Here is a 144,179-nt window from a genome sequence, read left to right on the forward strand (position 1 = left end):
GGCATTTGCTACAGCAGCTGCCATCCCAATGTTGTATGGCCCTTTTTGCAATCAGCAAATGCCTCCTGCCTGCAGCCTGCCTGGCAGGCAGCCGCTACCTGGCAGGTCCCCCCGCCTGCAGCCCTGGGCAGCAGCACCGGCCCCGGCTCTGGCAGCTGCCTGGTGCCATCTCGTGGTTAAATAACTTCTCCAGAGCAACCCTATTTCTGTCCTGCCACTGCTCTTCCACCAGAAATGAAAGAAAACCTCCAGTATTAACTTGTAGCAAGATATTTCTGCATGTCCCTGCACAGGCAGATGCCTGCAGCGTTGGATAAAAGCGCCGGTCGGTGCTGCCTGTTCAGAAGGGGCCGAGCAATGTCTGTCTTACCTGCCCCTCCCCGCGCCCCCCCCCCCCCCCCCCCCCATGTGAGGATGTTGTTTTTACAACCTCATAATCTCTTATTTATGCAGGAGAACAGCTCGCTGTGTTTCGCACCCAGAATGGCCAAGCCTACGTGGTTGACGCTTACTGCCCTCACCTCGGGGCTAACCTCGCTGCCGGCAGGCGCGTCGTGGGCAATTGCATCAAATGCCTGTTTCATGGCTGGCAGTTTCAAGAAGATGGGAAATGCACCCGCATCCCATATGCTGAAAAAGATGAACATCCCCCAAATCTGCAGAAAGCATCCGCAGAAAGCATCCACAGAAATGGTAGTGCCCTGAGTGTCCTTATTAAAAGCTACTTCATTAAGGAAAAGGGGTCTTTATAATAACTCACCCTCCATATTGCTCCCCTATTTCATGCAGCACCCTAATTTTCCTCCTGGGGTGTCCATGTTGGGGCATAATGTTCCAGTGCCCTTTCCTATGTTAGATGATAACTGAGACTTTAGTCTAATTAAATAACCACCCTTCTTGATTTTGATAGTCCTACAACTCCTGCATTCAGCAAGCAAGGTATAAAAGAAGATTTTTAACTCTGAATCATCCATTGCACCAGCAGGGATGGATGCTGTGGAGCTATGGGGTTTCAGGAATGATTCTGTACTCTACAGTGACAGCTTATACCACATCAGTGCTTAAATATGTCACATTAGCATGACAGAATAATGTCTCAGTGGCATTTTTTTCTCCTTTTAAGGCTTGAAGGGAACTTTTGGTTAGAATCCAAGAAAGCTCTTTGCATACACCTACCATTTAGTTACGGCTTGCATTGACTGCGTAGGAAGAATATCTTACTTAAAGTTCACATGTAACAATTACTTGATCTGGCTGCACTAATTTGTTTAAATCACCAATTCTAAATGTGGCTGAAACCAGCAAACAGACTTACCTTGAGCTTTGCTTTGGCTTGTGCTGCTTAGTTATTTTCCCTGAGTTCAACTTTCTCTGGCTAGGATTGATTGGGATAGCAATGAAAACATCGATTAGCAGCAAAACCCAGTCTCTGTACTAAACAGACTATTTTTCCTGAAGTAGAAGAAACATTCCATCCATATGTATTAAGATAAACAATTTATAGATCTCACTAAACAGCAATTCCTTTTTTTTTTTTTGTGTTGGTATTTTTCAGAAAAAAGATTAATACTGTATTTTTTTTCCCCATACATACTCACTCAGGAGGTGCATTCAAATGAAAATCTGGTTCCAAGTAATGGGCAAAGATGTGTTTCATCACAAAATGAGAATGAATACTCTGGGTATACACAAACGCTTGCCAAGATGCATTGTTTCATCTGAAATGGCTGTATTCAGGGTCACTGTTATCTGTAGTTATTACAAGAACAAAAGTGCAGACAGCTGCCCGGCTCCCATACAGCCCAAATGGGTCAGGCTGATTTAAACAGATTTAAAAGCCATCTGTCCTCATGCAGGTCACTTTGACAGACAGGCATTCTGGAGAGCTCGGATGGGCAGCTCCTCCAGCACTGGGCTTGCAGGGGACCGACAGCCGGGCAGGAGAGCCACAGAGCCCAGCCTGGTGCTAGATGAACCTCGGTGAAGGGTCTAGAGCATAAGTCTTATGAGGAGCGGCTGAGGGAAATGGGGTTATTTAGCCTGGAGAAAAGGAGGCTCAGAGGAGACCTTATCACTCTTTACAACTACCTGAAAGGAGATTGTAGCGAGGTGGGCTTCGGTTTCTTCTCCCAAGTAACAAGTGATAGGGCAAGAGGAAAAGTCCTCAAGTTGCACCAGGGGAGGTTTAGCTTGGATACTAGGAAAAATTTCTTTGTGGAAAGGGTTGTCAAGCATTGGAACAGGCTGCCCAGGGAAGTAATTGAGTCCCCATCCCTGGAGGTATTTAAAAGATGTGTAGATGTGGCACTTAGGGACATGGTTTAGTGGTGGACTTGGCAGTGCTAGGTTAACAGTTGGACCCGATGATCTTAAAGGTCTTTTCCAACCTAAACGATTCTAGGATTCTATGTCTGCGTGGGGGCAGATCAAGCCCTCTTTAAATTTTAACAAGATGCATCCCACCCAAAGCACTGGATTATTTCAATCAGAAATCACAGTGATGGTCTCCTCCTGCCCCCTCTGATATTCACTGACTGAAACAGAAACATAATTTCTCCTATTATTTCACCTCCCACATGATGGTGCAAGGCTGAATAATAAGGAAGCGCTATCCTCTGTGCTTGTTTGCAATTTAGAAAAAAAAGTAATAAAGGCAAAAGACTTCCAATCCAGCAGAAGCTACCTTTTCTGACAATTGGGTAAACATAAATGCCAAAATTCATTTCACTGGAAAGAGTGCAGATATATTCCTAATGCAACACATGATACTGCAGTATTGTAACAGAGAATGACTTGATTTCAAGAGGTAGAGATGACTTTTACTCTCTGCACATCTATAAGTAAAAGCATCTCCTTTTATCTCATTGAAACTTGAGGAGGGTCCATTGATGCAGCAGACATTTACTTATTTGTACAGCTTTAAGACTGGTGAAAGAAGACTGCAGAGCAGCCAGCCATGCTTCTTCCCTAAAAGACTTATGCAAAACACCCAACTGAAATAAAACTGATTTAAGCAAACTCTCTTCTGTGAACTTCAGAAGCTGTTGTCCTTCAGCAGCCTGAAAGCTGGCAAGTGCCACCAGAGAGCCTGTGCCACATGGATATTGCCTGTAAAGACAATCTCTGAGCTGTAGTTAGGATGAGGTGACCCTTAGTGCCAGCATCAGCCTTGGAGATGCTGCTTTTAACTGATTCCTTTCTGTCCTCTGCAGTGCCAGATTTTGCAAGGGTCTGGACCTGGCCATCCTACAAGATGAATGGGATGCTGCTGGTCTGGTACCACTGCAAAGGGGTTGGTCTGACCTGGGCAGTGCCCGAGCAGCGAGAGATCACCACCAAAGAGTGGGTGTTCCGTGGGCAGACAGAGCATTTGGTTGACACACACATCCAGGTAGGGAACCCAGTCCCTCCATGGGGCATGTCCATGCCTGCCTCTCCTATAGTCCAGTTCAGGGACATCTCCTCCCAGTTAACCAGGCCCTGCCTGTGCCCAGTGTCATTGCTGCTGCTGGCAGAGCTCAGACCTAGAAATACATCCCTGTGCCATATACTGAGAGTACGGCATATGTTCCCCAAACATGGGAATTAGAGAGCAGATGTTCTGGGTACTTAAAAGGAATCTGTTCATTTGCTTTGACTTATAACTGATGTAATTTAAAAAAAGATTCTCTAAGAATTGCGGCACTTAGTGTCAAAAGTCTTTTCAACTCATCAATCACCAAAATGGAAACGCGTGGTTATTTTGCTGTTAATCTTCATAATCACCATCACACGCTGACAAATGTGCCACGGAGAACAAAATGGCTGTTGCCTCCATTGCCTCTCAGGGGAAATGAGGCTGGAAAAGGGGAACCGTTCTGTGGCACTAAACAGAAGGGACTGCAGCAGTGGTGGAGGGAGCTTAAAATTAACTCAATTTTCTGAGCTTCATGTTTAAATTATTTCTGTACACTAGTTAAGATCTAGTCCCAGGTAAGTCTGTGCTGAGGCCCCTTCCTCCGCTCGCTCAGTTGCCTCTTGCTACGTCATGTACCTGCGAGCATCTCTGCTATGCTTGGAGCGACGTGCTGGGGTGTACTGCAGTCATGCTGGTGCTATTGCAATACTGCTATTAAGTATAGGCAGCTCACACCCAAGTCACCTCTTGCTAATGGCAGATTGTTCCACAATGGCAGGAAATCCCTGAGAATGCAGCCGACATAGCTCACCTGGCTTTTCTCCATGGACCAGCTATTCTGGGAGGATCTGATCTGAGATACACAAGGTCCAAGCTGTGGGATTTTATGAAGCATGTCTGGAAGGTAAGACCCTAGGTCCCCTCTTAGCCATGAGGAGGTCATCAAACCAGGTCCCCGTTCTGCCTCAAAGCATCAGTCCCACCTCATCCCCTCTGCTGCATCCCCCCATCTTCAAGTCCAGTCTTTTCTGTGTCTCTGAGGGTTTTAGCTGCACATCTGTGTTCATCTCTAGATGGTCTTCACCATCTTGCTGCTACCTCCCCTCAGTCTGTAGTCTCCATCTCTTGGACTGAGCTGATCTTTCTCCACCCCTCCAGGCTGAGTGGCAGCCGGAGCCGGAGCCCAACAAGCATTGCTCCCGGCTGCAGGTTCAACACACTGCAACCATCTTTGGGAAGCACGTCTCCTTGATGGATTTGACAGTTTCAGCCAGGCAGGTATGTCCCACGCTGGTGGCGACCAGCACCCAGAGCTGAAGGGCTTTGTCACCCGAAAGCCTAAGTGAGTTCTTGCCCATCCTGCCCAGTGTAGCCTTTCCTACCAAGTGCATCAGACACACAGGCCAAAACTACACACTGGCATTGGGGTTGCTCCACAGCTGGGCACCATGGAGAAAAGCGAGGGTTTGTAAGGACTGCTGTGCCCACAAAACAACTTAAAAAAAAAAAAAATAGCTAGCACCTGAGTGAACACTGGTGACAATCCCAATGGACACCACGTTGTCACAGCTTCAATACAGAAGTGTGGACCTTTTCAGTCCATGGCAAATGCACCTGAGAGAGTGTAGAGAGCACTCAATATACAGTAAGAAACATTTTGAGGATGTTGATCTGTGTGATCCAAAAAACTCAGAGTTTTTCAGACAACTTTCTGAAAAGCACAAAGATTTGTCAGTTTACAAACATTTACGCTAAAGAAATAAATTCATACTAATGTCAAGACCTCCTTCTGCAATTAAAAGTTCACTCATTTTCTTATTTTCTTCCTTTCTTGTGTTTTTGGTTTTTGTTTTGGGAACATGTTTATTAACCACACTTCTCTTTCCCCTCTCCACTTCCAAAAAATCAGAAAGAGCATGCTTGTAGTTCACAATCAGCCCTGCATGAGATAATAAAATAGTTGACACAAATTGATAAAGAATTAAAGACAAACAGAAATAATGCCACTAAACATGAATCAATGGTAACTAGATGTTCTCGCTTTCATTTTTGGTTGTGGGGTTTTTTTTTTTTGAAGAAATGCGAAGCTTGCCTGATAAAACTAGTAACTTTGTTCTAGTACATTTTTGAAGGCATTTGACCTATTCCCATATTACAACTTCAGAACAATAGCAAAACAAGTCATGACACAAAACTTTGATGAAGGATAGGTCTCTGTGTAATTAGGGAATTATCACAGAGTGGATGGTGATTGTATCTCTGTTCAGTTCTTAGATCTGTGCTACTTAGCACTGATATCAATGAACAGGAGAAAAAAGACATTAAAGTAACCTTACAAAGAGTTTGTACCCAACCAAACATTAAAGAGGTAGTAAATAAAGTAGCCAAAGAAACCAGCAATATCTGCACTGCTTCAAAGAACCAAGTGTATGACCATGCATCGGTGTGTCTGGATGTATGTCAAAGAGCAGAGAACAACTACTTCATGTCATGCAGGATAAAAGGCTGCACCTGATTTCAGATAAAGCCTAATGGACTGTTGTAGTTGCAAAGGACAAAGCCAGAGCAGGAGTAGGGATGTTGTATTAACTCCATATTTTATTGCATTTGCTGCTGCTGAGATTGGAGCCCAGGACTAGTGTCAACAATCCAATAAGACTGTTGATGACCTAAAGGTAATTCAGTGATGAACAACAATTTGGAAGCATTTCCTAGATTAGATTTTAAACTTTTTGGGACTAGTACAGCACTGCAAACACTCATGAATTCCCACGGGCCCACAGCAAAGCCATCCAGCCCTGACACATCTGTGAATGTCCCAGGCTGATAACAGGCTGCATGGCTCTGCTGGATTTCCCTTAGCCTGGGGAGCATTAACAGTTGGCAGTCTGTGACTGATGGCCCTGAGGCATAGCTTGACTTTGTGCCTATTATCTGATGAAAGAGAGAGTAAAAGGGAACTTGAGCACAGTCTAGGAGACATCTGTCACGAATGCAGGTCTGTGAATCCTGCTGATTATGTCGATTCACTATGAATGAGTGACTTTACACAGTTTGATTTAGTAAAAGTTAGAATTTACTTGTAGCGAATTGCAGAATTTGATTATAGTATTTTTAATAGCACTCAATCATCAATGATTAATAAAGTGATTAGACAAAATTGATCAAAACAGTGACTTAGTTACAGATTCGAAGATGGCAAGGTTCACTCTATTACTACATAGAAGCACATAAAAGAGAATTAAATCACAAGTTAAAATGATTCATAAAAGCATTGCATATATATGGAATAAAAGCGGGGGGGGGGCCCTCCCGTTGAGTCATGAGGTTTAGACTAGGCCCCCTTGCTTTCTAAACTCCTTCTCAGAGAGGAGCGTAGGTGCGGCTAGGTCTAGTCCTAGTCTCAGACTTGGTCAACGTTTTAGGAGAGTAATGCTATAAGAATAGTACAGCAATATAAACCTCCTTTTAAAATTAAATCATACATATATAAAACTACTTAAATGGATTCATGCATGCACACTTACAACTATAAATGCATATATGAAAATAGTATACCTGTTAAAAATTCCCCTCGAGCTTAGTGAAATACGTCTAATGCCTTGGCATTTCTCAACAGGTGGGAGTAGAGTTTTGAGGAGTGAAGAATATCAGCAGCCCAGGCTCCGTTGTCGATCTCTGGCAATGGAGTTCTGGTAGCAGCAGACTTTCAGAATCTGCTAAGTTTCGCTGACTCTGAGAGACATTTCGATCAGAGGGAGATGCTGGCGCAGCCTGCACCGCTCCGGGAGAGCTCAAAGGGCCTCACTTAGGACTGCCGTTTATAGGATTGTGAGATGATTTCCATCCGAGCCACAATTCGGGTCAGCTTGTTGCTGGAATTCCAACAGAGTGATGATACCACTCTGTTTCAAGGCTGTCTGGGGTAGCTGTTTGTTCTCGTTCCCCTCGTTAGCCATAATATGAATCTTGATAAGAACAGAGCCGCTCTCTGCTCCAGCCATGTAGGAGTTTCTGGTACAATTAAGGGGTGCTTAACTGACCAACTCGCTACACAAAAGCTGCAGCCTGGAATTCCTGAGATTGTAAAGCAGCCAAAATAAAGGGGAAAAACAGAACAGAAAAACGGGGCGGGGGGGAGGGGGGGGGGGCAGAGAGATGTACCACCACAACATCTCAAGGAGTTCTCAAGCTGTGGGAATTGCTGCACCAGAGGGCTGGACTACTGGGGACTGTTCCCTGAGGGTGCGCTGTTGCTCTGCAGGTGGGTCCAGGGCTGGTTTTCCTGATCTTTGAACACGGTTTCCTGGGCCATGGGATCATCCTGCAGACGGTGACTCCCCTGGAGCCTCTCCTGCAGAATGTTGTCCACAAAATCTACTACCAGAAGAACATGCCAGCCATAATCCCCAAGTTCATCCTGAGGGCAGAGTGCATACAGGTAAGGCCTCTGAAAAAGAGCAGCCAAAGGTGGTCCCCTGGAGCTTTGTGGCTAAGAGGTGTGAGAAGGAAGAGCAATTGCCCATGTGGGCTCAGATATATGTGGGAATAAAGCACTCGTGGGCAAGATCCTTCCAGTGCTTGGGATGATCTTCAGTTTTAGTAGCCTGAAGAGCTAAACTGGAGGTTTAGTAAAGAGGGTACCTGCAGCAGCTCATCTGTTGAGGATGGCCGAAAGGTGCTATCACTCTCCTGTGCATGGGGAGCTGAGGCACAAAGATTAGGCAACCTCTCCCAAACTGCAGGAAGTCTTTGAGAGAACTAATAACCGCATCTGGATTTCCAGCATCCCAGGTCAGTGATTTAAGATCATCCCATCTCCTTCAGTGAGCATTGAGCCAAGAAATCCTCCTGCTGTTAAATTCTCATGAGATTGGGCAACTCCTGACAGAGGTTTTCCAGGTCCTTACCACCATGGAAGTGGTGAAAGGTCCCTCTGGAGGTCTCCAGTCCAATATCCCAGCTGGGGCAAGACTATTGCCAAGTTCAGGTCAGGCATGGGCTTGAAGGCCTCCTCCTTTGGAGGAACACCCCGCCTCTCTCCAGCTCCCTGAGTGTCCCATTCCATTATCACTCTACTCACATTGTTAATTTTTATTTTTAATGTCCATTTTGAACTTCTCAACCTACAATCTGTAGCTGTTACGCCTTGTTGCACCAGCTGGCACTACCAAGAAAAATCTGACTTCATCATCCCTGTAATTCCATTCAAGCAGTCAGAAGAGTTCATGTCATTCCCTTCTGTGAGGAGTTAAAGCTAGGAAACTGTTTGGTCCGACCAGAGAGAGTTTCACTGGCATTGCAGTAAAAATTGCTAGATTTTCAGATGCCAAAAACCTACCCCAAATCAAACTTGGCTGTGCTAACTCATATTGTATAAATGCTGGCTTAATATTTTGCATTCTTACTAATGGGAATGAGCAGCACTCATTTCTGCAGAGACCTCTTCACAGAGGAAAACTCCATAAATCTTCCTGCACGTATGTCTGAGCAGAGTTTAAGATGCAGATGCTTAATTTATAAAGCCCTGGTTGGCTGGAGCTACCCAATGACTCAAATATCTCAGGTGGAGCAGCTCCTACCTGCACAACATGCATTTCTTTCTCAGTATCTTGTATGAAAAAGGCAGTCTAAGATGAAAGTGGCTTCTTGTTGGGGAGCATGGTGGGCTAAACACCTGCTAACTGGAGACAGAGCTGTAGCATTACAAGTTACAAATAGCATGAGCAGTCCTACACTGGTCATTTGGGAGAAATGCTAAAAAATAAACTTAGTGTCAGGTAGTACGCACAAAACTGCGGGTTCAGCTTCCGTATGTGAGTGAGACCCTCCTTCTCCCCCCCAGTTTGAGCGTGATATAACCATCTGGAATAACAAACAATATTTGCCCAAGCCACTGCTGGTCCAAGAGGACTCCAGCATCCAGAAGCACTGTTGCTGGTATGCCCAGTTCTACAGTGGGAAGAGCACAAGGTTCCCAGTGCAGAAGGAAGGCCTGGGCTGGTGAGGACTTTGCTGCCCACTGCAGAAAGTGGCCAGAGGCTCTCAGGTGACCCGTGCCCACCCTGGCTGGTGGGCAGCAACGCTGGGCAGGCATGATCATATATATGCCAATATAACAAATATTGGCACTGGCACAGGGAACAGAGCTTGATCCTCTCTTACCTTCCATGTTCAGGGCATCAAAGCTCAAAGGGTGTAACATGCTTGCACTTGTACCTCTGCTGCAACATACAAGCTGAGCATGAACTTAAGATTGCCAGAACTCCCTTTAAAGTGCCCTTGTTTCTCACTGCTGCTATCATTTTGAGTAATTATATGAAAAGCTTTTCGTGTGGCCTTTTATTGCCTGAAGTGTCCTTTCCCAGCCAGGTCTGCTGTTGCTTCTGCTGGCTGGGGCAAGCTTCAGCTCTCCAGGGGAGCCTTGGCTGATGTCCGCATGGTGTCAGAGGTGTGATTGCAAAGCCCACAGACGTATGCTGTCTTCCTTCTCTCTGGCAGCAGGCAGGGCAGCATGGGGTTTAGCTGCCCTTACCATCCCTGTGGGCTTCCTTGAGCCTACTGAGCTCTTGCATGAGTCAATTCCTCATGGAGCATCTAGTTAGGAAGCAGAGGGACTTTCCTGGTGATCAAATCAGGATAGTCCTGATTGACTGACAACAACTCTGCAGGTCAAGGATGTGAATAAGATCCTGCTTTGGTAGCCTCTGGATTCCAGCAATACCTTGGGTACATGGTTGGCTGTAAAAATCTGTGCCTCATGGCAAGACCACAGGTATCACTTACTGTCACTGTGATCAGAAATGAAGCTAACACATTGAGACTAGGCTGCAAATCTGACAAAAAAAAACCGGTCTAGGTTCTCCTGTGCTTTGTGCCTACATGCTCTATATTAAAGGCCTAAATTCTGCCTTCCTGCATACCCTGGAGAAACCTGTAATCTCCATAGGCAGGGCCTGCCTTGTATAGTTTGCAGGACTCTGGCAGTTACTCTATGCCAAGAGCCAGCAAGAGCAAATGCTCAAATCCAGGAGCTTTCCAAGGCTGGTGGCTGCTGCTCTCACAGCCTGTGTGCTTGCCTGTGCCTTGTGAATTCTGCACTTTGCTGAGGCTTCTGGTTCCTCATTCACTGTTAACCCAGAACAGGACCGGGAGCAGGAACATGCAGTCGCAGCCCTCTGCCAGTGCAGAGTCCATTGCCCACCCTGACAGCATCCCAGATAATGGTGTGCAGCGGTGCCTTTGCCATTCACATCTGGCTATTGCACTGTCAATATCTCACTATTAAATTTTTTTAAAAACTGATCTCGTGTTCATGGTTTGTTGTTCTTCACTGTTTTGTGGCACACATCCTTGCATGGGAGAAGCAATTTTGCAGCTGGTCCATGCTGTCCTGTTTCAGGAGCCACAAGGAATCTCCAGCAAGGAATGTTAAGAAGATAGCAAGGAGCTTGGACAAGGAGCATTGCCCAGCCCAAAAGCCTGAGCCTCTCGGGGACCTGAGAGCACTAATATGTCTTACCGGCCCTGACCAGCCTCACCTGGGGTCATCCACTCCCTGCCCATAGGCCAGGAGCCCCATTTCAGCTTGGCTCTGGACCTTCACTCCCTGACCCTGGAGGCCTCCAGCTTAGCCACAGACATGCCCTTGCTTGGCTGATCTGAACTCTGACCACAGACTGACTTCCCAGCTTGACCTCCACCCTGTCCCATCACCATGGACCTGCCCAGCGATTGCTGGGCTGTGTCTGACCCTGGCTACCCTCACCAGATCCCAACTCTGAGCTGCAGATTGACTTCCCAACTTGACCTCACACCTGCCTCATCACTATGAGCTTGCCTGATGATCTGGACTCTTGGTTGAGCCTGGCCATGACCTCTGGGCCTGCCTTGTCTGTCCCACTCAGGGGTGCTGGGACCCCCCTTGGCTCCCAGCACCCCATTCCTTACGAAGCAGCTGCCCTCACAGTGACAGGTGATGGAGAAGCGGCAAGAGGCAGGAACTACCAGGGCACAGATGTTGTATTACATGGCATGGGTCAAGATGTACTGTTCACCCACACGTCAAAGGGGGCACACAGCTACCCCACACACCCGTACACATACACACGTGTACATGCATACACACGTGTGCATGCACGCACAAGTACAGAGGCTTTACCTGCACAGCATCCATCTAGGTCTGTTGTGCAACGTGCTTGGGCTGTTGCTCCTCACTGTGTTCCCACATACAGGATCTCAAGATGAACAGAACTCCAAGTCAGGCAAATTGTTGAAGATCAGATTAGAGATGGTGAGTTGTATTAGCTTTGCTAGATTCATCAGTCCTTCTGAAATTAAAGGAAACTATGGGATACCTCCAGCAGAGCCTGAATTCTGAGCTACCATTTCCTTTATTACCAAGGCTAAAGTAGTTGTGTCCCATTAAGGCAGGAATTAGAGAATTGGGAAATAACCAGGATTAGCTTAAGCCTTGTATGTTTCCATTTGCAATCTTATCCTTTTAAATGGGTCTAGCAAAAGGGACAGTTTAGTGCCAGGAGACACTAGCATGCCAAGGAGCGCTGTACTCCAGTCTTCTATGCCTTTTGGCCATACATAATCCCCTTTACATTTTCACATTTTCAAACAAATCCTCACTCCTATCTGGTTAGGATGTGAGGGCATCTAATCTTACTGTTTACTGAAATCACTTTTACATCAAATCTACTGCAAAGCTACAGCCATTCTATTATATTCTGATAGTTGTTTTTATTATTATGGCTTATCTTTACACATGACTACTAGCCAAGAGTTTATCCAATTGCCAGACATATGGTCATTCTATGTCTTTGGGTCTTGTTTTTTCCCAACTAAGAAATTCACTACAAATTTCCTAATTCTCAAGCAGAGTTATTTTTTTCTTTTTTTTTTTTCTTTTTTGAGGGGGGTGAGAGGCAAGGTTAGAGAACCCCAGAGGGTATCAAAACAGGTCAAAGAAAAGGATACATGAAGGGTGATGGACAATGTACCTTGGATTTTCCAGTGGTAGGCTTGGGGTCCTTCTCCTTTGAATCCTGGTCCATGTACTTGCTCCACCTGGGACAATTCCCCAGTTGTTTCTGGTTCGTTTGGAGGTGGGTCTTATAGCTCCAAACAGCATCAGCAAGGCTGCATTCCTGCATGCAAAACTGCCAGCAAAGACTTTTGTGCCCTTTTGTATTTTGGCTATCATTATAAATAGCTGTCAAGGGCCTTGTCTTCTGGAAAGGGGTGAGCCTGCTCAGTGCCTGCTCAATGCCTGAATGTTTCTTTTGTCCTGGGGGTGAAAGCAGGTTCGCAGGTCTATCTGCTGATACAAGTGAAAATCTCTGACCACGTTGGGCAGAAACATGGTATGTGTGAATTTTAAGACTATCTTGCCTAGCATCAACTTGCACTGCTTTAGCAGCATAAAAGCCAGTTGATCTGAATCTGTCCTGGTGGTGTGAATACAAATACTGCATTACAACACACCAAACAACCCCTCCAGTTGGCCAAGCAGTCTTGGTTCACTTTCTGCTACATATAAATGTCTCACTGGTGAGAGATGAGCAGGTTCACAGCACTGGCAACCAAGCGTGAGACAGAAGATGCTCTGGAAAATGCTTTAGGGAGTTCTGGATGCACAAGGGGTGCAAGGAGAAGCCGACTGTAGAGTTTTACGCCTCATGAGGTCCATCAAAGAGACCACTGCTGAGATTTAGGTCACTTTAATGGATGTTTTCCCTCTTCACAAGAAGATGCTTGGCACTGGGTGATGTCCCATTCATGTGCTTGAAAAATAGAAAACGCCAGACACTTTTTTTTTTCCTAAAGGTTGTTTTATTGTAAAACCATAAATACAACACTGACATGAAAATCCTCAAGCAACGGATGCTTTCTTACAGTTACAGTTTGTCTTCTGCCTTGGCATCAACTCTGAAAAGAATGTTGCAGAAACATGTCTCTAAGATATCTCCAAATAACCGAGCTGGAGCGCTCAGCTCGTTTGGAAGCTAAGTGGAACTATCCCTCCTCTCTTGTGGAATATTTCCATTCAGACAGCAACAGACTTGTAAAAACAGCAACATTTAAACACCTTGATTTTTTTTCTTTAATAATCCTTTTAATTTGACGTCAGTCTAAGTTTCAAACAGCACTGAATTTATTTAGCTGTAAAAAAAACCAAACCAAAACAAAACAAAATCCTAAAAAGAAAAAATCAGAACTTGAGTTGGCCTCAAGCGTTCATATATCACAATGAAAATCAGCAACTCAACCCCGTGCAATATTGCTCTCTATTGAGTCATTCGATCCACACCAACAATACATGAGACTTCAAACAGGTTTTGTTTTGTTTATTAACACAGCAAGTGTGACATTAGATAACCTTTTAAATACAGTACATGGTACAGTGCAGGGCCAGCTGCCCGCACATTTCCCCGTTATGAAGACAAAGCCAGCGGTGGCGGTTTATAAAAATATTGTGTTGCTACAAAAGTATAAATTAATGCTACCGGTATTAAGAAATATTAAACACATAAAACTTATAAGGATTAAGAAAAATATTCATTAATACCTGTAGAAAACTCTGGCCTAAAAAAGATATTTTTTGTATATTTTTGTATATTTTTTTGTATTTTTTAAGATGACATGAGATTCTTGCACTCGCAGGTAGAGACACACACAGGTGTATCTGTGGTATTGCCTAGAACATCTGCATCTACAGAAAGGAAGGAAATGCACACAAGTTACTGAGGGGAGGGAGGGTGAGGAGGGAAAGGAGAACATTAATTGTTTGCTTGATGAAACAACAAGAATTCAGCTCCCAACAGGAGGTTTTGAAAAACGAACATATGAACGAGGAACAGCTTCTCTTTTCAGACTGGCTGCAAACAAGGATTTCCTGATGGTTTGGTTTGTCAGCATGACACTTTCTAGCTACAGGGTGGACCAGAATCCTCATGGTCTGGCCGATGTGCGTTCCTCCTGTACTTACAGCCTTGGCTAGTCATCTGTCACAAATGTTTCAGTTCATCCATTATCAGTTTTCCTTTTAAATAATTAAAACAAAAAAAAAATTAAAGTCCCCGTAAGTTTAAAGGGACCGTGGAAAACAGCTCCTAAGACTGTTGCTCCTTCCAGAATACATGCCTCCTTCCTTGAGTGGAAAGGTCCTTCTCCTCCATAGATAGCAAGAAAAAAAAAAAAAACCCACCAAACAACCCCCCCCCCCCCCCCCTCCTCCCACCCCCCAGCCCACTGGAAAAAAAAAATACCATCCTATCCACACACATTGCAGAGACCGCGGCAAGAACCCCCAGAAGACTGAAAACAAGCATTCAAGGCTGATGAGGCTGGAAGTGTCTTTTTAAGGAACTTTGGTTGTAAAAAGCAAGGGTTTGACATGCCTGTACTCATCAACTCCACTGAAAAATATTCCTACTGTTAAGGCTGCACTGCTCACCTGGGTACCAAGACATGCTGACCACTGTCAGTGACGCCAGAATGATGGGAAGGAAGAAAATCCTTTCAGTCAGTGGTTGATGTTGTGCATCAATGAGCCATTTATGTGACTCAGAAGCTATTCTAAAAAGTTCAAACTCAGCTGCCTACAGATCATTAAACCCTAAAGGGTCTACTGGATACACCGTTGTCTAATGTGAGCAAAACTCTTCCATCAAGTTATAAAAAAAAGGACTCTAACAGGAGCAGTAAAAAACCCAACTAACCAGCCAAACAAAAAAAAAAAAATTAAACAGAAATTCCCCAAACATTCAATATATAAAATTAAATTTCAGGGCAATACACTCTCATTGGTTTACCATTTCTGGCCTAGCATAAGCAAAGTATCCCACAGTACTAATGAGGCATTCAACTTGGAGCTGTCCTTGGGTTTACCTCTCCGTATTTTTATTATTGTTTGTTTTGTTCAGTGACATTTCCAGAGGCCCCAGGAAGATGATAACCTGTAGCATGGGGACAAGTCCCATGCACTGTAAAAAGGGAGTTCTTATTGCTATGGGGCAACATCTTCAGAAGTATCTGACACAGGACCTTGAGTCTCAGCCAATGTTTCTCAGCATTTCCAACGGACCCCACAGATTCAAGATCATGGTGTAGCACAGAAAATGCACAGCAGAAGCAGCAAAACATTTAATACTCTCCCCCACCCTGATTCTTTCACCTTGGCAGTGTTGACAAGACATTTGCTCCTCAATTGGTGTTCTCTCCTCTGCCCCTTCTGCTGGTCAGCTACCTCCCTCCTTTATGAAACCTGGTTAAGGTATATACTGGAGTGCTGGGAAGGGTTTGGTGCCAGTGGCGAGTGGAAGGATGTGGAGGAAGATGCTCTGCGAACCCTCTTGGACCTATGGGTCAGGACTGAACTCAACATGCAGGCAATCATTTCCCACCTCTACATCCAGTCTCTTGTCTCTCGGCAAGGTCCAAAGCAGCCTTGTGCCTTACGGAGTGTGCTCCATTTAGCTGCACAGCCTTGTTTTAAATGATAGGGCTAAAAAAACATTCCCATAACAGACTCCTCCCAGATGAACGGATTTCTCCTCCCTGAAAAGGTTTCCCAGAATCTGCCTTTAGTGTCTTTTTGTTCATTTTCAACCCATTACTTCTAATTATTCCATAGGGAACAAATTGTCCCCTCCTGCGTGTGCTCCCTCTGAATGCTCACAGAAGCTCCTCTCCACCTCCTTTAGCCAGAGAGATGCAGTTAGAGATCTGAGTTTTTCCTCAGTACAAAGCAGCACTCCCAGCCCTTGAATAACTTTTTGGCCACTCTTTTACTGTCTTTTGATTTATCAGTAACTTGGTGCTGTCTAGAAATGCACACAGCATTCTCTGAGTAGCACAATGTCTCAGTCACCCTGCTCCTGTGCAACACTACGTCCTGGCTTGCCTACTGTGGGATCCAGAAGGCGGAAATGATCCCTCAGACTGGGTTAAGGCTGAGTGGACACATCCACCAATATGAACATATGTGTTCATTTCTTCTCATGCTAAACCTTCCATGTTATTGCAAGCAGTTGGAGAAAAACAAACCAACCACCCTGAGACATCTCACTGAATACTGTATTAACTCAGATACCACAATTTAGAGCTCAAGCAACTTTCAGAAGTGTTCCCCCCCTATTTTCAGTCATTCCCAAGCTTTGAGAGTATCTGCTACAACTTCAATTGCAAAATTCACGTAAGGGTCACGTCTCCCTGAGCTGCTTCTGGACGTATTCTCTGATCAGCAGGGGAGAACACCCAGCAAGCGCAGTTAAAGCAGTGCAGGTGGTTCATGTGGATGCTTAAACCAATTATCTCAAAGTTAAATTGGTTTAACCAGGAACTAACAGACAACTGAATTAGACAAAACCTGAGCCTGCAGTCGGCTTTCACAGAAAGTTTTCCAGATTGCACTAGTTCAAATACAACCAAATCAGTTTTCTTAGAACAGACATATAGTTTTGACAAAAAGAAAAGCTTACTTCCATCTGAAACTGACCCAGGCACAAGACACCAAACCCATCTTGCAAGCCAGAACACACTATTTTCTACTGCTAGAGACGTGGGGAGAAGAGACACACAGCAGGAGACAAAATCTGGGCTCCATGTTCTCTACTGACCCTCTGGCTGCCGTACTCATACAGAAACAACCTTCTGTTTTGAAGAGCTCTGTCTTTGTATCCCACTTTCTCAGTTTTCTAGTAACAAGGATGTTCAGACAGGACCAGAAGGCCCTTCATTACAGTTGATCTTCTGTTGGTGCTTTCTCCCCACCTGAAGATCATAATCCCTCCCAAAGCAAACTGTGAAGTCAGAAGTCTGCAAGGTCAGGCACAGAGTAAGCAGCAGAAACAAATGAATGCCTGGAGGACACATATATCATTTTTGTATCCCAACACATTTCTCAAGTGCGAGTAAAGGAAGCAGAAGGCAAATTCCCAACATGACCTACCAGAGGATGATCCCAATTCTGAGGACTTTTCCTCCCAGCTCAAAGGGAGCAGAATCTCATGACAGCTCTGGCCAAACTGAGAGACCCTCTCCTCTCCGGTCTCCCACCACAGGATGGGCAGTGCAAGTGCTGCTCCATACCACTGAGCCAATCCTAGTAACCTGGCAAATTAAGAGCTTCCAGAATTCAGTCCTTGGTAAAGTATCTATGCTCCCTAGAATGCAAATGCAAGTCTTGAAGAGGGAAGGAGAAACAGGAGCAAAAGCTTGGCATTTAGGGTAAATACATGTGCTCCAGATGTGCTTCTCTCCCTTTAATGAAGCCCAAGTACATCAGACAAAAGTCAGCCTGTGAGAAGACACAGCATGAAAGCTCCTCTGAGCAGAACACCCTGTAACCACATTTAAGACTCATGAAAAGCTGCAGCTTCTTCCTCTGACTTGCTGGAGAAGGGGGCTGGCCAACCAGCTCATCTTCTCACCAACTTTCCAGATTGCTCCATTTTAGGGCTTTAGGTTTTATTTTGCTTTTTCAGCTGCTAAGTTGAGTTTGTAAGTCTTTGGGAGAATCTCATCTACCAGACAACACTGTATGTCTGCTTAACACCCATCATTAGCGCAACTATAACCAAAGTTGCCTTCGAGGTGAGAGTTACTTGGACAGGGGAGAGGGACGGTCAATCCCTCTCTTTGGTTGTCACAGTAAGAAAGCTCCAGATTTGATGCCAAAACCACACTGTAAAAAGGGGAAGGGGAGATGGGCTGGGAGTTAAGGGTGGCTGTGGCCTTTCCGTCTGCATGACCTGGCTGTGTAGCCATGGTCCAGCTCACTGCTGTGCATAGCCTGGCATCAAACGGTTGCACAAATGACTGCAATTTTAACTTATTCTCAATTCCAGGGCTGTGCTAATTCTGCTTTGTCCACTTTCCCACCCTTAATGCCTTGCAGACAGACAACACAATGAGCTTGAGTTGGCAAATCCCACAGAAGTTATCAGCCTGTCCCTTAGCAAAGGAGTGTTAGGGTTTGGAGCTTTCTTTTCAAAGGAACGCAAGGGTTTTGCACATTCACCTAAGCATCGAAGAGCCTGTGAGTGGCTCTCAGGGTCTCAGGCAAACCAAGCAAAAAGGTGTAACATGCCATTAGGAGAAAGAACTACAAATCCTGTCCCCAGTTCTGCCCATCAGCTGAGCTGCATGGTACACACTCTGCAGCCTCAAAAGCTAATCTCGCTTTAGATTCATCCTCCAGCCAAGTTTTCTTGCTGCAGGATACCTTGTGCTTTTCAGTGGAAACAGCAGCACAGCACAAATGCTTTGTGATCAGCACACATCTCACTTGGGGTTTTTGTATGTAGTTTGAGACTTAGTTATCGTTTGTTACAGGTTTCTCCTGCACTGCAAGTGCAAACAGACATGCTGCCATGGGCCCAACTGGTGGCAGGGCAGGCAGGATTTGTATGGGAGAAAATAAAACCAGCAAGAAGAAAAGTTGCCCTACAACCAACACCTCCATTTGCAAAAGCCGCTGCCAGAGAAATAAGATGTCCAAGTGCCTCCGCCTTGGCAGCTCATCTTCAAGTGCTGCTACCCCTGCAGTTGTCAGTGGGGTTGCAGACTGTGTCTTTTAACATATCCACATGCAGAACTTATATTTAGGAGACTAGTTTTGCCCTGATGTCAGTAACAGTGCCAAGAGGTCATCCCAAACACTAGACTCTAGCTAATAGTAGGTCCTGTTTCCAGGCTGAAAAGGCCAAGACAGCTGGGTGCAAAGAGCTATCCTCAGTGACCTTGACCTACAGAAGGTGTCTAGCAAACAAACTGTTCCCCTGTCTGAGTCCCATGGCAGTGAAGCTGTCAGTCAGTGCCTGTCAGGTTCAAAGCATCTGCCTGAGAGACTGTTTGCCACTTCTCATGTCTTGGGACTTGCAAATTCTATCACAACCAGAGATGGGCAGGTGGGATCTTGGTTTAACATCTGTTCAACAGCAGCACTTCAAATATGCCCCCCAGTCTCACCATTGCATTGTCAGCAACCAGAAAACACCCCCGTGCTGTTGAAGGGCTTCAGCCCCCAGCCTGCCTGCTTGAAGCTGAGCGAGTCCATCCTCCCGAACCTCTGATGCTGCTCTGCTGCCACTGTGATCACAGTTCCAGAGCACACTACTGGAAGCAGGAGAGACTACTTCAAAACCAAGAATTTACTTCAATCTGCCTCTGGGATACAAGTCCCAGTGATGAAAAATAAACAGTTCGGCACCAGAAGTTGGGAATTGCCCAAAAGGCACCAAACCTGACAGCCTGCAGAGATCCCATCCAGCAGCCCATGAACTGTGCCTACGGGCACTGGACACAGCAGAGCACTGGCCTTGGTGGACAGCAGAGTGACTGAGATGTTTTTGCATTACGATGATCTCTAATTGCATTTGGGGTGAGACAGTAAGTGTGAACATTTAAGGGCCCGTGGCCTTCCTAGCCAGAATGATTCAGCAACGTAACAAGTAGTGTAATGCACTGTAGGTATTAAAAAGACATTCGTGCTACTAGAGGAAACCATTCCAAATAAAATGGGAAGATATTCTTTGCACTCAATCAGGAGCACTTACATTCAGAAGGATCTTTGAGCCCATGCACTTCTCTAAACTTCCTTCAAACCCCAGTTTGACAAAACTGATGATCTTTGTTCCCCTGAAAAATCATACACCTTGGTTTGTCCTTGGCCTTGTGAAGGTTATTTTGAGTGTGTGTACTGAGAAACTTTTTTACAAAAAGTTTAGGTACAAGGGTTCTCAATGGCAGCTGGTAGACTCTGACAAGCTTGCTGGCGGCCCACAGTCACCTGTGCTGTTACTGCTTGCTTGCTTTTCCTGATTTCTAGCTTTTCCATACAAGCAACTGCTGTGGTTCCCGTAAGGATATATTTAATCACAAATTGTAAGTCTTTGGGAGATAATCACAAATGGATACTCTAGAACAAGTTTGAGAACCCCTGATGTACAAAATTCACAGAGAAGCTAATTAACACTGGGAATTCAGAAAAGAAGTTATGCTGTAAAAAAATAAAATCCAAGAAACGTAACAATTACAGACATTTCTGCCATGAACCACTTCTCTTAGTTTTAAGTCAAACTTATAATCACTAGCTAACATGTTAAACTCAAAACTGTGAGTGGAGACAGAAGAGTAACTTTCGTTTTTTGGAAAAGGGTATATGAAAAAGATAAAATAAAATAAAAAAAACCCTTAAAGTCTCCCTTCCTGATTTCTAAAGATACTGGTGTTCAAAAACACAGCTGCCCTGATAACATGCACCGTATGTCAAGAAGGCTGCAGACAAATGCCCTCAAGGTGTACAGTTATTCAAAGGAGCAAAGTCCAGTGCAGAACTGGTCTATTCAATGTAGTCTGATTATCCATGACAAGATGGCCCAGGGGACAAGAGGAAAGGTGGGGTGGAGGAGAAACAAAAGAAACTTCAAGTCACTTTAGATCTCAGCTGCCTGAAGACTTTAGAACATCAGCCTCCCATTGGTCTGCCCACTTGAAAACATTAGAAAGTCTGTCAAGTCCACACACTATCTATGGAAAGGAGCACGTTCCTGGCAGAGGGCTGTCTCTCTCACGTGCTCAGCTTTCCTTTCAAACTTAATTTTATATATATTTATATTTTTATATATATATAAAAAAGCACTTGGTTTCCAGGGGCATTCATAATGAGGTCCACAGTGTTTAGAACTTAAAATTCTTTTTCTTTGTTTGGAACAGTGTTTTAAAGTTTTGTTTTAATTAAAAGACAGTCTTAAAGCATGTTGGACTTCAAAAACATGAGTTTGTTCATGTCTTCTGGACTGAGTAGCCGTCTCCTTTTGATTAAGAGAGCCTGCTCACACATATTTACACATTCGCTTCTGGCACCAACAGCAGGCACTGCTAAGAGCCAAAAGGCTAGCTTGGCTAGTTTTGTATGCTTTTGGGTAACACACGACCAGTACTGAAACAGGTCAGGGGTGGCCTGGAAGAGAGGTTCTTGCAAATAATCATAGACTTCATTTTTTCCGAACCAATCTTCTTCCTGAGCTGCTGTGGCTTCCCCTGCTGCCCGAGGCTTCTTGGTTGAAGGTTCAAATTCTGTTTCTTCTGCCCAGGACTCTTTCACCTCATTGATCAACTCACAGACCTTGCCAATGATCTCTTCGTGCTGGTATGGTGGGACAGGCCGCAGCTTCTGCTGAGGGTCTAAGATCATGGCTACCTTGTGTGCCGAATGAACTTTGAAGTTCTCCTTCAGCGCCTCCAAGAAGAGGTGGCAGAGTTTGCTGACTACGCCAGCATCGTTAGCTTTGGAAGTGAACAGTTTCTCCAGTTTGACGTAGGTGGGCAGTACCAGCTGCAAGGTGGGCCGGGTCTCATTGCTCAACTCAATCACCGCCTGTTTCACCGGAGCCAAAATGGCTGCCAGGTTGCTGAGAAGGTGTTTATTCAGGTTTTGGATGAGGTTCATCTTCTTGGCCCTGCTGTAGAACTCGCAGATCTGCTCATAGCGCTCATGGACGAGCAGGAGGGAGTCGGTGACCGAGTTCCAGCAGGGTGGGGGAGAGGTCTCTTCCAGGGAGCCAAAGGTCTCCTTCGAGAGGCCCGTGGATCCTGCCAGATCTTCACAGACATTCAGGAGCTCGATCACTTCGTGCATATTGCGAGCCTGTAGTGTTCGCTTGTTCAGCACACTCTGCACTACTGAGTTCAAGGCACAGGCTGAACAACGCAAGCACATGCCTGCCTTGGAGAACGCAGAGGAATTGACTTTGCAGTCTGTGACATACACCGTCCTGATCTCCGACATCACAAACTCCGAGAGCACATTCTGTACCCAGTGGTGGATAAAATCACCATTCTCTCGAATGTCTACACCCTTAATTCCCAGGACGTAACTCTTGATGTGGTTGCCTTCTACCTGATAAGCTGTCAGGATGTAGCAAGAATCAGGGCCGATGCTCTGTGAGTGGCAAGTAACACCGATGCCAAGGCATGCATTGCTGCCCAGGGCGCAGGTGACTTTCACCTTCACTTGGTTGTACATCCGAGGCAAATGCTTCAGAGCCAGTGTGTTGAAATTGCCAAGGATTTCAGTGACAGAGAAGGCACCATAGCGAGCTCCACTATCCACCAGGGTCTGTGCTAGCTTGATGAATTCCTTCCCACTCACCACACTCAGAGCCCCAAGGTCAGTGCACATCACCCTCAGGAGCCTCTCGGCAATGTTCTGCCGCTCCTTCTCTGGGATTGCGCTGTTCCCTACTGAACCGCTTGCGGATGCTGCAGTGAAATACAAGGAGGGAGAGAAAGCACCAGATGAGAATTGCTCCTCTGCAATGGGAGAGGGGAGGAAGTCACAAAACAATTCTGAGGGAGACCCAAAGAGATGGAACATGCCCCGATGATGGCAGAGACATCGCCAACCCTGGATTTCTTACCCCAAGGGTTTCTGGACAGAGGAACCTCCAGGGACAGGCCTTGCTCTTCCTTAGAGCAGCAAGGAGCTTATCTGCATCCTTTCCCTGGCATGGGGACTGAGACAGAGCACACACTATCTACTCACAATCCAGTGCCTTAACCAATGGTGTTTCTGTGGTGTTCATTGAGGAACTGCTTAGATAAGTTATAATCACGTGTGCCATTTGCTATCCATGACTATGGGCTGGTGGTCACAGCTCAGCCCAGCTGAAAAGCTGGACGCCTTTCCGTTTTTGTGACTTGAGCATTTCTTTGAGACAGTTATTTTAAGAGGAATTGCTTCCTCCACCATCTCAAACATTGCTGAAGCCCAAGTTTCCATTTCTTCCTTTGAACTCCAGCCACCCCACTTTTTGTGGCTGATTTCAGGCAATGTGAATGTCATTTTTGGCCATACCAGAACACCGAAGCACCATGTTTTTGTATCACCCTTCCCCCAGGCTGCTCAGCTCAAGTGCTTTGGAACTGATCTCCCACAGGGCTGTATCTTACCTTTTCCCATAATGAAGCACAAGCTCACAGGATGAGCTGGGGATAAAGCCAGACCTGGCTGCCTGCCAGCACAGAGAGTGACAGGTTACACCTATGTCACACCATGATGACTGGATTAATTTTTTAACCCCAGGCAGGGAAGTCTGACCTCGGATCAGAAATTAAATTTTTCCAGCAGTTCCCAAATGCATCTTCCTTACAAACCTTTCCTACTGTCTCCCCAGGCTTCCCAGTACTTTTTGCATACAAGCACTCCTGTAATGGGAATGGGTGCTCTGCTCTGCAGGATAGTACATGAATTATGGATGAAATCAAGTGCAGTTAGGCGACGACAAGGGCCTTGTGCAATGCCCATCACTGTTGCACCCTCTCTGACAGTCACTTGTTCAAAGTGGACAGGTAAGCCTGGGACAGAAGAGCAAACACTGCTACATACTATTGTTGGCGTTATTTCTTTGGAGCTGTGGTTTCCACTTTTCTTCAACAACAGCTAGAGGTGATCTGGGCTGGCTAGAGGCAATATTGTTCTCGTTGTCAGCTGTGGGACAAGAGATAGGGAGGTGTTAGAAGCACAAGATAATAATGCTTAAAGCACAAAGAAATGGAAACAGTACCCATCTGCTTAACATTTATTTATGGTTCCCTTAACTAAGGTCACAACAGTCTACTACACTCTCTGTAGCTTTTAAGCAGTTTTCAGTGAGATGGCACAGTACTGTCAGAAACCTTGAAAACCGTCTTTGGACTTGCAACCTATCGCCTCCCAAAATGTGGCTGAAATGACAATGGCTTTTTCTGTGCATCAGTGACATTGATGCCATCAGCACACCTTCAGAGATGTCTCCCAATCAACTGAAGCTGCACACCAGGAGGAACAGATGTTCCTTGTAGCCTGACTTGTGCAATTTGCTTGCTTTCAAAATGAAAGCAGATGTAACAAACATTTATCCTTCTTTTGCCTTACTGCCTCTTTCTGTGCTGCAGGTGGTTTCCCTTTTCTTTACTGTGAAGTACTTTGTTTTTCAAGCTATGCTCAACTCCCCTGTATCTAAGGATCTTATTACGATCTTCATATATGGTTTTCTCCCACTGTAGAGAGAGAGCCAATCTCCTTTTGGGCTGCTCACTGCTGCCTCAGACTGGAAACAAAAAGAAAAAAACACAAGTTTCTGGACTGTGACCAAAGACTGTTCCTCCCTATGCCTGCAAAGATACCAACTACCCTAGGGGTCTTTGTATTCATGCTCCCATTTCTGTATATGTAACTGGGCTAAACACTTTGGCTGCCAATCTGACGGGATCTTTCAAGGAAATGCAGCCAAGACCAGTAAATTCTATGTCATATTCATCTTCTTTCCTCTCCTGTGCCCCAAGAACTTCTCCCCACCCTCTTGAGGAAATTTTCTAGTTCTTAGGATGCTTCACTACGAAACTGTGCTCTGAAATTGTCTGAGAAGCAACAATAAGTGCATAATGAAGACAGGTGGAAGAGGAAGGAGAAAGATGGGGAGACTGATGACCAGGCTGAACAGAAGGATGGAATTAAAACCGAAGACGACAAAACAAGTCCTCTACTCATCACAGCGGGACTCATCTCACCTAATTTTGGACATCTCTATTAGACACGCCTCTCTTCAAAGTGGCCCCTTAGGGCTCCTTTTACACTCAGTGGTGCAAAATAGGCTGAAGAGTGTGATTCATTCACCCAGGCAGAACTAGATGCCTCTTGTAGTATAAGATCCATCATGCTCTGAACTCACCTGTAGTCAATGACTTCTCCTCCACTGATTACAAAGGGAATCCAAGTTGACCAGCTCAGGTGGCAGTATCTATAGCCTAGGCACATCAGCATGCAGTGAAATGAATCCTGCCCCAGCGTTCCAGACAGCAGAGCACGAACTAGAGGAATGTCTTATTAAGGCACACACAGGCACTTTGCTCTGCAGCCCAGGCTGATCTGGTGCTGGGCAGAGCAGTGGGCTGCCCATCAGAACAAGCAGGAGAGGGCAAAGTTCCCCTCCTTCATGTGTGGCAATGACCTGGGAGAGAAAGGAGACCAGCAAGGATCTGGAGACAAGCAATGATGTGATGAAATTCCAGTGCCCTCTTCCTTACGAGCAAGTCCTCTCAAATTTGAGCAGCTCTGCATGTGAACTGCTGGGGTATTCACAAACCTTGCTGATGAACAGCCACAGACTGCACAGTTATTATTAGGTCTGGGCACTGCACTGGCCACAGACTGGATCAATACTTAAGAGCAATCCAGGATATGACAGAACCAGGGTAGACTCTGGGAATTCCTCAAGGACTGTATGTGCCCAGGGAATTCACTGGTCGTTGTTGGTACCTGGGGAACACTACTATGCTCACGACTGCAGCCAGAGGTTGGTCTTTGCAGGTGTGGAAGAGATGTGAAGAGCAGGAGGTGCTCCAGTAGATGCCAGTGATCAGACATGACACATCACTTTTCCCCAGCATTTGCAAAGACCAATTGCTCTTGAGCTAATGTCACCACTGTCCTCAACTCCAAACATCTGTGGGTAGGCAAAGGAAAATGCTGGATGTTGCCTACTAACTTTGTTCATGGTTCAGGCCTTCCTTGTCTTGGGGGTGAGGGGGGCATGGGGAGAAACCCTCTATATTTCATCCCCCCAACTCTTTTATCTATTTCATAATAATAGGGGATTTATTATGTACAAATATCCACTGGCATTCAATATGGCATTAATGAGATTTGTGCATTTCAGCCTCATCTTCCTTATCAGGCAGTCTGTGAACTACAAAGATCATGGTTCTTTAATTTCTCTTCATGCCTCCAATCCTTTAATCCAGGTTCAGCCTAGTCGTCCTTTTGGTTTTTTAGCTCTAGATTGTAGGAAGGGCATTATATGGTAGCACTCAACCTGAACAAAGTACTCTAAAGGGAGTCAAAGCTGTATATTGTACAGTGTAATTACAGAACAAATTCCTTTGCCTGGTGTTCTGCTGTTCTATTTCTGCCTTTCAGCCTCCAATTTACATTCTAATTGCTTCGTCTCATTGTGTAGCTGCTTTAAGGAGCTATAATCTCTCCTTATTACCTTCCAGCCTCCAGGCTCAGCCCTCCAAATGACTCAAGAGCCAATATGTCCCAGCTTTTGCTCCTCGAAGCCAGCAGTATATTCCCTGTCTTCAGTCACTTGCAAGAGGGGCTCAGTGGATGCATCACATTTAGTTGGAAGACATTAGCCCTTTGCATCAGACACAATAAGCCAAACCGGACTCCTGAACACATTAACTGAAGGAGTATTTGATCCATATGGGCTTCTTGTATTTCTGCATCCTCATAATGAAACATTCCTTGAGCCAGACATATGGACTGGTATAAACAGCTACTATGCCAGTGTCCCCAGTATGTGAATTCTATGCCACCAGTTCTGCTGACTACCGCAAGGCCTCTGCACCCTTTGACTTCAGAGATGCTATGCCGATGGCGATTGTTGGATATGGAAATCCCCAAGCTCTGACAGGCTAAAAGGCAACAAACTGCGACCAGAGTAACTGCAAATCCTGTGTAATCTCCACTGTTGCTCTGCTTAAGTAGAGACACACAACCACCAAAGCTGTCTGTAGCTTTCACACCTCTTCATTTTGTTTTGCCCTCATCCCACAGTAGCAAATACCGCGCCACTCTCCCCCAGCTGTATAGATCTGGAGGAAAGGCTGCTGTTCCCTCCAGAGGAAGAGGCATGAGCACAGAACTGGCAAACACCACGCACAGAGATGCCACAGCAGGGGATGGCTGCTTTCACAAGGGGCAGCCTTGGTGATGCCAGGAGAAAGCACTTAAAGAAGACATGGACAAGCTTGCTGTCACTGTACCAGTGAGACATTTTGGGGGAAGCAGCCAAACAGAAGACAGCGACTTACAAACAGAGCAGGAAAGATGAGAAAATACAGTTTAACAGGAGTAATCCTGAGTTGAAGAGAGGGGATCACTGCTGACATTGCATGAGTCAGATCACATATACCTGCTCCCTCCAGCCCTGTTGTGTGTCCAGAGTAACCCATGTGAACAAGCCCAGAGGCTATGGGTCATTTGTAAGGAAGAGAGAAGGAAGAAGCTGCAGACAGCCCCAGCTTAAAATTTTCAACAGCTCACACCTTGCCAGTAAATTGCCATTCTCCCCTCTGACACCTTAGCCCTGGTCCCTCCTTTGCAGCTCCTCTACTCAGTGTCACCAAGAGCTGTAACTCAAAACGCTGCATTTCAGTACCAGAGACCAGAAAGGAACAGGATGGTCCGGACGCATCTTGGAGGCACGTAGAAATTGCCATTGACAAACAGCAAGAACAGACCCCAACACCATGGAGTGATGGCAGCCACTACCCTGAGTGAAGCTCCACTGCTCTTCAGTGTAACATGAAGTCCAGTTACTCCACATTAAGCAGCCTATGCTCTAACAGAAAATAACATCCACAAAACTCATACTATCTTATAACATATCACCCTAAATGACTATTCATAACATTACAAGGATGATAAATAAAGTAGCTGCAGAACACCACACAAAGCCTGCACTAAGGTCCACCAGTGAGAACTGAACTGGAACCAAGGAACCATATGGATGAAGAACTCAAGGGACATTCATTAAACTTAGCACTAAAACTAAAACACAGAACAAGGTAAGAACTTTGATTAGAATTACTGTTACAGAATGGAAAATACACTTTTCTTCAAGCCACCTGTCCTTCCATGCCACTCTACTCGGGGCTGACGTGTGTAGACCTGTGTATAAAGTGAGGGCAAAAGCAAGCACTGAACGTACATCTCAACATAGCAGCTGCCTGCCAGAGAACACAGGTCTGTCAAAGGTGAATTAACTTGTAAACCTGTGTTAATCCACTTGAATTTTCATTCAAGACGAAAAAGAAGAAAAGAATTCTGGCAATATAAAAAAAGATCCTATTTCTACATTTTTGAATATTCTGAATGCTGTCTTTGAAACAGCTTTGGCTTTGAAATTTTAAAATTGTCTCTTATGTATTGAGATAGAAAACAAAAAAGGTGGCTTAGAAACAAAGTAGTTGAACTACTCAGAATTTTCTTTTGTAGATAGCTGAGAAGCAAAAGAACAGAACTGATGAAATGGCAAATTCTTCTTCTGAGAACACATTTCAGTCCTTTGCAGAACTCCAGGAGACATAAGCACGGAAAAGGACTTGTGTAGGCAAAGGCTCTGCTGCCCTGCAAGCATTTTTGCTTTGTTTGCTTCAATGAGAACTACCCTTTTTGCAGGAGGAAGGATTTAATCTGCTGTAGGAGTGACCCATTAATGCTTACACAACGAGCATTCCCTAAATACCTTTGGATAAAGGGAACGAGTCGTTTGATGTGCTCTGTGCTAGCATGGCACATTTCCCCTCTTCCTATGGAAAGGAGTAATATTTATAATATGCCCTGAGCCTTGCATTGTTGCAGCCACTGCTATGTGCTTCAGCCTTTGAGGGTTTTTTTTTTTTTCTGCAGGTGAAATTACTGGGGCTTTGGAAACCGTGAGCACAGAAAACTCTATTGACACACAACGGGGTCAACATCAGGCATCAGCGCAGAATTTAATTCTCCGCTTTAAGCGAGTCGAAGTGCCCAGCTTACCTGCATGGGACTGCATGTGCTCCAGGAGATTGTTATAAAACTGGAACTGGATTCCACAAGCTCCACAGGTGTAAGGCTCTGTTTGGGAGAAATCAGTTCAGAAGAATTATACAGAGTATGCAGGGAAGCAGCACATGTGCATACTTCAGTTTGTACAGTAGTGGGGCAGCGCCTTAGGGCCCGGTCCTTGTCACCTCAGCCCACGTGTGCACATCACAGCAGCTCCTTAGAACTGAACCTGCAGGGCTCAGGCTGTGATTCAGGAAAGCGCTATGGCATGTCACTGCTTCCTGGGCTGGTGTCAGGCATTTATCCACATGCTTCACTTTACTGCCACAAGAAGGCCCAGGATGGCAGAGGGACAGCTCGTGCACTAAAGAGAAGCACCTGCAGTTGTGCATGTGTGTGAGCTCAGTGAATCTGCACAAAGATTTGAGAGGCTACACACTGACTGGGGTTTACTAGTTTATGCCTGCCGCAGGCTGTTTTAAGCATATCCTTGTTCTTTTTAAGCCTGAAAGCAAAGAATGGTGAATTAATCTGACATCCGGTTCTGTCAAATTCCAGTCTCTGCTGCCTTTCCTGAGTAAGACAAGGAGCCAATTGGGTTGTGAAAAATCCTGTTGCTCAGAAGTTGGGGAATGGAGAAGTGCCATGGGGGAACTCAGCTTGGGTTTTCTGTGGCTGTCAACAAGTGCAGCGAGACTGGGGAATGGTGAGTGCCACTAGGCTTGGGGGCAGCAAGTCGCCGGGGTTAAGCAGAGGTGGAGGGGAAGAAGCCCAGAAATTAGAGCTGTGCCAGAAGGCTGAGAGCAGAGCAGGAGAGCCATGTTGCCAGAGTAATATGGATGAGCTGGAGTCAGGAAAGAGCTGGGTGCAGAGCTCCCTCATGAGCTGAAAGATATGTTTAGTTCTGTTCTAAGAAGTATGTTGAAAGTGCATTTTTCCACTGAATTAACCTAATAGCAATGTTTGCAATTGCTCGTTTAAACAGTATTAGTTGAGTGCATTAGTTGACAGATGTAACATCAAACTACAGTGGCTGAAATATGTTAACATTGCAGTTTACTCCTATACCTCCAGATATGCCAGCACACTGCCACCATTTATGCTGTGGCATTTTGTTTCGTAACAGCAGAATGGACAAATGCAAGCATTTGGTATATAAACAACTTTGCATATAGATGCCTGGCACACACACAGAGCAAGGTCTATTGCTACAATATACCAGAAATCTGTACCTACGTTTGAAGGGAAAAACATATTCTGCGTCAATGAAACTTAAGAAATCTATTGCACATAAGCACCAGCATCCAGGATGGAAGAACCAAAATACAGGAAAGCACAAGTCTGACTTGGCTATAATCTGTAAGATGTCTATCTCAGGTAGCAAAACCCAGAATTCATCAGATGGCTACAGGAAGCTGCGAGGAAAAACATAAAAGAGACCATAAGCGGTTTGTATAAGCTATACTTCTATGCTGTAAGGTTAAACACCCTGCTGTGCCTTTCCCACAGAACCTACAGCCCTCTGAAAAGATGGAGCCAGGTCCACCTGGAGGAGCTGTGCTCAATGCTTTATTTAACTTACTGTATTTTCTTGTGATGCTACTCCTGTGTTTTGCTGTAGTAAGGAAGTTTGGAAATACTGTACTTAAATAACTGTGCTTGTGAAAAAAAGGGAAGACTCTGGCAGCTGAGTGGCACACTTAGGAATTTCAGGACTGGGAGAATTAACATGGATTGGCTGTTTCTGTTGAAATCATCAGTAGTGAAATAGTCAGCTGTGGTAAAATACCAAAACAGGTACAATGTAATCTAATTGTTTAGACTGTTTTGTAACTATCAGAGAGAAGACGACCCTACATGGGTGCAAACCACCCCTCTTAGATACATATTTCAATGTCAGATGACTTGTGTTACACGTGCACATATTTGCTTCTGCTGCTAATGAAGCCTAGACTGCTCAGATGGAAATGTCTCAAACTAAGTGGGTTGACTCTCCCTTCAAGTGTCAAAATTAACATTCGATTAATCTAATGAAAGAAGTCACACTTCAAAGAGCCTGCTGAATGTTGCTGACAGGTTCCTGGCAGGGTCAGAAGAGCTCCAGTGCTGCAGCCAGGGCACCTTACAAAGCTACCACTCCTGTTCTTTGCCCCATTGCTTTGGTGGAGCTCTTTCCCCAACAGAGTCGGGAGAACAGAACACGCTGCACATGTCAGGTGCATCAGAAAGTCTGAATTTAGAGATGCCACACCGCGGTTCCCTGGGACACTTTCAGGTCTCCGTGTGCCATTTAAACATAAGCAGGCACATGCATTCCCTTCTGCCACCTCTGCCTGTAGTAACCTTGGCCAGAGAAAGTGGTGGTGGAGCAATCCATCCTTCACTGCTGCAGTCCAAGGACTCTTCTCTGCTCCCAGACAAGTACACAAACTCCACGATTCCCCTAGAAGCAGGTTTCCAAGTAGCCACCAGAACAACTCTTCCACTAAGCTCAGTTACAAGGGTGCCTCACTGGGAAGCAAATCAGTCACAGACATCCAGCACTCTCCAAGCAGCACATTTATCACATTCATTTTTCTCTCCTGTTTCACTACATCCTCACATTTCCTCCTCAGCTTATTTTGCCTCACTGAGCTGCTTCACCTTCCTCCTGTTAGATTCTCAGCTATTTTATCACCATGAAGCTGTGTTGTCTTTCTTCTAGCTCTCCTTTTGCCTGACTCCCCTTCACTCCTGACCAGTCTTTTCTGGGTTCTCCTCATCTCCATCCATCATGCAGTAACCATCAAGGTCTCCACAGTTCTTCATCCCAAGCTCCTCCCTCTGCCCCTGCAACACACTGTGTACTCAGTGCACTCAGTGACTCTGAAAGGTGTCTCACTTGTGATTCTTCTCAGAAAAATCCTGTGGATTTTCATCCCATTTCCAAAAGCCTCCCCTTCTGTTCTACTACGGAAATGTCCACCTCTGGAAAAAACTCCACTACTTTCAAAAACTAATTTTGCGTTCTAAAAATGCTAACATTTTGTAAATACTTTTGAGACAAAGAGTCATAGACATCTACGGTTTGCCACAAATGAAAATAAGTTAAGTTAAAACTAGGGATAAAATTTAAATCCATCCAACAATTCAAAAGTCTTTCCCAGGAAGGAGGGGAAGGGATGCTTGGGAGGATGCGCAGAATCCCTGTGGGAATGAATGAACTTGCTTCACTTCCCAGGGCTTTCTCAATCCTCATACTTCTGAGATTTAAGCTTCTAAACACCTTATGCTCCACAGTGGAGAGAGTTAGGAACAGTCAGGCTGGCTGGAAGGAGGGTGGGATGCATCAGTGCTGGAAGAGGGAGAGGGATCTGGAAGGTGGAGAGAAGAAAGAGGCAACCTGTATCTGAAACCAGGCAAAAGCCACTGCTGGAAAAGAATTGTTCATCTGGGCTGGTATGCACAGAAGAGTAAATCTTCCACCCCACCCCCCCCCGCGCTTTGATTTCTGGTTGCAACTTAAAGGTAGAGTTAACTGAAAAAGCTGTCAAAACTGCTCTGAACAGCCCTCTGAGCCACACTTGTGTCTCTTTCTCCTTCCTGGGAGCACAGCCCCCCCCCCCACTGCAGGACCTCTGCTTTTCCTTCCCCCAGGGGGAATTTCAGTTCTCCTCTTCCTTGCTCAGACTGAGCTTTACAGCATTCAGAAGGGATCTGTTCTCCATCAGGTGGTCTGAACTCAGCAAGGGGCCGGCCCACAGGTCCTCCCATGACTGCTCCAATCAGCAAACCTCTCCTTTCCCTCTTGGCTTTGGTGGTGGTGGCACAGGGAAATCTGGGACCCATTTGTGCTGCCCACATCAACCCCCTGAGAACACCTGTGCTCTCCAACAGCCCCAATTGTTTTGGGTGGCCAAGACGACCTTATGTATAAGCAAAGCAGGAAGAGCAGCTGTGCAGTCAGCTCAGAAATGGCTCAGAGACTTCCAACCTGCAGCAGGACTGCCCACACAGCCTGCCTCATGCTGCTGGAAACCTTCTCCCTCACCTCCTCAAACCCTTCATTGCTTCTCAGGAACCAATTATTCTTGCTGCTCCACATCTGAGGGGTGGGATTCATGGCAGGAGCAACAATACCCCCTTTTGATGCGAAAAAAACAGCCATTTGCCCCACGTGCTCAGACAGGCTCCTGGCTCTCACTTGGGCCCATGGGTCTCTTAGCAATGCCAGGTGCTGTGAACTTCCTAGTTCTGTTCCCTTGGCGTGGGCTGAGGAAGAGGGTGCTCTGCTTTCTCCAAGCTTCCTCTATTTGCATTCCCCTGGGCAGATGCGAAACACATGCTGGTGCCAGCTGGTCTCTTGCTATGTACTTGGCTTGCTCAGGCTGTGGGTTGGGACTCCAGTTCACACCTGTAACCACAGTTCCCAGAGCCCTGAGCCCTCCTGGGCTGGTCCAGGATGTGGGCTACATCATCCCAAGACCACCAATTCCCAGTGGGCATGCAGGGCTGCCGCACTCACACAACCTTCCTTCACACTTGTATCTCAAGGGAGTGGAAGATAAATTCACCAGGCTGCATGAGAAGCTTTCCCTTCCTCTCCTTGTTTCCACAGCTCACTCCTAGTAACCACTGCTCAACTTAAAGCAGCTGGGTGATGGGAAGGGAGGGTGTGAAAACAGCCCAAACGGCTCACCTTACACACCTCACCTTACACAGCCACCAAAGGCGGAAGGAGACAGGCAGAACACTCAAGGCTGCATTCAGAGTACTCCCCCTTTACAGTCTGAAATCCTGATCTTTGGTTGCTCTTACTTTGTTGGCCAGGCTGTGACCTAGGCACAAGGTCCTGCAGCTTGCATGTAGCAGACTGTGGCCTCTCTACTACTGACTGCCGCTAGTGCATCCTACAAAAACTTCACATTAACAAATAAGCCATTAAAATCATGCAATGCTCAACTCTAAACCTGTAGCCCAGCATTCTCATAATTCGCTAAACACCTCAGAAGATGAAATGTCAGGATGCGATCGTTTCTCTACCCACCTCCAGAAAGCAAGCTTTTCCCATAGTCAAGACCAAACCCGTGAAGCTGGGGCAGCAGTCAGAGTATGCTGCATTTTTTGCAGGCTTTGGGATACATCTCAAGCTCTCCCATGGGTTCATATTCAGCCACAGCTACAATGCACTTTCCTGCAGTAACAGGAGAAGCTGGAAAGCCTGTGCAGCAACAGGGGAATGGCTCTGCCTTACCCCTGATAGATGCTGTTGTGCAGGGAGCCTTGCAAAGCAAGGCTCTGGGCACCTCCTATCCGCCGTGTTCTGCTACGTGGCTGAGCTGCACGCAAGAGGCTTTGTTACAGAAGGGGTGGAAAACAGGCTCTGAGTTTCCCCAAAGGGTAAGAAATCATGAATTGGACCCTCAGAGAGTTCAGGCTGCCACATTTGGGGCCAGCCTTGTTTAATATCTTTACTGATGATCTGGATGAGGGGATTGAGTGCACCCTCAGTAAGTTTGCAGATGACACCAAGCTGGGTGGGAGTGTCGATCTGCTGGAGGGTAGGATGGCCCTGAAGGATGGACCTGGACCTGGACAGGCTGGATTGATGGGCCGAGGCCAACTGTATGAGGTTTAACAAGGCCAAGTGCCGGGTCCTGCACTTGGGTCACAACAACCCCATGCAACGCTACAGGCTTGGGGAAGAGGGGCTGGAAAGCTGCCTGGCCAAAAAGGTCCTGGGGGTGTTGGTTGACAGCCAGCTGAACATGAGCCAGCAGTGTGCCCAGGTGGCCAAGAAGGCCAACAGCATCCTGGCTTGTATCAGGAATAGTGTGGCCAGCAGGAGCAGGGAGGTGGTTGTGCCCCTGTACTTGGCGCTGGTGAGGCCCCACCTGGAATACTGTGTCCAGGTTTGGGCCCCTCAATACAAGAAAGACATTGAGGTGCTGGAGCGCGTCCAGAGAAGGGCAACGAAGCTGGTGAAGGGTCTGGAGCACAGGTCTTATGAGGAGCGGCTGAGGGAACTGGGGTTGTTTAGTCTAGAGAAGAGGAGGCTGAGGGGAGACCTTATCGCTCTCTACAACTCCCTGAAAGGAGGGTGTAGTGAGGTGGGTGTTGGTCTCTTCTCCCATGTAGTTAGCGATAGGACGAGAGGAAATGGGCTTAAGCTGCGCCAGGGGAGGTTTAGGTTGGAAATTAGGAAAAATTTCTTTACGGAAAGGGTGGTCAAGCATTGGAACAGGCTGCCCAGAGGGGTGGTGGAGTCCCCATCCCTGGAAGTGTTAGAAAAATGGGTAGATGTGGCACTTCGGGACATGGTTGTCTAGGCTACCCTTGATTGGTTTAGTGTGGACTTGGTAGTGCAGGTTAATGGTTGGACTGGATGATCTTAAAGGTCTTTTCCAACCTAAACAATTCTATGATTCTATGATTAGTCCTGCTGTCTCTCTGGCTTTGTGTTGTTGCTGTACGTTCAGAAGCCTTCTGCAATCCTGTAGCCTAAATCTGGCAGCAGAAAGTCTGTGCATGAAATGGAAAATGTTGTGTGGGCCAGACCTGTTCACACAGTACCAGAGAAGGCAGGGAGAGGGTACAACATTTGCATATGACAGTCGACTGGCTGCACAGCACCTACGTTGGTCCCCCACTATCTGTCCACCCACTATCATCATCTACCTCCTCCTCCAATCCGTCTTTCCTCACTGTCTGTCCCCTTCCACTCAGAGCTCGTGGCACAGACCCAGCAGGTTCTTCTCTTGAGCCATGCTAGCTGTTGCTGTGCTACCTGCTCTGTCCCACTACCTGCTCCGTCCCACTGCCTGCCATGCAGAGGAACAGACCCCAGCGTCGGAGATGGCCATCTCTGAAACAGCAGTGCTATCCTCTCTCCACCAACTTGAGGATTGCACTGTGCTGAGCCAGGATCCTGACGCTGTATGGCTCTTCTGAGGCAAAATATTTGAAAATTTGGGAGGAGGAGGAAATCACTGAACATGTCCTCTCTGCCAGCAGAAAAGGGCTACTCTACAGCCAGCTGATCCCAGTGGAGTCTGACTCTCATTCCCAAGTTTTCCCACAATGTAGAGGGGTTGTGTAGTGAGGGCACAAACAAATCCACTGCAAGCAAGCAGTGTCGTTGGAACTTCAAACACCCATCCCAGGGCACTTCCAGCAGTCTCTTGCAAGCTCAGTCTGAAACTCAAGCAGCATCCCCAAGCAATGGCATTTTATTCTCCTATCAAGCACCAAAAAGCTTCCCCCCCAAACCAGAAGACAACATTATTCTGTGGTGCACTGGGTGTTGGCTGCTGAGCACAAAGCACTCCTTCTCCCCAAAAGCATCCTTCCCCAGAAAACCAACCTGCTTTGCGAGCCAGGTCCCTCCCCACTCTGAACACGACATACTATGACATCACCCTCATGGGTTGCCTAAGTGCTCTCTGAAAACAATTTTACAGAAACCTGAAGCACCAGCAGCTGCTGAAGCCTCTTCAGTCTCTTGAGCCACACAGAACTAACACTCACAGTTGGTTGCACAATTTAAAACATCTTTCCCCAGAGCTATTATTAGACACTTTTATTAGTGCTTTATATATACCCAGTGAACAAGGCTCCAGAGTAAGGCAGCAGGCTGTATAAGCCAAGACAGAATAAAACCAGCATTTGTCCTTAGGTTAAATAAATCACACCAATTCCCATGTTGACTCTCATTGCCACAACTAAGCCAGAGAAAATAGCAGAGCCTGATTTGAAGCCAGGAGTGAACATGAGTTGAGAGCTTTTAACAGAAAGTTTCAACAGAAAATGCCCTGAGCTGCTTGTGCTTGAGTGAAACCCAGCAGCCAGCTCAACAACTGATGGCATTGCAGGGAGCAGACCCCCAGGCAGCTCTCTCCTCAACAGCAGGACCCATATTTCAATGAAAAACAAATGCAGAAGACCTGTAAGGGAAATTTCTTGCCCAATGTTTTGCCCAATATTTCAATTGTCTTTAGCTTTAATAACAGTGTAACTGCATCTTCCCATACCTTTGACACAAACCGATGAAACAATACATTCGACTCAGCAGCAGTCTCCTAGAAGAACACCATCACACACCAAAATGAATGGAAGTTTCTTGAAAACAGGACTTCTGTCACTTCCACCCATCTCAGACAATATAAGAGGTGCTACATAAAGAGATGTTATGAAGCATGCTTTAAAAAGGGGAGTCCTGAATGCATCATGGTTGTTAAATTTGTTGGCACTAATTTGATTTCTCTTCCAATGTGAACTCTCATGTTCTGAATAAAGCTCATTTCTTTCTCAGATTTGTAAGTGGAGAAAGAACAATCGTCCTCCACCACCGTGGCCATGCTCAGGGTGCAGCACTCCGGGCTGTCTTACACTAAGAGACAGCAGTCCCAGATTATGAGGTTGGCGCAGACAGTATCACCCCTAAAATCCAGACGCAAGCCAAGCAGTAACCAAACACATTGTAAGGCAAAGGAAGAAGATCCACCTGTTGAAAGCATTAAGGACACGGGGCAGAATCTTGAACAGAGACCACCTGTGTCTGCCCATCCCAAACCTGCTCTCCTTCCCCTCCTGCTTGCTCACCACCATATCCTGGGCTCCCACTTCTCATCTGTGCTCTCAGGCCAAAGGGAATTATCTGCAAAGGTATTTAATGAACTGAGCCATGAAGACAACTTTTCCTGTGCATAAACATAATTTAAACATGGATTCATTTTCAGCCTTCAAACCTTGGTCTCTCAGAACGCATATCCCGCAAAACTTAACTTCCAGAAGGCTGTGAGTGAGTCTAAATAGTCTAGCAGCCACATACTGCACAGAAACACCCTGAAGGATTTCTGTTGCATTTAAATCTGAAACCAGAGCCACAAAAGTGAGGTATTTTGGTTTTGACACCTGGACTCATAATAAAAACCCATTTATTCATGAAAAATGCTAAGAGGGCAGGCCAGCATGGCTGCAGGGTGGAAGTCCCCACCTTTGCGCACCACAGACATCCATCACACTTACTTTGTAAAAGCGGGAAAGGATTTGAAATCAGGGGACTTGCGGTTTCTGCAAAAAAGAAAGAGATTTAAATATTGAGATTGGCAGAGACCTTGCTGCATGCTACACAGCTCTGCCTATCTGCTAACTGATCCTTATCCTTACTCCGCACTTCCAGATTTAACTGGCAGGATGGGGGTCTCCATTTACCGCAAATTATGACATGTCCAGCTGTGAATTTTCTCTCTCAAGTGTCTTGCTAAGTTTCTCATGGCTAGGAATCTGCATCTTTCCTTCCCATTTTGAAATGTCCAGAGATTTTAACATACACCTTATGCTACAGTAATGGAAACAGTCAAGTGAGGAGGGCCAGCAGAAGAAAATCTAAGGGGGCAAGAAACCCTTTACAAATGCTTTTCTTGGGGTCCCAGATGCAAATTCCCAGATTCACTGTGTGGATTCCTCAAACTGAAGCTGGGAAGGAAAACCAGGGTCTTTTAGCCTCAATGGATGGTATGTCAAAGGAGAGAGCTCCTAAGCTGTGCATGCTATGTCAGACTGAGAATACACATTTTCTGTTGAGCACACCCTGCAGATTGCCTCTCTTTAAAGGTGTGCCTGAAATGAATGGAAACCCCGGAAGCTCAACGAGCCCTTGGTCAAGCAGGGGCTGTCTGCATTCACCCCGCGGTGCACTGGAGCAGAAGCAGTGATTCTCAGCACCTCAGACCCTGTGCAGTTTCCGGCAGTTTCCTACAGTTTCCAGGTGAGGTCCTTTAGTGTCAAACCTCTGCAGAGGGTAAGAAACCATTAGTGTTAAATATTCAGTAATCAATTCAGGGCATTTACAGAATGGTCCCAGGTCCAAAGTTATGAATTGACTCATCGGTGAATGAGCCTCTCAGGGCTGACAGACTTGGACTGGTTTGCTTGGAAGGAAAACTTAACTCATTAACCGCATATGTCAAGCACAGTGAGCCTTCGTGCTAAATATTTCAACATGATGAGGACCGGAGCTGTTGAAGAGGGCTTCAGCTGCTAGGGCCAGCCAGTAAGGAATGAAGATGAAGGCATGGACAATGCTTGGCAAAGACATGAATAGACAGTGCTATGGAAAGGGTATGCATGGAAGGCACCAGCTGGATAGAGAACGCTGCCGATCGGTTAACACATTTCTATTACCCAACGTTGCACTAAGAGTGCTATTTGCAGCTGATGAGGTCTGTATCTGGAGGAAGATCTTCACTGAAACAGGTTCCATCTGCTCCTGCTGAGCAGCTGAACAGGGCAGGCTCCTCTAGGTACCATTCTTTCACTATTTGTGCTCTCTGCCTCTGCTTTGGGAAGTGTTGTACTTATTCAGTGAACACACGGATGCTCACTGGACCATCCCATGGCTTCAGGCTTTAAAGTGCTCTTTCAGCACCCTAGAGGCAAGTAAGCTTTTGAGGACCAAAACCTGACATTTTACCATCCCCTCCGAAGTCAACTTATCTGGAAGAGGCACACAGCAGTGGCACACACCGCTTAATACACCGCAATCAATTCTCAACATACTCTCTGGCTGCCTTCCAGCCAGAAGTGCTAACGTAGTCTCCTCGTTATGCTTGACTTCCTATACACATGAAAACCATTGTCAGTCTGGAACAGGAGTTCAGGCCACTTGCTAAACATTGCTACTATGATATTTTAAATGAAGAAAGACTGTCGGGATTTTTCTGGTCTCTATATTATGGGCCATTTTGTAATCCATGCACTGTAATCTCCCTGCCTCAGCACAGTCAGTTCCACTAAAGCCAACTACTCAGAGAATAGTTCACGGAAGTGTCATAGTTTGAATGATTAATGATAATTTGACTTGCTTTAGGGATTTGCTGATCTTTCACTACATAGATTATCCAGGCAAAACTGAAGGAGGAGTCGACCTTTTTCTGCCCATATACTGGTCTATCAGTGACCCAGAGTCTTTGATATGTATTGTCTCAATGTCCTTTGAGCAACTGGCAGGATTCCACCCACAGAGACTTGCTGCTGAGTGGTTATTTTAACACAGATATCTTTCTTCCTGTCTACAAGTTCCCTGTTCAACATGACAAGTCTGAAACAGCTTAAATAAATGTGGCACCAGAAACAAACAGTTCATTCCTGGAAACCTCAATTCCACACAAATGCCCAGTGGATGCAGCAAATCATATTTACGCGAGAGAGTAAAGTGACACTTTTATTAACTGAAGCCTATCCCTATGTTACTCTTCTTCTAATGGTGAGAACTGCACTCAGATGGTAATCCTTCATCTGGGCACATCATTTTTAGGCTGCTTTGAAAAATGCAGCTCTATGCATGTGTGTTGCACCTTGGTCAGCATTACTGGTGCTCTGCACAGCTTAGTTATGACAATGTGGAAGCTCACCTAATGACAACCTCCCCCCTTGCCTCATGCCTCAAACTTGGTCATTAGCAGGCTTGGACCTCCCAGCTCAATAGAAAGGCAGCAGTAACAGGCTTGTACCAACCAGAAGATGAACCACTTGTATGAGATTTGTATTTTGTGCTTCAGTCCAGCTGACATAACCTGCAAGACAGCTGGGTGTGTCTCAGGAGGCAGAGACATAGGGGGCTGGCTGCGCTAACATCAGACTGCAATCAACAATCAAGAATTATTATGCCCTAAGCATTAAAGCTGTATTCACCCACCAAAAATCCTTGCCTAAAAGCCATGTCTTCCCAGAAGAAATCCAAGCAGGTTTGGATGTGCTGTATGATCACTGGACTACAGAGAAAGAACGGAAGAGGATGTAGGGCCAACAACAGAGAAGGAAGATCCCAATGTTCTTAACACACCTAGCTGACTCCTCCCATATGTGCACCATGACCACCTGCGCTTTCAGCGCAAACCAGCTTTTTTGGACTAGCTGGCAGTTTGAGGACCTGAACATCCTCACTCTGTAGCGAGATCATCCATCCACTCAAGCCTCATGAACACACAGTAATGCTGACAACAGACTCAACATAAAGATGCAATTTGCTTCATTGCAGAAGTTTGGCAGTAGCCATTGCCAGGTGTCTTAGTCTGGCCTTCCATTCGGGTGCACTACGGGACCAGGCATTGTAAAGGCAAGCACAGGAACTGAACTGTTACTGCAACAGAAGTTACATGGGGAACTCAAGCAGACATCATGTCTGCTCCCATCACCACCAAACAAAGCTTCAGAAGAGATTTATATCACGAGTTTAACGCCGATTTGCACTCTGCCTTTTTGCTGCTTTCCATAAAACTAAAGGTTAGTTCTGCTCAGTTGCTAAGCAAGCAGACATACTACCTATTTCTGTTTAAGAGACTACCCTGTTTAACACGTGCTAAAAATACTGGTTTAATGTGGCAAGTGGTGAATGAGATGTTTCTAATTACCCTTCTGCTTGAAATAGTTCCACGCTACAACTGGATGGGAACTAGGATCCATAATATATTGTGGGATGCTGCTTATGTACATTTTCACTAGATAAATATAACTATCTTAAGTGTGTCGCATACTCAGGAAAATAAAGTGCACTACTGAAACATGTTTTGCACTTAGAACTGATTCACTGAAAAGAAATATAGCATATAAGATCAGGAAATGACAGACTGACAAGTGTAATTTTTGCAAATCCCACTACGTGCATGTTTAAAATTTGATCCTATGTCCTTTAAATTTCGAGAACTGGCACTTCTCAGTCTTTTCCAAAAATTTTTACTTCTAAATTGAAAGGAGGAAATCAACTTTTTTTTTGTCTCAGTCTCACCTCAGCTTGGCAAGAACTGACTCAAAAAAGAAGATATTTCTCTTGCCCCTCTACCCAGTCTGAAATAAACACAGCTGGCAAGAAAAGCTTCCCTGTGTAAATATGAATGAAAAAGCACTGACATTTTAAAAACTGTAAATGCTAAAATTTGTTCCACTGGAACTTATGACAGTAATAGTTACCTAATGCAGCAGATGAAATTGAGACATAGTTATACAGCTTAAATCAACCTTGAAAGTTAAAAATATTTCCCAATTCCCTACACAATTTTAAATGTTTTCTCTTTCACATTCACAACATCTAGCAAGTTTAGACATCAATATATACTGTCAATTTGAATTAGTTTTTTACTTTTGATGGCTGTATTTTAAGGTATTAAACTAAAGAATTTTTTTTTTTCCTTTTTGCTTTGTTTTTTTTTTCTTCTTAAAGTCTCACACTTTCCTTCATCCCTCTTGGCCTACAGGTGGTGTAACCACAAATTCTTCATTTTACTAAGGAGTCATCCATAGCATCCAAAACAATGAAGGCTGGATTATGCTGTAAACACTAAGTTAGAGATGTCATTGCCCCTGAGGCTTTCTGAAGTCAGACAAAAAGTGAGACAAAGGAGAGATCCAAAAGCTTCGGAATTAATACATCTGTGGTTACACACTACATCACTGCAGGGGCAACTCTACAGAGTCCCAGTCAAACACTGCTCTACGCACTCAGCTGCATGCGGTGGAAGAGGAAGGCAGCAAGTGTTCACTTTCGAACACAATACACCTATTTGCCCCTTTCTGGGGCTTTTTCCTTCCCATGCTCATGCTGATAATCACTACCTTTTGCAAGAGAGTATTTCACAAGCTGGCCTTCAAATATTTTTTGGAATTTAGTCCAGAAAAACCCTGCACATGTCAAGACTTGGCAAAATGACCACCACCAAGGAGTGTATTCTTGAAAGCAGCTTTACAGCATCTTAGATGATTAACAGCTTATGCACCACAATGAGTCAATTCTGTCTTTCGGGATCAGGTGATGTCATTGTTTTCTGGACCTTGTTTAGCTCAGCAGTGAATAATCACAAGCTTCATGAGACTTGGGACCTCTGTGTTGGCTGCCTGCACTCCAGAAGCGGCACAAGTTAGCAATCTGCACGTTTTAGCAGATACTATTTTTAAAGCACTGTGAAAGTTCCAGGTTTCATCGAAAAGCAAGTTTAAGGGGCTGTGGAGACTCTTTGCCATTAATACAAAGGACACTCTCCCAGTCATGAGGTGGACAGCAGCTAAACAGTCCTTCTCCATCCACTCTGGGGCTCCATCATGCCTTGTTGGGAAAAGGACTTCCTGCTAGTAGATGGACTTGGACACAGCCACAAAGTAGTGTTTGCCATGCAGAACAGGAACTGTTGTTGTTTTATGGGCAGTAAGATGCCAGGTTACTCAGTTAAGGATACCAGGTACCTGCATTCACTATGACAAGGATGGGGGCTGTGCAGCAGGAAGAGACATCTGAAATCTAACATTTTCCCTTCTAGTTGTCTTATTCCCATTTAGGACTCCCTACAGCATTGCATCCAGGTCTTTTTTAGGTGGCTTTAGTTGCTGACCTTCCTGCTCTGCTTGTCCTCCCACTCACTCCAGACATTAATTGGTCTATGGCACTGTAAGTCGGGATGCTGACACAGGAAAAGACCATAATCATAGAATCATAGAATGTACCCAGCTGGCCTAAAAAAATACTGCTGCTCTGTTTGATATCACTGTAACTGAGCCTGTGACACAAAACTCACATCCACAAAGAGCAAGTGGTATAGGGAATCAAGCATTTAACAAGGCCAAGCCACACAGCTCTCAGGCTGCTCAACTGGGACCTACATTTACCTCCTAAACCTGGGGACTATTCTTCACAGCAGCAGGAGTTTGGTGATAAGCAGCAGATGGGGCTGGGAAGGACGGAAACATCCATCCTTCTGTCATTCTCAACCACATTATCACCAGCTGCTCCCCTGCCTGTGTGAAATCTGCTGGCTGGAGCACAAGAGAGGACAAGCCAACAATGCCAGAATTACTCCCAACAGTTCACATCACATGTGAACACTGAGCCGCACGGAGTTTGTCCCACCTACTGAAACACAGCCATGGAAAGAAGGAAAATGGGGACGTAAGGACATGTCAGGTCCTTAAAAAGGAAGTTACTGAGAGCTCTGCTTGGACACCCAAGCACGCAGATGCTTGCAGAGCTTTCCATGGCCTGTCTAATCACCAGTTCCATTCGTAGTTTGACATGGTGATGCTCACTCAGGCTGCTATCAATGAGAACATTTAGACTGGCTCTTAAGAACAAGAAGAAATAAGAGAGAAGAAATGGCTTGGTGCAAGAGCTGGAAAAGAGCACTGAATGGAACACACAGGAAGCAGCACAAAGATGGAGTCAAGGGGGGAAAGCAGGCTGAGGAAGAAAAGAGGATACAGGATAGATAAGGGAAAGGGGAAAAGGGAAGAAGTTTATACATCCCCATGCACCAGTCTGGCTTTGAGGAGCGAGTCAGCTGCCTAATGCAGAAAAGAACTGCTTCCAACCAGACCCCAACTCCCCTCAAACCAGTCCTGAGCAGCTCAGTCAAGTTCCTCAGATTTCCTGGCTCAAACAAAAGTTTAGGTGAGCACCTTGCAACTCCCTTGCAGCCTGCCAGGCCCTAGACTAAGCCACTAAAATAAACTGACCATACACATGGTGCAGACAGAAACACTTCTTACAATGAAATAAGAGAAGCAAATCATATGAAACTCACTACTCAATTTGTAAGAATTTCTGTCTTTGTTTTGATTTTTACTGTGAGCTTTTACTCATGTGCTTTAAATGTTGCAGGTCAGACAGGAACAGATTCAGAAGGATGGGTGTGATGTGAACTGGTACAAGGAGATGGCAGGGAGAATCTGTGAGATGCATCACAGCAACAATGGGTCAGTATTTAATAGCAGGTCAGACAGAACTAAAGTCTTTGACTGTTCAATACAGCCACTCTTTTTTTGTGTGTACTTCTTGTGAGTGGTTCCTGGACCCCTCCCATGCTAGAGGTTCATTTCCCCTCCCACAGCTTTCTGGGCTTTATGGATGAAATGTCTGATATGAAGGAAGATAATTCTGTCATTCCTCTGTAGGCTATACAGGGCTTGACAGGAATAAAAAAGGAACAATCTAAGGCTGCTGCTTTCAAAGGGCCCCAGAGGAGTCAGGAACCCAAATGGTATATTGTCATTTAAAGACATGCACTTAAAGGCTTTGAAACCCTTCAGACAAACCACTCATACTACCCACAGAAGACAAGGCATGAGGAGCAGACCTGCTGAGAGGCAAGCGGCCACTTTCAGAGCAGCAAGTCAGGCCAGTAACTCTTGGCAGTCAGTGAACTACACTGTTTTGTGTCATGTCTAACAGCCTGGTTGGACTGACTGAAGACAGACTTGGCCAGCCCCTAAGGATTCCTGACTGCTGCTACCCAAGTGGAATAGGACTAAAGAGTACAAGGGCCTGAAACACAGAGACAAGCTCACCTGATGGGTTCTGCTTACACCTCTTTTCTTTAGGTTTTTCTGTCCCCGAATGAGCAGCTGTAATTGTGGTGAATGCTTGGATTAGTATAGGATTGTTCCCCAAAACATAATACACAGTATTTTAGTAACAAACAACTTTTATCCCATTCACTATCACCCACTCTGCTACTGCATGTGGGTCTTCCAACACCACTTCATTCCTTTTCAACATGGTTCCAGAAAGCCCCTTATCTGCTTAAGAGGCAGACATAAATCCCCAAAACAGATGCTATGTAACCTGCTCCAGGGAGAGATCCCTTCCCTTACCTGTCCTTTCCAGCTTGCGGCATTGCAAACACTGCATGTTTTGGTGCTCTTGCATGGGGAATGGAGGGAGGCCAGCCTCTTCTGCTGGCGTGTTATTTATCTCTGCATGAAGATGCCGAAATTACATTTCATCTGGTCTGTCTGCTATGCTCCAATTAGGGAGCATAAGAGAACGGCAATGTCCCACATGAAGGCAGGGGGACACATTGGCAGGATAAAAATCTTGTAAAGAAAATTCTATAAATGGTGTACCTAAACAAAATTATCTAGGCCAGTGGTTATGTTTAGTTACTACCACTTGGACTTAAAACTCAAAGGAAACTCCAGAAGTGGGGTAAATTTTAATTCCTTCCAGCACATGTATTCTGGTCCCACATCTACTCATCTGATATGCTGTGAACTCCATGTAGCAAACTCACAAACAGGTGGACTCCGGTTACAGTGATGTGTAAATAAACTGCCACATTTAGCATCACTGTAATATGCAAACTGCTGTTCTACTCATAGTGCTCAAACTCCTCTTGCTTGTTGGGAATGGCTTTGCTTCACAAGGACTTCACTGATGCACAGACAAAGAACGAGTACTGCTTTACCTCCATCCATATTCCCCCTTCTCTACATGTTTGCTCCCCATTGAAAAATCTGTGCTAAAGTACATGGACCTTGGGAGCAGGATCCCCACATCATCATTTTTTACAGGCTCTGGAGTGCCAGAAACCTGGGGAGGACTGAGAACAGGGCACTACTGAAGGCCAGCTGCCTGCAAGCTTAAAGAAGGTACCCCACATATATAAACAATCACTGATCACAGCTGAATCCGGCTCTGGAGAGAGACGTGGTAAGCAACAGCAGGAGGGAGTGAACACACTTACCGCTGGAGTTCTGAGAATTGCTGTTTGTTTCTTCAAAGTTGTTTTGCGCTTTGCCTTCCACTCTCCTGCTGAAAGCACTTTCTGCTGGGTGGAGAACAAAGCAGGGATGGTGACTGGTCAATAGTAGATGCAGAACCACACAGACAGGAGGCAAGACAACATGCTCCTGCACCACATAACAGTATACCCTCAATACAGCAGAAAGGTCAAATACCTCATTTTGGAGGCAAATGGGCCAGATTCATTGAAGGGGTAACAGGTATTCATTTCTTGAATGCCTTCTGGCTGAGATGGCCTGGATTGGCCCTTAGGGAGCCCATGAACACCAGTCCTGACTGAACCAGAAGGATCATGGCTTCCTCCCCTGCAAAAACCCCCCAACCCTTATCTTCCTCTTCCTTAAGACAATAAGCAGACCTTAAAGCCTCTGGCACAGGTGACCAGGCCTGCAGATTGAACTCGGGTCCTCACCACAACATGTAGAATGTCACCTACAGAAGCACTACGTCAGCTCTTCCTGTGCTTCCCAGTAATCTGCATTCCCTTCCTAAACACCCTCCCTGAAAGGTTCAAGTGCAGGACTGAAGGGTTGTCTCATAGCCTGCCCACGATGTCTGGAAAAGCTACAGTAGATCCTCTGGTCCTCTGTGCTTTCCAACAGTGAACTCACTACCCCACCCCTCCCCAAGGCCAAGCAGGCAATCCCTGCTCCTCTGCACCACTGTGCTGCCAGCCAGTGCTCTTGCCAGTTCACTTGCTTTGCACACTTCAGCAACAGCCCAGGGCAATTTCCCAGTAACTGTAATGGGAGGACTCCTCCAATGTGCAGAAGTGGTTCCTGACCCTAGCAGTAGCTGCAGTGTCCTGAAACGTCACTGTACAACACAGCTGAGGTGCCTCCCACCTTCTCAAGCTGGTGTCCCTTAGCACAAGTTCAACAGTACAAATAGTGTGAGGTCTCATCTCTCTTCAACTAGGTTTGCAATATCTGGGCAAATGTATTTACTGTAGTGACTCAAAGGATAAACTAGAAATAAATAAAATGAAAGGTGAAGTGGCCAAACTAATGTGTATGGGCTATGCTGTGTAGGCTCTTACCATACGTGGACTCATTCATGGAGTCCACTGTCACGCAATGGATTCATCTGAACATGGCTTAGCAAGGCTCTGCTGAGCTCAGCGGCATGCAAATTGTATAGGGAGGGAGTTGGGGTGAAGGAGCGTTTCATTCAGGAGTGACAGGGAATGTTGAAAATTGGTATCAGATCAGTATTTCATTACGTATTTCTGCAGACCACTGGAGTGGTCAGAGCTGCTGTCATGACTTTCACAAAGAGGCACCAGCTCCCTGCAGCCTCACAGCCTCCCTGTGCTGAAGTGTGGTTCAGACACATAGCCTTTATGTCTGATGTGGCTAGAAAAGACGCGAACTGCATGAAGCTCCCAGCCCATGAATTTTGGTCCAGCCAATCCTCAGTGGACCCTTCCAAGTCCTGAGTAGGCTTCTCAAATTCCCTATCTACTACATTCCTGACTCTTTCTAAAATGCAGAACAGGAAACCTTGGTAATTCAATCAGTTAAAACAGAATCCCATAAAACAGGGCTGAAAAGGAACTGGAGACTAGTCCATCCCCCTTGACAGATAAATAATAGGAATGAGAGGCCTTAAGTAACTAGAACACCAGGTGGCACATGGTGGGGAAAAAGACACCATGACAAAACGGATTAGGCCAAACTACCCCCCCCCAGAGACCCAGGTTCAAATCCTGGCTTATGTCACAAGTGGAAGTGAGTTGGAGGTGTCCAAAAATGTTTGGAAAAAATTTGCATGGTATTTTTGTCCTCATCCCCTATCCTCCCCCCCCCCCCCCCCCAGTGTGGCAATAAGAAAAAAATGGTTTAATGTACCTCCTTGGACTTACTGTGTCCTTCCCACACAGGAGAAGGCAGTTGACGCAAGTTTTCTCTCTCTCTCTCCCTCTCCCCCCTCATACCTGAACTTTTTGCAGGCAAAGCAAAATTACCTGTACAGAGAAAGTAAGTGCCACTCTACTAAGGGTCTGTGCGAACACTGTCAATGGAGTGGTACTCCACCATCTCTGGTATTATCCAGGCCCATGTGGAACATCTCTAACAGCAACACTTGGAAGCCATCCCTTCTGGAGACTGTCTTCCTGACAGGTGTTATGGTCAATGCATTTGTACCAGAAATTCAAGAAGCTGCTCAGATTGCCTTTGTACAAGACACTGCCTTGAAAGACACCACAGAAATGACGCCACCAGATAGACAGGGTAGGACCCTCAGACTAATACTAGTTTCTTAAAGATCAATCTACCAGGATCAAGCATCATGCAATTCATTCCTCCATACAGGAAGAGAACAGCTCAAAGTTTTTACCCAATGTACTGATATACTTCTTGATTAGAGAAGTGGCAGGGCAGGGGGAGTGCCTTTACAAAAAACATTTCCCAGTTACTGCTCAGATGAATCTGGCCTCTGACCTAGGAAGGTTCCCAGTTTTTCCACTTTTGTAAGAGACATGAAACTAAAAGAAGTTGTTTCAAGTTTAAGTAAATAATGAAAAAGGTTTCTCAGCTTTAACTCCTAATGTGGTTGAATTGGATGGACCTCAAATTAGTAATAAAATCATGTAACTGTTTAAGAGGTGCAATAACAATATGGAATCTCAGGACTCACAAGCTGTAAGAAGACTCACTGCAACATCTGGTAGTTGAGGATATGTGTGTCATTTAACAAAAAGCATCCTTGTTCAGCATCCTGTGGCCTCTCCCACCACAGCCACCTCTGCTACTCTGCATCTGTCCATGCCAGACATTTCAGGGGCATTTAAACACCAGCTGATTAACCACCCCTTATTCTATACTGAGCTGGAATAAATATCTATCAATCCCACAGATTTAAGAGACTGCTTCCCTGATGCCTGGACGTGTGAATGCTATGTCTTACATTCTATTTATTAATAGTTATTTTTCAGTGCTCTTCGCTTTCTATTTTTTTATCCTTTTTTTTTTTTAAGTTTTGATCTTGTTTGGAAGGAGGAAACAGGGACTATGGGAGGATCAACCTTAACATGAGTCTTCTAACACCTCTGTAATGGTTTTGTACCACTAATTTTGCTGCTGGAGCCCAGCTTATATCTCGGTGGTTCCTGTGAGGAGTGAAGCACTGTGAAAACACTTATAGTCCATTTCACTTCCTCAGGCACAGGTCTAGCCCTGAAAATATCACCTTGAGGGAAACAAACACTAAATGCCCAAACAAAGCTGAAAATCAAACAAAAGTCCCCACGCCTGACAAGCTACTATGCCAATCCTTGTCAGGAAGCTCTCCTCAGTTTGTGACACCAGGATTTGAAACAGGGTCTTTTGTACCTCATGCTTAAGAAAACAACTTGTCACTGGGAAGAGGTAATAAAGACCTACTGCTGATCTAAATTTTTATTTATAACGTGCCAAAGGACCTAATCCCCTCAACTGCTTCTGGGAGTAGCTTTTCTGGGACAGTCATGGATGGAGCAGACTGAGTCCAGGAAGGGTCAAAAACCAACCCAGCGCAGGATTGGACACTAAGCAGTTAAGAAAGTTGATGGTAGAAAGGCAATTGGTACCTGTGATGGCCTTGCTTCCTGGGGATCCAGAATTTGGAGCGCGGAACATCTGGGATTGGGATGCCGGTGGGACACCGGAGGGGGTGCGGTGCAGGAGGGTAGAACATCGGTTTATTGAAGCCGGTGTTTTTTTGCTGGATTGGCTCGCCTGTGTCTTCACTGCCACGAAGAGTGGAGATCGAGAGAACTCTGGATGTGAACACTCAGAACTAGTGCCTGGACAGTCAGTCAGCTCCCAGATCATGTGCCTTCTGGGAGGGTTGTTTTCTAACAGCCATGCTTATGAATCCCTTGCATGGGGACCTGCAGCAACTGTGGATCCACCGATCCCATGTAACAAATTTGTTTTCCCCACTCACCCGAGGGGACAGATTCTTGAAGCTTGTTAGTTCCCTTCCACACCTTTAACTGCCACGTGACCAACCCATTCCTCCTCCAGCAGGAATCACCCCATCCATCCAGGAGTACTATTTGATTGCCATGACCTGGCTGGGTATACCTGCATCTCTGTCCTTCATTTCCATACATGTAAGAGTCTGAGTTTTGAGAGCAGGTTTCTAATGTGATACTCAGAGCTCTGAACAGGGAGAAGTTTACATCTTTGTTACTTGAGCCTTGCATAAATCCCAGAGATCTCCAGCTACATTCCTTGTTTTGCTAACCAAATACAAAGGAACGGGGGCTGTTGGTAATGGAAGGGAATTAGGAAGCAGAGTTCTCATCCTGCAAATCAGGAAAGGCCTTTTGGCCCCCATCTCCATTCAAGTACTGGTGACATGTGGAGAACTTCTGAGTATTACTGGGATATGCTCATTGAATGTATCTACAGTTTGGTCTCTGCAATACACAGCGAAGATCACCAGGAATTTTCAATGCCAAAAGTCATATGAAAAACCTTCGGGAGGACAACCCTTTGGCTAGGCCCCATGGATTAAAAAAACAATCACAAACATGGAGAAACAACCTAACAACCCCCTTCATTCCCCAGTGGCTTTTTCCATGGAAACTTGGATACAGCTCCTGAAGCTAAGTCCCACTCCCAACCATCTGCCACAAAGAATCACTAAGAAACAAGGTTCATATAACCCACAGCCCAAGCTCACTACCAGTAATTTCTATAGTGATATTTTAGGGTGCCTAAAGTTGGGATGGACAACACTAGCACCTGTTCATCCTATATAGTATAATTCAGAAATACTTATCCACATTGAGCAGTTCTCCATCATGGACTGCCATGGCAGCACAACAGCCTGTCTCTGAAACAGGTGAGAAGAAACGTCACCCAGAGTGGGACTGGATGCTCATTTCCAAAATCTCATGAGACATTATAGACCTCGAATGTGAACTGTTCTCATCTTCCCTGTCAGCAATCAGCAGCACTGGAGAGTGAGGATGCGTACATTCAAAGCGGCTTGCAAAAAGATACTCAAAGGAACAGTTTTTTGTTTCACTTGATCTGTTACACAGATCCAAGATGACATTTCCTGTAAGTGTTAGTGTACTGCTGCAGAAGATTCTGCACTAGGTTTTCTTGTAGTTTGGGTCAAGATACTTCTCCTCTGCTTGGTCTCTGGCCAGCTGAATAGGCAAGAGGCTTGCTTTTGCTTCCTAGACTTCATTTCAATCTCCATGGATAATCCTCCTCCAATTCCTGCCAAACTGCTAGCAAAAATGTAGTCAGATATGACAATTTCCTGCTTAAGCATCGTCTAGTTTCCCACGAGGCCCATTCCCACCAATTGCTGTTTTATTCCCCTTCTATACCAAGAGAAGTAGCAGTCAGAAACAAAGAGCATCCTCTGCAGTCCAGATACTGCGGCGATCTGCGATACGAAGAAAAAAGTCTCAATGCTATGAAGACTTGCAAAATTACTTCTTTTTCCTCCCAACTTAAACAAACAGTATGTTTTTCAAATTCAGACCCCAGAGAGAAGGCTGTGCCATCTGACACTAGGCAGAGACAGAGTTTAAGCCAGCAAGACAGACAAAAGAATATTAGTTCTAGCAGTCTGGAGGATGCCAATAATTCATTGAAAAAAAGTTTTAGTTTTTGGTTCATCAGATGACGAATACCCTCTGAAGACTAAGCAACACAAGCAGAGACAATCACGTAGCTCCTCTGTTCTGCTCTTGAAAAGTCATCTTCACTGTGGAACTCGCTGCCTCAGGCTGATGAAAAGGCCAAGTTCAAGGTATTTCCAAAAATGAAAATACTGAGTTGCTGAGTGGTTACAAAAACCTCCCGCCTCAAAATCTGCAGCTAGACAGCAAGACTAGAGACAGCATTGCAGACAGACGATCCCATAACTGCTGCTAAGAAGTTTTTTAAACTTTCTTAGAAAGCATCTGAGATATGCCCAGCTGAAGCTAACATACGGGAGAAGTGAGGGCAGGAGAGCAGTAACATAGAGGGTAAGTCTCACTGAATGATCTCCCATCACTTGGTAAACTGAGTGCACTGTGCTACAGTTACAAAGAATGGCACATGGTGTGCTAAAGAATACAGATGATATAGGTGATACTTAAAAGATGGGCGACTCCACCTTGGTAGCAGGAAAAAGAACTTGTTCATTGCTGTGCTCAGTCACGATGGCTGTAGAGGAGCTCTCAGGGCAATGATGTAGCTAAAAAGACTGAGGTACTCTTTGGGTATGCAATCTTTTGGGTATGCACTTTCAAAGGGGATCAGGAAGACAATGTTAGCTCTTAGTTCCTTCACTAGACCCAGTGCTAATGCATGCCCTTCACAAAGGTGGTTAACAGACTTGAGAATATTCAGATGAGAAGGCAAGAGGATAAATAAAGGACAAGAACAGCATACCTTACAATGCAAACATCAAGTCAATCCTTTGGCTTACCTGGGAGTCACTATGAAGTGACTTGACAGCAAGCTATACAAAGGTCTAGAAAGGACAGAAATTTGGTAACTTAGTCCTCCTTCACCTAGGAGACAAAGTTATAAATAGGATCCAGTGACTGAAAGCTACAGCTGGATATTTTTAGTCTTAATTTAGTGAGGGTAATAATTCATCAAAATAATTACCTTAAGAGGTTGCTGTATTTTCTGCCACTCTTAACACCAAGATTCGATGTCTCTCTAAAGTATATACGTGAGCAATTAAATCAAGGCAATCCTATAGCATGTGTTACTCTGGTCAGTCCAGATGTCACAGTGGTCCCTCCTGGCTTTCCTGTCTTTGGTAAGACCTTCAAGCCCTGTGAGTGGCAAACTGCAGCAGCAAGTAGAAAATCTGACAGACATTTCAACATGTGTCCTCAAAAAGATACATAAATCCTCACACTACCACGATGCACCACCACAATAGAAGAGAGATCAGATTATCTCAGTAAATTCACTTTTTCCAGGTAAAAATTCTGCCTAATAATTCATGTTACACATTTTTTCAGAAAGATCTTGTCAGGATGGGTAAGGAACCATTGGGATCATTCAGATGGAATTATACTATCACCTCTGGAGAAAAAACTATCTTTAATGAATATGATGGAAGGTGATTCCTTAACAATGGCCTGAAATTCAATACACTGAACGGAAACCTCTGCTATTGGAAACAGGTCTTTCCACAGGAAAAGCCCTGTGCTCAAACCTATCAAATTCTTAATGTGCTGCTTTATATGTACAAACAAATATTGCCAGTGGAGCCTGTTGCTAAGGCACTGTGGGATCAGAGAATGGGAAAAACATCTGAACTCACAGATTTCACTCACTGAGATGGAGGAAGCAAAGACACACCATCCAACTGGAATCTGGATCGTTTTTTTCTTGGTGAGGCAGGACCTGTGTGGAAACTAGATGCGCTACCAAAAAGGATCCCTTTCCGTAAGAGAAAAAGCCATGATGGCAGCTGCCTGTAAGAAACACTGCCGTGAAGCACTTCTGATGAACAAATTTTATCCAGTGTCCTTCACGTTAAGAAAAGTAAGTGAGCAGAGAGGCTTGATGAACTTCTTTGAGCACCTCAGGTGTCAGGGTGGGTAGATCTATCTGTCCCCTACGGAGCCAAGTATGATCATGGGGCTGGCAGGGCAGGGTCTTCGACAGCTAGGGCCCATCCCACAGACCCTGAGAGAGGTGAGCAAGACAGGACTGGAGATGACAGCCAGGTTCAACCAAGAGTCCAAATCATCAGGAAGTTCATCGTGATGAGACAGGTCCGTGATCAAGCTGGAAAGTCAATCCACAGGTCAGGGGCAGGATGAGCTCTGGTGAGGATAACCAAGGCCAGACACATACCAGCGATCCTCAGGGAGGTCCAGAGTGATGAGTCAGGGTTGACGTCAAGCTGCGGAATCAGACTACGGGATGGGGTACAGACCAATGGGATCCACAGCCAGGCATGGGCATGTCTACAACTGAGCTGGAGACCAACATCCTACAGTGTGGCTGAGGGAGGGACTGATGATCCAGAGTTGAGCTGAAAAAGGGGGTTTGAATGTGGGTGGAGGCCCCACATGGGGCTGGTCAAGGCCATCAAGACCTATTAGCGCACTCAGGGCCCTGACGTCACTTTAGATTTTCATCATGCAAGCAACAGACATGGATAGTTCTCCAGATTTTAGTGCCCTCACGACGTACTTCCATGACCAGGGAGTCTGTTACCTTATCTGCAGTTACCAGAAGAGGATGCGATGAGTGCACACTCCTGAGCCTGGGCTTACCAAGCTAAAACCCACTCTCAGTGGCTTTTCTAGGCAGTCTACTTCCTAAATGCACTAGGTTTTCTCTGCACTGTAAATACATCATCTAAAAGCAATCACAATAGCCCAACCACCTGCAAATGCGGTTAAATCAGTTCCATCTTACAGAGCAGACAGAGCCTGGAGGAGGGCAGAAAGAAATCTCTGAAGCCTCCCCCTGTGCACCTACGTTCAGAGACATTTCTAAAACTGGGACAATGAATGTGCCTACAATCCACTTTTTTTGGAAGAGTGAATAGGCTGACAGAAACAGTATAAGAGTATGTATTTTAGAAGAGTAATAGCCCAGTTCCAAGCATATGAAAAAGCCCCTACCCCTCACTAACAAAATGAACTTTCAAAGGAGACATTTGGCATTAACAATTCCAGGGAACCCCACAGCAGAGCTCTTTTCCAGACAACAGGTATTCAGCAGCACTGACCAAAAATTGTCCTGCAAGGTCCTATTGACCCTGTAGGGTATGAGTCCTTGTTTTAGCCCAGTTTCAATGTTTTTTTATCCATTATCACAGAAAACCAGAAAGACAGGCTCCGGAAGGGAAGCTTGCATTCAAGCAGAGAGACCCCGAAAGTTGGATTGGTAATGCTGAAGTGTTTTCCTTACCTGCTCCCACTATGGCTATTTTTTTCAGCATCTGCCTTATAACCACAAGAACAAGGCCAGGGTAAAGACACAGTCTTAGCTTTACTTCTTCTGACTGCTAGGGCCTGAGAAAAGTCAGCTGTGCTTTTCAGAAGTCATGTGTTTACAGCTGCCTCAGGACCTTGGTTTATAGGCAGAGCAGAGTCTGAACAGTAGAAAGGTGGGAGGATATACTGGCCAGCCTGCCCTGGGAGCTAATCATGCCCTCTCCTGTATGCTCATCAGGGTTAGTGGTTTGTCACTGTAAATCATAAATCTTACTGGTCATGGGAACTAGGAGAGGAAAAAAGGTTAAAAAAAAAAAAAAAGGAAAAGAAAAGTTTATGGGGAGGGGTTAAACCTTATGAACATATTATCCTGATCTGACCTTAAGTGTCCTCACCGTTAAAGATATTTGCTGAAAGGACTGAAAACCCATCTGCATATCTCAGTGACTGCTGGTCTCATCTGCAGCAGGGGCAGCTTCTTTTGCTTTCACAAAGGTTACTGCAGAAACCATGGTGTGAGAATGGCTTCAACCCCAGCATTCAAAAGAATGCTCCTCCCCCTCCAAAACTGGCTTCTGGTAGTCGAAAAGTGGGCATCAGGACCCTGTAGCTGCACTGAGCACAGGATGAAGGGCAGTATCTGTGTGGACCATTTGCATCTGCAGTAAGACCTGCAGGGCCACTTCAGGCAAATACAATTGTGTTTTTCTTTTATGCTGGATAGCCTGGACTGGAACCAGCAGTCGCAGCCTATTACTACAGATGGTGGAGAGATATCCATAATGATAAATCCCCTTGAAATGGCAAGTACTGGGAAGGTAAGGATCTGTTCTTGCTGAGCAGAGATTCAATGCACAGTCCTTACAGCATACTGCTCCTTAGCTATCTGTACAGGGGTGGACTAGAGGCACTAAAGCCTTGGTGTCTGGGCGCTGATCTATACTAGGAGATAGATCTACTGCTGATCACCACCAACAGCTTTCCTGAGGACCTGAAAACACCTGAATTAAGAGGTGGAGTGTGGGGGTACAGGGATGTCTAGGAGTAACTGTTATGTGTGCAATCATAAGCACTGGGTTAATTCCCTTGGGCAGATGGGAGATAAGAAGACTAACTTTGTGATGATGGTGGTAGAGGTATTTTATGCCCTACACCTTCTACCATGACCTTGGTCCATCTTCATGCTCCAGAGAACCTGCATGGGGGCCACCAAGCCTTGATCCACCTTAGAAGTGATAGCCTGGTGGACTATGTTCCAAATTTATTTCTACATATGTCTAAAACCTTATTATAATAACTTACAAACCTAACTAAAGCTGAATTTGGTGAGGAAGGAGTGTGTGCTCCCCCTGCTGGCTGTGGATGAGCAGCTAAAGAAACCCACTAAGCTAATGAGCTCAGCTCATCCATCCTCATCATCAGCCAAAATGCTGGCAGCAGGACAGACGTGGGCAAGAGCAACCATGCTGGCTCACAGCATTAAAATTGCAATAAAGCACAGGGCAATGCTATGAAAGAAGCATGAAGTTCAGGTGTAAAGAACTTTTCTGCATACTTTTAAAGCATCCAAGACCAGCATGTAGCAAGAATTTCTCTCAACTGTTTTACTAAAATTTTGCACTGAATTACACTTAAATGCTCATTAAAACCTCCCCTTTGTCTGGGGAGTGCAGATCGTAGTGTCCCTCCAGAGTGCAGATCGTAGTGTCGTGTAGTATGCTGAGAACTGCCTTTTCCCGAGCTCCCTGAAATAAATATTTTATTGCCTGTGATTTAGTAGCAAGCTGCCAAGGTAATTCACATGATTTTGAAAACCAGTGTTAACTCACTGTTTGAACTAATTTCTCAGAAGCTCGTAAGACAGATGCGTGTACATTCATTTATTAATTAGGGGAGTCCAAAAATTTTGTGCATCACTTCAGTTAAACAATAAAATAGAATATCAAACCCCCAAGGAACATATGTAGAATTGCATGGACTTTGGTAAAAGTTCAGTGACATGACAGACCTAACAGCAATAGTGTCCCTCTGAGAAGATTCCAGCTCAGTTTTACAGTGCCCTGGTCAGCACATGATCTACGTCCTGCCAGCTGCAATCCCACAGGTCCAGTGAAAGGATCCACAAGAATGATACTCTCTCCTACAACCCTCATGTTTACCACCAGCCACCATAAATCACAGTCTGTAATGAAACAGATCTCCAGCAGAATACTCACTAATAGGTGCATGCAGCGCCACATGTTCTTGGTAGGGAGTGTAGTATTTGTACTGCTTGCCACAGAATTCACAGGTGTAATTGCCAGTTTCTGTGAAGATGAAACAAATACAAAGATCAGAAAGGAGTGCAGCACCCTCTCACACAATCACCAACTTCCTGACTTTTTCATAGAAACTGGCCAGGTGACTAGAGCATACTCCTCATCCACTTGGAACTTATCTGCCCTGTAATTCACACATTCTCCCCAACAAAGGAAACAGTTAAAGCCAGTGTCCAGAGTGATGGACCATGCACAAAAAGTTCAGTAGAACTGAACAAGCTACAGGAGTTTATCCCAAAATTACAGCAAGTAAGTGTGCAAAACAAAGGAGAGAATCCATTTCTAAAGTCTATATTACAGATGACACAGTTTTGTCTTCTGGTTACAGATAATCTGTGATGTGTGGACAACAACAACAGTCAAACTAGGAAACAAGTTGTCAAGTTTAAGTCTTAATTACAGAACTTTTATGCTGGAATTGTAGATTCCTCTTGTAGGAGGAGGGGCTGTTCAGCAATAACTGTGCTAATTCCTGCTTTGTGGGTACTTGAAATAATGAAGTAGTGTAATGATACACTGACACTTCCTGGTCCTGCCAGTGCTGGTAAGCACAGAACTGATAGCAAGCTGAAAGGCAAGGGAAAATGCAGGGTTGATCAATTGTTTCCAAAATGGAGAATTGAGAGAAATGCTTCGGCAAAGTCTGGTCCTCTCTTTGTTTCACTCTGATCTGTTTGATGAACACATCACAAAGGCAGTGTGAATGCAATCACCTGCCAACTCTGCCAATACACCTTAAGACCCTCTCTAATCGCTGCCAGATCGCTTTTCTCCTGAACCTTTCGTCTTCTCTTTGCAGAGCTCTTGAGCAGAAAACATCACAAAGCTGCATTTTTTAGGGACAGGGCTGCTGGTGTTTGGTATTCATTTGAACCTAAACATATCTTTCAGCACCCCTAAGGTTCCAACACCTCTGCATAACACAGTGTTTTCTGGTTTTCCTAGAGGTACTCCAGTTAACGCCAGATTTGAAACCCTTGTACTGTCTCTTTAACATTCGAAGCTGTATAATAACTCATACTTGGACCAATCTTCTGAAATGGCTCTGGCTCCTCCTCCTTCACTTCATCTGCTGCTATGACGGCCTGGTCATAGGGGTCTGCAAGAGAACAGAACCAGCAAGAGAGCTGACAACACCCTCAGGTTTTCCTTCTACAGCTGCATAGGCAGTGAATGCTCCTGCATCTGTAATGACATTTTCATCTGTAACAATATTTCGAGACAGGAATTATAAGCCAAATGACTCCTCTCTCTGACTTTTCCTCCTCCTCAGGTGCCCCAGGCAGATATTACCCCCGCCCCTTCCAGCCCAGTAACATGCCTTGTAGGTATATAATGTTTAAAAAATACAGAGAAAGACTGAACAAACACATTGCAAAGCCTGATCCATATTTTCTGATTTTCTTCCAGTGCATCTCCTATATAATGACGTTATACTGTCTCAACATGGGCACAGTAATGCAGCCTGCAAGCAAGTCAGCTAACAAATACTGACCAGTGACGTTCTACCATCTAAAAGCACAGCTAGCAACAAATCAGAACCCAACCCATTTTATAAAATAATTTAATTTATGCCTTGAACAATTCAATAAATCACCAGAGACATGAAACACCTGCTTCTTTGATTTTCAAAAGCCTGATCAATTGTATGTACAACAAAAGCCTGGTATCTGCTAGGGCTGGGCATAAACCTACTGGCTGTACACGTTGGGGGAGGGAGAGAGGATGCTCCTCTCCTGCTGCAATCAGTGACAAAACTCCCTTGACTCTTACAAGTGTAGAATCGGACCTGCTGTGCCTGAATTACTGAATGTTTGAAAAGGTTTGTGAAATAAAGCACACAAAGGATCTCAGCTTACCTGCCCGGTTTTCTGGGGCCCCTTCCACACTAAAAACTAACATAGAATAGAAGAAGGAGGGGAAGAAACAAAACAGAAATTAAATCCTCTTAAATGGCCTTGTTTTCCTCCTGTATTTCACGTACCGCTTCAGCATATTTCAGCCCCACAGAATAAACCAGGCTTTGTGTCCCAGTCCCTCCTCTTCCCAGCAGCATCCACACAGGAACTATTTGAGCATGCCCAGCCCTAATATACACAGATTCTCAAGGCCTTTGTTCTGGCACTGACACAGCCCCATGTGAAGTTCAGATGCACAGCTGCCTCACGCTTGTGTTTGCCAAGACACAACCAGCCCCCTGGAGGAACTGAGACAAACAGTGTACTTGCAAGACGCAAGTGGAAGCCGTTTCCAAAGCCATCTCGTAACCCTAGGCAGAGCTCCCTGAACCATAGCTATGAAGACGCATTTCTGACAGAAGCAGACATGTCACCTCACAGTGACTTTCAGTCCCAGTAATTTAATTTTGGCTCCCCATGGGAGGAAGTGAGCTTGCTGTGGTGCGCTGCAAGAGAACGCTGGTTGTTCTTAGAGCACATTCAGATGTCCACATGTTCCACTTAAAAACAGCAGGTTTTTTGGACACTGTGTATTGTGAAAATCCACTTGCTTTTCTGAGATAGTCCAGCCATTCAAAACTTTCTGCTTTCCAAGTGGCCTCTTTCTAAAACTCTGCAAGGGCTCCCTCCTTGGCCAAGTGAGGAGCAATACCAACAGGCTTGCAGCATATGCAGTGAGGGTTTGGACTATCTGTGGGCTCTGAGTTGAGGAGCTTGAGAAGCCCAGAAAACAAAGGACAAGCCAAAGACAGTATGTTGTTGCTTCTATTTTCCTCAATGTAGAAAAACAAAACACTGCTTCTGGAAGAGGGTGTCTGCTTCTGTCCGAGTGTCACCAGCCTAGGCCACATCTACATTCACAGAGGAAAAATTGGCCTGTAAGGTCCACTGACAACTGCATCAGTTCACTACCACAGTGATTTACAAGAACGAAACAACATTTCTCAACTCTGAAATGTGGTTTCTCACAGAGGAACATGTTGGGAACAATCCTGTGAAGTCAGAAACCAAAAGGCAACCAACTCTTGCCCAGCGCATAGCCAGACCTCACAATTTACCTTGAGGGACTCAGTTATCGCATATCCATCCTAACCATGAACCTTAATACAGACAGGAGGGCTGCAAGGACCACAAGTTCCAGCACAGGCTGTTATTTTGATGTACACAAAGAGAATCAAGCACAGCAAACTTCCTCCTGCAGTGCCTGTGGACTGTGCCTCCACTGACAAAGGCAAGCAAGCCATGCTGTGCAATGTCCTGTACATCATGGGCTGCATGGTCCTGCAGAACCACATTTTGCCTTCCCCAATGACTTCTCATTCTAGTTTGGGTGTCTGAGTGTCAAAACAGTACTCACCATCCACGGCATGCAGGTCTCTGTGCTCTTGGAAGCAGCTATAGTATTTATATTTTTTCCCACATATGTCACATGTGTACCTAAAATTGTCTGTAGGAAAAAGAAAACAGGCCACTTTAGAAACTCTGAGGTAAAAGGCAAGCACTCCAGACAACACTGCTCAGTGCATGTAATGCAGTTACATTCATCGCACATGCTCCATCAGATCTCTAAGGCACACAGACAACCACTGCTTCACAATGACCCTCACGTGCCCCATGCTATATGGCTTGGGGCTTATTCTGATTTCTTATTTCCTATTCAGGCAGCTCTGCTCTCCAGTATAGCCTCCGTAAGACCTCACAGCAATGAAGACACAGAGCAGCAGGCACTGCTGAAATCTCCTTTAGAAGTTCAGGGCTACAGTAGGCAAGTACTGGTCAGGATGGGGACAAACTGGAAGAACTAAACACAGAGTCAATGTATGAGCTGTTAGAAGTCAAAGTCTTAATATGCCAACTACAACACGGACTGGATGTGCCTACACACTCATACCATACTTGGTTCTCCCTGCTGCTGCTTACTGATTACTAACTGTATCCAAGATCCAAGGGCACATTGTAATAAACAAAACAAAAGAGAACCAACAATCCAAACACGCAGGACAGTAAGGTGCTCAATGAACAGGAGGACTGATGGAGCTTGGTTATGATTCATATATGTTTGTACCCTAAACCCCCTCCCCTCATCTCAGCAACAAAAGACCCCCTTCACCACAGCTGTGTGGGGAAGACAGACAGATGCAAAAAGCTCAAGATGCTTATGAATTCCTTTTGGTCTCACTGAGGACAATGAATGTCTTTGGCTCAGCTATCACATCAGTGTAAGAGGAAAATTTCACTTGTCAACTTGGGGGGGTTCTTCCATCTTCTGATGTCTGACATACACTTTGGGGTACAGACTGACACCCGTAAGTAGTCGCCACACTGCATCTTGCAGCATTGTACTTGTCAGCCGACCACAGTAGCCGATGAGTCACATGCTACCAGCCAATTGCAAACAAAAGTAAAACACATCAGCCTGCGTAGCCACAAAGGATCCTGAAACTAACATGGTTTACTTCACAACAGGAGCAAGCTAGGAGTGTACACATCAGCTACCGTGGCTCCACAGATGAGCTGCCATTCAGTAAGCTCCCCTGCAGTAGCTCAGTTGTTTCTATTCATGTATCCGTATGATTAGCAAAGTTAAAGCCTGTTTTTACCTCTTCCATACCATGTCCAAACACACCAGAGTATGCACATTAAGTAAGCTTTTATTTTACTTCTCAACAATTTTATTTTTAAAAGAAGTAAATGTTTTAAGCTAGCATGCATTGGTACAGTCTAATCGCTCACTTGGGATCACTACTGCAGTCCAGCAGCACATGGGGTTTCAACGCTAAATGAAGAAACACTTTCCGCCCTTTATTCTGCTTGGCAGAATGAAAGTAGAAGCTATGGTGATCTATAAGAGAAAAGTGCCAAATATAAAAGGTGTTAAACTGGGCACTGGAACTTTACTTCTGCTGCCAAAAAGTATTTGTATCTTAATCAGAGCACAGCAATGCTAAGCTAGATCTAAGGGGTTTTAAAAAGTCTAGGCTGAACAAGCGAGACAGAGCCCAGGCATATATACTGAGATGAAAAGGATTCACTGCTTCAGACAGTGCATTGCTTAAGGAAGAGCAGGAGGAGAAGCAAAACATGACTGCGAGAACATCCAAGTGATAAAAGCACTGGTGGTTCACATTTAACTGTGTTTATAATAATATAAACTTATGCAGTCTCTTTCTGCGGTCATACAACAGTGCTGAGGGTCTCAGTCTACCCTAGACCCTTTTTGACAACGAAGATAATCTAATGATTGCTAGTGAATATCTGTGTATCTGTTGCAAAAAAATACAGTCAATTATCAGCAGAGAAATTTCATAACGTGTCATCAGTAATCAGTCCCACATTGCTGGGCATCCCAAAGACAAGAACCAACCTCCTTTTTGAAGGATCCGTACAGTAGATGAACTGAAGACTAATCCTTCAAAGGAGTACCAAATACTAAGCACTTTCAGTACCTCCGTTTGGAGGAAGAAAACTATTATGGCCTTAGTTTGGAAGAAAAGTGCTCAATAAATAAGGAGACTTGTTAGAAAAGAATAAAACTAAATGCTAGGCACACCATCTCACGGACTCAAACAAGCATGGCTAGTTGTAGTTTCTGTAACTTAGGAAAGATTGTGAGGATCTCACTGCCAACAGCGGAGACTTCAGTAGCACATGCTGGGTATGACCACTTCCTTTCCTAGGCAGTGTGAGGAAAATGAAAACATGATAAAAGGAGACCCCAAGAGAATAGGGTTTTGCCTGTTTTGTTAGGGGACTGTTTTCCCTAAAGAAGAATGACCTCCAGAAATTATAGTAACAAGTCATTATGAGAAGTAAGAATTTGTTCCAGCTGGTCTTGGTACTAATCTCTTCCTCAACTCTTTGAAGGAGATAACGCCCAGCAAACAGTGCCAAGTCTCAGAGATTAGGAGGTTACAGAGAATTCAGAAAGTATCAGGAGACTGCCGATGTGTAGCCTAAGCTTTACCATCTCTGAACAATGGTCACTCTTCCAGGGCTGCATCCACGTGCCAGATGTCTTCCTTCTTACCGAATAAACTGTCTTTGTTGACAGTCGTAATACTTCCAGTGCTGTTCCCAGCAGCAACGTCTGTCTTAGCAAGAAACTCACTGAGCAGGATTAGCCTGTATGCTACTACTTTTCTTGCTCTAGGATATAACTATTACACCAAGGTAGATTCCAGCTGGGGCACCATACCCAATATATGTAACAGCATAGCTTTCAGTGGGAAGAGCTACAAGATACTCCAAAGTGCTCAGGTGTGCCTGCAAACCCATACTGAAACCCCCACCCCTAAACCTCTGAGGAGCTGGTACCAGACAGCCAAACTAATGCTACTTAAGCAAGTCTGTTCAGATTCAAGCTCTCTCCTACCACCGGGTAGACATTAACACAGTGCAGCTCCACCAAAAGCAAAGCATACCAACAGGCACTATTAGGACTTAAGGAAAAATACAGGGAAAGATACTAATTAGCCCACCAGCACAGAGGTTCAGTGCTGTCCCTTATTGGTATTCAGACAATGGTCCTGCAGAACCCTTGATGCAAGCTGAACAATCACTGTATTACACTGTTGCAAACCTACAGTTTCAAAATGCTTAAAAGACATCTAGTTAGAAACCAAACTCCAGCAAATATCATTCTTCCTTCATGCTCATGAGTATTTCCAAGGGGAGCAGAGATTCCAGAAAGAGGTCTAAGTAGTTAATGGCCTTATATCTTTAGTCAGCCCACATTTAATCTCATGAAATACACATATCAAAATACAGCATCACATCTTACTAGAAAAAAACCCAAGCAACAGCCCTGTTACAAGGCAGTTCCTCAGATACAAAGGACTGATGTACTGAGATGGCAAACAGGCAGGTTTTTCAAGTACCCCAAGAAATAACTCCATGGGACCTGGAAGCATTTTTGACCACTCTGCTTGCAAGTGCACCTCCAGTAAAAGACAGGGAACGTGCTGCTCTTTTCAGCCTGTCTCCAGGAGCTGCTGCAGGCTGGCTCCTGTCATGCAGTCTGTGTTCAGCAATGACTTGCAGCTACTGAAATACCCTGCCCTAAGGATGATCAGCCAGGTCATCTTTCTTCCCAGATGCTGCATTAAATATTTTGAGGGCTTTTTTTGTTGTTTTGCTTCAAATATTCAGCAGAGAAGAAAGCACATATTTCATTTCAGCAGGAAAGAGGGAGGGCAAGAGAACACATGCCCTACAGTGGCAGGCAGAAGAGGCTGCTTTTCCTTAGGGCACTTGGCCCAGGGCCTCAGTGGATTTTGCTCTAGAAACCCAGGAAGAGAACAACAGCAATCAGAAGTTTGTTGAAAGGTCAGGATTTCTGTGTCACAAGCTAAAAATACAGATCACTTATCCCGCCCTTCTAAGTGCAGGAATCTGAGACCACAAAAACTGTGTACAAACTAGTTTCCATTGGGCTCAAAGACCTCTGTGCAGCATCACAGAAACCCGAGTTGGAAACAGTTACATACATCATACAGATGACATCCCTGCAATGACGACAGCACATCCCGTTAAGAGTCTAGAATGATGGGGGTCTCCACACAGCAGGCTGCAGGAGCTTAAGGACTTCTCCAAGGTGAAGAACAATTTTCACCTGACCCAGAATTCATACTGACCTTTCAAATGGAAGAAGCCACAAAAGCTACTTGATAGACGAGCTCTCATGGCAACTAGACACTTTGCAGATACTCTTGAATCCTAAGTGATCCTGCTCTTATAGAGCACTGCAGAAATAGCTGCCTAGCAGGGACAGCCTCTAAATGTGGAAGGGCAAAACCACCGAATGTAAATAGATTGCAACAGCCTGCTGAGTTATTCCTGAAATCCAGCAGTGTTCCAGCTCCCAGTCAACAAAAAAGCAGCAAAATTAAAAAGAAAACGAGGAAGTCTGGACAGTAGCTACAGCATTACTTGTCCTGCTCCATGGTCAGGAGGGCACCTTGACACCAAAATGTCTGAGAACAGTAAAGGAAGGACCAAACTCCAGGAATTCCATGTTCCTGGCTCACCTCAGAAAACAAAGTTTCTGAAACAGTTAATTAAGTCCAGCAGCATCTCTGAAAGGGGAGGAGGACTGGATTTCTTAAAGCCAAGCCCGCTACAATACATTTATCTGTCATCTCTCTCTTTGAGGTCATGATGTTTCTCCCTGCAAACAGGCTTTTTGGGTGAGGCTTATGTGACAACAAAGTATCAGCATTGTCCCTCCAGCTACCGCCAGTGGGTCAGGTCACAGGATGGTCCATGAGATGCTCTGATGCTCAGTTTCACATTCCTTAACTTTTTCCTAAAAATCTGCTGCCAGATGCTGGAGTCCTTATGAGTCCTGCTGGTGATAAACACAGAGGGCTGGAGCTCGTGAGTGGCTCTGTAGCAGTACCTGAAAAAAGTGTCATCTTTCCTGGGATGTCTGCCTCACTGAAATGAACCATGAGCAACTCCAACAGTCTTCAGTAAGAGCCAACGTCACCAGGACTAAACCACCTGATGCAAAGGAACAGGAAAGGCTGGTATTTTCTGAGATATATGCCACATGCTTGTCACTGGGAAACACCTTTCCAAGCTGTGTCCAGCACACAGACTACCTGAGCAGCCTCCCTAGAAGAAGACCCAAAGTGCAGCTACTGCTTCCTTACAACAGAGCAGGGAGCAAAAACACCTGGGACCCACATTTGTTTCTGTGGATTCCACCCAGGGCAGCACAAAGACAGCTGTGTAGAGAGGCTTCTTCTCCCTTTCTGCAGCCAGAGGGGCACCTAGATGGAAAGGATCATATTTATGGCTTCCTAAGCTAGCAGGGTATTCCCCACCCAGGTTCGCGGACAATTCCTTTGACCTAACCCTCTGGCATCTTTAGGGGCTTCCTTCTAGATGCTGGACTGGCAGTGGGGAGAGGTAAAATGCCAGTTTGCTGACATACAGCTTACTGCCTGTAAACCTCCATCTACTCCTCAAACTGTGTTCTTGCACAGAAGTTATGAGCTTTACACCTGCATTTTACAGCCAAGTAGAGAGTTGCCAGTAAAATCAGTTGCAATCTACATCAGAGCTCAACTTAAAGGTGTCTAACAGCAAAATTCCTTGAAAAGGGAGCAGGACTGAGCCCAAAGTCAGCAACAATCCCTTAAGAGGATTAAAGTATCCAGAGTTACATCAGTAAGGATTAAATAATAATAAAATCCAGAAATTTGGAAAGGACAGAAACCCTCAGACACAAAGGCACAAGCCAGCTCCGAAGTAGGGGTTAGGAAAAAACTTTCCCTGGGGGCAAACTATGCCAAGATCACTCATTTCATGATCATTGACTCCCTTCCCACAAACACCTGGCCTTTGTCAGGAACACAGGAGACATCTGGGCACACACTGGCTTAACCTAGCATGGTGCTTCCCATGCTTCGCAAAGGGAGGTCCTCAGGCTGCAAACTACCAAGCCAAGAAAAAGGTAATCCCAAACCCTCACACAGAGGGGCCAAATCTGTTGAAATTACTAAAAACCAGTGCAAGATGTTAGCTCACCTCTGAGTTGGCAAGGGACTAAATGACAGGTAAGAGGGCATGGAGCCACAGGCTTGTGCTTGGTTTCTCACTGAAGCGTTTCAGAGCTTAGCCCCAGCTCCTAAGAAGAGCTATTGCAGATGCATTCAGTAGCTACAGGACTGACTTCACCTTACAGTATTTTTGAAGCTGCTTTCAAGTAGGTGGCCAGTGAATTCTATGAATTCTGTGATACTTTATCCAAACCATGTCAGTTGAATGTATCAGCACGATGGAGATGTAAATGCAGACCATCCAGGTTTGGAAACTTGATGCCAGCCTAGCAGGAAATTCCATACAGAGGGGAATATCCTGAATTAATTTCTGAAAGACAGCCCCCTTGTTCATAATAGTCTGATGGTCGCATACTATATTTTTTTTACAACATTTTGGGGAAAAGGTGTTTTGGGTACTACTCACTGGATGTTGAGAGAGAAAAGACTTCCCAGGCATTCTCAGGATGTTACAGATCAATGAATTTCCTTCTCCCACAGTTCGAAGTATGTTAAAGTTGAGTCCATACAGACAGCAAATATCAGCAATTTAAAGGGAAAATATTACTGCGTTTTACGATTATCCTCAAAATCAGCATTATGAACCAGGATACACAGACTCCATGGCACAATTCAGACACACCAGACAGTGTAACACCAGCAGATCTAGTTTCACACTTTTCATTCTGGTGTCACTTCAGGGAAGTGTTGAAATTGTAACTAAGTGTAACATAAAGAATGTTGAAAAGAGATTTAATATGCCACAACCAGCAATTTGACAAAGAACAGCATTAATCTTGCCTAATAGCTCTGCCTAGGCGTGGGCGGGGACAGGAATGATGGCAGCCAAACCACCTCACCTACAAAAGCAGCTCCCAGGGAGCGTGGCCAACAGGACAGGCAAACAGGGCATGGTGTGTCAGAAGGGCGTGGCACGTCAGTTTGCGCTGGCAGGGCATGCGGGGAAGGCGAAGTCCCCCTCCTAGCTTAAAGGGTAGGTTCAGTAAGTTCAACTGGTGAGAGGGAGCCTAGGCATGGCCATGGTATCCACCCAGCAGAAGGCTGTATCCTCTGCACTAGCCAGAAAGGATGTATCAACCCAGCCTCAGCTCCCAGGGAAACACACAGCCGTCCAGGTCTCTGGCTGCAGGGAGTGCCACCAGCTTGCACTGGGAACAGATGGCAGTGGAGCGAACAGCTGTGTGCGCTGTGATCAGGTGGACTGTCTACTCGGCCTGGTGGCAGAGCTAAGAGAGGAAGCAGACAGGCTACAGAGCATCAGGGAGTCTGAGCAAGAGATATAGACTGGTGGAACCATGCTCTGACCTCCCAGAAACTTGAACAGGGACAGCCACCAGAGAAAGCCCGTGATCAAAGGGATCCAGTATCCTCCCCTCACCAGGATGTAGGCAGGGTCTTAGAGGGAAGCAGTGAGTGGAAACGAGTCCACAATCAGGGCGGCAAGCGAACCCTTTCCTTGCCCACCATGACTCCCCAGGTGCCTCTACAATAGGTTTGAGGCTCTAGATGTGGAGGACCAGTCAGTGGATGATGTGGGTTTTGATCCATCTACACCAGAAGAGTCGCCAAGACCACAGAGACCTACCCCCCATATTACTACCACCTCCACAAGGAAGAAAAGACAGGTCACAGTTGTAGGAGACTCCCTTCTGAGGGGAACGGAGGGTCCAATATGCTGGGAGGACCCTCCTCATTAGGAAGTCTGCTGCCTCCCAGGAGCCCAGGTCAGACATATCACTAGGAGACTTCCCAGCCTGGTACGGCCCTCGGACTACTACCCATTACTGCTCTTCCACATGGGTGGTGATGAAGTTGCAGTGTGTAGCCCAAGGGTGATTAAAAGAGACTTCAGGGCCTTGGGATGGTTAGCGAGGGAATGTGGGGCACAAGTTATTTTTTTCCTCCCTCGTTCCAGTTGTGGGCGGTGACATTGGAAGGAACAGGCGGACCCAATCTATTAACACATGGCTCCGTGGCTGGTGCCACCATCACAACTTTGGGTTTTTTTACAATGGGATGGCCTATACAGCTCCAGGATTGCTGGCATCAAATGGGAGCCACCCTTCTCAAAGGGGAAAGAGGGTTTCTGCCCAGGAGCTTGCGGGGCTCATTGACAGGGCTTTAAATTAGATGTGAAGCAGGAGGGGAAACATACCAGGCTTGCCTGTGACAAGCTGTGGGATGGTACACAATGGTTAGAGGGATGAGGTGCTACTATGAGCCCTCAACCTGTTGCCAAGAGGCTTGCTGGGGATGCTGCAGCACAGTCAAAGTCTTGCAGAGATGAGCTGGGGGCTCCTGAGGTGGTAGGAGCTAACAAGGAAACTTCTGTGAAACACGTCAAGGGAAACAAGGGATGTTTCATTAAGAAGGCGACACAGCCAACAGCCCAGATGAAATGCCTCTACATGAACACACACAGCATGGGGAACAAACAGGAGGAGTTGGAAGCTACTGTACTACTAGAAAGCTATGACCTGATTGCCATAACTGAAACTTGGCGGGACAAATCCCATGACTGGAATGTGGCTATCAATGGCTACAGGCTGTTCAGAAGAGACAGGTGAGGAAGGAGGGGCAGAAGTGTTGCCCTCTACATAAAGAAATCAATAGTGTGAAGAGCTGTCCCTGAAGAATAGCCACATGCAGGTGGAAAGCTTATGGGTAGTAATCAGAGACAGAGGCAACAAAGAGAACCTTGTGGCTGGTGTCTACTACGGGCTGCCTGATCAAGGGGAGCCTAGTGATGAAGCCTTCTTCCTCCAGCTCCAGGAGGCTTCGTGCTTGCAGACTCTCATCCTACTGGGGGACTTCAACCACCCCAACATTTGCTGGAAAAGTCACATGGCAAGCTGTAGGCAATCCAGGAGATTCCTAGAATGCATTGAGGATAACTTCCTAAGCCAGGTAATAGACACCCCTACTCGAGGGGATAACTTCCTAAGCCAGGTAATAGACACCCCTACTCGAGGGGATGCAATACTGAACCTGATGGTCACCAATGCGAGTGAGCTCACTGGTGACATCAAGACTGGAGGCAGCCTGGACTGCAAGTGATCATGCGTTGGTGGAGTTCACACTCCTGAGGGATATGGGAAAAGCAAGGAGTATAGACAGGACCCTAAATTTTAGAAAAGCAAAGTTCCAGCTCTTCAAGGAGTTAGTCAGAAAGACCCCCTGGGAAATAGTCCTCAGGGACAGGGGAACAGAACAGAGCTGGCAGATCTTTAAGGACACCTTCCATAGAGCGCAAGAGCTCTCAGTCCCCAAGCATAAGAAATCGGGCAAGGAAGGGAAGAGACCAGCATGGCTGAGTCAAGACATGCTGGTCAAACTAAAGAGTAAGAGGGAACTGCACAGGCAGTGGAAGCAGGGACAGGTGTCCTGGGAAGAGTACAGGGAAGCTGCCTGGTTGTGTAGGGAGGGGGTCAGGAAGGCCAAGGCGCAGCTGGAGCTGAATTTGGCAAGCCATGTAAAGAATAGCAAGAAGGGCTTCTACAGGTATGTCAACCAGAAAAGGAAGGTTAAAGAAAGCGTACCCCACCGATGAACAAGAAAGGCAAACTTGTATCAATGGATGAGAAGGCTGAGGTAGTCAACAACTTCTTTGCCTCAGCCTTCACCGGCAACCTCTCTCCTCATCCCTCCCAAGTCAATGGACTGCAAGATGGGGACCAGGGGGGTAAAGCTCCTCCCACTGTAAAGGAAGATCAGGTTTGAGACCACCTGAGGAACCTGAACGTACACAAGTCTCTGGGACCTGATGAGACACACCCCAGAGTCCCGAGGGAATTGGCTGATGTAGTTGCCAAGCCACTCTCCATGATATTTGAAAAGTCATGGCAGTCAGGTGAAGTCAATGTGCACTTGCAGCCCAGAAAGCCAACTGTATCCTGGACTGCATCAAAAGAAGTGTGGCCAGCAGGTTGAGGGAGGTGATTCTGCCCCTCTACTCTGCTCTGGTGAGACCTCACCTGGAGTACTGCATCCAGCTCTGGAGCCCTCAGCACAAGAAGGACATGGAACTGTTGGAGCAGGTCCAGAGGAGGGCCACAAAAATGATCTGAGGGCTGGAGCACCTCTCCTACGAGGACAGGCTGAGAGAGTTGGGGTTGTTCAGCCTGGAGAAGAGAAGGCTGTGGGGGAGACCTTATTGCCGCCTTTCAGTACTTAAAGGGGGCCTATAGGAAGGATGGGGAGAATCTTTTTAGCAAGGCCTGTTGTGACAGGACAAGGAGTAATGGATTTAAACTAAAGAAGAGATTTAGACTGGATATAAGGAAGAAATTTTTTACAATGAGGGTGGCGAAGCACTGGACAGGTGGCCCAGAGAGGTAGTGGAGGCCCCATCCCTAGAAACATTCAAGGTCAGGTTGGATGGGGCTGTGAGCAACCTGATGTAGTTAAAGCTGTCCCTGCTCACTGCAGGGGGGGGTTGGGCTAGATGACCTCTAAAGGTCCCTTCCAACCCAAAGCATTCTATGATTCTATGACTTAAAAAAATAGGGGTACTTAGAATCATAGAATCGTTTAGGTTGGAAAAGACCTTTAAGATCATCCAGTCCAACCATTAACCTACACTACCAAGTCCACACTAAACCAATCAAGGGTAGACTAGACGAAACCATGTCCCAAAGAGCCACATCTACCCATTTTTTGAACGCTTCCAGGGATGGTGACTCCACCACCTCTCTGGGCAGCCTGTTCCAATGCTTGACCACCCTTTCCGTAAAGAAATTTTTCCTAATTTCCAACCTAAACCTCTCCTGGCGCAGCTTAAGCCCATTTCCTCTCGTCCTATCGCTAACTACATGGGAGAAGAGACCAACACCCACCTCACTACAACCTCCTTTCAGGGAGTTGTAGAGAGCGATAAGGTCTCCCCTCAGCCTCCTCTTCTCCAGGCTAAACAACCCCAGTTCCCTCAGCCGCTCCTCATAAGGCCTGTGCTCCAGACCCTTCACCAGCCTTGCTGCCCTTCTCTGAACATGCTCCAGCACCTCAATGTCTTTCTCGTATTGAGGGGCCCAAAACTGGACACAGTATTCCAGGTGGGGCCTCACCAGCGCCAAGTACAGGGGCACAATCACCTCCCTGCTCCTGCTGGCCACACTATTCCTGATACAAGCCAGGATGCTGTTGGCCGCCTTGGCCACCTGGGCACACTGCTGGCTCATGTTCAGCCTGGCTGTCAACCAACACCCCCAGATCCTTTCTGGCCAGGCAGCTCTCCAGCCCCTCTTCCCCAAGCCTGTAGCGTTGCATGGGGTTGTTGTGACCCAAGTGCAGGACCCGGCACTTGGCCTTGTTGAACCTCATACAGTTGGCCTCGGCCCATCGGTCCAGCCTGTCCAGGTCCCTCTGCAGGGCCATCCTACCCTCCAGCAGATCGACACTCCCACCCAGCTTGGTGTCGTCTGCAAACTTACTGAGGGTGCACTCAATCCCCTCATCCAGATCATCGGTAAAGATATTGAACAAGGCTGGCCCCAAAACAGAGCCCTGGGGAACACCGCTTGTGACCGGCCGCCAACTGGACTTATCTCCAGTCACCACAACTCTCTGGGCTCGGCCACCCAACCAGTTCTTTACCCAGCGAAGACTACGCCCGTCCAAGCCATGAGCTGCCAGCTTCCCAAGGAGAATATTGTGGGAGACGGTGTCAAAAGCTTTGCTAAAGTCCAGGGAAATGACATCCACAGCCTTTCCATCATCTACCAGGCAGGTCACCAGGTCATAAAAGGAGATCAGGTTGGTCAAGCAGGACCTGCCTTTCATGAACCCATGCTGGCTGGGCCTGATCCCCTGGTTGACCTGCACTTGCCTGTTGAGTTCACTCAAGATGAACCTCTCCATAATCTTTCCTGGCACTGAGGTCAGGCTGACAGGCCTGTAGTTTCCCAGGTCCTCCTTCTGGCCCTTCTTGTAGATGGGCGTCATATTTGCAAGCCTCCAGTCATCAGGGACCTCCCCTGTTAACCAGGACTGCTGATAGATGATGGAAAGTGGCTTGGAAAGCTCCTCTGCCAGCTCCCTCAGTACTCTTGGGTGGATCTATCTGGCCTCATAGACTTGTGAGCATCCAGGTGGCATAGCAGGTTGTTAACTGCTTCCTCCTGGACTATGAGGGCTCCATTCTGGTCCCCATCCCTATCCTCTAGCTCAGGGGCCTGAGTACCCTGGGGATGACCGGTCTGGCTGTTAAACACAGAGGCAAAGAAGGCATTAAGTACCTCAGCCTTTTCCTTGTCCTCAGTGACAATGTTCCCCCCCACATCCAGCAAAGGATGGAGATCCTCCTTGGCTCTCCTTTTATTGCTGATGTACTTATAAAAGCATTTTTTATTATCTTTTACAGCATTGGCCAGACTTAGTTCTAGCTGGGCTTCTGCCTTTCTAATTTCCTCCCTGCAGGACCTAACAAGATCCCTGTACTCCTCCTGAGTTGCCTGCCCCTTCCTCCAAAGGTGGTAGACTCTCCTTTTTTCCCTGAGTCCCCGCAAAAGCTCCCTATTCAGCCAAGCCGGTCGTTTTCCCCGCCAGTTGGTCTTACGGCACACAGGGACAGCCTGCTCCTGTGCCCTTAAGACTTCCTTCTTGAAGAAGGCCCAGCCTTCCTGGACCCCTTTGCCTTTCAGGACTGCCTCCCAAGGGACTTTCCCAACCAACATCCTGAAGAGGCCAAAGCCTGCCCTCCGGAAGTCCATAGTAACAGTTTTGCTGCCCCTCCGCTTGGCATCACCCAGAATCGAGAACTTTATCACATCGTGGTCGCTAAGCCCGAGATGGCCTCCGACCTTGACATTTCCCACAAGCCCTTCTCTGTTAGTAAACAGCAGGTCAAGTGAGGCACCTCCCCTGGTAGGCTCGCTTACCAGCTGTGTCAGAAAGTTATCCCCCACATGCTCTAGGAACTTCCAAGACTGCTGCCTCTCTGCTGTATGGTATTTCCAGCAGATGTCCGGCAAGTTGAAGTCTCCCACGAGAACAAGGGCTAGCGATTGCGAGACTTCTGCCAGCCGCTTATAGAACACCTCATCTACCTCTACATCCTGGTTGGGTGGTCTATAGCAGAGTCCCAACAGGACATCCACCTTGTTGGCCTTCCCCCTCATCCTTACCCATAAGCACTCGACCTTATCACCACCACTGTTGAGCTCTATACAGTCAAAACACTCCCTAACATACAGAGCCACCCCACCGCCTCTCCTTCCTTGCCTATCCCTTCTGAAGAGCTTATAGCCATCCAGTGCAGCACTCCAGTCATGAGAGTCGTCCCACCATGTTTCTGTGATGGCGACTATGTCATAGCCATCCTGCTGCACAAGGGCTTCCAGCTCCTCCTGTTTGTTACCCATGCTACGTGCATTGGTGTAGATATGTACTTGTACATACCTAACTTGTTGATGGAGTAAGATTTATTTTTCATATCAACAAGGATGCTGAATCTGCATTTTAAGCAAAAAAACCAACTTAGTTCAGCCCACATTATGGAGTTATGCACAACACACAATAAAGGCCATTTTATTTTAACCTCCTTTTGGAATAAAAAGGGTTTGGCTGGGAACATACACTATCTACTTCACAACTGTTTAGATTAAATGATGTAGCACTGAAAGTTTCATAAAGGAAAAGCAAGCCTCATCTTGACTTTTTCCTCCTCATTTGTCCTTGACCAGAAATTTTATACTTACTGTGACTTCCAGATGGGAATTCACAGGGAGTATCACTGCGGTGGAAAGGAAAAGGGATAGTTAAATGACTGAGCAGCACTGAAGAAGAGATCCTGGCTCCATAAACCTTCATAAAGAACAAAACCAAATTAAAATAAAGTAGGAAGGATGCAGAACCCTCCTCTGTACAATCAGCCAAGATAATCAAGAACCTCGCCTGTTTACTTAGGTTGAATGGAAGAGATCTTAAGAAGGTATCCTTGCACTGCTCTGCTTTCCTGGTTATAAAGATCCTTAGAAGTGAAAATACTGAGAACTGTGGTGAGGCAAGCTGGATTACTCAACAGTACAGACTGCTGCATCTTTTTGATAATTTTCTTGGCTTACAAATGATTGGGAGATAGTTTTCAAAAAAAAAAAAATACTTAAAAGTGTTTCAGGTTTTTGTGTGCTATTCAGGTTTATTGTTGTTGAAATGTCAATACGCAGCTCAGTGGACAAAGGTTCAGGCTGAAAGAATAATCTGGAATAATTAATGGCATTGCTGTTTGTACACCTTTTCTCTTCCTAATTTCAAACAGTGTTGGAAGATGGAAAGTGTATCCCTTCTTAATGAACAGTGGAGGAATGTATTTCTATCTTCAATAAAGCTCTCCTGGCATTTTCAGGACAAACTGATGGATGATCAGAACAGTCTGGGATTACTAAAATTCTTGTCCTTTTTTATTAGAATAAATGTATTTCTCCATACATTCTGCTGCCTAGGAACTCTGTATGAGATTTCTTGCAAAGTATTAACATCCAGATTTCTGTAAACATGGTCTATTTGGTCAGTATCTGGGAAAGGAGCAGAAATGCCATTTCTACGGGTGTGTTAGCAATTTTCTGTATAAGATCATATGAAAATCACATATTTATAGACAACTGGAAAGCCTCCTTTTCTAAAACCTTAGATTAAAACTACATACAGAGCAACTGGTCCTCTCCAGACCTATGGAACAGTGGGACTTGCACGAACATCAAAACCGCCAGCATGACTGCATGTGTGTCACGCTCACAAGCACACCTTATGTGGTTATAATGCAAGACACCCAATAGGATACCCAAAGTGAGAACATCCAAAAAGAACCCTTAGTATAACAGTTATGTCAGAAGAGCAACTTCAAATTTACCCTATTAAAAAACAGGTCCAGCAGCTGTCACCTACTTCACCTAGCCTCAAAAAAGATGTTGGTGCTGTAATGTGAAGGCACTGAGTCAGAACTAGCAAACAGCTGCAGAGAAAGGCAAAGGGAAATGGATCTCCCACATTACAGAAAACCCGAGAAACTGTAATGACAAACTCTCTCCTGTTCCAGTCTTGCAACTTACTCAGAGAAGAATGTAAGAGCAAGACAGAAGTAACCTGTGTTAAGGTGCAATGGACAGCACTGCACCTTGTCAAAAAAGTCTTGTTCCAGGGGAGAATGAACGACCCCAGCCCCAGAGTTGCAGAGAAATATGCTTTTGTGAAAGGCAACAACTACAGCACTGAAGGAACATATCTTGCGCCTTAAGGTCAAAATTTCTTCACATTGCAGACCTCAGAACTAAGTTCCTTATTGTTTTCTTAATGTCTTCCTCCTGCACCGAAATTTATCATTTGTGGTCTTAGCCCATTGGTCATTTAAATTTGAAGATGAACATATTCATCTACTTGTTAGGCAAATGGGAATCTAAAGAGACTTTACCCACTTAAAATGCAAACACATTAGAAAAATAAAATCTGCTACCAAGGAGCAGGAGAATTATTAAATAAGAACATTGGAAAAATTAATCACAAAGTTGTAAATGACTAACTGTTCACTTTGGCATGTGTATGTGGGTGTGCATGCACACAGACATCATTTACATTAGGCTTTTAATTGTGTAAGGCTTTAGTAAATTTTACCAAGCACAACAGTGGAACTTTCCATTTTTTTGCTCTGTTACTACCCAAAAAGTAAAAGGAAATCAAAAGCTAAAATTTACTTTAAGGAAACATTAAGGTTACAAATTTGAATATTTAAAATTAATAAAGAAATGGAGATGCTAAAGGTTCTTCCTTAACCTTAAATTAACACCAGCAAGCCACTGATGTATTTTTCCATCACTAGTCAGAACATTAAAATCACCATATCCTGGATGCATTAAGGTCTGGGAAAGAAAACCTTCATTTTGAATATATTAATTTCATGGCTTAAATTCACAACTCTCAAAATGTTTTTGCACATGCAAGGCATTAGCACTATGCCTCCACACTTAACGTTTGCAAGGCATATTCCAGCCCACATCCTTGCTTCTAACCTTTCACTGCTTTTTCAAATACATTCTCTCTTAGGCTGAACTTTCTCATGCTTAGTCAGAGCCCAAAGGGAAATATGTTTTTAAAAGATCAGGCAAATCATTTTTTATTTATGGGGTTGTGAAATATTTACTATGTATTCCATTTTGGAAAAAAAAAAATTGCAATTTTCTTTTTTCCTTCCTGTAACTCAATAATGTCACATAGTGGAGACACACACTCATGGATGCTGCCCTGTACACAGGTGATGTCTTTGAATGCATTTGACTGAGAAACTGGAAAGAAAAGCAGCCTACATCATCCTCAGACCCAGATGAAAGTTAGTGTCCCCCCTACCACTGAATGTCCTGTCTGAGCCCAGCATCTAAATATAATCTAGCACACAATAAGCAAGTATGATACTACTATGAATGGGGAAGAAGAAAATAAAGCTCACAGATGACAGCACAGTTATATTTAATTTTCAAAAGACACACCTCCTGACCCATCACCAACCTGATGAGAATTACAGACAGCTACCAGGAGTTGGGATATAATCACAAACTAAAACAAATCTTCCATTGAGGCATAAATGCTTCGCTACGTCTCGGTACTTGATAAGAGGGACTGAAGATCTGGCAAAGAGAATTGACTCAGACATCATAAGGCACCCACTAAAAAACTGTGCCACAATGTGGGAGCTTCAGCATGAGAGAGCTGAACAGGTTGGCAATGTCCCCAGCAACCAGCTCTGCTGTACCAGAGCCATATGCTTCCTTCTAGGATATGGCAAAGCCCAAGCCTGGAGTCAAGCTCTGAACCAGGGATGGTGATGACACTCAGCTAGTAACACAAAACAAAAAGATACTGGGTTGTCCTGTCTGCTTCATCATGTACATAGCTAGGACTGGTGTCTACCTCTGAAGATCATTTTGGTACCTCTTGTATTGTAAGGATATCTATCCTTGAAAGCAGTTATTTTTAACTCTACGACGCTGCAGCAGACACTATGCATCCCTGCCTCCCTTGGTATTTGCTCTTATGTGACACAGCACAAGGAAAACGTGCCGACTGCCTTTTCCTTCCCTAGATTGCACTGGTAGAACTGGTAGCCTTGGAATTGAAATGCTTCTCAGCATTTTGTAATTGTAGTATCCAGTATGATTTTGGTCTGTACTACAGCAGTCTCTCATTGAGGGGAGGGGAGGGGAGGGGAGGGGAGGGGAGGGGAGGAGAGGAGAGGAGAGGAGAGGAGAGGAGAGGAGAGGAGAGGAGAGGAGAGGAGAGGAGAGGAGAGGAGAGGAGAGGAGAGGAGAGGAGAGGAGAGGAGAGCGTAGTCTATCCATTTCTCAGTCTCTTCCTGAGGGCCAGTTTTGAGCTGGAGGGGATGCTAAAGCCTGGACTGTATCAAAAGAGATCAAGAACTCTTTGTATCACCAACTGCGTCCTGTCTTCCCTGGAAGACATATCTGTGTTTTGCTCTGTCTAGGATACCAGTATCTGTGTAAACCTTCCATTACACAAACTTTGTACCCCCAATGCAGTAACACAACTCACTTCAATAGGGAAAGCAATGCATAATACATTAAAAAGTTGCTATAAACTGGGAAGGGTGATCAAGTCTGGCCATAGAGGGAAAGACAAGACTTCAGTTTAACTGCAGCAAAGAGGAGTTAAAATTGCCTAAGGGCAGAAAGTCCCACCCAGGGCTAGCAGGGAAAACACTGGGAAAGGCCTCACATCTGAGAGGTTGAGGAACTGCCTGCACAGCAAATTTCTGAAGAACACATCAGAAAAACAACATTGAGGATGTTCTATCTATGAAGCAATGACACTTTTTGGAGCCCAAATCTGCTGTTTAAATTCTTGCAAGCTCACAGCTATCAATCTGAGCTTGCAAATCTTTGTCAGTGACAATCACTAATTTCATCTAGTAATTTTTACCCTGCCTTTGTGCAAGGGGAAGGAGTCCTCTTGAGATGACTGGAAGGAAAAGTGCATTCAAATGCTAGCTCAAAGTCACAAACTCTAGTTTCAGGAGCAATCAGCAGATACTCGTAATGAACAGACACTTCCTGCCCTCACATACAGCTTGATGAATGCCAGTTAACTCAGCACCTTGCAGCAGACTGTGAGCTTGTCTCTTGCATAGTCCTTCCAACACTTCTCACAGCAGGGTCCCTACCTCAGGCAGCTCCTCCAGTAAGATCCATTACTGACCCCATCACATGCCATGTTTACCTGACCACAGGGGAGCAGCTTTTCCTCCCTCAGGAAAGCACAGCTGAAAAACACCTCCTCTGTGGGAGACAAGAGGGAAGCTACAGGCTGCTGCTGTGCAGGGCACGGGAGTTACTGCCCCACAGCTCGGCTCTGCAGCTGCTCCTGCTGTGGCTGTGCTCTGCCAGCTGCTACTAACTCCTGCTCCGCGGGGTGCTCCCACTCAGGCGGGGCTCCAGCCTGGTGAGGGTACGACACTATTTCAGGTCAGCCAGTGCCTCCCACCAGCCCTGCTGGCTATGGCTGGGACGTAGCTCCTCTCCCATCTATACTGCTGCTGTCCTCACCCCTGCTGCAGTCATGCAGGGGCTGCTACTTGTCCTTGGTTCTGCCAGTTCCCATATACCTTTCTCTGCAATGGTCAAATCACAGGACCATTAATGGCTACGGTAAATCCATTTTTTTCCAGTAAATACAGTCACTCCCCTGTCCCCTTCAAAGGGCAACACGGAGAGGCTCCTCCCTCCTTCCAGGAGAGGTTCAGGCAGGATGCTCTCTCTTTAGTGCCAGAACTTCCCACTCACTCCAGAAAAACTTCACACCATGATGGTCTAGGAAGAGCCGCTCATTGGGGTATGTGGAAGTGACATATCATCACACAACATCCAAAGACCACTTTTTGCCCTTCCTGCAACCTGGTAACACAACAGGGTGGTCTGAAATACCTGATAAATATCATCACCTGTGAGATAGTAATACTAATTTTAAAAAATTATTTGCAAACAGGAAAAGGAGGTTCCAACATAACAGAAAGGCCAACAGACACAAAGAAAAAAACAGGTTGTGTTACTTGGGATCAGTCTTGTGATTTTGTGGGATCTGGCCCAGGAGTTTTCAACCTATGGGGCTGGCCACAGCAAGCATAAATGTACTACAAAAGTTGCTCCTGTTTATGCTAGAATTTAAGGCAAGAGTGAAGGAGGCTGTCAGGCGCTGCCTGGCAAAGGATGTTCTGGGCTTACAGACAGGATTTATATGCTGTGCTCTCAGGCTTCTCCCAAATGGTGGGGTACATTGAAGAGCTGTGTAGGAGTAACCTGTTGGCAGCATGAGCACAGGGATCTGCTTTTGAGAAACAGCAAAAAATCCAGCTTTGCCTCTTAAACAGAACTGCATGTACAGAAAAGCAGGAGATGGAGACAGAAAGAACAGGATCTACCAGAAAACAACCATTAGTGGTCTTCCAACCTCCAGCATATGTCACTGAATTGCCATAGTAACAAACTGCAACACCACTAGGAATGAAAGCAACCGGAGCATTTGAGCTGGGTTGTTTTAGTGGAACTGTTTTTTCATGCTGTCTTTCTGCACACTACAGAATAACTGGCGGGTGGCATGCTAATGGTCTAACAGAGCAAACTTCACACTCCTGGCTAGTACTGCCTGTGAGCACCCCCTGCTTTTAAACTACATCTTGCTTGTCATGGTCCTCAAAAAAGTTTGAGGGCAGGGCAAGAGAACAGAGCAAACCACATTATCAGCAAGCTCCCCTGAACTCAGCCAACCTGACTGACACACTGGAGATGAATTCAAGGCTCCCGAAATCCCTCTTCCTGATTCTTCCCACTTTTAGCAGCATTTTATTTAAAGATTCCAGGAACGGCAAGACTCTTCTCCACAATATTAATCAGCACTGCTCCATCTGGCTCAGGACTTCCCTGAGAAGAGGAACACTTACTAAGTCTCAAATAGCTAACCAGACATATGTGAAGTTAATACACCAGCTATACATTAAGAAACCTTCAGCTTTCAACAATTTTCCCCCTCCCACTTCTCTGTGCATTTGTTTTCTGCTTTCTTTCACAGGGCACAGAAATGCAATCCAACAGCATAAGGCTGTGCCCAGCAGACAGGGACTGGGCTGCAAGCCCAGAGACTTGCGCTCTCTTCCTTTGCCACTCACCCGCTGATTGCCTCTGGCAAGTCACTTTCGCTGCTGCTTCCCTGCCTGCCTGCAGAATACCAAATTCCTCTGTAAAGTGATCTGAGGCTCATCCAGGCAAAAGGCTTGGAAGTACTAGGGACTAGTAACACTATTTGCTTTACTTGTTAACATTTGGTATTTCGAAAACAGGTATCAAAAGGCCATTGCTAAGTTGTAATTAGGCAAGTGCCACATTAACAGTTGCCAGAGCAACCTTAATTCTGTCCTAGGCTGGTCCAAAGAGGCAGAGACACTATTAGAAAAAGCAGTAGTAAGCATGGAAACAAAAGCTTAGGTGCTTATGCACTCCCAGATGAATTAAGGTTTCATGGGCAACCATAAAATTCACAGTCTAACTTGGAGCTCTGCAAGGCAGTTATGGTTATTTTGGAGACGTTCTTGTACATAGAAGTTCCTCCTTCCTACAGAAAAGAATAATACCAAAATCCAGCAGCCTTACTATTACAATCCATAATCTGTAGCAGTTACAGATCTGGAAACAGCAAAGGCTACCACGGTCTGGGGACCAGGGCTGTACTGGTGGAAGCTCATACTCCCCTCTACTTCCTGGGGATGAGCTCAGAAACAAACTGTCAGCATGGAGACCATCCTGGGCTTTCTTCCTAACCCAACCACAGCTCCCAGGTACAGGCAATGCCTCGGGTAGTACTGCTGATCCAACACGGGTGCCAGCCTAGCTCTTCAAACTATTGTCCCCAAACCGTGACATGTGCACTGAACGCAACCTGCTTCATGACCCAGCACAGTGCAAAGACCTGTTCATGTCAGAGGTGATGCTTCCCACAGCCTTGCCTCTGGCACACTGTCCCTGCTGGTGCAGGGCTTGTGGACCCCTGCTTGCCAGTGGTTTTATTTAGCTATCTGTCAGATTGCCAAGAATTTCCTGTGGTATGTGAGCAGCAGGAGGGACACTGTTTTTATGAAGTTTGTAACTCCCCTAAACATGACTGGAATTTCCATGGAGAATGATGGCGCAGATCTAGCCCTACACCTTCCTGAGGACTACTAAAAGCCTGGAGCAAACCACAGAGGCGTACCAGCATCTCAGAAAAGACTGCCAGACTCTTCTGAACAGTAAGTGACCTAGATGTCAAACTGGCCACGCCTGCCTAGGAAAAAACATCAAATAGAAAGTTTTTTCCAAAACCTCTCTCCTCCCTTCCTCCTCTCTGCCAGTCAAAGTTGGTAGCAGTTAGACAAGCCTTTTTATTAACACATTAGCACTGTGGGTTGCATTGTTTTCTTCTCTCTACATGTGGGAATTCTGGTCTTGGACCCTGAGCCAAAGCTAGAAAAGTAGCTCCCAAAGCCATGTAACTATGTCCCCCCGAGCGTATCCTCTCCTCAATACCACACATCTACGTCCCTTCAAGAACGGGTTAAAAATAAAAAGAGTCCCAGAGACCCAATCTATAGACTAAAAACCCCAAAGGCTGAAAATAACTAAGTGCAACAGTTTTTCCCCAAGGGAGTCTTCAAAGCGCCTTCCCAGCTGGAAAGTCTAAACACCACTGTCTCCTCTTTAAGCAGGCAGCAAACAAACAACCAGCCTCAGCTGCGTCCCAGCTTGCCCCATAGCTCCCTTCTTCCCAGGAAAAAAAGGCCAGGACAGCCCTTCCCGCAGCAGCCCCTTCTTACCACAGTCCTTCAGACCTGAAAGCAGGGGCACATTACAATGCAGCTTCACCCACCATGTCAGTTAATTCATCCTCCCAACAGGCCAAGCATGACTCACTCTCAGACCCAGCATGGCAAGATGCAGACTTTGCCTCCCAAGAACAAACACAACTCATTGCTCTCAGGGTAAGTCTAGGAAGCACAACACAGCTAACTGCCACCAAAGCTCAATTACTCCTGGGACCAAGCCAAGGCATCCTGGCTGCTGCCCTTGCAGAGGCAGCAGCCAGGATGTCTCCTCACTTGACACACAAGGTTGCCTTCACCAAAACTTTTCAGGTGCCTGCTGTGGCCATGAGTAACAGCTGCCTCCAAAATGTCACCATGGAGAAAACTTGAACAGCTTTTAAAAACCTGCAGTTCTAGTTATTTGAACTAATGCCAAGGACCCACTGCTGGTCAAGCAAGCTCCTCATCCACACCAGTTTAGGATGGATGCAATCTATGCCCCAGAGAGAAACACATGAGAGAAAACAAGATCTTGCTGTATCCCTTAAATACTGAGAAATTTTGGAAGAAGGCAGCAAACCATGCCTGCAGAGCCCACGAATCTAGAGATTCCCAATGAGATAGAAATAGCAAAGCAAGATTTGAACAATACAGACGTCTGTAATAGAAAAAAACAGCCAAATCGGGTCACAGAGGAATAGCACTGGAGCAGCAGGCAAAACAAAAATAGCAGGAAAGGAAAGATAAATAAAAAATTCCTAAAATATATGAGAGGCAAACAGACTGACAAGGAAACAAGAGAGCCATTGAGTGGAAAAAGGAGAAGAGCCATGCAGAGGCAACCAGGGTAGGCCAGGGATTTAATCCAGGCCCAGAGCAGAAAGGCACAGGGAGGAAAGACGACAGCCGAACTATTTCACTGCAGCAGGATGGAGAGGAAGCTTTGTCAGGAAATTACAACCATCTGCACTTAGGAACAGCAGCACAGGCCAAGCAGTTTCACCTAAGACAGGTGACAGGCACAGCCTGTTCTTCTATCAGGGTGGATGGCTGTGGTAGACCTTCCTTCCCCATCCCCTAGCCCACCACTCACCATTTCCCTGCTCCAATGGCTTGGTCTTGCCTCCAGCTCTTTCAGCAAGATGAGACTATTTGAGGATAGCAATGAGTGTGACAGGTAAAAAAGGGGTTCAGTAACTCCTGCACTGGGGAAGGGGCCAGATTTGTACAGCCCTCCATGAAGACAAAAGCAGTCCCTGCCTCTCTTACTGCTCCCTGCTCCACCTCCACTGCTACCATGGCAGCTCCTCTGAAGCCTGGTATAGAGAGCAGCTGCTTGTTGTTGTTCTCTCCCAGTGACTTCTGCCTGTGACTTTCCATTCTCCCCAGCTCCCTGCAATCCAGACACCCACCACAGAAGAGGCAGTTATGGCCACAGAAACCCTTCTATGGGTCGAACAACATGGGGTTTGCCCACACAGCAGAGGCATGAACCCTTGTGTTTTTTCTCTCTTACTCTCCATACCTCACTCTGCCCTGTCTTTCGTAGCCAAAAAAATTCCCACAACAGGTAAGAAGGGGAAAAGCTGTCTTGCAGAAAAAACCATGTCTTTGCACAAGGTGGTTCCCAAGCTCTGGCAAAAAGGATACTAAGTCTAATACCTGAATAACAAGCCCAAGATGCACACAGCCTAGCCCAGAACACAGTAGGGCCCGGTGTCAAAATTTAGAGTGAGGGGGCCAGGAGATGAACCTGGAAAGACTCAGGATAAGTAAAACACCAACAGGCAGCAGAGCACCTACTGAAAAAGAGACAACAGAGGAGGTGACAGGAGCCTGGGAAGGAGTCTTCATCCCCTGCACAGAGCTGGACACCACGTCACTGGGTCCAAAGAAAGAGCAAGGGCCCAGCTGCAGAGCCCATCTCCCCCCTCCAGTGGGCACCAGGAGTGGGTATACACTGTGTGACGGCTGGTTGCTACTGAGATGTTTTGGCTCAGGGCTGCGGATCTTCATCCCCTGCCTGCAGTGAAGTCAGTCCTGCTTCCTTCTGTGGACAGAAATCCAAGAATCCCCCATGATAACCCCAACCCTCCACCTATCACAGAATGAACCCAAAGAAACAGCAGTTCAAAAAAGGTGGCATTGTTGTACTTTTTAATGACTATTTTTCTTTACTATTTAACTATCATTTTTATACCCACCCAGGATAAGTTTGGTGCTTCCAAGCAGCCCTCTGTAACCACCAAGGTTGGGAACTTACCTTTCCAATGGAAACTCTGACTCTCAGCTAACATGATCATAGCATAATCCAGGTCGGCAGAGACCTCAGGAGGTCTCTGGTCTGACCGCCTGCTCAAAGTGGGGTGTGCTCTGAGCTCAGACCTGGTTACTCGGGAGTTTATCCAGGTTGGTCTTGTAAACCTCCAAGGATGCAGAAGACACAACCTCTCTGGACAACGTGCTACAGAGCATGGGGAAAAACTTTTCATTCAACAAAGCCTCAACCTCTCTTCTTTCCACTTTATGCCCATTATCTCTCATTCTCCCATCACCGTGAACTGCCTGGCTCCATCTTCCCAATCAGCCCCTCACAGGGGCCATCAGGCTGCCACCAGTTCCCCCTGATGCCACGCCTTCCCCTGGTGCACAGGCCCCACTGCCTCAGTCCCTCCTCACTGCTGCAGCCCAGGGGCCTGTGCTGAACCTACTCTGGTTTCTCAGCGTCCTTATGCACGGCAGGAACACACACACACACCCCCCAAATTGTAGGTTTAAGGTTTAAAACTCCTACAAGACTTGACCACCCTAGAGAGGCTGGCAGCACCCAGTCTCCCCTGCGGGGCCTGAGGCAGGGCTGAGGCAGCAAAGCGGCCGGAGCTCTGTTCATGGCCGCCCTCCGTCTCCTCACGCTGCCCACCTCCCCCAGGCACCGCGGCTGAGCCCGCCCACCCGCGGGCACCGCGCTCCCCTCACGGCGGGAGGACGACGACAAACGTCAGCCGCGAGCTCCGCCGCGGCCCCTCTCCCGCGGAGGCCGTGCCGTGAGGCGGCTCTGCCCGGCAGCTCTGCCCCGGCGGCTCCCGCCCAGCGCGGCGCCATCTCCGCGGCGCGGGCCGCCCCCTGCCGGCCGCTCCGCCGCGCCGCAGCCCCGGCCTGCGGGGAAGGCCCCGCCGGCCCCTCGGCCTCCTGCCCCGGCTCTTGAAACCGCCCGCCACCCCCGCTCCCCGCTCCCCGCACCGGGCGCCGCCCCGCCACATCCCCCGGCGCTGCGGCCTCATCAACCCCCGAGGCGGGCGAGGGATGCCGGGGAGCTGCGGTCAGCAAGCCCGGCCGTACCCCCGAGGGGAGTGCACCCGCAAAAGGGCCCTGTGCACCGCAACGCACCTGCAGTGCTTGCACACACCAGGCCCCGGTCCCCCCTTACGCACCCACAGCGCCGTAAGTACTTACTGCCTTGTGAGGCTCCTTCACCTGAGGCAGCTTCAGTGTCTGCAAAGAGAAAGAGCTGCACTTAGATCTGACGGCTGACCCTGCCCCACGTCCGACAGCTTGGGGCTGCACGTCGGCCATCCCCGGCACCTTGCTTGCTCATTCTCCTCTGGCTACAGCTCTCCTCTGCCGCAGCACCCCGCCATCATGGCCTGCGACGCCCAGCCGAGAGCACCTCCCCAGGGCGGCTGCCTCTGTGCAAGGTGCGGGCTCCCTCGGCGGGATGGCAGCTGCCAACACAGCGGGCTATGAAAGGCCAGTGGCCCTTACCAGGGGCAGGCTGCAGGGCTGAACCGGGCCACCTCAAGGACTGTTTGTTAAAACGCAGCTGCCTGCAGCCTTAGGAAGAGCCTCCAAAACTGGTGCTTTCATGTTCCGAGTTGTTGCAGGGGCCCAGTTTCAAAACAGGATGGCTAGAATGGACACCCCTACACTGGCCCTGCACACAGAAAGCCTGCTCTGAGGAGCTTCAGGTAGCCCCAAGAGGGTTTTGGAGAGGCGTGGGGTGTGAGGGAGCGCCCACCAGCGCGGCTTGGAGCAGCCGCCTCCCTGCTCTTCCCCTGCAGCTCTGCCCAAGGAAAGCCCCTGCCGCCACCCCTCCTCTTGCCTCAGGCCGGCTTGAGTTGTGTCTCCAGGCAGAGAGGCCCTGGCTGAGGTGTGCACAGACTGGACTCACGCATCCTAAGGGTCCCACTGTCACTAATGGAGCTCATGACAATTAATTTCTTAATTTCTACCAAAGCTTTGTTGAAATCGCTCCTATGCTTAATTCCTGAGCAAGTGCTGTCAACCCAGGAAAGCAAACAGTGAACGGTGCACCCAGCTGAGCCTCCCATGGGAGACGGCACAGCCTGCTCCACTGCAATGCCTCCCCTTCACAGACAGCAATGGCAAAGCCTCTACAAGAGATGGGCCATGAGGATCCCTGCCCCCAGGGCTGTTCTATCCTGGTCTTACGGAAGGCACATGTGAAAAGATGGGAGAAAAAGCTCCCTGTGCTGTAACACATGGGACGGCAAGAAGCACTCAGCGAAGATCATGTTCAAGCCCTAAATAAATGCAATGGGCAACGCTGCAAGCTGGAAAACAAAACCCAATGTTACAAGTCAAGGATCATAAATGATTAGGATTTCCAAGCCATTTTCGAGTGTTTCATATTCATCCTAAATTGCATATACTGTACATCACATTATCTAATAACATAACTACGTTTCAAAATATTCCGTATGTCTCTTGGAATCACGCTCGCATTGCTCTGAAAACCACAGCTGCGGAATGTCACAGCATTTTTGAATTTAAAATTTGCAGCCTTAAGTAATGAACACTGTTTGCATTTAATTTCCTTATTTCTTAAAAATAATAAAAACAAATGATTGTGGGTTTGTGAATTTGTACATTTCTACCTGATTAACCTGCCTGATTAGATCACTTTTCTAGCCAATGATATTAATTTGGCACAACTTCATGAACTGAGGGGCCAGATCAGAAACCCTCAGTATCATATGCAAAACCTCGACACTCAAAACCCCTGTATTTTTCCACAGCGGCTACTTGTTTGAATTACCACCTATCACTCAAGGAAAAAGCTAGCTGTGGCACAAAGGAGTTCTGCAAAATACTGTCCTGGCATCCACAGACAATGACATCCATACACCATAAAAGATAGGTACTATGCATGCACCAGGCCATTCCAGTCATTTAAATAGCTTTAAAAAGTACTTCAGTCAAACTTAACAAGAATCAAGCAACACACAAAGGTCTAAGGAGCAGAGGTTTCTGAACTGTGTTAAGAAATGTTGTTACTCTTAGTCATAAGACAGACCAAAGTCTTCATGAATCAAAAAAACCCCAAACCTAAAAATCCCCTAACAGCCCACTCTAAATCACCTTTGGGCTGAGACCAAGTAATTACAGCTTTAAAACAAAAGACCAATTTCTGAGAAAGTTGCAAAAGTAAGTGAGAGTAGGGAGGTAGGCAGGAAAGCTGGAAAATCAGCAAGTTAACTCCTGTGTCTCAAATAACCTTCTGCATCTCCTATAAAAATCTGCTGCAGACTGGGAAATGTACACAGTAAAAATGGATGCTTGGGATGCAGTACAGAGGGCAAAGGACACACACACCCCCCCCGCAAAATCCTGTGATTTTTCAGTAGCAGATAATCATACAAATGAAACGCAACTTTCTTCAGCTCAGAAACACCACCTCTGCTCAGGAATGGTTATTTTGCTATGAATTTTCAACTTCTCACCTCAAAATCGTTTCAGTCACAGAACTGCTCCAACTCAGACTCCAAAAATGCGCACTTTGGAAAAATGCATTTTTCCATATTCACAGTTTGAACGAGTCGTCTTCCTTTCATATTTTTGGAATCAAGCAGAAGCCATTCTTGGAAAATATTAATACAGAACTTCAAAAGCTTTGAGAAGTTTTTTAACAATTGGTTAAGCTAGAAAGTTCACCTGAAGAAAACAATCCTACTCTAGTGCATTCAGCATCTATTCTGATGATGGTAAATCAGCCCCTCAGCTGGCACATCCATGCAGGAGGGTAATGGAGAGCTCATTGGTTCACAGGGAGGCAATGCAGCAACTAAATAATGTAAATAAATAATAAAGAAAAACAACTTGAGCTAAATCATCATTCAGCCCAGAAAAGCTTATCTGAAAACAGAGAACTTCCACCAATTATTAGGACAGAGGCGATATATCCTGCGAGGGTTAAACTTGAGCCTTGCTATTTTCTTTCATTTGCTTTCTGAAGAATTCTCCTTTGAGTAAAAATCTCCCTTGCTTGGCCTCAGCCCAGAGGTTTTTAAATTTACTGTTTGAAAGTCTAATAAAGTAATTTCAGCCATTTTTCTGAGTTATCTAAAAAATGAAATAGTTTTCCTGACTCAAAACATGCAGATGTTTTGCTGCTCATGTTGCTTAAATACGACCCAACTGTACAAAACAAAACTTTCTAGCTGACTAACTCCTGAAGGGAATCCAAACCTTTTAATGACTTGAAAAACCCCACACAGCTAAACAAAAAGCACTGTAAGCAACACATTTTTAAGGCCTGGGTTGCATGTAGGCGAAGTGGTAACATTTGTCAGCGCCCATCGCTGGGACAGAACCTTCCATCGCCACCAGGAATGTGCAGCCTTTCTGCTCCAGCTGAACTCCAGCAGCTCTGCAGGAGGAAGGAGTTGTGATCCTGGAGGGCTGCACAACAGCTCACAAAGGAGCCTTTCAGCTTGACAACATAACTTTTTTTGTTGGGTTTCTTTTTTATTTTATTTGTGCGTTTCGGGGAGGCGAAGGGGAAGGAACGCAACGTTTTCATTTCTTCGTTGGTAAAACATAGCGAGTAAATTTCTTACCTACGTTTCTGATTCTCTGCAGAACCCTTTAGGCGGGGTTTTCCGTGCCCGAGTCTCAGCTTTCAGAGTAAAGCAGAAAGGGAGCTTGCCCCTGCGAGGTAGCATGTCTTGAACAAGAGCTGCCTCAACCCTTTGCACTTGCAAACTGCCAGGAGATCAGGTGGTCCCTGAAATTCTCTACCCAATGCTGAGAACCACAGGGAAGGCTCAAGAAACTAAGAAAATGCCCCATTTTCCAATAAGAAACCACCCATTCCTGAAGGCAGACAAGAAAAAAAAGATCAGCCTAAAGAACACAGGTCACCTCCAACACAGCTTCTCTACCCTGGAGCTCTAGAGAGGAGGCAGGTGCAGTTATAAAAGAAAAAATCTAGGAATTTTCTCCCAAAAATGATCATTACGAAGAAAAACGTGATGTCGCCAGTGCGAGAATCTTAATGTAGAACTGAACAGCTCAAAGGATGGGAAGAAATTTTAAGTTTTTCACAGGGCAAAACAAGCGGCTGACAAGTGAGGACCAACTGCAAGAGCAGAGAGGGCGACAGACCTCCCACCCACCCCTGCTACAGCTCCAGACTGGACACCAATGTGTACAAAAACCAGATTAGAAATAACCCAGTTCAAAGCAAGGACAACTTGAGACCTCCAAACCTCCCATCCCAGGGACAGAAGTTGTATCACTGAATGGTGACAGTGGGGCTGGCTAGACAGATTTTTTTTTCAGTTGTTCTGCCCCGAAGATCCAAACCAGATCAACACAATTACTATCTGCTCTCCCATGGGCTGAACCTTTTGCATCACCAGCTCTGTCCATCTGCAGGAACAACCCACAGCTTGGCCAAGAACTACTAGTGCCAAAAGGAACCATGTAAGAAAGCAAAAAGCAGAGGTCTGTTCAAGGGGAAGGGGTGTAATCCCTCAGCAAATCACAAAAAGCAGCTATTTCTGCTTGAATGCCTAAAATGCCCTGGAAGAAAGCACCTGAAGAGAAGAAAAAGGGGCCCGAGTTTGTTCTAGCTACTCTGATACTGAGTGGCGAGTTTACCTAGGATCAGTCACAACTTCAGGGAAAAGCAGACATTAGGTGACTGACGGGTGGCCCCAGATGTCAGGGAAACCACGGCTTATGTTAGGAAAATGCATCAGGCGAAGAGGGAATGCCAGGTCCTGCCACTGCCATACGGCTCCTTCTTTGCCCAGCCAAAAAGAAATGACTAAAAGATTCACGATGCGAGTTTCTGGCAGCTGATAATTGGCACGTAAATAGGCCAAGGGAGCTCAATTTTCAGTGCTTCGAGGACAAGCAGACCTATGAGAGCTGGCTTGCCAGTGCCTTGGGGTTTTATCCAAGACACAGACTGAAGATATGCAGGGAGAACATGTGAAGTGCAGAATCATATCCTCAATGTACTTGTAACCACCAAGTTAATCTCATGTTTGTTATGATGGTGCAATACCAGCCGCTTCTATAATGAAACCTTAGATACGCGTGGCAATAAAAGCATCTTTCAGAAAAATTTCTTTCAGTGCTGCAGTCTTATGCTGGTTCCACCACTGTTACTGGTACAGTTCCATGTATGATTCTCACTGGATAATATCACAAAGGGCTTTCCTCCACATAATCCTTTCTTTTTTTTTCCTAACTGTACATTACATGCACATTCAATGGCACGTTATTTCTCTGCAGACAGGTACACTTCCCGACTGCTTTAACTGCCAGCTCAGGTTCTGTTTCTGGGAGAATCACATTTACAGAGTTGCATCAAGTTTCAGTTTGATTTCTTGTTGAGAAGTGTACATGAATAAGTATCTCATTTTGATTTTTATTGTCTTAAGGCAATTCAAATGCACTTTAAATGTTACTACTACATGCATCAATTTACAGCAACATAAACCAACATTTTCTAAGTTTCACATATATCAATTGTGCTTCTCCACCACTGATGTGAAAATTACTAATAAATTTCCACATTCAAAATTCTGAAAATTTCCATCTTACATAGCTACATATAAAACAGGCTTTGGAAGCAAAATGTAAAGTCATGTCTCCACTGAGTTCATGACAAAACTGTGGATATCAATTGTACATGTGTATGTTAATGCATCCAGACCATTTAGTATATAGCTTGATTTCATGATCAAAGTATAAATAAATGTATAAATACAAATCAATTGGATCACACACTAGGAGGTGACCTCATATTAATATAGCTCCTAAAATTTCAGCTGAATGAAAGATTCCCATAGTGCTTGGGGAAGAGAAGTAAAATAAAAGCAATCCTTCTCCCAAATCTAAATACTGCAATTATTATTGCAAAATTATTGCAATGCTGTGATGCAATACTAAAGCATTCTGCATGTCAGCAAATAACTGCTGCTCACTATTACTTTAGGGATTTTTTTTTTCTTAAACTGCAGAGTGAAGCTACTTTGTAGTTACATTTAAAGGACTTCTAGGAATTTTGTTGGTATTTAGAAAGGAATACCAGCATCGAAAAACAATTTTGCATATATCTAAGGATACAGAACAAGCTCTGTGATGTTAAACAGCACACGAGAAATATGCAACCATGCAATTAAAGGATGTATTATGAGACTGTAAAAAACTCTGAGAAGTTAAGGATGCATGTTCACTTTTCAGTTGTACATTTGATGACTTCTGAGCGTTTACACATTTAAAATTTAATATTGCATTAGCCTTCATTATTCCTGGATTTTTAAACTCTTCACTGGGAATTTCCTTTATGCTCCTTTAGACATTCCAGTCAATTGTTTTACTGAAGACCACATGCGCTGATACTGCTAGTTACAACTGAGGAGCTAAAGCAAATGCTCCTACAAGTCTGATACACAGACTTCAGGGCTCAAGTCAGGTGAAAGAAAATAAAATCACTGCAAGGCTCATGAACTAGTTTCAAGTCCCTGTTGTTCTGTTATTTCAGACATGTATTTCTCCAAATTATACAAACTATGCTAATTGTACAAACACCGAGCAAAACTTGCACATTTCTGCAATTAAGCTGCACTGAATTGGCCTGACTTACAGAAAATTCAAATAAAGTCACTCCTGACTAAGCATGAGATATTTCATACAAATAATACATTTGGAAAGTGACCTCAGCTGACAGCAGGGGTGTAGGGGTGAGTTCAAGTATCATTTTGATTTTAACATAAAAATACAGCAGTATAGCAATGCCAATATCTGACTTGATATCCTGACTTAACAGGGATGGACTAAAACACCCAGCTGGGCAGGAGCACAGAGCACCTCGGGGAGATGCCTACCCCTGCAGTGGTAACTGCATGTGGTATCTGCCAGGAGAAACTTTTTGATTTGCAGCTCTCCCAACACACAGCAATCTTCCCGAAGAGCCCCATGCACCAAATACTGCACCAAACGCAAAAGCTGCTCCTGACTTCAGAAGAAATATTGCTGGAGTAGAGAGCCACAAAGCTTAGACAGCCCCAAAGTTTGGGGGCTGAATGAATGGGCTGAACCTGAAAGAACAATTAGTGACAAACTGAGAAGCAGCAGAGCAATCTTCAAGGTCTTCCTGAAAATTTTCCCTGAACCTGAATGCTAGCCCAGGATTCCCAAAGATTTGAGGAGGAGTGAGATACCTCTGTGTGCTCGCACATGGGTCTGGAAACAGTTGTAATACTTGTATTTCTTCCCACATATTCCACACTCATAAGACCCTGAAAAACAAGACAGAAAAGCATACATCATCATATGAGATCAGGGAAAACAGCCTCACCACATACTTATCCATAAACTGGGGACAAAAGAATGCAGTTTGCAGCACAGTAATTTTTGGAAGGTTCATGGAGATAAATGCAGGAAAACACTATCCCAGACTCAATTCTTTTTTCAGCCTTATTTAAGACTCCTTGGCATATTACCCTGAACTTACATTTTCAGTATATCTTTATAACTTTGCTAACATGAAAGGACCACTCTCAAAATAGCCTGACTTATAATTTTATAATAATGACTAATATTTCCTATGGACAGAAATAACCTTGAATTACTTTTCAGTAAGTTTCTAGTACATGGGAAAAAAAGCTTTTCAACTGAAAAAAGAAGGCAATATGTTATCTTAAGGCAAGGAGTTTTCAGAATTTCTCAAGAAATGCACAATGTACAAATTTCTCAAGAAACCCACAGAGATTTGGTAAATATCCACCCAGAGGAAACCAAATAGATACAAATAGAACTTTTGACCTTTTTAAGGAAAAGCACATGACCACAGTAGTCTCTCTTCTCAATTTGTGTCTCTAATTCCAGAAAACACACATCTGCAAACAGTCATTTGAAATGAAACCAGAGAAACAGAGCTGGGAGAATCATTTGTAATGATGAAATTATGCAATGAATTTACCCTCTTCTGTTTATTGGACAGGCAGACAGAAATTTCCTTAGATTTGTTATTTAAGTTGATTCAACCTTTTTTTCCCCCACTCCAACTTGGTGAACAGGCTATAAATTCACCTTTTAGGCCCTCACTTGCAAAATGTATTGCATTTTTTAGCTGTCCATCAGCAGCTAAGTAACTGTGATCCTATCTGTGCTCTTCAGTAGGGCAAGAGCAGCACTTTCTGGAAGAGGAGGTGGGAGAAAGAAGGGCTGAATATTGTTCTGTGTGAATGCAGCATTTCATTTCCATGGACGCTTCCTCATGCAACCTTGCAACAGTCTTTTCCTGACCATGCAAAACAGTAAAACTCAGGGATGAGCCACAAACAAGAACGAAACATTTACACGCACATCCAAATAAATATTCCCAAACATCATTTTACAGCAATACTTACCCAGTGCTACTCGAACTGAGCTCTTCCGAGGAACACCACCAACCATGTTTTTGGAACACACTATACCCACGTTCTTTTTTTCCCTTCCCATGCCCTATTGCTCACAGTTTGGGAAGAAAACAACCCTCCTACCAGTTCGTAACAGTGCTGAATCCCCTGTACATCATTGTTAGCATCACTTGGGACTGTCTTTTGAGCTCGGGAGGCTACTTTGTCGCTGATGCTGAAAGAGGCAATTCGCTACAGTCCGATACACAAGAGTACACATCTGAAAACATACTCTAAAATATTGATATTGTAGTCAGTTGACTATGCCTGATCTGTTCCATAGCCTTTTAATTATCATAGCTAGTTGTATTTTATATATAGATATAAATATATGGGACAGTCATCACCCGTGGTCACTCCACACAGGCTTTTCTAAGAGAAATCCTGGGTATCAGCAAGTGAGCAGCATCTGCCAGCCCTCGTTGTCCGTGCTCAAGGACTCATTATATTCATCACCAACATCCAAAATTCTTTCCTGAAAACTATTCCAGCTGGAGCCCCAAAGCAGCACCACCAGAAGATGAGCACATTCACCATCACTAACCCTGAGCAACAGCTGAGGTTCAGCTGTACCAACAGCAAAATGCAACTGACACCCATCCATACCCTGAAACAGCACTGCGTGCACACAAAGCACTGGGAAAACAGATAAAAAACAGCAAGGAACTGCAGGTTGGGTTTTTTTTCCCATTTTTCTTATATTTCCCCCTTCCTCTGGAGATGGTCTATGGCACATAGACGCATTCAGTTGTGCAGAAGTTCTTCAAGAAGAGTATAACCTGTACAGGTAACTGTGTAGTGCCTCCCTTCTCCAATACAAAACCAAACCGGTGCTGCAGCCCTCATGCAAGGGGCTGTTCCTCGAAAGGAAGGGCAAGAGCCGAAGGCAGGAGAGGGACCAGCGTGTCCCATGGCCAGTGCTTTTGTGCGGATGTCCTGAAGCACCCTGGTCTCAAGTGCAACCCAGGAAAGGCTGGAGTCATCTTCTTCAAGCGGGAAGTACCTCTACCCACCTCCTACGCACAGACGGTAGAGCACTGCCCCAGGAAGACAACAAGTTTCTGGTGGGTGTAAGGGAAGTGCATTACAGATCTAAAGTCCTGCAGGCACTGAGACAACTCAACAGCCACAACTGTATACTCACCACACTATGATTTGGGGGGCAAAGGCACAGATCCTCATATTACAGAAAGGAGGGATGACTTGCCACAACAAATGTGTTATTAGGGTGGAGGAAAGATGAAGTGGAAAAAATAAAAGGCATTGCTACATGTTAAGGCCTTACAAAGAATATGCCCATGTTGACTTGGACACTGCCACCATGGTCATGGTTTATCTTGGACTTTGTCCACATCAGGGTGTGTCATGCAGGTTAAAGCTGTTTGTAGTAGGAGGGGAGATGGGGAAGGTTTTTGGTTAGTTGGTGCATTCAGTTTTGTCAGGCTTTTCCTGAGCCTCGAAGTTGAAATTTGGGCAACACACCCATTGCATCCAGAGGTTTCCCTTGCTCCCTGATCCCTGGTTAGACTTTCACACCCTTCCATCACATACCGGACGTGTATCTCAATGCATGGTCAAAAATCCAGGTCCCTGAATATCGATTTCGTGTATATCCAACGGGAGAGCCACGTTCCACTGCTTTTCCATCTAAATTGTGCAAAAAAAAAATCAGAAAAGAGCCCTTAAAGTGGATGCATTTCCAAAGAACAATGATGGCTGAAGTCTATTAAAAATTTCCAAGACCCATCTGTCCCTGTGGCTTGGTAACAAGATGTCAGAGGTCACACAGAGTTTCTTAAGGCTTCTGCAGCTCTGTTTTATTTGGTATAACTAGGGAGAATCCAAAGTGCTCTTGAATTACGTGTGCTGAGCAGCTCAGCAACTGAGACGTCAACATCATGGCATGAATCAAGTGTGTGCATGTTAGACTGATAGTCTCAAAGCAGAAGGATTCACTCTTCACTTTGTCTCAGAAACATTTCTGATTTAATGCGTTACTTGAAAAATCCTCTCCAAAAGGTTTCTCGTAAAGTATGGACCAGATTGAGAGCTTAAATAGCCTTGTATAAAACTTCTCCTGATAACTCACAGATAATTCAGTTCTTCAAAACACAAATACTGACCTGATGGTATTCCCAACATTAGAAAATGATCCACATCTGCCAAATAGTCTCTTTTCTACTACGCAAGTGCCATTTTCTTTTCCTCTCCTTTCTAGATAGCTTCATGGTGGACTTCTCCGCCTTTTTGCCCTGACACCCCTGCCCTGAGAAATGTTATCTGTTGGAGCTCTTCAAATGACCCTGGCCCAAGGCCAGCATGTGAAGCTAGCAAGAAAAAAGAAGAGAACGGGAAATACTGCATCTCAGAGCTATGCAGGGTGAGAAACACACCACCTACAAGGCAGGGACCTGGCGGTACCATGGCGGTGTACAGGTCGGTGGATGGGGAGGAGAGCAGGATCTGTGGCGGCAGTATCAGTCTGCTGCTGACCGGACACAGGGATACAGCCAACGACTCCATTGGCTTTCTTTGCTTGGGATGCCCAAGTGGGACCCCACAGGGCTTACAAGACTTCTTGTGGAAAAGCAGATGAAAGAGGAATTGGTCCAAACTCACAAACATCAGCACCGGCTCTTCAGCTGGGGGACTGCAAGCCACTGCCACCATCCATCCCACTTTGCTGCATCCACTTTCATCCATCGTGGGGTTTGGGCTGCTCCAAACGGATGGAAAGAAAGTCTGGAGTAGTCCAAAGTGCAGGGAAAGATATGCAAACATGTAACCAAACAGGAGGCAGCATACACAAGGCCTAATTTGATGAAAACACTACAAGCGAATAGCAGCAACTGAGCTGGGAATCCCTGTTACAAATTGCTCCAAGTAACAACTAAAAATATAAATATAGCATGCTCCTGCAGGAGATGTGTGACTCAGAAAAGAGACATAAATCTTCTAATATGCATTTCAGCCAAGTCCCAAAGCTGAGTCCTGCAGGAAAGCTGTCACTTGGAGCTGCATGTGCCCAGAAGCCTTCAGCACTGTGGCCCTGGTTCAGACACCTCCCCCATTTAACTGACCACCCCCAGCACACCATGAAAGGAGACAGTCTGGGGGACTGTCCATGCGAAGGAGAGGGATTCATTTACTTCTGATTCGTCCTGCATCATGAATTACTGTAAAAAATAACCACTTTTGACACCTCCAATGTCAGCTTCCCTGATGAAGGTGAAAAAAATCCTACCAAAGGCTTGCCTTTCTGCACAGCTGAAGTGATTTAGTACAGGGCTACCAGATCACATCACAAGAAAGGTTTCATGGAGAAAAACTCCTGGAAATACCGGTGAGCAGCAGCAGAGAGCACAAAGCCTTCGCTCCGGAGGTAGGAGGCACTGGCGTCTTCAGCTATTCGCAATCTTGGGCTGTTCCAGAGCAGCAGCCGAAATCACCAGTGAAGCAGCAGGCACGGGACGTTTCTTGTGCAAGTTACACAGATGTCTGCAGCAATGGAAATAGTGCCTGTCTGTGGTTTCTGTAGGGGGATGGAGGGGACCAGAATTGCCTGGGAGCCAGTTCAAGAAACCACAAGGAACTGATATCTGGTCACCATGGTCAGTCCACACAGAGCGCAGTATTTGGTGGGCAAACAGAAAAGTTATTCAGAGCCACCTCCACAACAAACAAGAGTTATGTGAATGGCAGATGAATAGGGGCACTTACAGGGCTCTTTTCACAAAGGAATCAGCCGCCAACTGCCAATTGCCTCAGGACCAAGTTGCCTTTAAAGAAACCCAGCACGAGGCCATAAAATAACAAATATGATGCACATTTCATCTGAAAAGGCACTTCCAGATATAAGTTCTCCAGTTTACTCTCTACGGCTTTCAACCACCACTTCTTAACTAGTAAATAACTCTGTCCCTCTCCCCATGGTGCCCACTTGTTGAATAGTGTCGCCCTTCACCCCAGTCTGTCCCCAGCGCTCTCTATAGGTACGACACGATGGTGTACATCCAAGTTAGCTAACAGCAAAAGGCAACGGCCTTTTTCCCCACTTTTCACAATAATATAGTCAACTCAGGGGACAACATCATCTGCAGAACAGCTGCTTCCACCAGCCAGAAGCCATAGGGAGAACTTGGCAGACACCCGATCTGCAGATGATTTCATCAAGGGCTGGTGACCACAGACGAAGGAGAATCTCCTATTGCCTCTGATCAGCAGCAGTCCCTCCACCCATCCCTCCTGGGGTGCCAGGGTCACCTCAGCCATTTCAGGGCTGCCCATGCAGTGATCAACCTCTCAAAAGCTGTGGGGACACAAAAGCTCTGAATATACACAGAGTATGTCCTCCAATTTTAAGCTCTTTAAGTTGGAACCAGTTATGGACTTCTTAGGCCTTCCCTAGATGTTTTGGCCATTCATAAACAGCAGTGACCTCCCACCCTGCTGTTCTTAGTGGCTGTCCTACTGGGAAAGGGAGGACAGGCAGGACAATGATGCTCCCAATACAGTTGCCAGCTGATGACATCCTCCAGGGTTTCTTTCCAACAGTGTGGACAACAATCAAGCAAAGACCAAGAGAAAATCTAACATCAATACCTCTTTTCACTCCCCCTGTAAGACAAACCAATCCCAACAGCAGTGCTGGGCAGCTCAAATTAGTCGAGTCCCTCAAAGGAAACACGTTCCAACTGCTCTTTCTATCAGCAACTGCCTTTGGCTCTCAAAAGTCACTGCTGGGACCTGCTCCATGTCAGAACGAACAGAGGAGTCCCTTTAGCAAGAGCAGTGCCTCTCCAGGATCCTGCAGAAAGCCCTTTCTCTGGAGTGGGAGGAGAGGACAGTCTGATGTCCACAGGAAAAAAGAAAGAAAAACCTTCTTCTCATCACTGCTTGAGGTGGGGTGGGGATAGGAAGTACTGTTTTGGAAGTGGCACATCACAGCCATCCAAAAATCAAAATTATTCCCACAACGTTACTAGTGATCAGAAAAACAAACAAACAGCAACCTGTAAAACCTGGTTTTGAGCTAAATCTAATTATTCACAGAAAGCAGCCACTTTCCCCAAAGCAACTTTCCTCAAAGCATTTCAACTTTTTCTCAGGCTTTCCTCCTTACTTCCTCCTCATCTATGCCCAACATACCTACCACCAGCCCTGGGTTTGCCATGAATTTCGCACATGACTGATGGGCAAGTCATTTAACATGTCAAAAGAAAGTAATAAGCTTTCTCTTACAGTTACCCTGATCTTGTTTGAGTGACAAGGGGTGACAAGATACAAACAGATGGCAAAAGTTAAAGGTCAATAACCCTGAGCCAGGACCCTGAGATTGATGTGCACCTTGGCTCTGGTCCCTCCAGCAGAGCAGAGCTTCCATGAATGGCTCTCCGGAACTTCGTTCCTCTCCCCAACACCATGGATTCAGGGAACCGAACAATGGGGTGTGTTATCCCACAGCTTACCAAGTGTCTGCTGGTTTCGGACCCCACCTATGACCACACAGATCTCCGCGGGCACATCTCCTGGCCCATCCTTTATGTTCTTCTTGGAATCTTTGGTGTCATCCTGCCAGATCACCTCTTCAATATAGTCATCTGGTACCTCTGTTTTCACCTTCACCTCAGTCATCATTCCAGCCTCTTCACTGGGTGAGGACTGAGATGTCACTGAATCGGAGCCCTCCACTTTTGGGCTCCGCGGGCTCCTCTTCGAACACTCCCTAAATGGGGGGAAAAGAGGAGAAAACATGAATCTTCATTATCAAGTGCTCACTTTCTCATCACTAGGACATAATTAAAGGTACTTGCTTTCAATGCAATTTATTTAAAATAAGTATGGGTACGCGTGTCTGTCATATATGGTAAGTAATTAAAATGTAACCAGACAAAAGTAATGAACCCATTTGCTAGTAATGGAAATAACTTTAATCATCACAAACTATAGTAGCAGTCATGAACAGACTGGGCCACTAAACAAGAGCACAGAATTTCACCTGGTTCCTAGCAGGCCAGGACCACAACTCCAGCAGTCCTGACATCAAGCATTGTGCCAAGACTAGTGCATACATGCAACAGAAAAGCCACATCCTCCTGACATTTTTAATTTGGAGCTATCTCCACCCTTGTGCACTCCTCCATGCGTTAATCTACCATCGCATCCTCTCTTTTAACCCTTCAAAGCAACCTAACACCCTATGGTATTCTTATGGCTTTATTTAACATATACGGTGATGGTCAAAGGGGATCATCTGTAGTATAATGGTATTTAAGGAGACTATTACGTTATGGGCCGATACAAGTATCAAAGATGACAGAGAAAGTGTGATGGATGGGGAAAGGCAGGCAGAGGGAAGAAAGGAGGGATCCTTTCCCGTATTTAGAAATAGACTAAGGAAAAAGTATGTGTTTTCATCTTGGAAAGAGAAAGCTGGCAATTCATGGGAAAAATCAATCTAGATAAATACATATTCAAAACCCCTTAAGAAAAGGAAGGAAACTGGACACCCCAAAACTGTAAAACAACATCAACAAGTGCTATGATGGCAAAAAGGAGAGGGAGTTTCAGCATGACAGACAAGGACCAGATAATAAGCCAGTGTAGCTCCTTTTCTAAATGCACCACCCCACCACTCATTATAGGCTCCCTGTTTTTAATACTGGTTATTAATAAATTCCAACATGCAATGCAAAGATAAAATAATTGCTGGTTCAGTCTGTGCAGAAATCAGAAGAACTGAATATTTAATAGCTTAGACTACCCAGAAACAGAGATTTTAAAGACTGTGACATATTTAGAGTTATGTAAACACTGGGAACAGCCGAAGGTGTTTGAAAACATTTTAAGCAGAAGTAATAGGCGAAATAAAGTGAAAAATAGGCTGAACTTGTGGATGAGAGTCATTAGACCATGCAATAGCGAAAGAGAAGGAAATCCCATTGCTTGGAACATCACAGGAAGTCAGAACAAAGTATGAATTAAAATGTTAGAAAACTAACACCTGCAACAGTTTCTGATACAGGCTATGAAGCTGGTAGACAAATCAAAATGCTGCAACTGCAGGTGAAAGTTCCCAGTGGGTAATCCTGGTAGGATGGAGATGAGAGGAACAGATGAACGAAGAGAACAATCTTCTGCAATAATTACTGCACAACCTTCTACACAGACATGTAGTTGCTATTTCAAAATGGGTCAGTCACATCATATTGCCAGATATTTTATTATTCATCCCTTCATTCTCATTGTGGAATGAAATGTACAATTAATAGCCCCTAAACAGCAAGAATTAGCCTTGACCTGCCTCCCCACTCATTTTATCCTCCTCACACATACTCTCCCTACGCTCCCAAAATCATACAGGGCTTTTACAAATGAGGAAGATGAATTAAGACAGAGAAAATGCGGTTGAAAACTGGATGGTCTTTATGATAATATTATTGAATGTCCAAAAGGTCCATCAATCTCACCCGACAACGGTGTGGCTGAGCACCCGTTCTAAAGCCAAGGGAAAGGCAGCAGCCAGGAGCAAAAGTGCAAAACATTCAGCAATCAGCAAAGGGTGGGATTAATTGCAAATCAATCAAACTGAGAAGGTGTGAAACGCAGAACACTGATAAAGGCAGCAAAAGTGATAAGGTGGGGGGGGGGGGGCGGGGGGAAAACAGTGGAGGAAGATCAAAATCAAACCAGGACAATTCTCACTGGTAGGCAGAAAAGTGGAAGCAGTCAGTGAGAGCCAGCTTTGCACCTAAAGTGAAGGCAAAATGCCTCAGTTATAGATAGTACAGCAACCTGTACTTGCCAATCCTGGACAAAGCAACGTAAAAATCAATGCGGGAGCCAAGTGATGTGGAATTAAAAGCTAATACAACTAGCAGTGAGGCTAAGGATATGGCTTTCTGAGGAGATTATAAATTGGGTAAGAACATTAGAGACCTTCTGATGGCACCCGGCTTTGCATCGTGTCACATTCGGATGTAAAACAAATCAGCAGTACATGGCTCAAAGCAAGCAACGGGCCATGTGCTGCAAGGTAAAATACTGTCCTCAATGTGTTTTGCTCCTGAGTAGAGGCATTTCCACAGGGCTCCTCAAGTGGTTGATGTGGGGCAGATTTATTAATGCTCTGGAATTAAATTTATCATTGCTGTTGCTAAAAATTATGGGTGACCCATTGAGGGGTGGAGAGCAATGACTGTGAAAGGGACACCAACACTGGCGGATCCATCACTCCGTAAGCTGGCTCTGCCCAAACTGAGCAGTTGTAGCATAGTCAAACGTGTCCAGGAACATGGGTGCACCCACCAACAGCACCCATGGTGCTCAGCCATGATCCCAGCAGGCAGGTCACACTGCAGCCACACAGAGCCATGCTCTGACCTAAAGGACTAATGCAATTTTCAGATATACGTGCCTGATATCAAACAACGAGGTAATTTTCTCCCTGTATAAAGCTGTGGTGAAGCCAGTCCCAGCATGCTGCAGATAGACTGAGTGCTCTTGTTTTTGAAAGGTGATTAGAAAAGCTGGAGGCAGTTCAAAAAAGAGGCAGTGAAATGGTTCGAGACTGGGAAAAGACACTTTATGACTTTGCGAGACCAAACAACTTCAATCCGTTTTTCATGCCAAAAGGAAGACTGAGAGGTGATTTGGTTGCAGCATATGATCATCTTCATGGGGAGAAAATACTGTCTTTCCTTAATTTGGCATGGAAGAGTAGAGTACAAGCTCATTGCTGGAAGCTGGAACCAATTGAAATGAGGGATAAAATATTAGCATGGACGGTGGTCCACTGGAACAACCATTTCCCAAAGGATGTGCTCAGGGAGAACAGATCTCTCCAAGTCTTCAAACCCAGCGTATCCACATCTGGCTGGCCACAGGTTACTGGGCTCAGTACAGATGTGCCCTGGCCAGACTTGGTGGCCTGAAGCTGTAGAAATATATAAATTATCAGACCAGACCAATGGACTCTCAAAGCTTTGCTCTTCACGCACGCTGACTTTCTGGATCCATCTCTGCCAAGAAAGTAACTTCCTGGCTGGGCTGTCTGTTCTTGGGTGGGACCTAAACCTGTGACTATTTACTGAAAGCAATACTATTCCTCTGACATTGCCCCATATGTTATAAGCCTAAGCAGGTACTTGGTGTACAGGACACCGGCCCCAAATATTTTAGCAACCATCTTCTGTGTGATTTCATAGTACAGAAGCCCTGAAACGAGCCTGCTGATTCTCTCAAAAACAAAATAAGCAAAACCATAAAAACCATAGCACCACTGGATTTTTACAACAATCTTACAACAATTTTAAAACAAACAGAGACCTTCTCTGTCTTTGGACATTTTCAAGGAAGGATTAAGGCAGCGGCCAGCAGATGCACCCAGGTTACAGAATGGGTACAGAATGTACCCACTGCATGTGTCAGGGAGATGAACCCACAGCCCCGCAACGCTCCCCGTTAAGCACCCTGGCATTGCGTGCAAGGCCAGGCACTGCCCGGTGACCCAATAGAGAGGTCTGCGCAGACCCATGTCCTGCTCAGATCCCAGGAAAAGAGCTCTAGGGCGGTGAAAAGGGAATAAATTGTAAGCATTAAGATTTTTTGTCAAATTTTATGTATCTATAAAAATAAAAATACATATATATATATATAAATGTGTGTGTTTGTATACGCACACATACACACATATATATGCACGTATACTTACAAGAAGGGCTGATACTTGCGCCCGTGGTGGCGTCCCCTTGTCACACCCGGCTCCTACCTTTCTGCCACGGCAGCCCCAGGACATGCATTCTCTGCTGACACCCTGAGGTGCCAGCGTTTTATTACATGAGCCAGATCCTGTTTCACAGCACCAAGGGCCCCGGTGTCCGGACTGTGCAAGCCAAAATGCAGGAAACACCATCCCCGAATGCAAGCTTTGCTGTTGACCTGGACCAGGCTGGAATCAGTCCCACACCACCTGAGAGCAGTTTTAGCTACCTTTTTCGTGGCCATTGCTGTTTTGCCTGAGAAGGAAGAGCTGTGTTCTCACATTGCTCTTATTATTTCATATCTCACAGATTTTCTAGCCACTGGCTGACCTCAAGCTTTAGCCAAACTTCAACTACAGACTCTCCAGCTCAATGTCCAGAGGAACATTATAGCTATGCAGAATACTTTAAAATAAATGTAATCAAACAGCGACACAGTCCCAGCCCTCCTTCCTTCTCCTCTGGATGTGCTACGCAAGGGACAGAGGAGCCAGAAGACTCTGATTACTTCATATGATGCATGAGAGGGGCATCAGCAGCGGCTGATAACAGCAGGTGAAGGCAATGGACCCCTCCTGCCTTCCCTGCACATGGAGAACATCTTCCTCACCTCCATTCTTACAGCCTCCAAAGGACTGATGGACAGACTACACAGGAGAACTTGTCTGAAGACTACAAAATGAGATCCGATAGGCGATGGGATCGATTCTTACTGGCCTCTTGCTAGCAGTGACAGAGAGTGGTCCCCAACAGCACAGCGTCACAGTGATCGTCACTCACATGGCAACAGACTGGTGACAGTTCAGTCTCTCATTCTGCTTGGACACTGCAACCAAAAGGCTGCCCAAGCATGAAGGTGGGCCAGGAGGCACAGGGCTGACAGAGAGCTGCTGCTGCAGATGGCAGTACACCCAACAGAGCAGCACTGAAATCCCTGGGAGCAGGTCTGAGCTCTCAAAAAGCTCACTCAGTGTCTCTGCTGTGTGCTACACAGCTTTGGAGAGAAGGCAACAGCAATGGTGGAAGACAGCTCTCCTAGCAGGAACTAGCATCACTTTCTTCTGGTCCCACGTGAAATCCAGTTAGTGCTCCTGTGGCTAGAACAAAACTAGGATCAGTTCAGGCTTCTTGGGTCTGAAGCTCAGTTACCCAATTTGCTGAAGTGATGCTGTGCTGACCTGGGTATAATTGTTCCCAGGGTGCAGGGGGAAGCTGGGCTGAAGGAACGATCATCATGGGACACCAGAGCTTGAAGCCTCCTGCTTTGGCTGGGGAAACAGTACCAACACCACAGAGCAAACCAGGAAAGAAAAGGAAGTCGCTGACACTGGAAAACTTCAGATGGGATGGAGAGGGGTACATCCACAGCCACATCAGAACCAGGTTTCACTTAGAAAACAGAATTCACCACAGTCTCCATCAAGCATGGCATCAGGCCAGGATGGAATACATGTGCTGACCAAAGAGAGGTGACCCAGTAAAGCATCATTTCTTTACCAGCCCTTGGGTCCTTGGATGTTGCATCCCTTGCAAGCCCGTGACACTGCACTTGTTCAGTGTGGTGCCAAATTTTGTCTCCTCTGCTTCTGAGCAGCACAAAGAGCTTCCAATTAGAGATGAGGATAAAGCAGCAGCAGATCCAGAATATACTTCTTCTCCAGAAATTCCTCGAGAGCTATGGTGACAGAGAACACACTGCATGGTGGAGGGAAGAAATCAGGACCATCATGTCCAGACCTGGTTCTGCCATTCCTCTCCTACTTGCAGCACCACTGGAGCTGATGCACAACTGCCAGAAAGGTGTCAAAAAGAGGAGGAGTAGCAATAGGACTGAATTTTCAGTTCTGCAGATCCCAAGGCTGGAAGCAAGTCTTACTAGTTTTGGGTGGGGACAGAGAGGAGGACTACGCAGCTTCCAGGACATCAGCCAAGTCAAATATTGGTACTTGGTCCTAAAAGCACAAGTACTCCCCAACACGAACCATGAGGTGCCCACGTCTCTGAGTGCTGCGACTGCGAGGCACAGAGCTCACACTGTGCTAACACAGAGCTCAGCCCCATTTTCTGAATTCCAGCAGGGCATTACTGGGTAACACACTGGTACCAGTGATGTGGTCAGAGCCTCCACTTGGTGGAGACAGCAGCGCACAAGAACTAGGGGAGAACCTACCACGAGTCAGATCCCACTCCTGGGTACCTGCAGCCATCCCTCTCATGGTGGCTCTGAATGCAGTCCCCAGCCTCGTGCCATCACTTTTCTGGGTGAAACAATGCAATTTTACAGTGTTCAAGTGCAGCCTTCCAGGGATCAGCAGGTCTGATTCCCTCTGCAGGTCCAACGTGAATTTAACAGCCAAGGCATGGTGTTCCCTGCGAAGAGGACATTCTTCAAACAAAGCACTGTTTGCATAGGACAAAAACTTCCTCAGACCAGAGATTAGCAGAGTGCACAGGCACATCTGGCTTAAACCCTACCTCCTTCCACAGGGTGCATCTAACTTCTCCATGTCTTTGAGCTTTCCTGGGGAATACCAACCTCCTTTACTTTTTAATGTCTTGTCTTTACTGAGTTGTGGAGCTTGGCAATCCAAGAGGCTCTTCCTTGCAAAGGAGATGAGGCAGAAGTCCTGGGATCACACACCATTCACACCGTCACTCCATGGCGTGCCTGGTTGCTCCTACAGGTGAGGTACTGTTTCACTTTCCAGAACAGGCTCTATGGATTTTAAACATGAAAGAGGCAAACAAACATTGCACTTGCATGTATCACTCCTCTGACTAAGTAGGCCACATAGCCAATTACTGTATTACCAGCTCTGCCATCTCACAATGCTCATTTCAACGTTGCTGCCTGCTTTGATCATCAGACTTTCATCTTCCGATGATGTTACGGCCACTTTCATGTCAAATACAAGCATGTGAAGGCAAAAGAGATTTAAGGAGGCCTTGATGAAGACTTATCGTGGGGAACTGGAAAAGTAAGGGTAAAAATGGGTTCCTGGACCCGTTTAGGTGCAGCTTCCCTTGGTTCTACACCCATGATAGTTCACGAAGGCCCGAGGCTTCAGCACGGATGGATTATGCAGCAAGATAATATGGACAACTGACCATGCCAGAAGTACAATTTTGGCTGTAAAGCTGAGTAGCCTGGATGATGCCTCACCAGCATCAATGCAAGGAGCCACGCAAGGGGAATTCAAGGAGCTCTTCCACATGGAAGGACAGAAAGGAAATGGCTGATGTTCACACCGGTCTCCTCTGCATGGTAACAATCTACCCACGAAGCTAGCGGCCCCCCCTTCCAGCTGGTCTCCTCTCGAAGAAGGAAAGGAGGAGAAGGGGGTGCAAACTGAAAAGCTGCAATATACAGTGCTGTTTTCATCTTTTGAGAGTGTTTCATTCTGGCTGTGATAAGCAGAACTAGCAATGACTGAAAGCAAATTGGGGCCCGTCAGCTGCTACAGCCAGAAGAAACTCACGTTTGCAGTTTGCTTTTTCTGATCTGGAGTAGCGTTCTCATAAATAATGAAAGTGACTAAAAGCTACTTAAAAAACACACACTCCTCCCTTATGAAAGAATGAGAGAAAAACCCAATTATAAAAGGACATTTCTTCCAGCTAGGAATAATTTGTCATGTAATTCTCTGAAGACAGCAACAGAAACATGCATGCTCTATGCTCCCTTTTGAGTGATCTGCGATTGCATATGTACTCAGATGGCTTCTAATGAGGCTATTTTTATAGCACACATCCTGCTGAGCTTTTTGGGAGGGGCAAAGTGAGATCAGTGGAGAATCAGTCTTCAACGTCAGCTCCTGTGTATTTTCTCCTCAAAAGGAGAGGAAAAGGAAACAAATGTGGAGGAGGACATACTGCTCTGAATCAACACATACAAACAAAGCTCTTCTGCCCCAGCAGCAAACGTGGAGCATCTTCAGTTTTTTCCTAGACATCACTCAAGCAGGAAGCACCAGACACATCACTAATGCCCTGATGATATCAATGATGGTGATACCCACCTCCCCCCTGGCAGAGCATGCTGTGTGCCCATTTATACTACTGAAACACACTCTTGCACGGTCCTTGGCACACTCTTCTGGTCTGCAGGACCAAAGAGGTTCAGAAGAGCACAGTAATGAGGACCATGCAGTGGGGCACCTGAAGGAACCAGAGCCCACCAGGACAATATCATCAGTATGATGTTACAACTTTTCTTGAAATCAACGTGATACAGGCTCACCCCATGCCAAATCAAAAGGCCTCAGCTGTCACAAAGGAAAGGAAGCAAAAAATGGGGGAGACTGAAACTGGGCTCAATGTACAGATGTCTGCCATGGTTTTAAAAGAACCAGATGGTTTCTGCCATGACTGGAGCTACGGGAAGTATAATGGACAGAACAGATGTAAATGAACTCTTGTTTTACATGGAGATGATGCAAGCAGAGACAGAAAAAGAAAGATGTAAATTGAAAATCTGCTTGTCTGATAGTTGTGGTGGCCTTCCTATCCTGTCCCCATAGCTCTTATTTGCTCCCTGGGGCAGCCCAGCTGTGTCACCATGCCTTACACCAGGAAGAGGGAGGCAGAGTGGGTCAGGAAGCAGAGGAACAGCCTGGTGTCCTTCATCAGGGACATCTCTTTTGCAGACATTACTAGGCAAAAAGATTTTCAAGTTCAGGGTTAAAAGAGAGAAAAGATGGGAGCTATTTTTCCCAGTGTTACAGCTGAGCACTTTGCTTCTTGTCTCCATGCCTCCTGCTTCAGCTTTCAGATGTTCCCTCACAGACTTGAAAGCCAAAGAGACTGACCTACTCATCCAACCCAACCTCCTGTGTCACAGCTCACAGAGCCGTTCCTCTGTCAAAACTACATCTGCAGCTTGAGCCAGTGCCTCTTATAGAGGCTGTCTTGATTTTGATCTATAAAGTGCTGGAGTAACCATCACATTTCTGGGTCCCTCCTCTGAGTAATTATTTTCCACATCAGGCACCATACTTCCAGTGTGGATTGCTGCCTCCAGCCATTGGTTTGCTGGAAAAGAGATCCTCTTACTGGGAATCTCCCCTCCATAGGGGAGAACAACCTCTTCTGCTGCCTCTTGAATGAAGCAAAGCAAACATACTTCCTTAATGTATGCTGTATACACACTAAAATATGCCTTCTAATTCTTGACTCTTTCCATAAACGTTTGGGAAGCTGTCCACATTTCAAAGCACGGATACCAGAGCAGGACAAAGTATGCCAGCAGCACTCTTAATAACACACATGGTGGCAGCACATGCTGGTGCATGCATCTGAAACCCAAATTTTCACTTGGTCACAGAGTTGTACCAGGAGTTCATGGTCACTCATGTTCCACCAGGAGATTTCAGTTCTCTTTACAATTACCACTTTCCAAGATGCCGTTGTGTATTCTCAAAGAGCGGGTTTAATCTCTGAAAGCAAACGTTATAGGAAAACCTGTTCACTCATTTTCTGAGGTTATTTTAGGGAATGGGAACTCCTTCCTCCATCAGTGGTATAGGAGTGAAGACTTGCTGAAGAACAGAAAAAAAGAAAAAGCTGGTTAGAGCTTCAGGGCATCCTTGATGTGCAACACGCTCTTATGAATCTCATGATTTAAGGACTTCAAGGTCACTGCTACATCACCAGTGTTACTTCAAATCTCTGTATTTGTTTTGTCCATGGTCCTATAGGCTGTATCCTTGGTTGACTGGTTTGTTTTCTCCACAAGGCTGGTGGATCCACTCTTTGCCATACATGACTTTCTTGAACGCACTGATCAATTATAAATTGACCAAAATAAGGTGAAGCTAACTAGGATGAATGTGCAACTCGCAAAGGCTGTGAGGCCCACGCTCCATATCAAGCAATTAGACCTGGGGACATCACACTAACTGGGCATGCAAATAAAATTTCTGAGGCAAGAGAAGCAGGCCAAACCCCTGTCCTTATCTGGATCATATATAAGTTTTCTGCTTTCTCCCACCAAAATAAACTGAAATCAGAGCATGAAACCACATACCCCTGCAGGCAAAAGTATAACAGTAACTGCCATTTAGGTTTTCCTGCAAGAAATTTTCTCAATAAATACCAATATTATTATGGAGTTCCTAAATTTAGAAGGACCTAAAGGCTTTTTAGAAGAGAGGTGGCTCAGTTAGGATCACTACCTGCTTCTAAGGGCAGCCAGCTCTTAAAGAGGCAACAGCTTTCAAAACCCCCAAAATAACTAATGCAACACTTGGTGGTATGGTGTGGTGTGGTGTCAGTGCTAAAATCTAGGGAAAACAAACAAACAAAGCAGCATACTTAATTTTTCCAACTATCTTGGTCTACTAAACCACACAACCTTTCCCGACAACAAACAGAAGTTCAGTAAGTTGTAAGAGGAATTTAATTGTGCGTTCATTCCTCGAGGGATGCTCGGCAGCTCCAAATCCTTCAGAAAAGGTAAACTACAGGACCAAATCAGGCTGCCTCTCCTCTAGAAATTAAACATTAAAATACAAACCAGAACAATAGTCAAGAGCCACAAAGAATTCCTAAGGTATTAGCAAAACAAATTCCCTTCAGTCCTTATTAGGAATATCTTGAGGATGGTTTGAAGAGGAAAGTCTAACCAAATATAAAAAAACCCAAATGCACACTGTTTGCCAAAAGCAAAAGAATTCAGTCAGATAAAAAATGCGACATACAAATGATGCAGGTTAAAAACTAAATTTAAGATGATAATAGAATAGCTGCCAGCATCTTTAAATTTTCAAGCATGGAAATGTCAACAGAGACAAAGAAATTCAGGGAAAAACAAAGAGAACAGATTAAGGGTTTATTTATATTGGTGAAAGAGCTCTATGTTGGTTGACTAAGAAATGACTGAGCAGGTGACAACTGTCTGCAAATGTCCACAGGTCCCCCAACATGGCCACAGGAACCTATGCCGGACCATGCCACCGACCCGCTGGCGGCAGTGCAGCACAGCATGGCCACAAGTTGAATGGGATAAAATGAGCAATGGGAAAAGACAGACAGAAAAGGAGACAGGACCTTGGGACTGGGAAAACTCCCCAGCTGGGGAGTGATACAAATGAGGTGGCATATGTCCTGTTGCTGGAGATACACATGCATTTAACGTAAACAAGCTATGAGGCTCTACGCCATTATCAGAACAACCTCAAGCTTGCCAGAGAGGGGGTGACCCAAGGAAAACTATTTCCTGGTAACTCAGCTTTGCGGAGGACATTATAGCTATGATGACTCAGTACTTTATGGCTCTAGAAGGGACGTTTCTCCACCTCACACCATCTGAAGCCCTCCAAGGCTCTGGCATATGGCAAATTGGTGTGGATTACACAGAAAATATGCCGGTCCCACAGGAGCCAGAATGTGTCCGAGTGCTGTTGTCTCTTTGTATGTATACATTTGACCTTCTTTTGGGTTTCAAGGAAACCTGCCTGGGTTTCCCACAGCTTCTGTGCTGGTCACAGTACAGAACTGAACTATGCGTTTCTCTTAAATCAGCCAGAGGGGACTTTTGCGGGGGTTTTGTGCTGGTTGGTTTGTTTGTTTCTTTTTGAAGATGGCTGGTGAGAGTCCTTCAGAGAGCACCACGACTTATTAAATACACTGCCTAATGATTAATAGTTTTCCCTCTTTCTGATGCAGGGTGAGTCTTAAGCTCTTCATGGTCTGGGACTGAAAATCCCACAGGTGGCCTTTTAAAGAAAGGGGAAACAATTTAAATCATTTTACTTCTTGGAAACACTCAGCCCTTGGCCTGTCCCCATGCACATCCCTCTGTGGGGTGTGGAGCCCTCTCCCGAGGTTCGCAGGACCACAACTTCCAGCTTGGGCATGCACGGAGTCTGTCCTCCCCGAATGCTGGGGACCTGGTGAGGACTGGCCACCTGGGAGAGGAGCCTGCCGAAGAGCTGGTGCGTCCCAGGGCAGATGCTCCCTTGGGTTACCGGAGCTGCTAGGAAGCACATGTCCACAAAGCACAGAGCAAGCAACGTGGTGAGGAGAGGGAAAGATGTCACCACTGAGGCTGGAAAAGAGTGAGCTGAGAAGGAGGAAAGTCGTGCAACCACTTCTCCATACCTTCTCCTCCAGCTGGAAAATCACATCTTCTAAGATAGAGACTGAAACAACCAGGCTACCTAAGCACCACAACTTGGTCTGGCATATCAGGGAAAACTGCACCATGTCAGAGCTGGGAGACTTCCATGAACCAGCCTAAAGCACCCACGGGAAATGCTCCTGCCTGCACAGCGCTCTGCCTCCAGTCAGGCCAGCACCACAGAGCCCTTCTGCTGGACCTCCATCTCCAAGAAACCTCCCACCCTTTTCAGGACCTCTACCACAGTGCTGTTAATGCTGCAATAAAGATGAGACCCGTCCGTGCCCTCACAGCCAGCTCATAACCCCAGAAGGTCTGGGATTTTACCTCCATTTCGGGAGTGGAGCATGCTTTTCTGCACAGCTACATCTGTGCTGTAAGCGGGTTCCCTGGCTGGTGCCAGCCCTGGTGCAGACGGGGGCTGAGCTTCCAGCTGGCTCCGTTCCCTCTGCAAACAGATGCAGTTCCTATACAGGGTCTGATTTATTCAGCAGGAGTCTCGCACATTAAGCGTAGTTAAGTCTGAAAACAAATCTAATGACTTTAAAATAAATAGCCAACGGAGGACTTGAAACTAAAATTCTTCCTTCCTCTGACACCCACCATATAAACAATAATAATTATATAAAACCGTGTCTAACACATGACTACACAAGGCTCTGGTGACCAAGAAAAGCACACGCTGCTTGTCAGACATAATTGCACATTTGGTTTTTCAATTACTTCTTGTCAAGATCCAGAGCCCACCATCTGAATGCTAACATTAATTACTGGTAAGTAGTTAGTTTTACAATAGCATTATGGAGACTCCCAACAATTACCCTGAGGTCTGCAGCTCCCGACGCTGTTCCCACACTGCCCTCTGGTCCCTCCAAGCCCTCCAAGACTGTCACACAGACTCACACCAGTGAGTGATACCGAATCTGGTCCACTATGTGCAGAAGGAGCTTCAGAAGAAGCTTCAGGAAACTTTCCAGTAGACAGCAGCAAGGTAACTGATCTGCAGGCCAACGTGCTCATCCAGAAGAGCCCGTATCACCTACTGATGCCATCTTCCAGTTGAGTCCCTTCTGAGCCCCACTCGAGCACCTGACTCCTGGCAACATGCTCCAATAGCTAACTGCCCATCATGCAAGAAAAAATCCTGCCTTTTATTGGCTTTTAATTTGCTGCCTTTTAATTCTGTTGACTGTCTCTTTTTTTCCTTGCAAAAGGAAGAAAGAAGTCTCTGATCTACCTTTTCTGGAGTGTTCAAAAACACGCACAGCTTTGTCATGTTGTCTCTTCGTTGTCATATTCTCCAAGGCAAACAGCCATCTCTCTTCTAGCTCCCTTAAAGGAAGAGTTTTTTTCCTATGCTCCTAATAATTCTCTTCGCTTTTTAAAATTTCCCATTAATAAGCATTCAGTGAGGTACAGAAACCACACACAAGTTAATAAGGTAGGAGAATAGTGAGTGTTTTCTGCCACCACTAATTCTCAGCTGCAAACAGCTGCATGCGCTGAACCATGTTATTTCAAAGGCAGCAGACAGGCCTGACAGAGCTGTGGGGGTGATAAGATCATAAAAATCCTGTGCCTTCAGAGCTTTTAACATTTACTTGAAACAGAATAAAATCAATTCAGTACAATAAATAAATAAAAATAGGATCAACCCAATACTACAGTCACCACATTAAGAACAAGCACGCTATAGTAAAAAAAAAAAAGTTGCAGAAAGGTAAAGTTGTCCTGGCAACCTTATTTTGCTTATATTTTTTACTGACATAAATTAATTGTTAAAAGCTTCCTCAATAGTTTGCAACTAATGCGAGTTTCAAACAGCAACAACTTCGAAAAATATCTACCTTGTATCTCCAGCTACAGAGATTTCATCAAAGCCAAATTTCAACCTTCAGTCACTGATAGAGCTTTCTTGAACTATTAAATTTTTATTCCTTTTTTTTTCTTTTTAAACAGCTTTGGTGATTTTCCTTTTTTTGACCATGTTTTGTTCAATCAGGTAGATGCTGAAGTGGATTTTGTTTCCACTTTTCCACAAGAAAAAAGTGATAGCCAGCCTCACACTTCTCTATGTATGTACAAAATAAGAGTGATAATGGAAGGAAGTTCTGCCACCCTGATGGGCGCTTGGGTACCCGCCTTTAGGAAGGCCATCACTCATGCCCAGGAGGACACTCAGGTACTCGGCCCCAAAGGCACCTCCCGCACGCCCAGGAGGGGAGGATGCCCACAGGGGACACCTCGAAGGGTCAGCTCCCACATGGGAGAATGCACTCACCCACCTGCTCAGAAAAACCCTCTGGCAAGAGCTACAAAATTGAGTTAAAAGTTAGAATAAAGAATTTAGGGGAAGGAAGAGATGCCTGGCTCTTTTCCCCTTGCTCCTCAGCCTATGCTTAGTTTTCCTTCCAGCACTTCATTCAGGCTAATTCCCAGTGTCCCTACAGCGAGCGCTGCTGGACCGCACTGATGAGCTACCCCAAAACTGGGAAAAGAGTTTTCCTCTGTGTAAGACACCTGATGCTTGCGCCGCTCCCCACCGCCAAAATCTGCCTGCCCACCCTTCCACCCCTGCTAAGCCCAACCCAGCGGGCACCCCAGAGGCATTCAATGCTGGGCAGCAGCACCATACCAAAAAGCTGCCGGTAACAAGGGTATTTCATCCTGAAACGCCGAGCGGTGGAGCCAGGCCGCCGGGCAGGGACTGCAGCTGTTGTGGCGGGGAGCACTCGGTGCAGATTCAGCTGCGAGAGGTGGAGGGAGGATCCGCACTGCAGCATTTTGGAGATCAGAAGAACAGAGCAGGGTTTTAACATGGAAGGATGTGTTTCACCTGATGGATAAAACTTCAGCAGCACTTTCAAGTCTCTGGAGGCAACCGGAGGGTGTTCTGGCATACGGTTAGCGGAGAGATGGTATCACTGGCAAGGCAAAGGCGAGGACACGAAATGCAGCTCAAGCTGTGAAGGAGGCAGGCAGCGCTGGAGGGGAGCGCTGGTGCTTGCTGCTTTGCTGCCAAGGACTGTCAGTACCCAGAGAAAAGCCTCATGTCTCACCGGGGTCTGCTCCATGCAGCGTTGGTGGCCTTCCCCTGGGCAGGGGAGCATCGCCGAACACGGCAGCGGCAACTGGCAAACCTTGTCTGGGCGCACCAGTGGTGGTCTCACTCCTTGCAGACCACGACAACGTGGAGACAGTTGCTTCTGCCACACCATCACAACTTCACTGCTTGTGCCACTGCAGCGTTCAGGGGCTGCCCATGCCACTGTGCCCCTCTGCTGAGGAAGGGGCAGGTGATGCTGATGGAGATGATGCCAGGGCAGGGTGCAGCCCCCCATACCACACTGACTTTTCTTCTTGGCAGCCCAAGTGGCTCCAGTTTTCTGTTGTCTGTCTGCCCCCATCCATGCTGATGTAACCCACAAATGTGCCTCAGGTGCTTGGCTGTCCCCTCAACAAGCTGTGCATCATCCCACCACATGATGGCACCTCCCTGACTTTCCTACCATCTTCTCCTACTCTTGTGGGTGCTTCTGTGCTCCACTGCAGCCCGCTCCCCTTCCTGGGCCACGCGCTCCCCTCCCTCGTGCATCTTAGCATTGCCCCGTTTCCAGCCCGGCATCTCTAATCTCTTACATCTCCACCTATTTTTACCACAAAATCTTTTAAACCTGGGAGACGGGTTTGCCAGTTTGCTCGTGGATGGCTGACAACCAGGAACCAGCTTTGAGCACGCATGGGACCAGGTAAATTTGACTGTCACCAAAGCCACACTTTGCTCCCGGCTCCCACCACCTCCCCAGAACTGCCCGGCACATCAACACTGCTCTGCAGAGGAAACCCAGCTAAAAGGAATCTGTGCCTAGCCAAGGAAAGAAAGCTGCCCCTTATTCCATGCTTTCACAGCTCTGGACTGACTCCACCAGATACAGATGTTGGACAGTGGATGCTGTATGAGACTTTTCCAGCAGGTCCCCCTGACCGCTGGAGGCACCCACACGAGCACCACCCACCCACCATGGACATGCAGCCATCCTGGCAAGGGAGAAGCCACCGCACACCCGATGCTGTTGGGTTTTGGGGGCTGCTTAGGTAACCCCAGCACTGGTGCAGCTCAGCCACACTGATGCCAGGGCTGGACATTCCCCATCACCTGCTGGCTGCTGGCTGCTCCTCTGGGGACAGAGAGGGACCAAGAAGCACCATCTTCAGTGTTTCCCAGCACACCCAGCAAAGTAAGATGCCCTATAGCATCAGAAGGAGATGGAGAGGCCACAGCACAGGGCAGACCCAACCTCATCAGCTCCCTCTTCTTTGTGCCAGGCTTTCCTCCTGCTGCTCGCACTGGGGCTGCACGCCTCCTTCCCGCACCACACAGGTCTGCTGGGACACACCGGCTGGGGGGCTGCCACACGCCCCCGGCACCCTGTCCACCGCCACACACAGTGGGGGTGGCAGCAAACAGGACACCTGGAGCAGAGTCTCCTGCGTGGGACCTGACATGTCCTGTACCCACCAGAGCAGGTGCTGCAGAGACGCTCCTTAGTGGGATCAGAGGGGGCTGGGGGACATCACTCTCCTCTACTCTTGCATGGGAACCTGCACCCAACCACCACAGCGTGGCTGAAAGGTCTCCATCCAAGAACCTCATTCTGCGATGGTCTTTGCACTGCAGAATGGGCACGGGGCTGGGGGGACTCAGTCGTACCACCCTGCACTGTATGCAAACTGTCTCTCCATGCAGCCCCCAAGGCCAAAACGATCCTTCTTGCATCTATCTGTTTAGCAAAATCCAAAAATGGGTGACAGATGATGTGCACTAACAGCTCCCAACTCATCCCTCTTGTGTGGTCACCCTTCGCCACCCATCTCCAAGACAGAGAGCTGCATCCAAGCAGAGCCGCATCTGCCCACTGTGTCCCACCCCAGCAGAGAAAACCATCCACCTACCTGCTGGAAGAGCTCCTCCGCCCACTGCTGTTGCTCTCGTCGGCCTAAGGGAGCAAAAGACATCAAAAAAAAAAAAAAAAGGCTGTTTAGGTTAAGAAAGGCAAGACTGCCCTCCAAACTCTTCCTGCTAGCACACTGCACCCAAAACACCTGGGGTTTTTCCATTCTGTGTTACACACACACCCTGTGCTCAGTGTTGGTGGGACATGTTGTGCACTGAACTCAGGTTTGCAGGAGGCAAGGAAGGATTTCAGACACAGCTCCACCACGGAGGCGACTTTCTGAGTAGATTCCCTCCAGTTGCTCTCGTGCAATTATTTTATTGCACTTTACCAAAGTTTAAAGTAATGATCCCTCCTATGCAAAAATATGCAATTTGCAGGAGGGAAATAAGGCAGAAATAGCCCAAGTCAATGCTGTGTCCAAGCTGAGATGGCCCCGCTCCTGGATTAGAGCAGCAGGTTCAGAGCATCTCCCTTCCTTAGCCATGAATTGCCTAACTGAACCCCTCCGGGCAGTTAGAAGGGGCTGAGCAGGGAGTAACCAGGGTCTCCTCCTTTTCGCCCCTGGCTCTCTGATGAGAGGCTTCCTTGGAAAGACAATATTATTCCAAACCCAGAAATTCTATTTCTGAATTTGTGCAAATACAAGTTAAATATTAGCTGCATTTCACATTTTGTGCAAATGGCAGAAACAGGCAATTCATGTGCAGCAGGATGGGGGCTAGCCAACGATTTCGATAAAATAAACCCTTTTTTAATTTAAATGCTAATGCACTGAATTAAAATTTAATAACTGAGGAAATTGAAAAGCCGAGCAGGAATATTGGAAATAAATCCAAGCAGAAACAGCTGAAATTAAAAATTCTAGAGAGTGGGAGGATAGCAGCTAAGCTGTCTTATATGATTACATTTTTTTTTTTCCAGAACGAAGAGGGGAAGGAAAAAAAAATCCTATCTTTGGCTTGCTGTAGGGCAGTAAATCGAGAGTGCTGTGATTTATTGCTCAATTTTCCTGAGGGAAAAAGGCTTTCTTTCATGCTGAAATATTTCATAAATTTCAATCCAGCATAAATTCTTAATTTAAAAGTTATGGAGGTCACATTTAGTGCACTGGTGCAATTCTGAAATCTTAAAGGAATAGCAACCAAAAATTGCAATTTGATTTTATTTTTTTAATTCTTCATGTGAAATTTTGTTCAAAGGGATTCTCCAAGTTACACAAAGCAGAAACACATACTGGCTTCTGAAGGTTTAAGAAATCCACTGGAAATGAAGAGATAAAAATCTAATTCAATTACAAAAAGGTATTTTTTTTAATTATTGTTATTATTATTGTTAACCACTTGAGGAATTTCTGTTAAAAAATTTCCTCCCTCCATTGCCTGGGAAAAGCCAGAAGGGAGGAGCTGACAATGTAATTGCTTCTGTTAGATCTCCAATCTTTTGTGAGCACTGATATGTTCATTTGTTATACAGCTGTTCAGCTACAGAAAGGATGTCAGAGCACCCATAATTCAAAGCAATCAATCAAAAATTAATGATTTGTCATGCTTACACAATGAAAAAAAAAAAAAGCTTTATGGGTTCCTGCAACTGGTAGATTGCTCAAACCTTCAGGGCATTTTCTGGAAGATTAGATCTGTGTGTACAAAAAAAAAAAAAAAAAAGGGGGGGGGGGGGGGGGAGGAGACTTAATATACAGCCAGGGCAGAAACCTTGTGGGGTGCTGGGGCATCGGTGTTATCCGAGATCCCCTAGGGATGGGGTATGCTACAATTCCTGTCTGTTTAAACAGCTTTCTGCATAACCCAACCTCGCATGGCACCCTGTGAGCCACATTCCCCAACTGCAGAGAAATTGCCCAGGCTCCTCCAATTATAATTCCACATGAAAAATGCCCGCTGAATATAAAGGTCGCCTGGACGAGTGCTTGTGAAAGCCGCAAAATACAAACACCGAAGTTAAAGGCACAGCCTCAACTTTGCCTTCACATCATCTGCAGGACGACTCCAGCCACAACACCAAGTGTTACCTAAATATTACCAAAATTAAAATATTTCAATTTGGGAAGCATGTACCCAACCTCAACTTTGCAAAACTGTCTGAGATGGCAAAGTTAGTCATCCTCCATGTAAGCGAGAATTTCTTTATGTATAAATTCATTTTGAGAACGCATCGTGCTCCCGATATGAAGTGTATCGATGTCCCGATGCTGTATTTTATTCCTGGTTATACACACGTTAGCTGGTGCCTCTGGTGTGATTTACCACTCAACCTAACGCAAGTATTCCTCTGTGAAGGATCATGCATGTAATTCATTTTATGTTCCTTCTCATATTTGTATTTGGAGTTGAGCGAATGAATTGCTGGAAATAAATGATGTGGTGACTGCAGCTCCTGCGATTCCTGACCATCACCGACCAATGGCATGGCACCTTCTGGGGCCAATGCGCAATTTTATTATTTACTTCTTTTTTTGCTTACCTTCCCCATTCTGCGTGTGTCTGCTGCCCTGCCTGATTTCCCCTTTCTTTTTCTTTTTTTATAACAACTTTTTTTTTGCTTTTTGTCATCTTTTCATGAGCAATTCATGGACTCTCCTCTCTCAGGACATAGCACATACCAGTGCAGAGGAAAAGACATGCATGAAGAGCACAGAAAGGGAGGTGCAATGGTGTGACCCCACCAGCGTTACGGAGTTTCTTTATTTTAAAAGAAAAAAAGAAGAAAAAGGAACCACAGGAGGTATGAGCTCTCAATCTAGATGGTTTCACACCAGCCAAGGTGCTCTTGGAGAGGAGCCATCTCCTGGGCATCTCCCATGGGGGAAACACTCAAAAACCACTGACAGACATGGGCAGAGCTGGCGCGGTTGTTTTTGGACTGCTGCAAGCCCATGGCTGACTTCTCAGTTTGGATCCATTAGACCTAAACAGCAAGTCAAGTCTGAACAAAATCAGATCTAGCTGTCTTAAAGGTTTCTGGATGCTTAAATAAGCCCATCCTCACCAAAGGTGCTACCAGGAGACACCTTCACACACTGCTCCAGTTTCCAAACATGCAATTAACTGGCAAATTTTCTGTGCCAGAAATTTGTCTTGGTTACAACCTCTTTAGGAACAGCTCTGTTTAGTTCAGCACTTGTGCAGTGCCAAGCACAGTGAATCCTGGCCCGTCCTAAGGCTGCAACATGATTTAATCACCAGCACCCGCACTACCTGGGACCACAGCGCGTCCAGCCAAAGTGTGGGAAGATAATTTTCTCTGATCGTACATGGTATGTGAAGGTGAAAAAGCATAATAAAGAAGCGCCATGGTGTTCTCCTAAAACTTTTGCAAAATAAACACAATTACGAGCTTAATAAAAATGGAAATATTTCAGCAAAGCATACATAAGTTCACCAAAGTGAGCCATTTGATGTCCCTCAGCTCTCCACGGAAAGAGGCAGGGCCACCATGGTGTGATGCCCAGGACCGTTAGGCAGCTCCGACCCTCAGCAATCGCAAAGCAAATCTCAAAAATAACCTCGACACCAGAGACTGACAGACTTGAATCGGTGAACATGTCTTTGGCGCCGGGCCTGGTGGCAGTACCTGCTGTGCCACGGGATGGAGCTGCCTGAAGAACCAGCCATCACACCCAGGTCAACCCCGCTGGGGCTGCCTGCGCAACTGCCACCTCAATGTTCAGCAGAACATCTCCACCCCGGGGCAGCACCACCCCAGCCTCCAGCTTCTGACCCTACCCAAAAGGCCACCTCCTCCTCTCCCACTCCGCTTGGGGGTCACCTTCAGCACAGGGAAAAACCGGGCAATGTGTACACATATTTTTTAAAATCTGGCTGAAAAATACTTTTTTCCTTTTATTTTGCAGTAAGCCCATTTGGAACCAAATGTGAAGAGATGATGCCTTTTGCAGGCCACGCTATTAATCCACTTAAAACACTGCATCTAAATTCCAAAAAGTAGTATTTAAGGACTACAAATATCCTAAGCAAGTCAAAGCGGTGAAATGCTGGAAATCACCGTTTAACCGCCAGCAACCAGAATGCGCCAAAATGGGTCAGAGCAGCTTTTGACAAAGTAGCATCTTTGGGAAGGGCGAGGAGAAATCTCCTGCGCACCAGTTTACCTGGGTAATTTAATTTGGCGACTTCTTAATTTATAATTGAAAAAGCAGAGGCACAGAGTTTGCATCTGCCTGTCAGTTCACGAGCAAGGGAAGACGGACACAGGGCTCTGAAACACAGGCTGGATAATTAGTCATACAATCTCTCACGTAAAATAATTTACAATTCAAAATATGATTCCCTAAAGCTGCTTTTGTATGTATCGGGTACGTTTAAGGTAGTTTTGTTTAACTAACGCTAATAAACATCTATTAAATTAAAATGCAGGAAAGCAGAATGTGGTTTCTGGCCATATGCTCCTCGAGTCAAGTCACAAGCAAAAAGTAAATCATGTGATAAATAAAAATGAAAAATGTAGAAATGTATCAGTCAACTTCTCCTAACAGGATAAAGTGTCAAAAATTAGGAGTCCAAGCAGATGTATAACTGACCTGAGAAAAGCATGTTTATAGAAAGGGCTACACTATATTGGGAAAAAATCCCCAACATTTTAACAGTTACTTCAAAACAACAAAATAACAAAAAAACATAAAAATGTTAAACGAGATTTTGGAAGATTTAAGCATGGGCTTTCTGCCTGATCACTTAAATGATGATTAAAAACAATTATTTGAATCATTTGGATTTGCATCCACGTACGCAGATCCACTCCCACGGTTGTGACACCCAATGCGAGACCAGGGTGCCAGGATCCACCCATCTGCCACCACCAAAGCCCTCCCCAGGGCGAAAAAGGTTTTAAGACCATTTATTTATTCGTAGACAGGCACCCCCGCCATGATTTGCCTCCGAACTTCATCCCGGCTCTGCTGAGGGGAGATGCCCCTAATTCTGTCCAGGGTTTCCAGGAGGAGCAGAAGCCGCTTATCCCAACTCCTCCCCCAGAGCAGGGAAATACCCGGTTTACTTTCCAGATGCTTTGTAAAAGGTTTGAATTGTTTGTTTTACCCGAGGAAAAGAAGAAAAAAAGAAAAAAAACCCAAAACCCACAATCTACTTTCCGTGAACACCTTCCCAAAGACAGCTGAATAATTTTTGGCGAAACACAAAACACACGTAGTTTAGAAACAAGCCAGCAGCACCCAGCGTGGAAAATTTCACCCCAAATAATTAAAATTTGGCAACGGGAGAAGCAACTGAAAACAGGTCTCACAAAGGAATGCGCCATAAAAATAACTGCAGGCCTGCCTACCTGCACTGTCTGTTATTATTAACTTCAGAGCAACAGAAAATGCAGGAAGTGCTTTTTTTTTTTTTGCCTTTTTTTTAAACAAAGGGCAAGACATTGGCAGTTTCCTATTTAATTTTCATTAAAGAGGGAAAAAAAAAAAAAGCAGCCCTGCACCGCACCAAAACATCTGCAGAGCACAAGGACCCATAAATACGCCCGTGCCCTTTTTTTTTTTTTTGATCTTTGCTTCCTCCTCCATACAGGAGATGCTAAGGAAACCCAAAGCCCTGGCTTTTCCATGGCACTGCAGTCCCCTGCGTCACCCCCTCATCGTCCTTCTCATCCCCCCAGGCTCAGCAATGTCCCCCAAAATTTACAAAGAGCATGGAGCCAACTGGTGAGCTGAGCAGGACCCATGCCTGGGCGATGCCCGGAGCCAGGGCATCCCCTGCACAAAAGAAAATGATCTCTGATGCTTTAGGCTGCTGTGGCTTGCCCCATCTTCATCCTCTGCCTTTGCAGATCCGTAAGGGCAGCCTTTGAAAGGGGTGAATTTTCCACCAGGGAACAAGTTCCTTGGGCCAGAGGAATGCGCTGCCTATTTCCTCAGCTGCAGCTTCCCCTCAAGAAACAACCAAAATAATGATGATGATGATGATGATGATGATAATAACAACAACAACAACAACAACAACAACAATAATAATAATTTTTAAAAGTATCTGCAAGGAGGAAATCTGAGCTTTACCCAAGGCACCTTCTCTAGTCCCACGGCAGAGCCACGCTCCAGGAATGAAGGTCCCCTGTTCCCCCATGCCCATCGTGGGGTCTGCAAACACCCCGTCCTGACTGTGGGGCGAAACTGCCGCAACGCAGGTTGTGGATAACAGCGGCAGCTTTAAGAAATAGTAGCATCAAAATTATTAATAAGCATCGGGGGGAATTTAGCCCTTTTACTCAGCTGCAGTCTTGCCACGGGAAAAAACAGCATGCAGACAGGCTGAGGTCAGTGCTTCTTCCTGTGGCAAGGGGGAAAACCCAACAATAAAAAAAAATCTGAGGTTTGTGAACCCTCCGAGATGACAGTAGCCAAGTGTTTTCTACTTGAGGTCATCAGAAGAAAAAGGCAGCAACTCCCATCCCGGCCAAAGAAGTGTGCATGGCTCCTGCCAAGTCAGGGATGAGCTGTCCAGGAGGCGAGAACGATGACAGAGGCACTGACAATGAGTATAAACCAAAACTGCCAGCGACACATGCAGGTGATGCTCAACACCTCCACTGCTGGAACACGGGGACATCTGAGACACGGTGGTACTAAAAGCCATCAAAACCCATCGGGGTGAAGACCAATGATCTCATCTGGGCTGTAATGCAGTGTACAGGAAAGTCTCCAGTGTGAGAGGAAGGTGTTTGTTACGCCCAGGCATACGCATTACTTAAACCCAGCTTTAGAAAGACTTACTTTAACGTTGAGATTTCCCAGGTTTGCTTACAGGAAGGTGCTGAGGTGACCGCGACCTGCAGGGACACGACCTGTCCCCAGCACTCCCACGTCACAGATGCAGCATCCTGACTGTTGGCACTTAGGACACAGGGAACTCGTCACTCCCCATGCGGCTGTTCTGAAGCCCTGTGTCGGGAGCATGTTTGAGCAGACCAAAATTCACGAGGTTTAGTGAGCAGCCACCTCATCCACGTGAGCACCTCCACCACATTTACACATGCAAATAAACGCCTGCTGGAGATGGTTGCTCAGGCTAAAAAGACATCAGAGCAGTTTCTAGATAGGAAAGCAGTTATCACCCAAGCTTGGCCAGGCCCCTGGCCACGTCCCCTTCTTGCTGGTGGCCAGCCTCCCAAAGAGGACGTGTGTCAAGGAAGACCTTAAGCCAGCGAAGACCATCACTGAGGGCAATGGTACTGCAGGATCACAGTGCTTGGGCAAGGACACCCAGGACCTTCCACCATGAGAGAGCATTACAGCTGCAGAGGAGATGAACTCACGCCCCTGTCCAGCTGTCCCAGGTGAAGCCAGGGATCTCCTCCAGTCACTCCCACCCACAGAGGTGTGGAGTGAACCCCTCTCTCGGCGCCCATCCTTGTGGTACCAGGGATAATTAACAGCTGATGATATCTCTCACCACTCGCCTTCCCACAGGTTCCCAGTTGCCACGAAGCCACTAAGTGCCTCTGAAATACTAACTAGTAATAAATGCTAATGACGAAAACAGCTAGGAGGTTGATCCCCGCAATGCAAAGGTCAGGCGTGAGCACAGGATTTCACTGGAAAAGATGAGATGGGAATGATCCCCTCTGCTCTTCTAGTTTCACTTCTGACTTCACCCAGGGGCCCTCTCTACGCTGATTTCAGTTCTCTTTCTATTGGCAGGAGAATTATTTTTCTTTTCTTTTTTTTTTTTTTTTTAAGTTTTTTTTTTTGCTTGGTTTTGCAAACGGTGGGACTGGGTTTGCTCAAACTTCTCCCAAACTCTTATCTGGGGCAGAGAAAGTTTCAGCATGGAGGTAAAAATTGTAAGCAGGCAAATAATAGTAATAAAAAATCACAATTAAAGTCTAGAAATTATTGTCATTCAGTTTCATTGTACTTATTTCTTGCCTACTGTTTATTATCTTCCCATTTTATAATCTTAATTTAATAACTTGGGTGTATTGCCTACATCCACCCAATTTCCGAGCTGTCTCAGTAACTCATAATTAAAAGTTCTTCTAAAAAGTTTCAAAACAAAAAGGTCGAATTCCTGCTAGAAAAGGCGCACATAGGGGTTTTGCTAACCGGGGGAGCCGTGCAAACACTAAAATCAGCGAGGCAGTGAAAAATCTCATCACAAAATCACCACCAGCCTTGCCAGGTGCTGAACCATGCCAACGCTTTTCCCTCTTGAAATGGAAAAAAATTGCCTTTTAAGTACCCCAAGTTTTTGTGTCACCTAACCATTCGCTTTGGCTCCCGATACTTGAGATAGTCGCAGACATGTTTAAGGGCTGTAAGCGGTTGCCTTTGAGTCAAGGGAATATTTATATGAGTAATTTTATGAACTTGCTGAAAGTACTGGCAGAATCTGTGCTTTGAATTTCAATTTTTCTCCCATAGCAGCCCAGGGAAATTCAAGTAGCACATGCTAGCAGAAGTAGACCAAAGAAAGTGAACATTAAATAAATTTTAACCTAAAACTACAAATGTTCAAACAAGTATTAAAAAGCTTCAGTCTGACGTACCTTTTTTTTTTCCAAAACAGTCATGAAATTAAAATTATGAATTAATTCAGTGCAGCAAATTGGTCTGGATTTAAAGAGTTACTCCTTGATTACAAGCAACTGAAAAGTAATCAAAATATTTCTTCCATCTCCTGTTGCTCAGTGCTCTCCTTACCCTGTTCTTTACGAGAAAAATAATCAAATTGAGGGTGAAGAGGAGAAAAGGCATTACTGATTACTTCTGAACTCTCATATTATAAAAGCTGGAAAATAAGAGTGACCGGGCAAAACAACAGAATTATCTGCATCAAGCAGTTGTTTACAGATGGTATGAGTTTCCCAGCAAAAGAAACAGCTGGAAATATTTTTAAAAGAATAAATGTATACGGAATGAAACCTTGCGGGGGAGGAGGGGATTATTATTTTTTACTTGGGGAAAAAAAAGGGGGAGAAGGAGCCATGCAATAGCATTTCAGAAATCCACCCATTTTTCCAGGTTTCCAATTTCACAGGAAACTCTCAGGAAATCAATTTTTTAAAAAATCCCGTTACAGGCACTTTTCCAAGTTGATAAAACAAACATATCTAAAAAGCTACGAGCACACACAAAAGAAAAAAAAAACCAGGACTTATTTATACACGGAATCCCACACGTTTTACTACAGAAGTGCCATTAAACACATTTTGTTCAGGTGTTTGTGAGCAGGCTCATCTCCTGGCTGTGCGTAGGCAGGCTTTGCTTTGAAATGCCATGTCTGATGGGGCTGCAATAGCTTCCCACCGCACGAGTTACCTCCATGGCAGGAACCACCAGGAGCCATCCACCTGCAGAGATCCAGCTCTTCCCCACTGGAGCCAATACGATGTGGTGGGAAAGACCTGAAAGTTGAGTTTAAGATGAACCACCTCGTAAGTGGAGCAGGCTGGGAGAACATGCATCGTCTCTCACTGCAGCTCAGATGACGGGAGGCAACCTGAGAAACCATTTAATCTCCACTGCATGTGGAAGAACTCGGCAGAAGTTGACCGGGAACAGTTTAATCTACCCCAAAATAAGCCTCTGTGCAATCACAGCGAGAGCAGGCGTGTGCAGTGGTTGGAGGTGTGTGGCGGGGAGCACAGCCTTCCGGGCAGTCCCGGCATGGAGGTGGTGGTCACAGAGCTCGGCATGGTTTGGCCAAGGTGAAGACCAGCCAGGAGACACATCAAGCTCTCAGACAGCAGGATGTCCAAATCCAAATGCACTTGCAGGTGCAACACTGCAACACGGACACTATGCGGGAGCATTTTCTATCACTGCTAGCCTGCACTCCTGATGCACAGTAAAGCAGGTCAAATACCTGAGAACAAGATGGCCCATCCGATACAGGCCCACCTGTATCATGAGCTGTTGTAGATGCTCGAATCCTCTTCTCTGAGCATTAAAAAGGATGCTGGGAAAGAGGGAGCCAAGCCTGTGTCTAGAAGAAAAACCATCTCCAAACTGGGTACCTCCCATCCGCCCATAAAACCTCAAAGTCCCATTGCTGCTTCCCAGCATAAGGAGGACAGAGATTCACACGGATCATCCTGCTGATCCCTTGCAAGAGTCTGTGACTTTCAAGAAGCCCCAACCCAAGACACAAGGAAAAACTGAAATCAAAACCAAAACCAACCCATGGTAAAAACCACTCGTACTGGTGGGACATCCACCGGCCACAGCATCGTGGATCTCAGAGCCAAGAAGGAGCCCTGTGATGAAGCACTTCCTGGAAGAAGCTTTCCTAAGACTAACACTTTGCCCTTTAAATCTGCAGAGGCTGTGAAGCATGTCTCAAAGGAGCTGCTCCAACTCATGGTTAAGTCATCTTTGTTTCAGTGGGAGTAATGTGATCCCTGGGCAGAACTGTACATTTTGGAGTTTTTTTTACCTTTTTTGTAAATTTTGTAGAATTTGGCTCCCTCCATAATTAACAGCACTGCACAGATTCAAGATTGTGACAATACTCAGCTTAAATTGGAGGTATATCATGAAAAACTAAATGTTTGTCAAATATACAACAATCCGAGGCAGAAAATTAGTGCCTAGAATTAAAAAAATGCATAATTTGATAAATATAGCAGTAAGACAGTGTTAGGAACAGGACCATAAGGAGGTCCAGCATTGGCCAAGGGTCCCCTGCAAGGCTGGCACCCAAGACCCCTTCTGGATGCTAGTGGGGAAGGCTGTCCATTTGCAAAATACAAATTTTATCCTAATAAACAAAATCCCTTGTAGCACTTAGAGATAGGCTACGAGGTTGGAACTAAAACATTTACCGTTGGGAGGTTAACTATGGGACATCACCTTCTCTCTCAGTTTCGTATTACTGACTTTTTTTAATAGCATGAAATGGTGGTAATTTTACTTTGGAAAGGGGAAAAAAAAAAAAGTCAAACCACATCGATCTAAAAGTAAGAAGGGGGGAAGGCACACAAAGCTGGATAATTTTTTCAAACTTAAAAAAGAGCAGTAATTACAGGGGGGAAAATTCAGAAAGAGTTTAGTCTGCCCGCCTCCCTCAAAAATGAAAAAAAAAAAGAAAAGGCAAGAAAAAAATAGTAAGAAGAGAAAAGAGAAAAAAAGAGAAAAGAGAAGGAAGGGGGAAAATGAAGGAAGTTGGAGAAAAAGGAAGGCTTAAAGTAGAAATCTTAGAAATTCTGCTTGCAAAATAACTCCCAGCAGCCAACCACAAATCCTATAAATATCACCAGATCGACTCCCGGAGCAGATATAAATCAATAAATAAACAAACAAACCTCCAAGATTAAAAAAGAAAAAAAGAAACCAAAATAAAAAAAGACAAAAAAACACAGAAAAGCCTAGCTGCTCTCAGCAAGGGCAGGTGGGTTTGCTGGCTTCCCAAGAACGATGGCAATTTGAAAAACAAGGGAAGAGGAAAAACAACTTTTCCTGGGTACATTTAAACCTGTTACGGCTTCAGCAGCGATCCTGCTGAGACACCGAACCTGCTGAGACACCGCTTCTCTCCTTGAGATAAACCCAATATTGCCCAAGGGCAGAGGGGATGGTGTCCTCAAACCAGGCATGGCACTGGGAAGAGCAAGATGTCACCCCGTACCACTGACCTTTGCTTTTGTCACTCCCAAACTGACATCTCCGAGCAATCCATTGGCCTAAAGAAACCATTTTTCAAGCAGTTCCCATGGGACAAACATCACTTGGGCCCAACCTGCATAACCTTCAATTCTCTATAGTTCATGGAGCTGAAAAAAATGAGGGCATAGAGCTGAAGGGAAATTATTTTCAGCCAAAAGTGTAGCTATAGCGAGACTGACCATTGCATGGATTAGCATCATTTTTGCTGAACCATTCATAGAATAGAATATGACAGTCGTTTCCAAAAAGTGGAAGTGACACAGTCTGACATTTAAAATTTTCTGATTCATACAGGCAAAATATCTGTCCTATTTATTTTTTAAGCAAGAACCGTAAGACGTGTTCAAAGTCTAAACAAAGCTCTTGGAAGCCCAGATTCTGTTCAACTTGAAGCTATACAACCCAAAATTATATTCTTTATTTTCTGGTCAACAACAAAAATTAAAATCAATATATTTTTCTTTTGGCTCAACCTAAAAAGGAATTTTTCAATTTGTCAGAGCTTCAAGGAAACCAAAAATTCTATTATTTACACAGCCCTGCAGCCAGACATGTTGGAGCATCATGGGAGAACCTCCACCGTGATGTGAAAAAGGCACAAATGTTCTTACAGGATCCATTTCGGGGTTGAATTTTGCAGGCGGCATCATTAGTCCTCTGCCAGTCTGCAGGCCAAAAGCTGCTGCAAAATCTTGTGAAAGGAAAGCCAGCAGGTGTGATCGCCTTCCCAGAATTCAGACGCAGCCTTGAGTCATGTCTACAAACTAGAGAGAAATCTCCTAGCCCAAGCGTTGAAGCCTAATTTCCAAATAAGTCTGGGTCTCCCTGCAACACAGGCTGCTGCTGCCAGAGCCAGATAGGGCTGGTTCTGCCTCTGAGTTGAGAAAAGAGCAATCAACCCACTGAAATGGATCTGTCCTTTGCATGAAAAAATATGACGCCAAGGGCTGTTTCCTCCTCCAGATGTGTCACCAGAAATCCTCCGGCCACCAGCCTGCTCCAGTCCCCCGTTGAGTATCAACTGCAGAAGATACTGGGCTGGGAAAAGCTCACTCTGTGCTTCCACAGACTCTTCCGTTAAAAAAATGATGCTCACCTACACTTCATGCTGTAGCAGCCCCACAGACAATTACTCTCCTTGGGTGCATTGTTTTCCACTCAGATCATATATAACCACAGCAGCAACCATGGATATTTTCTATATGAATGGTTTTGTGCCCAAGGAACATGGTATACCACAAATTTTGGGACTGGCTTAATGCACATCATCTCCAACAAATTCTACTGAGCATCTGGAAAATTTCTTCAACCCAAGAATTATTTTCTGCACATAATACTCCAAGTGTGAGATTAAATGTATGGGAAGCTGTGACAATTCAGGACATCTGTATAAAAGCCCAGTGAATACTATAGACTGTCCTTGAATCCTCAAACTCCATCCTGGGTGAGGGACCTCTACTTTGATGGACTTTGCCTTCACATTGTCCTAAATACAAAGGAAGACACAGGACGTTCCTGAGTCTAGGAGAAGGTTGGCTGGAGAGAGATGGGCACACAAGAGACACACACCTCCAGGCACGGGCAGGACAGGGTGTGGAGAGCCTTTCAGAGAGCTTCACCATTACAAATACTCAAAAGCATCTTCACTCCAGCCTTCTCCTGCTTTGTCGAGCTGGCAACTTAATTGGGGCATCTCCAATTCCTCAAAAATGCCATACATCTCCTCACCCACTGCAACACAGCCCTGAAGGGGTGAGCAGACACCCCAGGTTGGAGCTGCTAAAGCTACAGCAGGTCAGAGATCTGTTCTGGGCCAGCAGACACCTGGCAATAAGCCGTAATACTGTATTTTCCACAAAGAGGAAAGAAACAGGTAACCCATACCTAGGCTCAGAGAAAAAGTAAGGTCAAATTGATCCAGCGTGTTAGGGTACAGGCCCAAGACCCCAGTAAGTGTCCCAGAGACAAGCTTTACCCTGCCAAGACAAGCTGCACACCTGCCAGGGTGGTGACTGAACTGGGACAGAAGATAACCTAGGATGTTACACTGAAAATAGTCCCTCCCCTCACATTAGCGAGTCATGCAATAGATGTTATTTGAACCAGAGGAACACCCATCCTTCCATCCAGTTCCTTCACTTCTTTATCTAGCATTTATTTTAAAGACAGAAGGCCAATATCCAGTTAATTACACTGTATTCCTTCACCACAACCCCAGAAAAAACATACCTAAGGGACACCATCTCCCTACACACTAGGAGTGACACAGACAACTTTTAATTCCTATCTTGGTGGCTTCAAACCAGACTACCTTAGCAAAAATGGAAGATTCTTATTAACGAATGGTTATTTATTAGTGTAAAGAAAACTGAACTATAAGCTGCCTTCTCCTTTGAGCTAGCAGAAGCTCCAGTCCATGAAGCCACAGCTCCCAGAGATGCTCGATGCACTCCTGGTGGGCAGTGTCCGCAGAGAGGCCAAAGAGTTGGTTGTCCAGGGGAATATCTGCTAATGTAACCCACAATGCCTCCTCCAGCGACTGGTGAACATGTGAGCAAGCATATTGTAGGTCTAATCAAAGCTCCTGGAGAAGTGATTGTCTGAATACTTCCCTGTCTAAGCTCCCTGCCCCCACAAACCTAGGTGCCTACATGTCATGGCCAATGCGAGCAGATAAGCAACACAACCATGCTGGCATGCACGTGGTTATACTCAAGGATCCCAGCTGCTTTAGCTCAGGTTATCCATAGCTCTTTTTCTTAAGAAAGATAAATATTAATTGTCTTATGTCCACCTGAATGATCTGGAAAAGATGATCAAGCTGGTGCTCCTCACTAGATCTAGATGATCACTGCCACTCTCACACTGAGACAGGAACCTTACAGCTGTGAGATGCTTGTCCCAGGATCCACAAAACATGGGCCAAACTGCTTGAATGGCACCTCCACTGGGAGTGGACAAAGGAGAGTGAAGATGAGCACACACTTCTGCAAAGAGCAGCAGCGTCTACAGTTAGTTGTGCCTGTACTGCTATATGGGTCTGTCAGAGTCACCAGCCAATCTCAGAAAGTCAGGCTGCAGCCAAGTACTTTGGTTCCCCAGCAAGATCTGAGATGCCAAAGCAGCCTCCTGGCTCTAAGCTCAGAGGGTCTTCATAAAACTTTGTGCCTCGCAAACAGATTTTTGTGGACGTTGTCTGCTCTACAGAAAACCACAAATGTTATTCTGCTTGCTACCACGAGGGCACAGCTACCCTTCAGGTCTGCCTCTGCACGGGCAGCAAACGAGCTTCATTGCATCGGCACAGATTCACTACAATAATTCCCCATCAATGTTAATTTGCAGTGCTCTATTTTCCACTCATACATAGGGTAAGGCAGCAGTTTCCAGACTCAGTGTATTGGTCTCTGGTGACTAATTGCCTAGGTAATAAAAAAAAGAAAAACCTACCACGCCACAGCTATGCAGCCACTATACTGCAATATGAAGTGGACATACTCTCGAGTCTCCTGGGATTCCCCGAAATCTGCAGCCAGGAGAGGGTTCAGAAAAAGGACATTCAGAAGGTAAAACCCCACGGTGCCTGTAAGGCTCTTAAATGTGACCTCCAAGCTTCTCTGCAGCCACTAATGGGCAAACTCCGCACTTCACACAAATTATCACGAGTATCAAAAATATCTTTACAACAGAGCTTTTATTTCCATATATTTGAAGCTGCTTTCCCCTTTTGTTTCTTCTCTAAACCAGTTAAAATGAGCATTAAGGGATATAATTATGTTGTTAGCTTAATTGCCTACTTAAAGCAGAATCTACAGGGGTTTAATGCAAGATTTGAAAAGGGGGGGGAAAGGAAATTGGGATATTAATGGATACAATTTTAAAAATGAACCTCTTCTGGGGAGAAGTGAGTTTGGGGCATGGGACAGAACATGGAGGGGGAGGAGGTGGAATCAGCCCCCATTGGTTCCTGTCACAAGGTTTTGTCGAAATGGAAATTGTCGGCCCATTCCTTCTCCAGCAGTCTAATTTTGGAGAATTTGACCTAATTAATCAGTAACCACCACCAAAAAAAAAAGTATCCCTCCTTCAGTTTGAAACCTTAATGCTATTACTGGCATGACACACTTAAGCTCAGAATAGGGGCTGTTACCTGGTACGTACCCGATGCTGCAAGGACCAGTCCTGCTGGGAAAACTCTTGCTCCCAAATCACCCAACGGACAACCAACCATCTTCCACAGACAGAGGAGCATGAACAGGACAAGGGAAGAAAAAATGTGGTACCCAGCCCTTATAGCTGGGTAAAAAAAAAGTCACCAGTGTCAATATGCAAAGGCAGAAGGATGCTCATCGGCCCTACGAGCCAACCCACCCTCTCCCACACACGCTCATGCACAGGCCATCCTTTGTATTTATTTAGAAACACTAAACAAAATCTTCAAAGCGTCCTGTGTTTACACCACCTCGTTTAACTAACTTTATGCCAGACCCAAAAAAAGCACAGGGCAAAGCCTGCTGATGAGCAGAGCAGAGTGCAACGTTTTTGGAGGCTGGAGAGCCAGCTGTGCGTTGCCAATGGTCCCACCACTTCCCTGGTGTCACTAATGGCATCGCATGTCTCTGGATGGGGACAGACTTTTAAGGCATCAGCAAAAACTGGGGTTTTTTTTCATTCATGGTCCTAAATGCTTCTAATTTCTACATTTCTCCTCTCTTCCCATGGAGAGTTGCCATGGCTGGTATTGTCTCCACTGTCTCAGCAATTGAGATGCTGCTTCTCGAGCACTTTTGGACTCCTTTTTCTAAACCCTATAGATTTAGCTTCTCCAGCACCATGTTTTGTCAGACCTAGAATTAAGCTTAGCACTTCTTCGTGCCGCCTTCCCCTCCCTGACTCGACTGCTTTATTTAAAGTACAGCTCTAACCAGAGCTAAATCCCACGCTCTGAACCTCCAGTTTGACTCAGAAACTCGGTTTCTGCAGGTTTTCAATGACCCTCCCCTTGTCCAGCATTAACCACGGAGCTGGGGCATGCATGGGACACAAAATTTGGGGGAGACTCCCACCACCACCTTTACAAGGTTTTGCTGCCTGTATGACCCAGCAAGGGAAAATGCTCATGAAAATCAAATAAATATACATGAGAAACACTGTTTTGCTCCTGCAGAGACGGAGCAGACCTTCATTCACAGCGTTTGCTCAGAAATACACGCTGAGCAAAACCAAGCACCACTATCTTCTTGTTTTCCCAGAAAAAGAAACAAAATGGTGATTGCAAAAGAGATGCTTTCCACCCGAAGTGAGAGCCCTCCAAGGGTCCACTCCCTCACCTAGAATGTCCTTCCTAAAAGCTTATTTAAATAAAATTTTGAAATCTTTACTAAACCTTTTTATTGTATTTATTATATTATTCAAATATTCAATACTCAATATATTATTTCAACTATTATTATATTTAAAATCTTTTAAGAAAGCTGTTTTATGTTATAAGCAGCTCTTTCCCTACAGCCTTTTGCAGACCTCGCAGAGCGACCGTTGCTGGCATTCTGGAGACTGATGCCATTTGATGTGGCTGCACAAGGGAACATCACACTCCTGGATGAATTATTGGTGTACTCGAAAGAATCACAGAATTAATGTATTTCAGTGTCTCCTTGGGAACATAGAGGAAATGTGCATTGTTACAAAGTTCGACATTATTAGGAGGAATATGTATAGCACAAATTAAGGACTTCAGAGAAGAAGCCACCTTGCATCGTTTGATTAATATAGTAAGTACTTCCTATACCAACATAAGTGGATTTCAAACAACTTGAACTCAACATAATTAGATGGAGTAATAAAGCACCAGAATTAAGACATTGGGTTGAAAGGAAAAATGTGAAAGAATTTAGAAATTAGCAGATAAAGTGAGAAAGTAAACAAGGGGATGCATCAACCAACAGGCTCATAAATCCTGGGGAGTCCAATAGCAAGTCCAACCGACCACAGCCACCGAGCAGCAACAAACGCCACCATCAAAAAAATCCAACTTTGAAAGTCCATACTGGAAACCTAACCCCATGCACAGATTACATTAAAACCACACTGAAAAATAACACCATTGCAAAACCAAAAGTAGGAAAATGCCAACATTTTGGTGGAATCCACCCTGTGCTGTGTGCCACCAGCCTGCCCCATGCTCTGACGCAGCCCTGAGATGCTTGAACCCACGCCGCTTTTACCATGGGTCCCTCAACTCTTCAAGCACTCAGTCCAATTTAAAAAAAAGTAAAGGGGGAAAAAAAGAAAATTTCTAGCAGTCAGACTGACCTGGCCAGGGCCACTGCTGGATGACCAGGTCACTGATTCTGCAATGTTTATGCATAATAATTTTTTTTTCATTTACAATTAAAATTCTTAGAATTTTTTAGCAACAATTCTGAATTTCTTTTTATTATTTTTTGTCCCCTCTCATATTTATGCTTTCCTCCACACTGGGGTTTGGGCAATGCAGGGACACCAAGGATGCAGGAGGGATGCTCTGCTCTGCCCCCCCCAGCCCCACTGCGTGCCACCCCGGCTGCCCCTTCCTCTTGAGGCTCAGCTGAGCATTTGCAGCTCGAGTACTTTCCGAGGTTAGTAATTCAGCTGGATCAGGGTGTTCTTCCACAGTGTCATGTCCCTGAAATACAAGAAGTTCCCCCAATTTTCCGCTCAACGCCCAATAGCGGTTTTTGCGTCCTTCCCTGGAGCAAAGTGCTCGGTGACTGCACCCGCCCCAAACCAGCTGCCCAAGCTCGGTGGGTCATTTAACCACCTTTAGGAGAGAAGGTCTCAAAACCCACAAAAATTTCTAAAGATCAGCAAAAGATGAAAGATCCTGAGAGGGGCAGGGATCCAGAACTGCCCAGGTCCAGCGCAACACACCTTCCTCCACACCCACAGCAATTTTTTGGGCTCACTGTGGGCAAACCCATCTTCCTCTGAGCCTCGCTCATCAGCCAGAGCAGTGGTAACTGTTGCTGCAACTTCTCCAAACAAATTCCCCCCTTAGGCAGACACCTGGCTTGGAAAATTTCGTCCCAAACACTTAAGAAGTTTTGGCAGAGTTATAAAGAGTTGAATGCAGGGGCTTGTCAGAGTTGGGCAATCTTCACTGGCGGTGCCACTGCCAGCTCCGCCTGCAACGCAGCCACCCAAGGGAAGCAAAGGCCAAAATGAAAAATAAATAAAAAAAAAAGTAAAGGAAAAAAAAAGCAAAAAAAAAAAAAAAAGCTGAATGAGTCATTGTTCGTCAGAGGAGAGGAGGAATCGGGATTTTTTGTTTGTTTGGGAGGGGGGTGGTGCATTAGAGATACTGAAGGAAGAAAGGTTGTTCTGTTTTGCTTTGTTTTACAGATATATCACAGGAAAAGTCTTGTTTCGAGATTAAGTCGAGCTATTAATGACGAGCAAAATGGCTGTCAGTCACGGACTATATTCCCCGGGTAATGAACAAAGTAGTATTTTTATTATACACAAAAATAGACGGGCCCTCCCACCACCAGCCGCCAGCCCAGGGCTCTCTGCAGCCCGCCGCAGCAGGCACCCAGCACTGCAGCAGGCACCCAGTGCCAGGACAGACCCCCCCACGCACCCGGCCCAAGCCCCAGCCCGGCCCACGCCTCCTCCCACACTTGACTTTAGCTGGGGAAATAAAGCTAAAGCCAAAATGGGGCTGCACACGTGAGCGGTTAATTCAAATCACTTTAACTGTTTGCAGGAGCCAGGGCAACATGAGGATGCGAGGACAAAACAGCTGGTGCCGGTGGCACAAGATGGCACAGAACGTGCAAACCACGTCCAAACGGGCCTTTTTAGGGCTGTTTGTATAATTTTTTTTTCCTTTTTTGAAGAAGAAATAACATTAATGAATCATGAACACATCACGTCCCTGGTAACCTTGCCGAGTCACCAGCAACTCCTGCTCATTTATTTTTCAAACAGAACTAGGAAATAAATATAAAAGCATCGTTAGCCCATGTTCTTCTCAGTGCAGCCATCAGACGAACAAAAAGAAAAGACTCGGGCAATAAGGAAGTAGGGAAGAATTTAAACAAACAGCCCCAGAGCAAACCCACACCCTGGCAGGCTCCCGTCCCACCACCGTGCTGTGCCGGGGGCACCAGCTCCACTCGCAGGCAGCCACCACGCAGGTGCTTTGTGAATCCCATCCCACATGCCAGTGCAATTGAATTTTGGGAAAGCCTTTAATACCTCAAGCTCATAAAGTCTTGCACCCAAAAAAAGAACCCCAAAATTAAAAGTATACTTCGGGCTTTATGTGAGATTTCTTTTTTTTTTTTTGCAGTTTCTATTTAAGTTTCAGCAAACTTACTGAAATAAGTGACTGGAAGATTCTATGAAGCTTCACCCCAGCAGTACCCCCATCTACTGAAGCCACATCTACTGGCTGACACCAGAGATAAAAGTGCAAGGCTGTTTGGGGGAGAAAAGTATGCTCTGCCCGATGGGGAGCAGAGAGGTCCCTGTCCTGGCCCAGGCCAGTTTTGGAGACCCCCATGCACACGGAGAACAGAACTTTTCACAACTCTTGCTGGCCTCATGGGAACGCCCATGTCATGAATTCTCAATTCCCTATAGCAAGAGCAGAATAAAACATAAAACATTAACAGTGAATTTCTTGACCTACACAAGGAGAATTTCCCACAGCCGATGATGCTGTAAAAAAAGGCAGTGAGATAGCACACAGTAATCAGTAATATTTTAAATTTCATCTTGCATTGGCACCAATAACCTGAATTTTAAGGTCATCTTACAACAGTTTTTGAAACATTTTGAACCCAAATGGCTTTTTTTTTTTTTTGAAAGAAATGTTTCTGTGGTGCATCATGGGCTTGGTTTAGTTTTTTGGTTTTAAAGGGCAACTTATCTACCAAGTCTTCTTCTGAAACAGTGATAGTTAAGCACACGCTAATAAAGTGCAAATCAAGACCGGGCCAAGCAACATAATTACTTTCCAGACGGGTGAACGTGCCGGCAATGGAGTAGCCCATCTGCTGAGAAAACGAATGGAACAACTGCTCCAATTTTTTTTTTTAAGCAAAGGTGCAGCAACAAACCCACAAAATAGGTTTTGCTTCCAGCAGTCAGTGCCTCAGAGCCATTTTTATAATCCTTGTTTTTCTTAGATTATCCCAGTGTGGTTTTTCTCCCGTTTCCTTGCTGAGCACTATTTAACCAGCACAAAGTATGCAATCATTAAACCATGTGACACAGAGCCAACTGGTCATCCTGAAATGACCAACAGCAGCAGCCAGTCATTTCTGAAATAACTGGTTTGTTGGTAAATCGATAAAAATAAAATCGCCTTTGGTGAATGTAATTTGAAGGTAGCACTGGGTGCTCTGAGGGTTTGGTTTCAGCCCTGCAACACACTGGGTCCCAGTACGGCAGGGTGTCTGAGCTGCACCGCGTGCCCACCACATGCATTTGTACCCTCCGAGAGCCTCAAGACGGATGCAGATATGTAAGAAAGACACAATTATAAACATCTCTGTAGTGATAAGCATTTTTTTTAATAAATAAAAAAAAAAAATCTGTTTGGAGGCCTGGCCCTCCGAGCTGGAGTTTCTCTCTCTTGCGAGACAGACTTGCAATGAGTAAAGTCTGTACTTGAACTAGATATTACAAGTTAAGGCATACACACATTTTCCTCCATCCACTTGCTGATGCACCGGGGACTGAAGCGTTGTCACAGGTGCCACCACCCAAGGCTCAGCCCTGGTAAGCAGGTAACATTTCTCCAATTCTTTTCATGTTCAGACTCTCTGAATGTGAGCAGAGCACTGGGGCCTGCTATACCGATTTTGGAAGGAAGCCGGATAAAACCCTAATGCGCTGGTCCTGCCCGAGCGCTGCTCACCGTGCAGGGATGTGGGATGAGTGCCGGGACATGGTCCCCATGCTCAGGTTCGTCTCCATGCTTGCTCTAGGCATTTACCAAGTCAAGTTATGAGCAGTCATGGGGCAGTCATTAACCAGGGAGGCCAACGGGCACTGAGTCCACGAACCTGCCCTGCCGGCTGAAGTCATGTGAAATAACACCCTTAAGGAGCCAGCACCACTCACCATCCCGGAGAGGCTCAGATTTAGTGATAAAGTGTCTATTCCCATGGAAAAAACCCGAATCAGTGCGTGCAAAACACAAACCCATCGCCTTCTCCCAAATTTAAGTCACGCTGGGAGCAAGAAGTGAGCACTGCCGCAACCGAGGTGTCCCCGTCTCAGCGGCTGCCACCGCATCTTGCCCACGGTAAACAGGGTGTTTCCCCTCCATGGTTTCCCCTGCACCAGCCAGGCTCACAGGACAACAAGCCAAATCTCCCCTTTTATTTGGGATTCATTGAATCAACCCGTTCGTCCTCCACACTGGCATCCACACCCCACAGCTCCTGGCTCCTTTGAGGCTGGAAGTCCTGCAAGTCAGAAAACCCATGTCTTTTAATGAAAAAAAAATCTTTTAAAAAGCCTGAGCGAGCACCAGGTTTCAGGAGCAGCTGGAGCCCCTCCTTCAGCAGCGTTTACCCATTTAGTTGATCTCAGTTTTACACACACAGTGGTGGCTGAGCCCGGGGTGAAGCACACAGCCTGTGCAAATAACACCCAAATTATTCTGGGTGTGAACATGGGGGGAGCAGGGAAGGTCCAGGCCCCCTCAGCTGGCATGGCAACCCCCACCTCATCCATTTCTAGAGGCGCAGGTACATTTGTCCTCTCATTTTCAAGCTTCCTAAGTGCACTGAACCAGTTTTTCCTGTTTTCCTTCAAATTAATGGTCACGACCAAAGGCCTGGCACTTGCAAAAAGTGCTGGCCACGGTGCAGCGTGGTGGAGCATCTCCTGGGCGTTCACACCGGGAAATGCTGCAGAAATTGCTCTTCGGGGGCACTGAATGTCAAATTTCAACACCTGTGCTGGCACCTCCTCTCTCTCCCTGCAGAGGGCACACCAAAGCGGATGGTGGCACCCACCACTGCCACCCCTCAAGACCCCACAACAACGTGGGCAGCTTCCAGGAGCCCCAGTGTCCCATGCCCCCTGGGAAAGTGCCCATGGTTCCCCCAAATTGGAGCCTGCAGCCCCCCAGGGTCCCCCTGGGCAGGGGGTTGCTGCTGTCCCCCGGCAGTGCTGCAACAGCAAGGACGAGGAGAAGGAGGAAGAGAAAGGAGGAGGAGGTCCAGTCCAGCCCAGCAAGCTGTGCTCAGCCATGAGCTGTGCTCAGCCACGCCAGGTTTCCATGTGCATGAGTCTCCTCCTGTTCAAGTGGCATTACATTAAAGCAAGAATTACAGAGGCACAGACCCCTCCTTACTCCTGCTTCAGGAGTCACCACCCAGCAGGTCTCAAGGTCTTCACTAGGAAAGAAAATCCTCCGTGGTAATGATTTCTGTTCAGGTACCGGTTATGTCCACGCAAAAACCCAATGTTTCTGCAAAAAAAAAAGGGGAGGAATTCCTGTCCAACCACTGGCACCATCCTCATTCTCCTCGAAACACATCCCAACCGCCCGGACCCGTGCAGGGACTGAGCCCAGGACATTAGACCTGCACGGAGAGATGAGCCCCATCAAACAGGTTCTGTGACAGCAGCAACCCTCTGGCACACTCAGCAAGATTTTTAAATAACTCCAAGGTAAACAAATGGTGTTGAGCACCTTCACTTGTAGAGGCTCAACACATCAACCATCCCTTAATGGCCAGCCTGTTGTTTAGACCTGCTATAGGGCAAAACATTATAGCAAAACATTTAGGCATCTGATTTTTAACGCTTTTCTGTATCTCTCTCTATGCCTACATGGAAACTAGTTTTGAAATGCATTAGAAAATACAACTACTGTGAAATCACCAATTTCATTACCTTGCTCTCAGTGGAAGAAAGCCCAAAATGGAGGCTTTGCAATTTCTCAAACACAGAATTTCAGTTCTCAAGAGATTATTAATTTTTCTTTAAAAAAAAAAATGCAGCAGAGTTATTTTGTAACAAAAATATTGAATGTCTAAACTAAGTCAAAAGTTAAACATGCCGCTGCCAAACTTCTGCAAGGCCCACTCACTATATTAAGTAAAGAGATCATAAACCAAACAAAACTCCAAACAACCTACAGGCCATGATAACCAACATCCAACAGCACTACTTCTTTCGCTATGTGTAAATTTCTAATTATAACCACACCAAAAAAAATCTCTCCAAATCCAATCAGAATCTTTCCCACCTTGTCCCCAGAGACCAAATTTGCCCAATCACGGTTTTAAAAATTATTTCCATATGTTAATTATTTCCTGTAAAAGATTAACTCACTTCTCTTTTGTGTTACAGTAAAATCCATGCAAAAGCCTCGAATTTAGCCTCAGCTGAGCACCAAATTACAGGACTTTTCCACACTTCAGGCCCAAAATAGGTACTCACAAAGCAAAACGTAAACCCGAGTAAACTTCTACCCAGCCAGGTCTGTCCTCATGAGCCATCAGCCATCACACGATTGGGCTAATGTCTGTTTAAACATTCAGTTGGGATGAGGAGGAACATATAAGTATTGATGCCCACCAAGAAGAGCATGTGGGAACCTTCCTACAGAAAGTCTCTTTAATTAAGGTCCAATCACTTTTCTGCACTGATGAAGATGAAAACCTGGGGGATTCAGGTGGTTTCTGGGGATCCATCTCATTCTCCAGCTCCTCCTCGTCCTTCAGCCCATGCAGCCTGCTCTCTGCTATCGCAAACCCAAGCACTCCCTCCAAGCTGGTGCTGGTCCCAAAACGTGTCCTCCAGCAGCCTGACCAAGCTGGTACCCAAGAGGAAAAACACCCACCCAACAGGGATTTTATTTCTTTTTTTTTTTTTGGTGGCCGTTTATCTCAGTCCTGATGGGCCAAAACGGCCCACAACCCTCCTGCCTACTGAGAGATGGTCGGGACCAGAGAGGAGGATTGCTGCTTCCAATAGCAGGGAAGGGCACAGCCGCCTCTGGTACCATAAACTTAAACCGATCCATAAGACTGTTTGCTTTGTCAATACGGAAGTACAGCATAAAGCCTTCAGGCACCAGTTAAATCTCAACATCATTGTATTTATAGTTATGAATAATAAGAGCTTTTCCACAGCACTACAGCGGCAAGGCATAATTCAACAGAAATTCAATTTTTAAAGGATGATGAATTGTGATACACTGAGATTTTTATGCTCCTATGACTATTAAGAAGCCCATGATATTCATTTTAGTAAAGTAAAAATTGAATAGGGCAAAGTATTGTTCACAACTTGGATAAGAGCACCACTACTGGCATCTGCACAGATCTCTATCACGACCGGGTAGGAGATGGGCAAATTCAGATGACTCCCAGGCTCTGTCATCGCTGATGTCAGCTGCAAGTTTGGAAATCACTGAGCATCAGCATCTTCTCGAGCACCTCCCACAAGAGGCCACTGTCCCTCTCCTGCGTCACACCACGCCATGCTTATTTTGCAACTCTCCTTTTCCTAAATTCTTTTGCATTTCTCCCTCTGATTCATCGAAAAAATGCTCAGACTGGTTTTAAAGCCTTCTCCAGCTTTTCTCCCAGCTACTTGTCATCTAGCCCATCTCTCTGGCAACGTCCCAAGGAGCGCAACAGTATCTCCTACACAGCCAGTGTGCTGCTCTACATGGATCTGCCCTCTGATCTGTTGGTTCTTCTTGAGAATCACACAAAAGTTTAGCCCAAGTTAGGATTTTGCGTTAGCTCATTCAGGGTGCCTACAGTACCTCTTTTTAAACCAAGCACTGCTTTTGCCTCCACAGACCTGAACTCCCCTCTTTTGTTATGTATCTCCAGCCCACAAGTCAATTATCTTCTCCTTTAAAGCATCACCAGAATTCACCTCCCGAGATTTTGTTCCCTTAGCACAAACCAGCCATTGGGCTGAATCGCAGCGGAAGCAATGCCCTGACTGTGGCAGTGCCATCATCAGCTGAAAAGCAGAGAGAGGCAAAGAAATTCTCAAGTGAGCAATTACAGACCATCCCGTGCGTGAGGGTGCTTCTGCCTAATTTGATCAGCTGGTGGCTGGCTTGTACCCTGAACCACAGGGGTTTCTCTCTCTAATAAAAACCTTTATACCCATGCTGTATTAACCACAGAGGCTTCTAGCATCCAAATACAGATGTTTCAAAATCCTGACACTCTTAGCATCACTGATTTCTAGCAGTAGGCTCCATATCTACAGCTCTATGTGTCATTTTGAAGGGACTGATTTACCACCAGGCTTCATTTTACCCATAAAAGCAACAAAGCATTTCAGCCCAATGTGTGGAAAGCAAATGTTTGCTGCTCACAGACCTTCACACAAACTGGCTTGCGCTTAGGCAGGGCACCCTGCTGCCAAGCTCTTTGTTGCCTTAGGGTCCTACTTAAATCTAGAATTCAGGCCCCAGGCCTGATTCCTGGCACTGTATCACAGGTTTGCAGCACGGGGTAGGGTCAGCTGCTCACCGTGGACCTACGAGGACACACACACACTGCAGGACCTGGACCCCTGCTCCAGCACACGAACTCTCACATCTCACTTTGCAAACACTCAGCAGACCCAAGCTCTCCATTCCTTCCACAGCTGTGTATTTGCCAAGGGAAGTCACATAGATAGTACCTGCCCAAAACACCACCAGAGAAACACCTGACACAGGTTAAATAAGGAGCCTGATGCCAGAAGAGGCAGATAGTGTAGATATGGTCCCTCCACTCTCCAGTTTCTCATCTTCCTCCCAACCACATCCATAGGATCCCTACTACCCACCCTCTCCTCCGCTGTCTTC

At 45.7% G+C, this 144,179-nt stretch overlaps 2 protein-coding genes across 2 annotated transcripts in view; one reads left to right on the plus strand and one right to left on the minus strand.

The window, feature by feature from the left end:
* Window positions 1-9,854, plus strand: part of LOC104031907 (cholesterol 7-desaturase nvd-like) — a 14,542-nt gene extending 4,688 nt beyond the window's left edge. The window contains exons 2-8 of the mRNA XM_075716909.1: window positions 454-637; window positions 3,211-3,391; window positions 4,176-4,301; window positions 4,556-4,675; window positions 7,662-7,838; window positions 9,243-9,400; window positions 9,770-9,854. Coding sequence (XP_075573024.1) covers window positions 454-637; window positions 3,211-3,391; window positions 4,176-4,301; window positions 4,556-4,675; window positions 7,662-7,838; window positions 9,243-9,400; window positions 9,770-9,854 — 1,031 coding nt within the window. The remainder of the gene's footprint in view (window positions 1-453; window positions 638-3,210; window positions 3,392-4,175; window positions 4,302-4,555; window positions 4,676-7,661; window positions 7,839-9,242; window positions 9,401-9,769) is intronic.
* An 11,258-nt stretch (window positions 9,855-21,112) lies between these two features.
* On the minus strand, window positions 21,113-100,573 carry ZNF618 (zinc finger protein 618). The gene is made up of 15 exons (XM_075716599.1): window positions 100,324-100,573; window positions 96,407-96,502; window positions 93,617-93,694; window positions 86,592-86,630; window positions 66,431-66,520; window positions 61,105-61,194; window positions 58,811-58,888; window positions 57,688-57,777; window positions 50,126-50,341; window positions 46,496-46,576; window positions 45,318-45,374; window positions 38,016-38,060; window positions 29,001-29,078; window positions 23,802-23,903; window positions 21,113-22,675 (listed from the first exon to the last, which is right to left on the minus strand). Exons 1-15 carry the CDS (start codon window positions 100,490-100,492, stop codon window positions 21,162-21,164), a joined length of 2,823 nt encoding a protein of 940 aa, XP_075572714.1. The 5' UTR covers window positions 100,493-100,573; the 3' UTR covers window positions 21,113-21,161.
* Between the last annotated feature and the right edge of the window lie 43,606 nt (window positions 100,574-144,179).

Source organism: Pelecanus crispus, chromosome 9, assembly GCF_030463565.1.
Source record: "Pelecanus crispus isolate bPelCri1 chromosome 9, bPelCri1.pri, whole genome shotgun sequence".
NCBI lineage: Eukaryota > Metazoa > Chordata > Aves > Pelecaniformes > Pelecanidae > Pelecanus > Pelecanus crispus.

Excerpts from the sequence above, each read along its gene's own strand:
- ZNF618 (XM_075716599.1), bottom strand. The coding sequence starts at position 100,492 with ATGATGACTGAGGTGAAGGTGAAAACAGAGGTACCAGATGACTATATT. Across the intron at positions 61,195-66,430 it reads ATCCACAGAAACAAATGTGG|ACAATTTTAGGTACACATGT; the intron begins GTCCCAGGTGTT and ends TTTTTCCTACAG. Across the intron at positions 46,577-50,125 it reads AGGAAGCAAGGCCATCACAG|AAAGTGCTTTCAGCAGGAGA; the intron begins GTACCAATTGCC and ends TCCACCCAGCAG.